This window comes from Rhinoderma darwinii, chromosome 1 (genome assembly GCF_050947455.1).
Source record: "Rhinoderma darwinii isolate aRhiDar2 chromosome 1, aRhiDar2.hap1, whole genome shotgun sequence".
NCBI lineage: Eukaryota > Metazoa > Chordata > Amphibia > Anura > Rhinodermatidae > Rhinoderma > Rhinoderma darwinii.
This window is the reverse complement of record NC_134687.1, coordinates 588,560,254-588,704,432: the sequence shown is the minus strand read 5'-3', so window position 1 is coordinate 588,704,432 and position 144,179 is coordinate 588,560,254. Positions and strand designations below refer to the sequence as shown.

General features: G+C 43.5%; 3 protein-coding genes across 3 annotated transcripts; 1 reads left to right on the top strand and 2 right to left on the bottom strand.

The window, feature by feature from the left end:
* The first annotated feature begins 49,560 nt into the window (after positions 1 to 49,560).
* Positions 49,561 to 103,802, top strand: CDC20B (cell division cycle 20B). The gene is made up of 12 exons (XM_075854927.1): positions 49,561 to 50,111; positions 50,205 to 50,276; positions 66,353 to 66,572; positions 67,548 to 67,690; positions 74,183 to 74,279; positions 92,987 to 93,091; positions 94,690 to 94,886; positions 95,433 to 95,527; positions 96,586 to 96,811; positions 97,301 to 97,426; positions 101,745 to 101,862; positions 102,379 to 103,802. The coding sequence occupies exons 1-12, from the start codon at positions 50,049 to 50,051 to the stop codon at positions 102,480 to 102,482; spliced, it is 1,566 nt and encodes a 521-aa protein (XP_075711042.1). The 5' UTR covers positions 49,561 to 50,048; the 3' UTR covers positions 102,483 to 103,802.
* Positions 56,566 to 64,756, bottom strand: GPX8 (glutathione peroxidase 8 (putative)). The gene is made up of 3 exons (XM_075854926.1): positions 64,480 to 64,756; positions 63,750 to 64,011; positions 56,566 to 58,003 (listed from the first exon to the last, which is right to left on the bottom strand). The coding sequence occupies exons 1-3, from the start codon at positions 64,714 to 64,716 to the stop codon at positions 57,840 to 57,842; spliced, it is 663 nt and encodes a 220-aa protein (XP_075711041.1). The 5' UTR covers positions 64,717 to 64,756; the 3' UTR covers positions 56,566 to 57,839.
* Positions 103,803 to 123,147: 19,345 nt separating the features above from the next.
* On the bottom strand, positions 123,148 to 141,149 carry LOC142746582 (granzyme A-like). The gene is made up of 5 exons (XM_075854925.1): positions 141,080 to 141,149; positions 129,855 to 130,008; positions 128,110 to 128,254; positions 126,468 to 126,728; positions 123,148 to 123,306 (listed from the first exon to the last, which is right to left on the bottom strand). The coding sequence occupies exons 1-5, from the start codon at positions 141,147 to 141,149 to the stop codon at positions 123,148 to 123,150; spliced, it is 789 nt and encodes a 262-aa protein (XP_075711040.1).
* Between the last annotated feature and the right edge of the window lie 3,030 nt (positions 141,150 to 144,179).

The window sequence follows — 144,179 nt, the reverse complement described above, 5'->3', positions numbered from 1 at the left end:
CCTATGGATAAATTTGGTGTATTGCCAGGAGCTTTATTGGTGCATATGCAGAACACAGTATAAATAGACACTGAAAGTAAAAATAAAAAAAGTAAAGCCCTATTTGTGAAGAAAAAAAAATTGCAAAACAACCTCAGCAACAATAAACCTACGCTTTTCTCCTGTTAATGACCTGTACCGTAAACCTATGGCGCAGCTGGCGTGTTGTTCCCTGAGCCTGTGCCATTAGCGTTATAAACAACTAACACCCTGCTGCAACAGCCGAGATCAGGGTGCCCATGAGTTGCTATGGCAGCTGGGGCCTTAAAATGGCCCCCAGGTCTGCCATCTTAGTGAACCTATTAGGCCCTGAAAGGATGGCTAATAGGCTGGCTGTCAGTGTTGTTCTGACAGACATAATACACTGCAATACAGAAGTATTGCAGTATATCAAAGAATTAATCAAGAGTGGGACTGAAACAAAAATATAAAAAAAAAAAAACTGGAAAAAAAAGAAAACACAAAGAGTGACCCCCTACTGGGACTGAAAAGAAAAAGTTAACAAAAAATGAGCAAAAATTTAAAAAAAAAAAAAAAAAAAAAAGAAAGAAAACACAAAATACTTTGCTTTAAAAAATGCTTTATTAATGTAAAAACAGTACAAATAATTGTCATCGTCACATCCATAATGACTCGAACTATGAAATAACTATAAAAATCATTTTATCTGCATGGTGAACACTGAAAACACATAAGAATATTTTTTTGTTCATCTTGCCACCCAAATGATGGCTAGAAAAAGAAAAAAAATGACCCTCGAAAAGTGTTTTTATTGTGCAAAAGCAGTAAAACAAATCGTCACGTCTTGAAAGGGTTAAATCCGGTTGTTGCCCGTAAATACCCAGTGAACTGTATACTATTATTCATTAGTAGTCGTCTTGCTACATGTATTTTCTCTACTTAGTCACAAGGTTGATTTGCAGAAGTCTACAGCTTAACATGATCTAATTAAATGACTCAACCAGATGTTACATCTTCATGTGTGGCCACTTTGGGCAAGTAGCGCTTCACTCGACTGTAGGCCAAACGTTTGGGTATATTTTCTCAGCATGAAGATAATTTTTGTGAATTTAGTTGTCATTTTAAATAGATATATATCTTTGTTTAAAAATAAGTTAAGCCTATCTTATGCTAAGAGCTAATTCAGACTAACTTTTATTAAAATTGCTGCTGTAGCCTTCTCCAGTGTCTTTTCCTCATTAAGTATAAAGAAGACCAAAAATAGATAGGTTCTTTCCTGAAGTGTTGTGGAGGCATTACTGCCAGGGGAAATCTGGTGCCTCATGGTAGCATCATAGAGTGGATATCAGTCCGTTTACTGAACCCAAAGTGCAGTCCATGAACCGCCATAAGAGCTGTGTGCATGAGAATTAAAGTGGAACTTAAAGTGGAACTAAACTTTTAAAAAACTTTTGACATGTCATAGTGACATGTCAGAAGTTTTGATCGGTGGGGGTCCAAAAACTGAGACCCCCACGATTGCTAAAACAAAGTTTGAGTCCATGCACTGCTAACCCGGCTTTCCAATTAGAAATGAAACGAAGCGGCACAGCACTCACCCAAGCGCTCCTGCCGCTTTGTTTTAGCTCCGTCCCCCACCGATCAAAACTTCAGACATGTCACTATTCAAAAGGTTTTTAAAAGTTTAGTTACCTTTAACTCAAGGAAAATAACGCTGCGTTAACATCTCCGGTAGGGGACTCAGTCACATATTCTGTTGTTGTTGTCGGACAAAATAGTGTAGCATGCAGTGCTATTTTATCTGCCAAAATGACTAACACAATGACGAAAACCCAACAGAACCCATTAAAGTCAATGGTGTCTGATGGGTGCCATTGAAATAGGATTATTATCACCATCTTACACATAGACAGCTGAAAACTAGGCCAGACAGGCAGAAGATGCACCAAATTTATCACAGTGGTGCTTGCTGTATGATAAATTTGGCACATCTTTTTAGACATGTTAGATACTTTTCTCTACCTCATGCCGACTTTTGGTGGGCTTACTTAAAGAGGCTCTGTCACCAGATTTTGTAACCCCTATCTGCTATTGCAGCAGATCGGCGCTGCAATGTAGATAAGAGTAACGTTTTTATTTTTAAAAAACGAGCATTTTTGGCCAAGTTATGACCATTTTCGTATTTATGCAAATGAGGCTTGCAAAAGTCCAACTGGGCGTGTTTAAAGTAAAAGTCCAACTGGGCGTGTATTGTGTATGTACATCTGGGCGTGTTTACTACTTTTACTAGCTGGGCGTTCTGACGAGAAGTATCATCCACTTCTCTTCAGAACGCCCAGCTTCTGGCAGTGCAGACACAGCCGTGTTCTCGAGAGATCACGCTGTGTCGTCACTCACTTCCTGCCCCACGTCCTGCATCGTGTCGGACGAGCGAGGACACATCGGCACCAGAGGCTACAGTTGATTCTGCAGCAGCATCGGCATTTGCAGGTAAGTCGATGTAGCTACTTACCTGCAAACGCTGATGCTGCTGCAGAATCAACTGTAGCCTCTGGTGCCGATGTGGCCGACACGATGCAGGACCTGGGGCAGGAAGTGAGTGACGTCACAGCGTGATCTCTCGAGAACACGCTGTGTGTCTGCACTGCCAGAAGCTGGGCGTTCTGAAGAGAAGTGGATGATACTTCTCGTCAGAACGCCCAGCTAGTAAAAGTAGTAAAAACGCCCAGATGTAACACACATAATACACGCCCAGTTGGACTTTTACTGTAAACACGCCCAGTTGTACTTTTGCAAGCCTCATTTGCATAAATACAAAAATGGTCATAACTTGGCCAAAAATGCTCGTTTTTTAAAAATAAAAACGTTACTGTAATCTACATTGCAGCGCCTATCTGCTGCAATAGCAGATAGGGGTTGCAAAATCTGGTGACAGAGCCTCTTTAAGACCCAAATTTTGCGTCAAAATTTGGGCGCACATTGGCACATTTTAAGCCACATCCCCTTGCTGCTAACCGACACCCCGTATTCTAGACACTTTTCAAAACGGTCTCAAGAGGTGTAAAAAGTGTCTAAAAACACATTCATATGGAAGATTTATTGCGACAAAATTTTGCCACTCATTGGTACATTTCAGATCACATCCCCTTGCTGCTAACCCACACCCCCTTTCTAGACACTTTTCAAGCCTGTCTAAAGAGGCGCAAAAAAAGTGTCTAAAACACTAAATAAATGTTGCGTAAGGCATTTATACCCGTTTTTTTGGCACATTTAGGTTAGTAAATCTCCCTCTCTGTATGCAGCAAGCTCCTAAGCGCCGCCTAGTGATGGCTGCAGGTAGTCAGCATGTTAACTTTTACCTGGTAACTCCGTTTACCACACTCACCACCAATTAATGCAGCGTAGCTTTTTTTGACAAATGTGGCTTTGTTTTTTACAGTAATAAGGGATATCACTAACGTTTAATAACTTAGTAATATTACCCCCCCTCTGTGACTCCACAAAGTAGTAACATTCCCCATTGTGCCCCCATATAGTAGTCATGTTACCCCTTTATGTCTCCAACCAAAGTTGTTGTTTTTCAAAGTGCTCTCAGGTGGGAAAGGGTGTGAGTTACCACTGGGTACATGGGAGGATTTCCAATGAAAGCCCGGTCCTCTCAGATAATGACCTTTGGTTCAACCAACCACTTATATAACTGCAGAGTCGATCTCTGTCGGGGTGAAGGGCCTCTTTACTCTTATCAATAGGCCCCTAGTGGTACCCGTTGTCTCTGATGAGGAAAGATTCTACATGCAGAGTCCCCATCTGCTCTGTCTGGCCCCCTGAAGCCCCACAGGTGCAGTATTTTCCACTGTTCTCCCGTATCGAGCAAATTCTGTCTCTCTGCTATTTGACTCAAGCTTAATCCACGAAGTATGCCATAACCAAGCTCATAACATAAATACAGCACCAGAACCTAGCTCAGTACATAACTACATCACAAGAACCAAGATCAGTACATAAACACAGCACCAGAACAAAGCTCAGTACATAAATACAGAACCAGAACAAAGCTCAGTACATAAATACAGCACCAGAACCAAGCTCAGTACATATATACAGTGCCAGAACTTAGCTCAGTACATAACTACATCACAAGAACCAAGATCAGTACATAAATACAGCACCAGAACCGAGCTCAGTACACATATACAATACAAGAACAAATACAGCTCATTAAAGAGATCAATTGCAAATTCAGTTTGCCACTGCCATATAAAAGTTTGTACCATGTAAAAACTACAGCTCACTATATGGCCTGAACAATGGTAGTGATATGCTGGGAGTTGCGGTTTCACAAAAAAGAATGGCACTAGTATCTACCTTCAGATCATATGGTGACTATAGTATTGATCAGTCAGAGGGAGAATAAACACTTTTCCAAGATATCTGCACCTATATACTAACATAAAATCCTCTTGGTGCCACCCACTGAATATAATGGCACCTTATACTGTGCCCTTTAATATACTGCCGCACACAGTGACCCTGAATACAATCGTATCACACACTATGCCCGCTGAATACAATAATGTCACACTTTGTGCTCCGCATACAATCATGTTACACACTGTGCTCCCTGAAAATAAAGTGTCACACATAGTGTCTTATAAAAATAGTGTCACATGCTGTGCACTTCAAAATAATGCCATAGGCTGTGTCCTAACAAAATGTAAGTACCAAACACTGTGCCCCCCTGAGAATTGTCACAAGCTGTGCCCCATGCAAATGAAGCACAAAACACGCTGTGCCTGTAGATAATGCCACACAGTCCTCCTGTAGATGGTGCCACACAGTGCCCCTTGTAGAAAGCGATACACAGGCACACCCATGGTGACCTGTTATCCAATGATGCAGGCCCGACCACTTCTGACCAGGCCTACTTTAGTACAATGACACAGGTAGCGTAGTGACTTCATCACGCTGCCTGCATCCCAAGATTAGTGCCAAATGGAGGGGCAGGGAACTAATGGTTAGCAGTACTAAGTGAGGATGATTAATTGTATCTAAGTCCTAAGGAAGCGAATACAATTAAGTGCAGAGGGAACTGGGTCGGGATCCTGCTTTCCGATTCTGCGGCGGCGGCCCGACTACCCTCCGTCCTATATGCACCCAGGGTACATGTCCTGTCCCCCCCTCTTCCCACACCCATCAGACTCATAGTTATTAGTCTGGTATATTAATGAGGGAAGCGCTCCCTGTGCTTTCCCTCGCCCCACTTGGTAGTGATTGATGGTTGGCTGCTGTGTATTTTGATAGACAACAGCCCGCTATTAGGCCTCATTTACACGAGCGTATTATACGCGCGTGCGACGCGCGTGCTTTTCACGCGTGTCGTACGCACCTATAATAGTCTATGGGGCTGTTTAGACGATGCGTGAATTTTGCGCAGCGTGAGTGCGTTGCGTAAAACTCACGACATGTTCTATATTCTTGCGTTTTTCACGCAACACGCACCCATTGACTTCAATGGGTGCGTGAAAACAACGCATGCCACACTGACGGTCCTGCGTTGCATGCGCGAAAATCACGCAAGAGCTGTCAAACTCCTGAATGTAAACAGAAAAGCACCACGTGCTTTTCTGGTTACAAACATCCAAACGGAGTGTCAAATTAGAGATGAGCGCACCGAACTTCACCGGGTTCGGCAAAACTCGTTTTCACCGAAACCGGTAAAAAATGTTCGGGTACGCGACGTCAGGAGACAGTCTCTGTCCACGGTGCTGAAAGCGTTAAACTGGTTCAGCACCATGGACAGTGACTTCCGCTCCGAAAATCCATGAACCTGTAAAAAAAAAAAGACGTTCTGACTTACCGATAACTCCGGTCCGACCTCCCGGGATGACAGTTAAGTCCAAGTGACAGCTGCAGCCAATCACAGGCCAAGCACAGGCTGCAGCCAATCACAGGCTGCAGCGGTCTCATGGACTGCGGCGTCATCCTGGGAGGTGGGGCCGGATGACGAGAGAGGGACGCGTCACCAAGGCAACGGCCGGGAGACCGGACTGGAGGAAGCAGGCAGTTCATGGTAAGTTTGAACATCTTTTTTTATTCACAGGTTGGTGTATATTGTGATCGGCATTCACTGTCGAGGGTGCTGAAAGAGTTACTGCCGATCAGTTAGCTCTTTCAGCACCTTGGACAGTGACGGGCGTCGACTAGCCTCATCTCTATGATGGCGGCTGCGCGAAAATCACGCAGCCGCGCATCATACACGGATGACACACGGAGCTGCCAAGTGCCTTTTGCGCGCGCAAAACGCAGCGTTTTTTGCGCGTGCAAAACGCACACGCTCGTGTAAATGAGGCCTTACTGTGAGGTGGGTGGGGAGAGGGCTCTCTTCATGAATACACCAAACTCATAATTATGAGTCCGCTGTATTCTTTGATTGCTCCTCTTTACTATTATTTATTTACTATACAGTATTTAGCTGATGAGTATTTTTAGCGCTTATTATTTGTATAAATTTTTGCCCCAGCAATGCTATTTTTAGGTAGATTTTATCAATTATTAAATGGAAATGTGAAGCTTTCATTTTTATTTGTATTACGTATACTTCTATTGTTTTTTTGTACTTTTTTTTTTGCTGTCTGATCTTAATGTTTATATGATATGTACGCATATGATATTTTTTATTTGTTGCACGAAGTGGGGAAAGGGTCGTGAGACCATAACAATTAAGGAACCAGTGAATTAGAGCAGTGCTCCTCCTTCATGCTGATAATTACAGCCTCGCAAACCTGTGTGGCAGGTTATTTAGAAAGGTCAGGATCAAATTACTCTTTGCAAATTGAAATTAAGTGAAGTGAGAAGACATGTGAGCGACCATGCTGCTTCCCGGATGGATGGATGTAGATGGTAGAGATGAAGGGGCTACTGACAAGGTACAGAGAAAAATCCGGAAAAACAAAAAACAAACAAATAAAAACTGATACTAAGGCCTCATTCACACGGCAGGGTTTCCCGGCCGGGTGCTGGCCGTTCATAAATCGGCCGGCACCCGGCTGCATTAGGAATAATAGACCCCTAATGGGGCTATTCACACGACCGATTTTTTGACGGCCGGGAAATCCGGCCGTCAAAAAATAGGACATGCTCTATCTTTGCCCGGGTACCCGGCCGCCCGGCTCCCATAGAAGTCTATGGGGCCGGGTATTACACGGCCATCACCGGAATGTGTTCCGAGTGATGGCCGGGTTTCCCGGCGCTTGCGCTCTATCTCCTCCTCCTCACAGCGCAGAGTGCATGTGAGGAGGAGGAGTTGATGCCATTCTGACGAATGGCATCGCTGTACACGGTGTGGCAGGGCCGGGGTGTACAGCTAGCCGCACTTTAGCTCCTTGAAGGAGCGGAATCCCTGTGTTTTCGGGGATTCCGCTCCTGGACAGAGCGCTTGATGTCTCTGTCCATATCTGGGCAGTGACATCAGGGGAAACTCCTGAAGGGGAAACTCCTGAAGCGGAATCCCCGAACACATGGGGATTCCCCTTCAGGAGTTGCCGCTGATGTCACTGTCCGGATCTGCCCGGCCCGGATGCATAACTTTATGCAAACCGGCCGGGCAGAATGGCCGATTTTACCGGCCGGCACTCGGGCTCGGACGCGACCCGGTCGTGTGTATCCCGCCTAATACCTATGGTTTGGTGAATGTGTCAAGATGATTGAGATTGTTGATACCTACATGTTTTCATGTACTGTGTGAGTTTACGTTGTCAAGACAATTACTTTGTTTAAAGAACTTTAGTCCATGGGGTTTTGATAGCAGCAATAAGGGTATTCTATAGTATTTGATTCGAGGTCAACCTTGGATTTTAAAACCTCTTTTAACTGTTTGGCCTCCTGCGCACATTTGCAAAAAAAAATCTGCCATTGTTTAGTCATTGTTTTACAAAATGAACTAATGCTGTTCATTCGTATACATTTATTGTACATGTTTTTTTGCAGTTTTTTTGGGATACCAAATCTGTGTATGCACTATTTATAGTAAGGCTGGGTTCACACGACCTATTTTCAGGTGTAAACGAGGCGTATTATGCCTCGATTTACGCCTGAAAATACGGCTCCAATACGTCGGCAAACATCTGCCCATTCATTTGAATGGGTTTGCCGACGTACTGTGCCGACGACCTGTCATGTACACGTCGTCGTTTGACAGCTGTCAAACGACGACACGTAAAATGACTGCCTCGTCAAAGAAGTGCAGGACACTTCTTTGGACGTAATTTGAGCCATTTTTCTTTGAATTCAATGAAGAACAGCTCTAAATTACGGCCGTCAATGACGCCTCGCAAAATGCGAGGACGAGCAATTACGTCTGAAACTACGGAGCTGTTTTCTCCTGAAAACAGCTCCGTAATTTCAGGCGTAACGGAGGCTGCCGTGTGACCATACCCTAATGGCGACAGCTGCCTTATAAAATTTATTTTAAAGTTAAGTGTGTTTTTGCTTTTTTTTTCCTTCATTATTTTTACCAGCTTTCACTTATTTTCTCCAAGATACAAGAACTTCAGTTGTCAAGTGAACCCCCTGTCATGTATGGCCGGATATATACAGGTTAAGAACTGTTTGTCGTTATGTGACAAATACATAAACAATTAGCGACTTTTTTAAGCTCACAAAACTGTATCAATGTATGTCAACATTTACCTGTTGTAAGTGATCTCATGTGTGACATATGCTCAGAAATTGTGCAACATTTTATGCATATGTGACACCCCTGTGTAATTTTTTCAAACAACAAAAAATAGCTTCAAGAATACATTTTTTTAAATCTAAAAACGGTCTTTAAAAATATGTCTTACAATATTATAATAGCAGTTTTCTCTGAAGCTATGGAAACCTTAAGAGGAGTTGATAGCTCTGAAGGTTCATGTAAACTATCATGTGGGTATTCCTTCATCACTGTAGCAGTGCCTTCCACCTTGTGTACTAATTCAATTATACCGTATACAAGGATGTAACTATAAGGGCGTGGCCACACGTGGCGGATTTCCTCCGCAACTGTCCGCATCAATGGCGCACAGAATCTGCGGATCTGCCCAAAATGTGCAGTAAATTGATGCAGACTAGCTGCTGCGGACTGCGGGAAAAGTGCTTCCCTTCTCTCTATCAGTGCAGGATAGAGAGAAGGGACAGCACTTTCCCTAGTGAAAGTAAACGAATTTCATACTTACCGGCCATTGTCTTGGTGACGCGTCCCTCATCCAGCCCGACCTCCCTGGATGACGCGGCAGTCCATGTGACCGCTGCAGCCTGTGATTGGCTGCAGCCGTCACTTAGACTGAAACGTCATCCTGGGAAGACGGACTGGAGACAGAAGCAGGGAGTTCTCGGTAAGTATGAACTTCTATTTTTTTTACAGGTTGCTGTATATTGGGATCGGTAGTCACTGTCCAGGGTGCAGAAACAGTTACTGCCGATCGCTTAACTCTTTCAGCACCCTGGACAGTGATTATTTACTGACGTCTCCTAGCAACGCTCCCGTAATTACGGGAGTCCCATTGACTTCCTCAGTCTGGCTGTAGACCTAGAAATACATAGGCCCAGCCAGAATGAAGAAATGTCATGTCAAAAAAGCAAGACGCATCCGCAGCACACATAACATGTGCATGACAGCTGCGGACTTCATTGCGGAACTTAGAATCTCCATTGAAGTCAATGGAGAAATTCCGCCATGAGTCCGCAACCAGTCCGCCACAACTCTGCAACATCCCTTGCATGCTGCGGACACCAAATTCCGCACCGCAGCCTATGCTCCGCAGCGGAATTTTACGCATCGTCTAAACGAACACTTCTAAATAGAAGTGGAAGTCAATGGAGAAACGGCTCAGCTGCGGATTAACGCTGCGGAGTGTCCGCAGCGGAATTCAAGTTAAATTCCGCCACGTGTGAACCCAGCCTTAGAACAACATACACAAGGCTGACAGACATGAAGTGGGATGAGGTAGGATAGATCAGGGTAATGTCTCTGTACAGTTGTATGCCAGTGGGTGATCGAAAGACCAGAAAACTCGTCTCTATAACCTCAAAATGCGATGGGTGACTATGGTTCCAACTTAGGGTATGTTCACACGTAGTCAACCAAAACGTCTGAAAATCCAGAGCTGTTTTCAAGGGAAAACAGACCCTGCTTTTCAGACGTTTTTTGACCAACTCACATTTTTTGCGGCGTTTTTCGCGGCGTTTTTGACGTCCGTTTTTGGAGCTGTTTTCATTGGAGTCTATGAGAAAACAGCTCCAAAAACGTCTGAAAGAAGTGTCCTGCACTTCTTTTGACGAGGCTGTATTTTTACGAGTCGTCGTTTGACAGCTGTCAAACGACGACGCGTAAATAACAGGTCGTCTGCACAGTACGTCGGCAAACCCATTCAAATGAATGGGCAGATGTTTGCCGACGTATTGGAGCCGTATTTTCAGACGTAAAACGAGGCATAATACGCCTCGTATACGTCTGAAATTTGGCCGTGTGAACATACCCTTACTGTCTACCACTGCAGTCTTCTACTCTGCTATATAACACAAAGCAACATGAAAGATAACAATGTAATAAGATAACCTTTGAAATGAGATGTTTTTATTGGTGCTACAATATGAATTGAGGTAAAAGCATAAGGGGGAGTTCACACAGAGTTTTTTTTACGCGGAAACCGCGTCCGAAAATGTGCCAAAAAACGGCCGAAAATGCCTCCCATTGATTTCAATGGGAGGTGGAGGCGTTTTTTCCCGCGAGTGGAAAAACCGGCTTGCGGGAAAAAGAAGGGACATTCTGGCGTTTACGCCTCTGACATCAATGGGAGGCAGAGAAAGCGTATCTTGGTTTTTTGACCGCGGCGCTCAATGGGCACGGGCGAAAAACGCAGCAAAAATTGGCGTTTAGGCAGATTTTCCTCCTACAAAAAACTCTGTGTGAACCCAGCCTTAGGCTATGTTCACACAGTTTTTTGACACGGAAACCGCGCCACAAAACTCGTCAAAAACGGTCCGAAAATGGCTCCCATTGATTTTAACCTATCTTCGGGCGTTTACTCCTCTGAAATCCCATTGACATCAATGGGAGGCAGAGAAAGCGTATTTTGCGGCGTTTTATGCCCGTTGCGCTCAATCGGCGAAAAACGCCGCGAAAATCAGCGTGCAGGGAAAAGAAAATCTGCCTCAAACTTCCAAATGGAATTTTGAGGCACAAATTCCGCCTGCAAAAAACTCTGTGTGAACATAGCCTAAGGTTGGCAAATATCATTTCAAATAACTGACACAAACCAAAATAAAAAAACACACAAATAACATGCACTTAATTGATTTAATTATTAAACAAGTCATCTCGGATAGGTGGATGCACACTGACCATTTTGTGGTATTGCCAAGTTACTGATTCAAGAAGCGTCTAAGTTCTACAATGTTTATGTTCAGCCCTTCAGATTAATTCCATTTTCAGTTCAGGGGTTTTCCAGGAATATCTATTGATGGACAATCCGTAGGATAGACCACCAATGTGTTATTGATGGGGTCTGACCCTCCGGACCACAATGATCTGTAGAATGAGGGGGCTGTGGTTCTTGCACCCCAGAAAAAACCTCAATGTGATGACTAAATCAACAATTCAGTCAATAATATATAGAAAAATGGTGCTCAACACCCAGCTAACAAGAATACAAAAAAGATTAAATAAAAAGGGCTGGAATTATAGTATAAATCATATTACAATATATCACCTATTCCAAAATTAAATATTTAAAAAGGAAGACAATAATTCCTAGTCTAGAAATTCACTGGCCAGTAAATACAATTCATGTAATAAATTAACACGCCAAATACCATGTAGAAAACGTCATAAATATTTATCAATCATAGAAAATTATAAAAAAAATTAATGATAAAATGTCTTGTGCAGAGCACAATGTATACCAGATTTTTAACTGGGTATTCCCAAAATCCACAGGATAGGTGACCATTTTATGAACACAAGGGGACCACTGGGACACCCTCAAATAGGGGGAGTGGGGCTCCAAAACAGCCAGACCCTCCTCACTACACTCCCCACAGTGAGGATGAGCTCAACTGGAGCGGCGACCAAGCATGCACCCACTGCTCCATTCGCTGTCTATAAGGCCTCATTTACACGAGCGTATTATACGCGCGTGCGACGCGCGTGCTTTTCACGCGTGTCGTACGCACCTATAATAGTCTATGGGGCTGTTTAGACGATGCGTGAATTTTGCGCAGTGCGCGTGCGTTGCGTAAAACTCACGACATGTTCTAAAATCGTGCGTTTTTCGCGCATCACGCACCCATTGAAGTCAATGGGTGCGTGAAAACCACGCATGCCGCACGGAAGCACTTCCGTGCGAACTGCGTGATTCGCGCAAGAGCTGTCAAACTCCTGAATGTAAACAGAAAAGCACCACGTGCTTTTCTGTTTACAAACATCCAAACGGAGTGTCAAATTCGAGATGAGCGCACCGAACTTCACCGGGTTCGGCAAAACTCGTTTTGACCGAAACCGGTAAAAAATGTTCGGGTACGCGACGTCAGGAGACAGTCTCTGTCCACGGTGCTGAAAGCGTTAAACTGGTTCAGCACCATGGACAGTGACTTCCGCTCCGAAAATCCATGAACCTGTAAAAAAAAAAAAGACGTTCTGACTTACCGATAACTCCGGTCCGACCTCCCGGGATGACAGTTAAGTCCAAGTGACAGCTGCAGCCAATCACAGGCCAAGCACAGGCTGCAGCCAATCACAGGCCAAGCACAGGCTGCAGCCAATCACAGGCTGCAGCGGTCTCATGGACTGCGGCGTCATCCTGGGAGGTGGGGCCGGATGACGAGAGAGGGACGCGTCACCAAGGCAACGGCCGGGAGACCGGACTGGAGGAAGCAGGCAGTTCATGGTAAGTTTGAACATCTTTTTTTATTCACAGGTTGGTGTATATTGTGATCGGCATTCACTGTCGAGGGTGCTGAAAGAGTTACTGCCGATCAGTTAGCTCTTTCAGCACCTTGGACAGTGACGGGCGTCGACTAGCCTCATCTCTATGATGGCGGCTGCGCGAAAATCACGCAGCCGCGCATCATACACGGATGACACACGGAGCTGCCAAGTGCCTTTTGCGCGCGCAAAACGCAGCGTTTTTTGCGCGCGCAAAACGCACACGCTCGTGTAAATGAGGCCTAAGAATGATGGAAACTAAGCGATCAGATAGGTGATAATTTATGATTTTTGGAATACCCCTTTAATATACTCTTTGTTCTTCATAGGATACTAGCTTTTATACCCGGCTTTGCTCGGGAGGTTGACTTACGGTATGGATAGAGTAAAAGCTCACTATTTAAATACCTCTCAGTATGAATTTAATTGCTACCTCTCATTTAATTGCTAGAGAGTGTAAATAATGTTATTGGAAGCATAACAGAAATTAAGCAATATATTCATTACAGATTTAGGCCTCATGCACATGTACGTAAAAACACCCGTAATCACAGTCCGTAATTATGGGCCCATAGACTTCTATTGGCCACGGGTACCTTCCCGTTTGCTTACGGGAAGGTGCCTGGGCGGTTGAAAAATATAGAACATGTCCAATTTCAGGCCGTAATTACGGCACGGGCAGGCCCATATAATTCTTACGGGTGGCTACGTGTGTGTACCCGTAATTACGGGAGCATTGCTAGGCGACATCAGGGGATAGACACTGTCCAGGGTGCTGAAAGAGTTATGCCTTATTCACACGACTGGGTCCCGGCCGAGCCCGGCCGATAAAATCGGCCATTTTGGCCATGTGTTCGGGGATTCCGCTTCAGGAGTTTCCCCTGATGTCACTGCCCAGATATGGACAGAGACATCAAGCGCTCTGTCCAGGAGCGGAATCCCCGAACACACAGGGATTCCGCTCCTTCAGGGAGATAAAGTGGGGCTAGCATATTGCAAAGCAGGGAGATACCTCCCTTCTCTGCTATAGTGGCGTCGCTACAATAGTAGCAGCCGCAGCAGCTGCTAGCGGCGCCATCGAAGGTGTCGCCGGGCCAGGGCGCTTTTAAAACAAGCAGGGGAAGGGAGCCAGTGCAGTGCTCCCTTCAACCTGCTGTACACCCAGGCCCTGCCACACAGTGTACAGCCATTCGTCCGAATGGCATCAACTCCTCCTCCTCCTCACATGCACTCTGCGCTGTGAGGAAGGAGCGAGCGACGGAATACATAGCCATCACTCGGGACACATGTCAAAAAATCGGTCGTGTGAATAGCCCCATTAGGGGTCTATTGTTCCTACAGCACCCGGCCGGGAAACCCTGTCGTGTGAATAAGGGCTTAGGGTATGTTCACACGATTAACAAAATATGTCTGAAAATACGGAGCTGTTTTCAAGGGAAAACAGCTCCTGATTTTCAGACGTTTTTTGAGCAACTCACGTTTTTAGCTGTGTTTTTTTTACGGTCGTTTTTGGAGCTGTTTTCAATAGAGTCTATGAGAAAACGGCTCCAAAACCGTCCCAAGAAGTGTCCAGCACTTCTTTTGATGAGCCGTCATTTTACGCGCCGTATTTTGACAGCGACGCGTAAAATAACAGCTCGTCTGCACAGAACATCGTAAGACCCATTGCAAGCAATGGGCAGATGTTTACCGACATATTGGAGCCGTCTTTTCAGGTGTAATTCGAGGCGTAAAACGCCTCCATTACGTCTGAAAAGAGGTCATGTGCACATACCCGTAATTGATCGGCAGTAACTCTTTCACCACCCAGGACAGTGACTACCGCTGGAGTTAATAGTATTAAAAGTTAAAGGGTTATTCCCAAATTGAGTCAATTTTTTTTTTGGGCAATCTATGCTGAAAGGAAATAAAAAATAATTTGCTGTTAAAAAAATTTCTAAATTAATTCCCTAACTACCTTTTTTTTTAAACTTGATAACTCAGCTAGTGCTGGTTATCTTTTCTAAAAAGGGGCGTGAGTGGCTTGATGTCAATCAAGCCGCTCTGCAGTGTGCGTGCTCCCGACGTTGCTAGCTAATCTAGTTCTAGCAGAATCGGGAGAATGTTCGTCTCAACCAGGCATGGTAAGCCTAGTTGAGACGAACACACCGTGAATTGAAACACCACGGCACCCTTCACACATATACACACACACGTTACATGCAGTACCTTGACCGCTGATTTCTCCTCCCGACTGGTGGCCGGCCCGGCATCTAATGCGCATTCATGCTAGAATTTACATCCTCTCCTAAGGACGGAGAGGATACCATTGCGCATGCGCGGCCACCGCTAAAGGTAAATAGCGGTGGCCGGATCCCTAGACAACGAGCTACAAACAAAGAGGGACTGACAGCAACTTCAAGCAAGAATATCCCGAAAACGACATCGCAGGGCTAAAGACAGGTAATTACAAAAAATATTATCTTTAGAAGGGTGAGCTTAATCGCTCGATTTTTGTAGATTGAAATAACCCTTTAACTTACCCAGAACTCATGCTTCTTCCTCCAGTCCTGCCTCCCGGGATGACGTTTCATCCCATGTGACCGCTGCAGCCAATCACAGGCTGCAGCGGTCACATGGACTGCTTTTAAACCAATGAAAAATCGGGCTTCAAACAAACAAACTTTCGAAAATATATATTAGGTAAAGGCCTTTTAAGGTTATTAAGGGGAGATGTCAGCAAAATATTCGATTAAAGACTACCGTAGCATAAAATGAAATAGTGCTTTATCCAGCCTATTCGCTATCAGCAATGTAGAGTGGATGTTTAGAGAGACAATAAATGCTGGTACCATCAGAAGTAGCACAATGTCGCAAATATATGCACAAAGTAGTGGCGCAAGTCTCATCGGAGTCATAGTCAAGTTTCAAAGATATCAAGGCAGCACTTCAATGATAATATACCTTTATTTACCCATGCATGATTCCGTTGTGACATCCGTGTGGTTTCCGTTGTTACTCTGTATCCGTTCCGTTTTAAATGGACATTGTGCTTCCGTTTGTCTTCCGGTTTTTTTAACAGACTGTTTAAAACGGAAGGTGTTCAAATTGACTTGAACTTGTCACATGTCATATTGCTTGGAAATATGGGCGGAGCACGGATGACTTACGTGCGCCGTCAGTTGTTTTGACAGACCCTCAGGCTTCAATGGGCGAGAGGGACACTGAACAACGGATAAAAGTAGGACATGTTCTACTTTTGATGGAACGGATGCACGGAACCATTAAATCCACCGAAGTGTGCATGACCCCATAGAAATGAATGTGTCAGTGTGCTATCCGTTAAAAAAAACAGATAGCACCGGAAGAAAATAACTGAGGTGGGCATGAGCCCTAAGTCCCTCAGATTGGGTGTTTTCTTAGAAACTACAATCAGACTTTCTCCTATTCTTAACTTAATGTCATCGGTACACGAGCGTGTGCGTTTTGCGCGCGCAAAAACGCTGCGTTTTGCACACGCAAAAGGCACTTAACAGCTCCATGTGGCAGCATCATATGGTGCGCGGCTGCGTGCTTTTCGCGCAGCTCCCATCATTATGACAATCTGTATGTTTGTAAACAGAAAAGCACGTGGTGCTTTTCTGTTTACATTCATAGTTTTACTGCTGTTGCGCGAATCACGCGCGTCACACAGAAGTGCTTCCGTGTGGTGCGCGTGACTTTCACGCACCCATTGACTTCAATGGGTGCGTGATGCGCGAAAAACGCTGAAATATAGGACATGTTGTGAGTTTTACAAAGCGGACTCACGCTGCTCAAAGCTCACGGACTGTCTGCACGACCCCATAGACTAATATAGGTCCGTGCGACGCGCGTGCTTTTCACGTATTTTCCAAACTAAATGCTTTTTTTTCTTTGCAGAGGAAGATCTGAAAAAACAGTGGAAGAGCGTGAAGGACCGCTTTATGAAGGAGGTGCGGAAGGCAGGGAGGAGTGGGACCTCTCCATTGAAAAAAACCAAAGGTCCCTCATTATGAAGAGCTTGCCTAGCAGGGGACAACGGCCGTAAGTATTGATGACTATGTTTTCATTTCCCAAAACAATTTTCCTAGGTACTAAATGTTTTGTTTTTTTTCAACAGAACTGAAGGCAATTTTCAAGAGGCACAGCAGCAGATGGAGAGGGAACCCACTCAACATCCACCCAGCATGTAGCGGAGAGGGAAGATCAACTGGTGGGAGACTTGGTGTCCACAAACATGCCGCTGGGGGAGGAGACACCTATCTCCTCACCCTTGACGTTGTCTCATTGTGAGGCCCCCCCCAGTGGCCACCCAGGTCAGTGATCCCGCCCCCCCTACCAGCACCTCTTCCACACGGGGGCGTAGAAGGACCCCCCCGGGTAAGGGACAGGCAATTGGATGTGGAGTCCGAGTACATGTCCCTTATCCAGAGGGTGGATGGCGATGACAAGTTCGATTATTTTGGGTACACGTTGGCATCTTCCTGCTGCCAACGGATAGGCAAGACCACTTTATTGCCTTTTGTCACGCCGTGGCGGCAGACTTCTGTAACGCCCCCGCCCTGCCGGAACTGTGTGTATTTCTCAACCATTTCCGGCAGGACATACAGCTCCATCAGGCCCAACTTTCGGGCCCGGTCTCCACCGTGGCAGCCAACCCCTTTATGCCACTTACCCCGCTCCTCCCCTGCCCACTGCTGAAGGACAATGTTATCCAACATTTCATACATACCACCCTCGCAGCAGTGGTCTACAGCCTACTGGCTCAAACCTCACCACACCACCTCGTTATTACAATTTATAGGTCAGCTGTGGGTGGTGGTGTACATGTTTCTGTTCAGCTGACAAGTTTAAAATTGGGGTAAATTATGGTGGGTGGGTAATAAGGGATCCGTTGTTTTTTTTATTTGATTGTTTTTGTAATAAAGTATTTGTTAATTATTTCATTACATTGTGTGTGTCTATTTCTTTTAACGTTCTTTTCGTTGGTGTTTTCACACGAGAGACATTTATGATAAATCTACCGGATGTGTCATAAATGTAAGGTGTGGGTCCCAGAGATGGGACCCGCATCTATCTTGACATTCATGACATATCTAGCGGATAGTTCATAAATGTCCCTCATGGGAAAACATCTCATTAGGCTTAATCCACTCTATTTAGGGTTCGTTCAGATCTGCGTTGGGGTCCCGTTCTTATGTTCCGTGGGAGTTTTCCGTCAGAACGGGACCCTAAGTAGACACAAATTGACACCGTCCTAAATCAGGTTTCCGTCTCCATCACCATTGATTTAAATGGTGACGGAGACGGTGCCCGTGATTTACGTTTGACTCTTTTGTGCACCGAACGCGACGTTTGGCCGGAAGCAATAGCGTAGTTCACTACGCTTCTGCTTACGCCCAAACGACTGATCTAGTGCACAAAAGAGGCAAACGTAAACCACACGTATCGGCTCCGTCACCATTTAAAACAATGGTGATGGAGACGGAAACCTCTGTTTTCCGACGGTGTCACTTTGTGTCTGATCAGATGTGAACGAAGCATGAGGTACATTTCCACAACCACACAACTGTAGAGTGTCCTGGTCAGACACAAAAGACTTGTCCATGACACTATACCTTATATGGCTGCATTATGGACCTGTTTTATGAAGGGCTAATCCCTAGTTTAATTTGTAATCTGTAGTGAACTATTTGTTTCAGATTACAAAATAAGTGTATCTAAACTTTTAGAAGCTTCTGACATGTGGTAGTGTCATGTATAGAGTTTTGAGCCGCAGGGGTCCGAGCACGGAGAACCCCTCCACTCGCTTACACAAAGATGAAGTACTCGCTGGCCGAATGTCGAAGTCAGTAGCGCCCGGGAGTCCCCAGTACAGCCATAGGCGCCGACTTCAATAGCAACAAACTTATACAAGGCATCAGCCACCGCCATCAGGACCACAGAAAAGTACTTCTTGTAATTGAAGTAATATGATCCTGAGTGCAGTGGCTGCTGCACACGTATGTGCTTACCGTCGACGGCACCTATGCAGTTCGAGAAATTGGCCACAGACTGAAAGCCTGCTGCTGCCCGCAACCAAGTCTCCTGGGTCGGACTGGGCATCGAAATCGGCTGTAAGTGCTGCCAGATCACGTGGCATGTACTCCTCACAATTCCGGAGATGGTCGATTTACCAACCCGGAATTGGAGGTGCCGAGATGCGTAACTCTCCCCAGTTGCCAAAAATCTGAAAAAGAGAGAGAATAAACAGGGTACAAGGAGCAATCACGTATATACAAGCCTATCTTGACCATACCCAGTAATATCATACAAATTTAATTGATGGTCAAGAAGGCAAAAAATTTTTTGGGGTTTTTATAAACTCACCGCAATGTGATAAGCAGCCTATGTGTGGGAGAGATGGCCTTCCTCATGGTGGTGTCCTGGTGCATCAAATGGCACTGCAGGATTTCAAACATAAATAACAGCCCCCCGTTAGACAGTGTCACAACCCACTTGTGGACAGCGCACCCCACCTACCCCTTGTAGATAGCGCAATACAGCCACACCACCCAAATAAAACAAAAAACATTATACTCACCTAGGCGATGAACTAAGCTGATCCACAACAACGGGATCCTTGCATAGACCAGCGTGATGCAGTGATGGCATCACACCGGCCGGCGCAGGGATCCTGTCTCTGCGCATGATAACATTACATGCATTACAAACATGGCCTCTAGCCTATGGCAGAGCACGGAGATTACTCCCTGCTATACCATACTGTTCAATAGTATCTGCGTCCAAGGGCGCAGATACTATTCAATGTAGTGTGGCCATATCAGACGGTAGCGGCGTCTCCGGGCATGGGGGGGGGGGCTGTGCTCGAGGACGGCACGGGCACCCTCATGAAGTGGAGCCCGTAGCAGCTGATATGGTTGCTACAGTGCTAGTTAAAAACCCTGCTAATGGCCTGGATGCTATAAATCACAGCATCTAGTGCTTAACCCCTTCCCGTCGTAAACAACTTTCAGATTTTCTTTTTTGTTTTTTCCTCCCCACCTTCCAGAAGCCATAACGTCTTTATTTTTCCGTCGATATACCGTGTTTCCCCGATAGTAAGACACCCCCGATTGTAAGACGTATCGGGGGTTTCAGGGGGGTCGGCTAATATAAGCCGTACCCCGAAAGTAAGACATATGTCTTACTTTCGGGGAAACACGGGGGTATTGCCGCCTCCTGCCCCCCTCTCCATACGTCTCCATCAGCGGCAGGAGCACGGCTGTTATACACAGCCTGGCTCCTGCTGCAACTGCCGGAATCGAAGCGCGCGCCGATTCCGGCAGTTTAACCCATTAAATGCCGCTGTCAATAGTGACAGCGGCATTTAATGTGTTTGACAGAGGGGGGAGCTCCCTCTGTCACCCGATCGGCGCCCCCGCAAACAAATCGCGGGTCGCCGTCGGGTTTCCATGACAGCCGGGGGTCTAACAAAGACCCCCAGGTCTGCCTTCAGCATCTGCCTGTTAGGCGATGCCGGAGGCATGACCTAATAGGTTGCCTGTCAGTTTTACACTGACAGGCAATAATGCTTCGGTATACTAAGTATACCAAAGCATTATATATGCGATCGGCACATCGCATAGTGAAGTCCCCTGGTGGGACTAAAAAAAAAAATGTAAAACAGTTAAATAAAGTTTGTGAAAAAAAAAATAATAATAATTCGACAATTTTTTTCCAATATAAGACATACCCCGAAAGTAAGACATAGTGGGGCTTTTGGGGATAAAAAGAAAGTAAGACACTGTCTTACTTTCGGGGAAACACGGTAGTACTATGAGGGCTTGATTTTTGCGGGACGAGTTGTAGTTTTTCGTAGCATCGTTTATTTTGCTGTATAATGTACTAGTAAACGTGGAAAAATTTATTTGTAGGGTAGAAAATGAAAAAAAACTGCGATTCCTCCATGTTTTTTTTGCACGCCGTTTCGACGGAATTCACTGTGCAATTAAAACAACATGTTAACTTGATTTTGTGGGTCAATACGATTAGGGCGATAACAAATATATATAGTTTTTTCTATATTTTACAAGTAAAAACCTAAGTGTTATAAAAGAAAATTTATTTTGGGTCGCCAAATTCCGAGAGCTATAACGTTTTTATTTTTCCGTTGATTAAGTGCTATGAGGGCTTATTTTTTGCGGGATAAGCTGTAGTTTTTAATAATACCATTTTGGTGTACATTTTTACAGTTTGATCACTTTTTTTTTCATTTTATGTGGGAGATGAGGTGACCAAAAAATAGACATTCAGGCGTTTTCAAATAATTTTTTCTTTACGGCGTTCACCGTGCGGGTTAATTAATGATATATTGTAATAGTTCCAACTTTTACGGACAAGGCGATACTTATGATTATTCATTTAATTTTTGACTATGCTCTAGGGGATAAATGGGAAAAGGTTTTTTTTTTTAACTTTTAATATTTTTTTTTTTTTTTACACAAAAAACTTTATTTAAAGAGGCTCTGTCACCAGATTAGTGCCCTATCTCCTACATAATCTGATTGGTGCTGTAATGTAGATAACAGCAGTGGTTTTTATTTTGAAAAACGATCATTTTTGCGCAAGTTATGAGCTAGTTTAGATTTATGCTAATGAGTTTCTCAATGGACAACTGGGCGGGTTTTTACTTTTTACCAACTGGGTGTTGTACAGAGGAGTGTATGAGGCTGACCAATCAGTGACCAATCAGTGTCCTACACTTCTCAGGCTGGGTTCACACGACCTATTTTCAGACGTAAACGAGGCGTATTATGCCTCGTTTTACGTCTGAAAATAGGGCTACAGTACGTCGGCAAACATCTGCCCATTCGTTTGCCGACGTACTGTGCAGACGACCTGACATTTACGCGTCGTCGTTTGACAGCTGTCAAACGACGACGCGTAAAAATACAGGCTCGGCAAAAGAAGTGCAGGACACTTCTTTGGACGTTTTTGGAGCCGTTTTCTCATAGACCCCAATGAAAACAGCTCCAAAAACGGACGTGAAAAACGCTGCGAAAAACGTGAGTTGCTCAAAAAACGTCTGAAAATCAGGGGCTGTTTTCCCTTGAAAACAGCTCCGTATTTTCAGACGTTTTTGGTCACTACGTGTGCACATACCCTCATTGTTCCAGCCCAGCTTCTATCACTGCACAATCACACTAAAAAGAAGCTTCATTTTCAGCTTCAAAAACACCTGAAAATCAGAGACTGTTTTCTCTGAAAACAGCTCCGTATTTTCAGACGTTTTTGGTTAAGTGTGTGAACATACCCTAGGGGATCCCTGCCCCTGCAAGCATACGCTCTTTTAAAGGAATTGAACAGGATTAGAATAACTTGACTGCTTTCTTTAAAAAAACAGTGCCACACCTACCCACAGGTTGAGTGTGGTATTGCAGCTCATGCCCATTCAGTTCAATAGAGCTGAGCTGCAATACCAGACACAACCCATGGAAAGGTGTGCCGCTGTTTTTTGAAGACCGCAAATCATGTTTTTATAATCCTGCACAACCCCTTTTAAGCCTTTCCTAATAGCTCATTAACTAACATCCCAATATCTAAATCGGAGGGACAGATCTTCGGATTGTTTCAAGAATGCTTTCTCCTCTGGATAGCTCCTCCACAAACGAAGGAACTGTCCAATGGGGATTCCTATATTAAGGGATTTTGGGTGCTGACTGAGCTAGTAACAAAGAGTTAATCGGTTTTCTATACGTATAAGGCTACATTCACACGAGCGTGACGGATTTACGTGGTTAAAAAACGCGTGTAAATCTGGTCCATTTGCGTTGTGTTATTGCATCGGTGCTTTGCGAGTGGCATGCGTTTTTCACGCACTCGCAAAGCACATTATTTTTTTTGTTTAATGGAATTGATGCGCAAATCACACACAGCACACGGATGTGCATCCGTGTGCTGTACGTGCTTTTCACGCACCCATTGTCTTCAACATGTTATTTAAACTGCACGGTGAACAATGTAAAGAAAAAAACCACTAAAAACAATGCTGAAATTGTTTTTCTTTTTCCATTTCCCCAACAAAAACATTTATAAAAGTAAATTCATAATTTATAAGTCCAAAAAAATGGTTCTATTAAACAGTATGACTGATTTTGCAAAAAACAAGCTCAAACACGTTTTTTGTAATGCGGCGACATAAAAACCATTTAAAAAAAAATATACATATTTGATATCGCCGTAATTGTACCGACCCATAGAATACAGGCATCATGTTATTTATGCCCATCACAAAATACAGGCAGGATGACCAGTAATGCAAAATACAATATCTTTATTAGAATCAAAATAAAATACAGAATATAAAATGGAACGACAGACCTCCTATTGAAAGAAATGCATAGGCAAATACAGCAAAGTGAAAGTGCCTGAACAATAAATGCATTCGGTATGTTGTTTTCACTCATAAAAAAATACCCAAAAAGTGGAGGGACCAGGTGTCCATGCATACAAGACATATCCAATTTATTTCAATAGGTAGAGTGTAACACTGCAGGAGATATGATCAAAAGCCGTAACATTTCCCACAGCCATAACAGCTGGAGAGAAGGTCCTCACAGTTAGATCCTCACATATTGCTGCTCATGCAACTTTCAGCAAGCCATAGCCAATGGATAGCTGCCTGCCAATGACCGCTATGAATTGACTGCCCATACACATGTATGTTCAGCTTGTCTGAAAACGCAGTGGAGGAATAAGCAGCTGCCCAACACCTATGGCATCGATTATCTGAATAAAAGAATGGACAGCTTAAAGGGGTATTCCTATCTCGGACATTTAGGGTGTATCCAAATCTCTGCGACCTGCACCTATCCCTGGTATGGGGCCCCCTGAACCCCATCCTACAATGTCCTGCTGTCACTGCTCTTCAACCACTGAGCTGGCCCGGAGTACGGAAACGGCTAAGCTAGGCTGTTTCTGTAGCTAGGCTGTTTCGGTAGCTAGGCTGTTTCTGTAGCTCTCATAGAGTGAACGGGAGTTACAGAAACACAGCGAGCTCAGATGTTTCCATACTGCCGCCCATCTCATAACTCAGTGGCCAGAGAGCAACTACATCAGGACAAGGTAGGACGGGGTACAGGGGGTCCCGTTCTAGAAACAGGTGCAGGTCCCACCTCTGGGAAACGCACCTGTTTCTAGAACGGGACCCCTGTATCTATCAAACATTTATGGCATATCCTGTGGATATACCATAAATGTCCGAATTGGGAATACCTCTTTAAACTGCAACTTGTTGGATCCTTGTTTTTGCTCCAATGCACCCAAAATTAAAAATGAAGCTATTTTAGAAATAGCATGTTTCAAAATGTTTTACTATTTTGTGTATACAGCTCCTATACGAAGCGTCTCCAAAAACGTCTCAAGAAGTGACATGCACTTCTTTTTCATGGCCGTTTTTCAAAACGGCTGCGTAAAAAAAATTGCCCGTCGGAACAGAATGCCGTTTTTCCCATTGAAATCAATGGGCAGATTTTTGGAGGCGTTCTGTTTCCGATTTTTCGGCCTGAAAAATAGCCATGTGAACATACCCTAACAGACTACAAACAATCTGCAGTCTGATCCTGCAGTTAAACCATACAAAGGTTCCCTACAGGGAACCAATGGAATGGAGCAAGACGGCAGGATCATTATACATAGGGTTTTTTTGTAGTCTGCTACCATGAAGACACATAGGTCTATGTATACGAAAAACAGTAGAAAACATTTAACCAAGACCATTTGCAAATTTGCTTATTTTTTTTTACCTAAGAAGCTTTAGAGCAATATAAAAAAAAAAACAAACATTTTTTTTGCAAGGTGAAACTCTCCTTTAACTTTGTACATAATACAGAAGCCCTAAGTGTAAGGCCTTAGCCCTTATTCACACGACAGGGTTTCCTGGCCGGGTGACGGCCATTCATAAAACGGCTGTCTCCCGGCTGCAGTAGGAACAATATACCCCTAATGGGGCTATTCACATGACCGATTTTTTGACGGGCCGGAGAAAACCGGCCGTCAAAAAATGAGACATGCCCTATTTTCGGCCTTTCACCTGGCTCCCATAGAAGTCTATGGGGCCGGGTAATACACGGCCATCACTGGAATGTGTCCCGAGTGACGGCCGTGTCTGCCGTCGCTCGCTCTCTCCTCACAGCGCAGAGTGCATGTGAGGAGGAGGAGTTTATGCCATTCTAACAAATCGCTGTATGCTGGAGGTAAGTTTCTACAATGTGGGGGGTGCTGTATACAGGGGTAGTGTGTGGCAGGGCCGGGGTGTACAGCAGGTGGAAGGGGGCGCTGCGCTGGCTCCCTTCCCCTGCTTGTTTTAAAAGCTCCCTGGCCCGGCGACTGCTGTAGCGACGCCACTATAGCAGAGCAGGGAGGTATATGTGCTAGCCCCACTTTAGCTCCCTGAAGGAGCGGAATCCCCGTGTGTTCGGGGATTACGCTCCTGGACAGAGCGCTTGATGTCTCTGTCCATATATGGACAGTTACATCAGGGGAAACTCCTGAAGCTAAATCCCCGAATACTCTGTGACCGGGGATTCCACACCAGGAGAAGCAAGTAACGTTCAGTGTCCATAAATGGACACAGACGACAGGGGCTTTTCCTGAAGTGGAATCGCCGGCCACATGGGGATTCCACTTCAGGAGTTGCCCCTGATGTCACTGTCCAGATATGCCCCGCACGGAACGAAATTGGAACGGATGCAAACCGTCCGGGAAAAACGGACGATTTTATCGGCCGACACTCGGACCCTGTCGTGTGAATAAGCCAGCGGGTTGCTGCTAAAAAGCATTTATTGTATGGTAACTGAGCATGGTTGAATGTCTGAGCAGGACTATTTGCTGTAGTTCACAACACTACATAGTAAAATACTGTGGCTGCAGCAACAAGGATCTGTTCAGGGACACGCAATAAAATACAGGGTGCACTTTTTTTTAGCACAAATGGACATGAATGGAGAGACGTGTATGACGCTGATTGGTCAGCGTCATACACTTTTCTTTTCAACGCCCACTTGGTCAAAAGGTAAAAACCGCTGAGTTGTCTATCAAGAAACTAATTAGCATAAATCTAAAATTGCTCATAACTTGCTAAAAAATGATAATTTTTCAAAATAAAAACCTGTTATCTACATTACTGCGCCGATCAGATTATGTAGGAGATAGGGCACTTCTAATCTGGTGACAGAGCCTCTTTAATGGTCTAGACTATTACTCTGTTACATATTATTCTCACTGACTTAGTGCTGTAACAATCGTCATGATTACGAACAATAAACTGTGATTTCTCTGAAACGTATTCTCTCAAAATACCAAGTCATCCTATAAATCATCGGTCATGAAAGGTAAAGTATTGCATGTTACACATTTTAAGTCAAGCAATATAAAAGCCATTTTCCTTTACAAACAAAAAGTAGATCTGTGAAGAATGTTAACATCTCTTCAACGTTCTGCTTTCCCCTTTGTACTGACTTTACTGCTAAACCCAACCCGCTGGAAAATGCAGAAGAAAAATGACTTTTCTAAACAACGTAATGTAATCAGTGAGGAGAAAAGTGAGGCCACTAAGCCCTATTTAAATCATTTGAGGCAGCTTAGTAAGAAGATAAACAGAAGGCACACACTTCTTCCTCATGGGCGAGGCGTATGTATCTATGTGTATGTTAATTCTGTTAATATATAATGAGCTCCTTGAACTTACGCACCTTCAACCAATCAGTAAAAGACAAGACGTGATTACTCTTTAACCCCTTCCCGACATCCACCGTATATATACACGGCGCTGCCGGGAAGGTGTTCCCGCAAAGCGCCGTATAGGTACGGCGCAGTGATGGTGCGGGCTCAGGAGCAGAGCCGGCACCATCACCGCGGGGTGACAGCTGTATTATACAGCTGGCACCCTCCTGTAACTGCCGGGACCGGAGCTATTCTCCGATCCGGCAGATTAACCCCTCAGATGCTGCGCTCAATAGAGCGCAGCATCCGATAGGTTTTAACCCGACCGGCAACCCAGTGACGCAATCGCTGGGTTGCTGTGGCAACCGGACGCCAGAAAACGGCGTCCGAGTCTGCCTTGTACGGGAGCCGATGAGGACCCGCCTGCGGCGCGTCTTCATAGGCTTGCTGTCAGTAAATAACTGACAGCGCTAATACACTGCACTACGTATCTAGTGCAGTGTATTAGAGTAGTGATCGGGGCATCAGGGCCTCATGTCCCCTAGTGGGACAAGTAAAAAAAGTTAAAAAAAGTTAATAAAAATGTGGTAAAACAATAAAAAAACACACACATTTCAAATAAAAATAAAGCTAAACTGACTTTTTTCCCATAGTAAGTCTTTTATTATGGGATAAACCGTAAAAATAAAAAAACTATACATAATTGGTATCGCTGCGTCCGTAACGACCCAAACTACAAAACTATTATGTAATTTATCCCGCACGGTGAACGCCGTAAAAAAAAAAAACATGAAAAACAGCGCCAGAATCTTTGTTTTTAGGTCACATCTCCTTCCAAAAAATGCTAGAAAAAGTGATCAAAAGGTCACATTTACTCCAAAATCGTACTAATAAAACCGGCAATCCGTCCCGCAAAAAATAATCCCTGACACCGCTTTGTGCACGCAAAAAAAAAAAAGTTATGGGTCTTAGAATATGGCGACACAGAAAACAAATGATTTTATAAATAAAGTGATTTTATTGTGCAAAAGCTGCAATACATAAAAAAAACTATATAAATTTGGTATCGCCGTAATCGTATCGACCCGCAGAATAAAGCTAACATGTAATTTAGGGCGCACTGTGGATGCCGAAAAAAAACCCAATAAAAAACTATTCCAGAATTGCTTGTTTTTGGTAATTTCCTTTACCAAAAAATGAAATAAAAAGTGATCAAAAAGTCGTATGTGTTCCAAAATGGTACCAATAAAATCTACAGCCCGTCTCGCAAAAAACAAGCCCACACACCGCTCAATCAACTGAAAAACAAAAAAGTTACGGCACTAGTAATGCGGTGATGAAAAAACATCTCAATGCGCAGGCCGGAGGGGAACATTCCTTCAGTTTCAGGGCCCTAGTATTTAGGAACTAGGAAAGGGAATGGACATAGAACATCCGCTGGAAGCGAGGGCGCCCGTATTATACCAGCGCAAAACTTTCCCAGCAATATTTCCCAAACTACGAAGGAGAAAAAGTCCCCAAAAGGTGCAGAGCGTTACAAAAGGGGGATAAGAAAGAAAACCGTTTATCAGTGTGACACCGGCCTGCGCATAACGGATCGCTTCACAGCGTAACACACATCTATGGATAATTGTATTATTTACCCCATTATTATACCCTCTTATTATGCCCTTAATGTACTCCGCACAGATTACATATGCCCCCACATTATAAACGGAAATACCAGCAAAACCCCAAGCAGAACTATTACCAAGCAAAATCCATGCTCAAAATGGCGGTCTTTCCCTTCTTAGCCCTTCAGCGTGCCCAAACAGCAATTTATGGCCACAAGTAAGGCATTACCATACCCGGGAGAACCCGCTTAACAATTTATGGGGTAAAATTCTCTAGGGTCACAACATATTGTGCGGTGAATGGGAAGATCAGTGGAGAAATTGCAATTTTCACTTTGCACCATCCACTGCGTATTCATTTCTGAAAAACATTAAATTCTCACTACACCTCTTGATAAATGCCTTTAGGGGTGTAGTTTCTAAAACGGGGTCACTTTTGTTTGGTACATCAGGGGTTTTGCAAATGCAACATGGCGTCCGCAAACCATTCCAGCAAAATCTACGCTCCAAAAGATAAATACCGCTCCTTTTCTTCTGAATGCTCCCATATACGTAAACAGCTGATTATAACCACATGTGGGGTGTTACCGTACTCGGGAGAAATTACTTTACAAATGTTGGGGTGCTTTTTCTTCTCTATTCCTTGTAAAAATGAAAAATGTGTATCTAAAACGACATCTTGTTGGAAAAAAAATTTATTTTTCATTTTCATGGCTTAATTCTAATTAATTCAGCAAAAAATCTTTGGGATCAAAATTTTCACTATACCCCTAGATGATTCCTCAGGGGGTGCAGTTTCCCAAATGGAGTCACTTTTGGGGTGTTTCCACTGTACTAGTACTACAGGGGCTCAGCAAATGTGACATGGCGCCCAGAAACCATTCCAAAATCCAAATGGTGCTAGTTCCATTCTGAGCTCTACCGTGTGTCCAAACAGATGTTTGTGACCACATGTGGAAGAATGTTTTACTCGGGAGAAGTTGCTTTACAAATGTTACGGTGCTTTTTCTCCTTCAGTCCTTGTGGAAATTTTAAAAAAAAAAACCTAAATCTACATTTTATTTGAAAAAAATGTAGATTTTCATTTTCACAGCCTACTTCCAAAAATTTCTTCAAGAAACCTGTGGGGTCAAAATACTCACTGTACCCCTAGATAATTTCCTCAAGGGGTATAGTTTCCAAAATGGGGTCACTTGTGGGGGGTTTCCACTGTTTTGTCCCCTCGGGGGCTTTGCAAATGCGACATGGCATCCGCAAACCATTCCTGCTAAATTTGAGCTCCAAGAGCCAAATGGCGCTCTTTCCATTCTAAGCCCTGCCGTGTGTCCAAACAACCGTTTATTACCACATGTGGGGTACTGTTTTACTCGGGAGAAATTGCTCTACAAATGTTGTGGTGCTTTTTCTACTTTAGTTCTTTTGGAAATGAAAAAAAATTAGCTAAACCTACATTTTATTTGAAAAAAATGTAGATTTTCATTTTCATGGCCTAGTTCCAAAAATTTTTGCAAAAAAACTGGCGGGTCAAAATGCTTGCTACACCCCTAAATAAATTCCTCGAGGGGTGTAGTTTCCCAAATGGGGTCACTTTTGGGGGGTTTCCACTGTTTTAGTTCCACAAGACCTGTTCAAAGCTGACATGGTGCCTAAAATATATTCTAATAAAAAGGAGGCCCAAAATCCACTAGGTGCTCCTTTGCTTCTGAGGCCTGTGTTTCAGTCCAGTAGCACACTAGAGCCACATGTGGGATATTTCCTAAAACTGCAGAACCTGGGCAATAAATATTGAGTTGCATTTCTTGGGTAAAACCTTCTGTGGTACAAAAAAAATGGATTCAAAATGAATTTCTGGAAAAGAATAATGAACTTTGTAAACATAAAGTCCAATGTGTCATGAGAAAACAATCTCAGAATCGCTTGGATAGGTAAAAGCATTCCGGAGTTATTACCACATAAAGTGAAACATGTCAGATTTGAAAAATGAGGCTCTGTCAGGAAGGTCAAAAGTGGCCAAAGAGGGAGGGGGTTTAGACCCCATGCACCTGACAGTAAAAACGCCCGTAATTACCTGCCCATAGACTTCTATTGGCCACGGTATTCCCGTTTGCTTACGGGAAGGTGCCCGGGTCGTTGAAAAATATAGAACATGTCCTATTTCAGGCCGTAATTACGGCACGGGCAGGCCCATAGAAGTCTATGGTGCTCCCGTATTTACAGGTGGCTACGTGTGCACCCGTAATTACGGGAGCGTTGCTATGCGACGTCAGGGGATAGTCACTGTCCAGGGTGCTGAAAGAGTTAAATGATCAGTGCTGGATAGAGAGAAGGGGCTGCACTGATCGGCAGTATCTCTTTCAGCACCCTGGTCAGTGACTACCGCTGGACAGTGAGTACCATGCGCGGCACTCACAATGTAGATTTCTAATGTTTCCTTCTAAAACCTGCAACAAAAAAACGTTTATACTTACCCAGAACTCCCTGGGATAACGTTTCATCCGACGTGACCGCTGCAGCCAATCACAAGCTGCAGCAGTCACATGGACTGCCGCGTCATCCAGGGAGGATGGACTGGATGTCAAAAGAGGGACGCGTCTCCAAGACAACGGGGGTACGTATGAACTTCTTTTTCTTTCTATCATTGCGTTCCGTTGCGGAATCTCTGCCCGAAAGGGCTGCCCCTTTTCTCTATCCAGCACTGATAGAGAAAATAGGCTGGCGATCAGAGCTGGATAGAGAGAAGAGGCTGGCGATCAGTGCTGGATAGAGAGAAGGGACTGGTGGAATACGGCTGACAACGGACCCGTATTTACGGGCACGGGTCCGTAAATAGGGGTGGAATACGGGGGACAGAGGATGCGTATTTACGCCAGTATTTACGGGAGGGAAAAAATACGGTCGTATGCATGGGGTCTAAGATGATCTGTTTCTGGGACTAAATATTTTATGTTGTTGCACAGTGAAAATACAACTATGATATACTTCCAGTTTGTTCCTATTTAAAAGGATTCTCCCCTTTGGGCAATTTCTTTTTGTTGGGAGTATCCTACAATGATAAGCTTGACTAAGGGATTGCGGATAAACACTAAGGGTATGTTCACACGCTTAACCAAAAACGTCTGAAAATACAGAGCTGTTTTCAGAGAAAACAGCCTCTGATTTTCAGACGTTTTTGAAGCTGAAAATGAAGCTTCTTTTAGGCTATGTTCACACGGGGTATTTTGCAGGAGGAATATCTGCCTCAAAATTCCGTTTGGAAGTTTGAGGCAGATATTCCTCTCCCTGCACGCCGATTTTTGCTGAGTTTTTCGCTCGCGGCCATTGAGCGCCGCAGGCATAAAAAAGCGCGAAATACGCTTTCTCTGCCTCCCATTGAAGTCAATGGGAGGTCAGAGGCGGAAGCGCACAAAGATAGGGCATGTCACTTCTTTTTCCCGCGAGGCAGTTTTACTGCTCGCGGGAAAAAGACGCCGACGCCTCCCATTGAAATCAATGGGAGGCATTTTCGGGCCGTTTTCGCCGAGTTTTGCGACGCGGTTCCCGCGTCAAAAAACTCGGCAAAATACCCCGTGTGAACATAGCCTTAATTTGGAACTCCTTTTGAGGCGTTTTTCATAGTGTTCAATGGAAAATCAGCTCCAAGAAACGCCTCAAGAAGTGACATGCTACTTCGTTTTACGGAGCGTCATTTTATGCTCCGTTTTTTAAAACAGAGGCGTAAAAAGACGCCCATATGAAGTAAATGCTGTTTTTCCAATTATAAAGTACAGTGAAGTTTACCGCTCAGACGGCACTGGTAACAGTCCAATATCATTCAGTATAGACACTCTCTCCCAGAAAAATGCAGTGGACAGTCCGCAATCCAATGAGGGTGTGGATGGTAATTCTTATCCTTGTAGTTCATGGATGTTCATGAACTACAAGGATAAGAATTACCATCCACACCCTCATTGGATTGCGGACTGTCCACTGCATTTTTCTGGGAGAGAGTGTCTATACTGAATGATATTGGACTGTTACCAGTGCCGTCTGAGCGGTAAACTTCACTGTACTTTATATATGCTATTTAGGGTATTTGTTGGATCATACCCAATTTAGTTTTGCCTGCTCCGGTCTGAGAGAGATTTTGTGGGTATTTGAGCCAAGAGAAACCACCATTATATTTGTTTTTCCAATTGATTTCAATGGGCCAGCTTCCGTTTTTTCAGGCGTTTTTGTGGCGTAAACGCCCCGAAATACGCCAGAAGACACTGCGTGTGAACATACCCTAACCATGCTCAAAACCTCTCCACGTCAAATAAATATCAGATACATTTTATATATAACATTTTAACATATATCATAAACTGTAAAGTCAGAATAGGGGTCATTTGAAGAAGCCTCAAAATATTCACCACCTCTTTTACCCTCAGTTGCTAAAATTTTCCTCATATAACTCATCTGAACCAGGACACAGCCATAAGAGGCTGACTGCCCTTTCTGAACACAGGACCGAAATGTCCACGGCTCCTACTTTAATTAACCACCTCAGCCTTCAAATGACCCACTTCTTCTCCATCGCTGCAGTGTCCTTGATAAGCAAACGTTTCTGAAATCACACAAAATTAGAGGAGGGTGGGAAAATGGCTTCTTGGTCTGGCTCCTGGTAAAACAGACCTGCCACAAATCTCATCCACACGCTGCGTAAATACTGAGCGGAAAAAACGCTCAAAAATTGACCTGTAGAGTTTTATTCCGCAGCATGTCAATTGTATTTGTGTATTCGCTGCTTGTCTGTTGCGGGTTTTCCCCATTGAATTCAATGGGGAGGTAAAACCCGCAACAAATAGCAGTTGTTTCGTTTTTTTGCAGCGGGTCACAGCGATTCTGCCGCAAAAAAACGCAACTCTGCAAAAAAATCTGTTTTTTTTCCTCCAGGCCGGCCTCCTAGGATGACGTTTCATCAAGCCTGTGATTACCTGCAGCGGTGGTCACGTGGATAAAATTCCAGGAGGCCAGCATGGATGACGTCAAAAGGCCAGCCTCCTCGGATGACGCTTCATCCCATGTGACCGCCGCTGCAGCCGTCTCCTGGGATGAAACGTCATCCCAGGTGGCTGACATGCTAGTAGGCTGGCTAAGTGCTGCAGTTTTCTGCTGCGGACATTCCGGGCAAAAACTGCACCTGTTTGATGCGATTTTTCATCCGGAATTCCCTGCGGCACACAGGACGGGTACGCTGCTTGCTATTACGCAGCATATCTACCCCGTGTGAGCTCAGCCTTAGGCTTTATTCAGACGAACGGGAAAAACGTCCGTGCAACGCGCGTGATTTGCACGCGCGTTGCACGGACCTATATTTATCTATGGGGCCGTGCTGACATGTCCGTGATTTTTCCTCAGCGTGAGTCCGCTGAAAAAAAGTCACGCCATGTCCGTTCTTTCGGCGTTTTTCGCACATCATGCACCCATTGAAGTCAATAGGTGCGTGAAAAACATGCATGCCGCACGGAAGCACTTCCGTGCGAACTGCGTGATTCGTGCAAGAGCTGTCAAACTCTGAATGTAAACAGAAAATCACCACGTGCTTTTCTGTTTACAAACATCCAAACGGAGTGTCTTTGAGATGAGCGAACCCGGACAACTGAACCGAACTTCACCGTGTTCGGCCGAACTAGTTTTGACCGAACCCGGCAAAAAAAATTCCGGTACGCGGCGCTTGGAGATAGTCACTGTCCAGGGTGCTGAAAGAGTTAAACTGTTTCAGCACCCTGGACAGTGACTTCCGATCACAATATACATGAACGTGTAAAAAAAAGTTCTGACTTACCGATAACTCCCGGCTTCTTCCTCCAGTCTGACCTCCCAAGATGACAATTCAGTCCAAGTGACAGCTCCAGCCAATCACAGGCTAAGCACAGGCTGCAGCGGTCACATGGACTGCCGCGTCATCCAGGGAGGTGGGGCCGGATGTCAAGAGAGGGACGCGTCACCAAGGCAACGGCCGGGAGGGAAGTTCTCGGTTTGTACGAACGTCTCTTTTTTTTTTTTAACAGGTTGCTCGATATTGTGATCGGAATTCACTGTCGAGGGTGCAGAAAGAGTTACTGCCGATCAGTTAACTCTTTCAGCACCCTGGACAGTGACTATTTACTGACGTCGACTAGCCTCATCTCTATGATGGCGGCTGCGTGAAAATCACGCAGCCGCGCATCATACACGGATGACACACGGAGCTGTCAAGTGGTTTTTGCGCGTGCAAAACGCCGCGTTTTTGCGTCCGCAAAAACGCCACGCTCGTGTGAATCCAGCCTTAGGGTATGTTCACACGGGCTATTTTCGGGCCGAAAAATCAGAAGCAGAACGCCTCCAAACATCTGCCTATTGATTGCAATGGGAAAAATGGCGTTCTGTTCCGATGGGCCGGTTTTTTAGTGCAGGTCACTTCTTGGGACATTTTTTTTTCATTGACTCTATTGAAAATAGTTGTAAAAACCGCCGCGAAAAACGCGAGAGGCTTAACCCCTTAGTGACCAACAATACGCCTTTTCACGTTCGTCACTAAGGGGCCTTAGGCTAGGCTGACGCCTTTTCAGGTTCGCCTAGTCTAAGTCCTGCACGGGTCTCCCGTGCAGGCTGGGCTCCTGCTCCAACGCCCGCGATCGAAGTTTAGCCGGTTAAATGCCGCCAATAGCGACCGCGGCATTTAACTTTGTTTACAGAGGGAGTGAGCTCCCTCTGTCACCCATCGGCGGCCCGCAAATGCAATAGCGGGTCTCCGATGGGTTGTCATGGCAGCCGGGGGCTTGATAAAAGCCCCCAGGTCTGCCCTGGACATATGCCCGTTAGGACGCGCCAGAGGCACGTCCTAATAGATTGCCTGTCAGATTTACACTGACAGGCAATAATGATCTGGTATACGAAGTATACCAAAGCATTATAGCAGCGATCTGAAGATCGCACAGTAAAGTCCCCTAGTGGGACTAGTGAAATAAATAATAAATGTGAAATAAAGATTAATAATAAAAATGACAGTAAAAAAAAAACATTTTTTTTCCATAAAAAGTGGTTTTATTTAGTAAAAGTGTAAAAAAATGAATAAAAGTACACATATGTGGACCGTAATGACTCCATTAATAAAGTTAATATGTCATTTAAACCGCAAGGTGAACACCGTAAAAAAAAAACGCAAAAAACAATTGTGAAATTGCAATTTTTTTCCATTGCCCCCCAAAAAAGTCATAATAAAAATGAATCAATAAGTCCCATGCACCCCAAAACAGTACCAATCAAAACTACGTCTCATCCCGCAGAAAACAAGCGCAAAAAAATCACTACATTGATGGAAAAATAAAAAAGTTACGGCTCTTGGAAAGCGACGATGCAAAAACAAATAATTTTAATTCAAAAGTGTTTTTATTGTGCAAAAGTCGTAAAACATAAGAAACCTCTACATATGTGGTATCGCCGTAATCGTACCGACCCATAGAATAAAGGTAACATGTTATTTACGTTGCACAGTGAACGGCGTCAATTTAAAAACGCATAGAACAATGGCGGAATTTTAGGTTTTTTTATAATCCCCCCAAAAAAAGTTAATAAAAGTTAATAAAAAAATTATATGTACCCAAAAATGGTGCTATTAAAAAGTACAACTAATCCCGCAAAAAACAAGTCCTCATACAGCTATGTAGACGAAAAAATAAAAAAAGTTATAGCTCATTGAATGCGACTATAGAAAAACGAATAAAATAGCTTGGTCATTAGGGCCTAAAATGGGCTGGTCACTAAGGAGTTAAAAAACTTCTGAAAATCAGGAACTGTTTCCCTTGGAAACAGCTCCGTAGTTTCAGATATTTTTGAGTTTGCATGTGAACATGCCCTTAAAGAAACAGATGATTCTTCAAACACAAAATGGATTCTTTAAGATATAAAAAGGATACTTCATGCAAGGTGGAGTCACATAAACACATTTTACTCACAAACGGTGGGGTTTGTAAGGGCAGACGTATTTTTAACTTGTCCTGCAGGTATTTCTAAGAAAAAAGCTCAGCAGGAGAGACAGACGAGAACAATTCAAGTACTTACTGGTTTCACTTTATTCAATTTCAATATACAGCGATTACTGGGGTTGTCTAGTTTCAGGAAATGGATGTGTTTTGTTTAATTAAAAATTATACCATTTTCTAATATACTTTCTTATTATAATTCCTCATGGTTTTCAAGATCTCTGCTTGCTATTATTCAGTAGGAACATTTATTGTTTACTTCCCATGAGTAAAATTCTGTCCATGATCATGTGATGGACAAACAAGTGGGATGGGATGGTTAGAAGACACAGCTCTGATACATATCTGTAAGGGTATGTTCACACGAGGGCGTCCGTAACGGCTGAAATTACGGGGATGTTTCAGCCTGAAAACATCCCCGTAATTTCAGCTGTAACGGCATGTGCAGGCGCTTGAACGCCGCGTCCATTACGGACGTAACTGGTGCTGCTATTCATTGGAGTCAATGAAGAACGGCTCCAATTACGGCCAAAGAAGTGACAGGTCACTTCTTTGACGCGGGCGTCTATTTACGCGCCGTCATTTGACAGCGGCGCGTAAATTACACCTCGTGTGAAAAGACAAACGTCTGCCCATTGCTTTCAATGGGCAGATGTTTGTCAGCGCTATTGAGGCGCTATTTTCGGATGTAATTCGGGGCAAAAACGCCCGAATTACGTCCGTAATTAGTGCGTGTGAACATACCCTAACTGTAACAAGCTGTGCACCTGTGTGTCTGTCACATGACCATGGATAAAATTTTATCCACTATTGACCTGCGGTGCATTTTTTCAATTCCTGCTGCAGAAAGTGGCCTGAATTTATGCGTTTTTGAGAAGAGATGTCTCATCTCCTGACATTGTGAAAAACGCAGCAAAATACACACCATTTTCTGCCGTAAAAACCGCAGGAAATTGTGCGTTTTTGCCACAGAAGAACGTCTGCCTTTTGCTGCAGAAATTTTCAGCAGCAATTCCGTTGTGTGTGGACAAGCCTAACAAGAAACAGACAACTTGAAAACCATGAAGAATTAATACAGAAAGTATATTACTTTTAATTCTGCAAAAAACAATATTAATTTGCTGGAACCTTACAACCCTTTTAAATAAATTATGCAAGTTATAAATAACGCTTTCTGTCATTTAGGGGTGTTCGCACCTGTGAAGGTATATCAATCACTTACAGCATTGTACTGCTGCCCTCTTGTGGATATACTGTGTACTGTATAAAAATAAGATAGATTAGATAGATAGATAGATAGATAGATAGATAGATAGATAGATAGATAGATAGATAGATAGATAGATAGATAGATAGATAGATAGATAGATAGATAGATAGATAGATATGAGATAGATAGATAGATAATTTAGTTCGGCCAAAATGTCAAAAAATGACTTCAAATGCAATGAAAGAACCATATTAACTGTGACGGCCAAATTATAGACAAACTTGTACCTAGCCGTTGTGTGAATTTCCATTTTGTCACCATTTTAAGGCCGAACTTACACACAGTCGACCACAGTATTCATCCCGTCAAAACTACGGAACCCTTGCACAACAGAGACAAATTGAAACTTTGTATGAAATAAACTGACTGAGGCATCATTTACACGAGCGTAATATACGCGCGTGCTTTTCACGCGTGTCGTACGCACCTATATTACTCTATGGGGCAGTGCAGACAGTCCGTGGGTTTTGCGCAGCGTGAGTGCGATGCGTAAAACTCACGACATGTTCTATATTTCAGCGTTTTTTGCGCATCACGCACCCATTGAAGTCAATGGGTGCGTGAAAACCACGCAGGTCGCACGGAAGCACTTCCGTGCGAACTGCGTGATTCGCGCAACAGCTGTCAAACTCTGAATGTAAACAGAAAAGCACCACGTGCTTTTCTGTTTACAAACATCCAAACGGAGTGTCATAACGCAGCCGCACATCATAACGCAGCCGCAATCACACGCTGATGACACACGGAGCTGTTATGTGCCTTTTGCGCACGCAAAACGCCGCATTTTTTGCGTGCGCAAAACGCACACGCTCGTGTAAACCAGGCCTCACTTTGTGTCAGTCAGGGCTCCGTTCCGACGGAACAGAGCCCTGACGCAGATGTGAACATAGCCTTAAATTGGTGAAGTCATTCATTCTGTGGAATAACCGGTGTCAGTTTTGACCCTTATTTAACCCTTTCATGCCGACAATCTGTAGATTCACGTTCTTTTCGCACATACCCAGTGAAGCCAGGGCGTGAATATACAGATCTCTGTTCCAGCCGGCATAGCGCTGTGAAAAGCGCTTGGACGCCAGAGAAGCTGATCACCGTTGTTAACTGCTTCCTGACCGCCCACAGTAACTTCACGTCGGCGCTTGCTGGGCTCTGTGCAGCGCCAACGTGAATTCACAGTGGGTGTTAAAAGCGCGATCCGGGTGTCTCAGAGTAGTGCTGACACTCTGTTCGCGCTGTTAACCCCTGCCTCTGGTCCCAGAGACATGACCGGGACCTGATTGGTTCAGGTCCCGATCATGTGATCGCAGGGAGTTTGTTGTAGCAACAAACTGGAAAATTTGTTGCTACAACAAACTTTTCCAGGGACCGATTGCGGGTGCTGTCGTCGGTTGCATGGCAAAACTGGAGGCCATACAACGGCCTCCGGTCTGCCATGCCCGGAAGCCAGCTGGTCCTCATAGGCTTCCTTTCAGTGTGACTCTCAGCGTCACGCTGACAGTTTATAATACATTACACTACCTAGGTAGTGTAATGTATTATAGCAGCCATCAGTGCTGCAGCTATACAAGTAAAAAAAAAAAGTAATAAAAATGTTTTATAAAAGGGTAAAAACAAGTTATAAGTTACAAAAACATAAAATTCCTTTTTTCCTATAATAAGTCTTTTATTATAGGAAAAAAAATAAAACTTTAAAAAAGTACACATATTTAGTATCACCGCATTCGTAACGACCCCAACTATAAAACTCTAATATTATTTTTCCCGCACGGTGAACACCGCAAACAATAATTAAAAAACAATACTAGCATCACTATTTTTTTGGCAATATAGAATAAAAAGTGATCAAAAATTTTCATGTACCCCAAAATAATACCAATAAAAACTACAACCCGTCTCGCAAAAAACAGGCCCTTACACAGCTTCTTTGACTGAAAAATAAAATATTTATGGCTCTCAGAATATGGTGATACAGAAAATAAATAATTTTATAGAAAAGTGATTTTATTGAGCAAATGCCACAAAACATAAAAAAACTATATACTTATGGTATCGCCGTAATCGTATCGACCCGCAGAATAAAGTAAAATGTCATTTATAGCGCACAGTGATTACTGTAAAAAAAAAAAAGGACAAAAAACATTGTCAAAATGTATGTTTTTTTTTTGTCACTTCGCTTGCCAAAAAAATTGAATAAAAAGTGATCAAAAAATCACATGTACCCTATAATGGTACCAATGAAAACTACAGATTGTAATGTAACAAATAAGCACTCACCGAGCTCCGGTGGAGAAAATATTAAAAAAAGTTCTGGCGCTCAGAATATAGCGACAGAAATTGTGCAGTGTCCAAAAGCGGATAAGATTGGGCACCATTTATCAGTGCGACATCGGCCACACATCTATGAATTATTTACCCCATTATTATACCCTCTTATTATGCCCTGATGTACTCTGCCCAGCTTACGTATGCCCCCACATTATAAGCTGAAATACCAGCAAAACCCCAAACAGAACTATTACCAAGCAAAATCTGAGCTCCAAAAGCCAAATGGCGCTCCTTCCCTTCTGAGCTCTGCTGTGGGTCCAAACAGCAGTTTATTACCACATATGGGGTATTGCCGTAATCGTAAGAAATAGCTTTACAAGTGGTTTGGGGTGTTTTTTATTCTTTATTCCTTGTAAAAATTATTTTTTTTTAAATATTTTTTCTGAAAATTTTCATTTTCACAGACATATTCCAATAAACATAGCAAAAGACCTGTCGGGTCAAGATGCTAACTATACCCCTACATAAATTTCTTGAGGTGTGTAGTTTCCCAAAACCACTTTTGGGGAGATTCCACTGTTTTGGCACCGTAAGACCTCTTCAAACCTGACATGGTGCCTAAAATATATTCTAAAAAAAGGAGACCCCAAAATCCTCTAGGTGCCCCTTTGCTTCTGAGGTCAGTGCTTCAGTCCATTAGCAAACTAGAGCCACATGTGGGACATTTCTAAAAACTGCAGAATCTGGGCAATAAATATGGAGTTGCATTTCTCTGGTAAAACCTTCTGTGTTGAAATTGCTGCTAAAGTTCTAAGTCTTGTAACGTCCTAGAAAAATAAATTAATGTTCAAAAAAACAATGCAAATATAAAGTAGACATATGGGGGGGTGTTAATTAGCAACTATTTTGTGTGGTATTACTATCTGTTTTACAAGTAGATTACATTTAAAATTAGAAAAATTATGTTTGCAAATTTTCTTAAAATTTTGGTGTTTTTCACAAATAAGCTATGAATTTATTTACCAAAAATTTCCACTAACATAAAGTACAATATGTCACGAGAAAACAATCTCTGAATCGCTTGAATAGGCAAAAGCATTCCAGCGTTATTACCACATAAAATGATACGTTAGATTTGAAAAAATGGGGCTGGTCATTGAGGCATCAATGAACCACACTGAGTTTTTTTCAGGAGGAAAATCTGCCTCAAAATTTTGTCTGCCTGCACACCGATTTTCACTGCATTTTTTGCCCGTGGCCATTGAGCGCCGCAGGCAAAAAAACACCGCGAAATATGCTTTCTCTGCCTCCCATTGATGTCAAAGGGAGGTCAGAGGCATAAACGGCCGAAGATAGTTCATATGTCCCTTCTTTTTCCCGCGAGCCAGTTTCTCCGTTCGCGGAAAAAAAAACGCCTCCTCCTCCCGTTTAAATCAATGGGAGGCATTTTCGGCCGTTTTGCGGCGCGGTTTTCACGTCAAAAAACTCTGTGTGAACTCCCCCTTAGGCAGGAAGGTGGCAAATGTTGCACATTTTGGTTATAGTGCATTTCCATCTGAAATACTGGGGAAAATGGGTCGTTCCAGACATTGTTCTAATCAAAAACGTACTTTGATTAAAAAGTCCTTTGGGGAGGGAAAAGCATATAGAGAAGTGCAGCAAATTATAGGTTGCTCAGCTAAAATCATCTCAAATGCCTTGAAGGGGCAACCAAAACCGAAAGACACTGAAGGAAGAGGAGAACTACAGTTCGAATGGATCGAAGAATAGCCAATATGGCAAAGGCTCAGGCAATGATCACCTCCGGAAAGATCAAAGATCTGAAGTTACCAGTGAGTACTGCTACAATCGGCTTCACTAAGGGCATGACCACACATGGCGGAATTCCTCCGCAACTGTCCGCATCAATGCCGCACCTAATCCGGGTTGCGGATTACGGCTGCGGATCTGCACAAAATGTGCAGAAAATTGATGCGGACTAGCTGCTGCGGACTGCGGGAAAAGTGCTTCCCTTCTCCCTATCAGTGCAGGATAGAGAGAAGGGACAGCACTTTCCCTAGTGATAGTAAAAGAAATTCATACTTACCGGCCGTTGTCTTGGTGACGCGTCCCTCCTTCGGCATCCAGCCCGACCTCCCTGGATGACGCGCCAGTCCATGTGACCGCTGCAGCCTGTGCTTGGCCTGTGATTGGCTGCAGCCGTCACTTACACTGAAACGTCATCCTGGGAGGCCGGACTGGAGACAGAAACAGGGAGTTCTCGGTAAGTACGAACTTCATTTTTTTTTACAGATACATGTATATTGGGATCGGTAGTCACTGTCCCGGGTGCAGAAACAGTTACTGCCGATCGCTTAACTCTTTCAGCACCCTGGACAGTGACTATTTACTGACGTCTCCTAGCAACGCTCCCGTCATTACGGGAGCCCCATTGACTTCCTCAGTCTGGCTGTAGACCTAGAAATACATAGGTCCAGCCAGAATGAAGAAATGTCAAGTTAAAAAAGCAAGACGCATCCGCAGCACACATGACATGTGCATGACAGCTGCGGACTTCATTGCGGAACTTTGAATCTCCATTGAAGTCAATGGAGAAATTCCGCCATGAGTCCGCCACTGCTCCGCAACAGACAGAGCATGCTGCGGACACCAAATTCCGCTCCGCAGCGGAATTGTACGCATCGTGTAAACGAACACTGCTAAATTAAAGTGAAAGTCAATGGAGAAACGGCTCCGCTGCGGAATAACGCTGCGGAGTGTCCGCAGCGGAATTTAAGTGAAATTCCGCCATGTGTGAACCCGCCCTTAATCATCTTCTAAGTTACCAACAAGAACTCCCAGAAAAGTCTCGCTGTTGAAAAAAACCAAAAACATGTCCTGATTAGTTTAACATTTGCCAAGGAAGACATTGACTGGCCCAAAGAGAAATGGCGCAATATTTTGTGGACTGATGAAAGCAAAATTGTACTTTTTGGGTGTAGTGGCCGCAGACAGTATGTCAGAAGACCCCCAAGCACTGAATTCAAGCCGCTGTACACAGTGAAGACAGTAAAGCATGCTGCTGCAAAAACCATGATATGGGGATGTTTCTCATACCAGGGTGTTGGGCATATTTATCGCAAAAAGGATCATGAATCAGTCGACTACGCTATTGCTTCTGGCAAAACCACTGACCCGGTGCCCAAAAGAGACAAACGTAAACCAGGGGCACCGGCTCTGTCACCCTTGAAATCAATGGTGATGCAGACGGAAATCTCTGGTTTCCGTGTGTGTCAGTTTGTGTCTGCTCAAGGTCCCGTTCTGCCGGAAACCTCAGATGGAACGCCAACGCAGATGTTAACAGAGCCTTATATATTTTTTTCTTTACTTTCTGTAAAGGATGAACACAAACTGGATAAATGTTATTGTTTTGATTTGGAATTGAATGTTTAGTATTTCCAGTGTATTTGCATTTAGGAAAATAAAAGTTATTATAATGATTTTGCGCTTCATTTGCTTTTTTAAACTCACTGCTATTTTATTTAAACACTACTGTATGTGGCTAAACGGCTAAGATCGGAGTTATCTGTGATTCCGGTAAACTGACGGCCATACAATCCAATTTCCCTACCTCACAAATTGACAATGGGAAGGGAAAAGAATGTGACTTATGAGAATAATTAAGAATTATAAAAAATGATTTTTTTTTATTATTAATGAATAGATTAAAAAATCCAATGTTGTATAGCCTTGAAAAGTGCAGATGTCCCTTATTTCTGCACTATGGATTATATGTCCGAGTATAGCATGAGCCTGTGCCTATAGGCAACAATGAAATATACCCTTGTCCCGGGGTAGGTGCGCGGTGAAATAAAGGCTGTCTAATAGAGCTGTAAACTAGACCGCACTAATACATTTATAATGTATACACTGTAATTAAAGATCGCGATGTGTATGTAATAAACGTACATTAGATGCCTGACATGCAGCCTTAGTCTCTTCACCGGGCTGTATCAAAGCCCAGCAGTGGAGAGGCCCCATCGGGTAGTGGTGGGATGCCTATCACACAGCAGCGTCGTCCGCGTTCGGACACCGGTAGAGAAACAGATGGAGAATATCGCGACAGGACTCAGCGGGCTCGCGGCTCTCGCTGTAACAGTGTACTTGCGCAGTGTGAGATGCACGTAACAGGAACCAGGAGGGTAAGTATTGAATTTGAAGCCGTCAACCTGACTTCACGGAACCGGTGTGAGCGGCAGACGTGAAGAGTGCAAATGCCTGTGAGTTTAGATAACCCACATACACGGCTTTTAAAAGGATGTGCACCTTACCTGTTTGCCGGTGAGTTTTTTTAAGAGTGTTTTTAGACGCAGAAACCGCGTTGGAAAACGCGCCAAAAAACGGACGAAAATGCCTCCCATTGATTTCAATGGGAGGCAGAGGCGTTTTTTTCCCGCGAGCAGAAAAACCGTCTTGCGGGAAAAAGAAGGGACATGCCCTATCTTCAGGCGTTTACACCTCTGACCTCCCATTGACATCAGTGGGAGGTAGAGAAAGCGTATTTCGTGGCATTTTTTGCCTGCGGCGCTCAATGGCCGCAGGCGAAAAACGCCATGTAGGCAGAGCAAAATCTGCGTCAAAATTCCAAACTGAATTTTGAGGATGATTTTCCGCCTGCAAAAATCTCTGTGTGAACCCAGCTTTACATGTGGACTTATCATTTGCATCGCATACCCTGATATCTACACTATTTTCTGCTACGGTAAGGCTGGGTTCACACACCCTATTTACGGACGTAATGCGGGGGCGTTTTTCATTTTTTTTACGTAAAAAGACGCCCGCGTCAAAGAAGTGCATGTCACTTCTTAAGACGTAATTGGAGCAGTTTTCCATCGACTCCATGGAAAAACAGCTCCAATTACGTCCGTAATGGACGCAGCGAAAAACGCATGCACATGCCATTACGGCTGAAATTCCGGAGCGGTTTTCTCCTGAAAACAGCTCCGTAATTTCAGCCGTAATGGAGGCTGCCGTGTGAACATACCCTCACTCCACACACAAAAATCTGTGACAAATCTGCAACGTCTGAAAGTTGCGCATTATTATCTGCTGCAGATTCAGTTGTCACTTTATTAGCAAAAATGGCCGCTGCCACAGAAAAGGCCAATATCGCTAAAGGCAGGAAAAACCCAAAATGACCAGACCAGTCACGATTAAACTTTGGCTGTTGCTCTATTGTCTGATTTTTTAATGGTCAGCCATTTTTGCGCTTTAGGGTTACATTAAAGTGCGAGATTTCAATGCCATTATAAAATTCCTCACAGTGTAACTCTCTCATATTCCGGTTTTTAACCAATATAAAAAAATATCCAATTATACTTCAGGTATATTACTAGTTTTCCAGATATCACTGACTGTATATTTATTCTCATATTATGATAATATAGCCTGATTCCCGCCTCTGAACCGACATTACACACGACGTCACCTGACCCACAAGAATCGTCCTCGCTGCATTACCGCGGAAGCCCCGCCCCTTTCCCTGCACGCGCGCTTCTTTGCCGCCACTCTCCAACATTACCCGGCAGTTGGCGCTGACAGTTCAACGGTCATGTGACTTTAAAGTTGCCATGGAGATGTGACGGAAAGGTAGGCGCCGACTCTGTGTCCATGGTAACCAGGAAGGTTAGACGCAAAAGCTGAAGTACCCCAGTTTACCTCAGTCCATGGCTGCATATACATTAACAAATCGGGGTGCGGTTATGCCCTCATTAATAATGACTGTGTAATTATATTATTACAAAGATAATGACAAAACCTGCAGCTGTAGTAGATAAAGAACCAGTCTCATACTGTTAAAAATCAAATATGGAGCCCGCTCAAATGCTCAGATTTGACACAGAAGACGGAAAGAAAGTTTTGCTAGGCTCACGCTTGTGGCATAATATGCGGCATATCGCAGGGTAAACTGATGCTAATATTTTCACTTTGCAATATGTCTCTGTATGGTAATAAAGTGCTGGGTAATGTATTTTTCCCTACCAGACATAATATTGACGATATATATTTAAAAAAAAAAAAAATTAACATAAAAACCACATGCTATGTTTGGATCAATTTTTGATCTGTTTAATAACATCCTAAGGGCACGTTCAGACGTGGCGGAATTGCTGTGGAATTCTGCTACGGACAGTCCGCAGTGGAAATCCGCAGCAGACTTTTTTTTCCCATTTTTTTCTATGTCTTTTTAGGTAACTTAGTGCAGTTGTTGTGGAAAATAGGCTGCATGCCTGGCCGCCAGCGGAGAAGCAGCGGATTTTCACTATGGATTTCAGACTTCGCAATGCAAAGGCTGAAATCTACGGCAAGTCCGCTGTGAAATCCGCAACGTCTGAACAAACTGTCAAATATGCAAATGTTGCTGCAGATTCATTGCGTAATTGCCGCGAATCTGCGTCTTTTTTCCAACGTCTGAACATGCCCTAAAGGATCCTATTGACTTATAATTGACAGGTTCCGTTCTGTTTTTTTTGTGGGAGACAACAGAAACCTGAGGGCCCTGACGTGGCAAATCTGCAGCAAATCCGCAGCAAAATCCACACGCAACCTTTTGGCGGTTTTTTTCTGCCATTTTTTTCCCATAGGCTTCTCTATAGGACTTCAAAAACACCAGGAAAAAAAAGCATGTACAAAATGCCACTAAATAAACAAATAAAGGCACCAAAAAATGCAAACACCATGAAACAACTAGAGAGCCCAAACTTTAAAAGATGTAATAAACACAAATAAATCATTGAAAACAGGGAAGGGTATTTATTTAGTATTTCTTTATTTTTTTTATAGCTGAAGATCCTGTTCGCATCTGTCTCAGGGGCCTTAGTCACAGATTCAGTTGTTTTTGATGGACAAAATAGCGCAAAATGCAGCGCTATTTTGTCCGGCAAAATGACGGAAACCACGATGCAACCGGATGGAACCCATTAAAGTGGATGGGTTCCGTCAGGTGCCGTTGATGTCTGCATAAGACGGATCTGGAGCTTCCAGTATCCTTGTTCTGCTCCTATGATGGAGCAGAGCAAAGGCTACCGAAACGCAGATGTGAACACAGGCTAAGGCTGGGTTCACACTGCGTTTAAAATTTAGGTTTACTGTATACGCTGGGAAAGCTCCTGGTGTATACGATAAACGTAATCATATGCCCCCATTCACACGACAGAGGTCAAAAGTGTGTACTTATAGCATATACCATAGACTCATGACCATTGAGAGGTGTAGTCAGGGCCGTCCTTAGCGGTGTGTGACCTGTGCCATTGCACAGGGTGAATCACTCCAGCAGGTGGAAGGGGGCACTGCGCTGGCTCCCTTCCCCTGCTTGTGTTTCAGAAGCGCACAGGCCTGGTTACTCAGCAGCTGCCTTTCCACTTTGATGCTTCTTCTCTTAGTGGCATCGCTACAGCTGTAGCAGCCATAGCGGCTGCTAGTGGCGACATCGGGCATGAGGGCGCCCGCACTGCCCGCCAGGACGGGGCCCCCCCCTGGCTGGCGTCGCCGCTTTAGCTGCTATGGCTTCTTCAGCGGTAGCGATGCCACATTCAATAGTGAATTGAACACTACCTCCCTGCTCTGCTATCTACTAGGCCAGTGGTTCCCAACCAAGGTGCCGCAACACCCTGGGGTGCCGTGAGAACCCTCCAGGGGTGTCGCGACACTCCTCTGAACCACGGCCGTGCCTTCTCTACTCTTCCTCACAGTGCAAAGTGCATGTGAGGAGGAAGAGGAGGAGCCCCCTTGTAGATAGCACCCCCCCCTTCCTGTACATAGCTCCAATGTAGCTCCCTGAAGGAGCGGAATCCCCCTGTGGCCGGGGATTCCGCCCCAGAACAGAGCGCTTGATGTCTCTGTCCATATATGGACAATGACATATGGGGCAACTCCTGAAGCGAAATCCCTGTCCACAGCGTTGCCGGCGTGGTAGCCGGTAATTCAGCTCCAGGAGAAGCCCCTGACGTCACTGTCCTTAAGTGACAGGCTGATGGTCATTTTAGTGAGAGTGGCGGGCTGTTGGTCAGTGCAGGCCGGCGTGATGACATCACTGGATCACGTCGGCCTACACAAGGATCCCGTCATCAGCATTGTGGAGCAGCTCCGTTCATCGTGGGAACGGAGCCTAGATGAGTAAAAATGTTTTTGTTTGGGGGCACTGTCTACAAGAAGGAGGTGGGGGCTGCATGGCACTGTCTACAAGGGGCTGTGGGGGCTGCATGGCACTGTCTACAAGGGGAACGTGGGGGGCTGTATGACGCTGTGCACGAGGGCTATTAAAGCTACTTTTTTCACTTTGACATTGGAGTGCTGCCTATCATTGGATGATAGATAGATAGATAGATAGATAGATAGATAGATAGATAGATAGATAGATAGATAGATAGATAGATAGATAGATAGATAGATAGATAGATAGATAGATTATATAGATAGATAGATATTCAGGTAGAAAAAAGCATCACTTCGCAGTAAAATGGCGGGTGCTATGCAGTCCTGACCTTGATCTAAACGGTCCTATAGATATATGCAAAAATGATCGCAGCACTCCAAAGGTTGGTTTCAAATAAAGATGTGGTTTATTATTCTATGTCCAATAAGGCTGGGTTCACACGAGCATGTTACGTCCGTAATGGACGGAACGTATTTCGGCCGCAAGTCCCGGACCGAACACACTGCAGGGAGCCGGGCTCCTAGCATCATAGTTATGTACGATGCTAGGAGTCCCTGCCTCGCTGCAGGACAACTGTCTCGTACTGTAATCATGTTTTCAGTACGGGACAGCAGTTCCATGGAGAGGCAGGGACTCCTAGCATCGTACATAACTATGATGCTAGGAGCCCGGCTCCCTGCAGTGTGTTCGGTCCGGGACTTGCGGGCGAAATACGCTCCGTCCATTACGGACGTAACATGCTCGTGTGAACCCAGCCTAACAAGCTACGTTTCAGTCCTCTCACAGGACCTTTCTCAGTCCTGTGAGAGGACTGAAACATAGCTTATTATTGGACATAGAATAATAAACCACATCTTTATTTGAAACCAACCTTTTGAGTGCTGTGATAATTTTTGCATATATAGATGATAGATAGATAGATAGATAGCTAGATAGCTAGATAGATAGATAGATAGATAGATAGATAGATAGATAGATAGATAGATAGATAGATAGATAGATAGATGATAGCTAGATAGATAGATAGATAGATAGATAGATAGATAGATAGATAGATAGATAGATAGATAGATAGATAGATGACTAGACATTAAAAAATAAACACATTGTATCCACAAATCATTATTATTTTTACTAATAACAATAGTAATAATAAAAAGTTAATAGTAGTAGTAGTAATAATAATAATAATAATAATAATAATAGTGCCAATAATAATAATAATAATAATAATAATAATAATAATAATAATAATAATAATAGTAGTGCCAATAATAATAATAGTTGGGAGAATAATAATAATAATAATAATAATAATAATAATAATAATAATAGTTGGGAGAATAATAATAATAATAATAATAATAATAATAATAATAATAATAATAATGATAATAATAGTTGGAATAATAATAATAATAATAATAATAATATTTCATGTATACGGTTCACACATGTAATATTCCATTCCATGTAGTTAGCAGTAACAGACTACATCACCTATATCCTATAATAACCTCGCTGCTATTTCAGGGATAATCTCGCTAATACATAATACAGTTGCTCCTTGCAAGTTTGGGTAACTATGGCACCGCTTTCACCCGCCTGCTGGCAGCAGCTCCCGCGGGTACTTCACGGTTATCAGTTGCCACCATCAGCCGCAGACTGGCGCTATAGTAGCCGCGGCAGTGACACTGAGCGCTAATCTCAGCTGCGGAGCACACACAGCCAGAGGCTTGTTTACACAAACAATACAGGGAATCCCTGGCAGTGACGTCACGGAGGTCCACCAATCAAGTGAAAGAATCAGCGGTTCCCGCTGCAGTAGCCGCCCCTGGCTCTGTACCTAACAGAACTTCCAGACTAGAGGGATTTCCTCGCCGTGATGTCACTCATAGAACGCTTCCACCAATCAGAGTGCGGCACAGGTGATTCCCGCTCCATCCGCCGCCCGGTCTCTACCTTTATATAGAAGAATAGTCCCCTTGGGAACATCACAGGCTACAGAGAGACAAACAAAAGGGAGAATCAGCGAGAAGTAGCACATAAAGAAAATATGGAGTGGAAGCTGGAGAGATTGGCATTCCCGAGAATTAAGACAGATGAGCATGTGATGTGGGTAAGAGTCTTAGACCCTTCTTATTAGAGGAGGCTTCCCTATGGGTATCAGGGGGTTTGGGATGAGAAGCAATGATGTTGTTTGTTTTCTCAGGAAAGTATTATGAAGACTCTTGGAAAAGACTTCAGATGGAGCAAGAAACCGAGTTTACAGAAAATAAATAAGGTCAGTGCAGCGCAATGGTCACCTGTAAAGATAATGGGGGTCTTCTCATGCCTGATGTTGACATCTGGACATCCTTCTTTTCTCAAATGATGTCTGATGAGGACTGTCACATACTTAGGGTCACATGTCTTCATTTAGTTTTTAAAGAATATGTCCTCCTGTCTAAACATTAGACAGGTTACAAAAAGTTGAGTAACTTTGTTAATACAATGTATTACTTATGTTGTACTGATCCTGTGTTACAGCTGGTATTACTCCCATACTCCTGAGCTGCATTCACAATTCTGCAAGCTTCAGAGCTGAAATCTCACATCATTCCTTACTTTGTCGATTTCTGCAATTAGTTTGTTATGTTTTTTTTTTTTGCCTTCTGGAAGTGCAGTCTACACAAGGCATATAACCGTAACTGCCGCCTGTATTATAAGGTAAGGAATGTATCTGACAACAAGCTTGCTGACTGTTTCCAATAACGACCAGCAGACTTGTAAATGCGTCTCTGGACTATAGGACAGACTGTAAATCAGGATCAGTACCAGATCTATATATTAGCTGTAAAATGATGTTCAAAGGTGGACAAACCTTTTAACTATGACGCATATCCCTGTGCCAACTTCATAAAAAGAGTATGAAACGTGTTTTTAGTTTTGTTCTGACCTGGCAGAGAAGAACTTTATAAGCTGTGCTGTTCGTTGTGTGATATATGCAAAATATAGTGTGACATTTTTGAATACATAAAAGGATCAGAAATATTCAACAGCACAGAGATACTGTAAGTCGTGAGTGCAATATATTCGGCATACATCATGAGTCATTTTGTCCATTTTTTTTTTACAAAACGAAACATTTCTTCTGACATTTGTTTTAGTTGTTTGGCTCCTATGACGTAGGAGAACAACAAGGGAAATTAACAACATAAAACTTCTAGTGGTTTACAACCTGTGGCTCCCCAGCTGAGGTGAAACTAAACGCATATTGGGAGTTGTAGTTCTATTACAGCTGGAGAGCTACAGGTTGTAGAACACAGTGCAATATTAGATTTAGTGCTAAAGCTTGGGCAAGCAGTCCAGCTTCAGAGACCAGATATACATAGCACTGGTTTTAGCTAAACTAGCCTGAGATCACATCTCTAATCTCTGGGTGCAATATTACATTTTCTCGCTGGTTTGTAGAAGGGACTGTGTATGGTGTTATGTATGATATACAATGCAGGGCACATGTACAAGGATAACAAATAGAACCCTTGCTCCCCAATAGCTAATTTCCTAAGTGAGATACACACTAGTACACAGGCTTCACAAATGACATATCCACCCTTGATCTAGTCTGTGTGAGTACTTGAGGCGCAGGAAAAGTGGTTTTATAATGATAGGTGGACCTCTCAGCAATGGAGTCCCCTCGGTTGAGCAATGATAAGATACACCAGTGAGGCAGTGCATTGCTAGCTGGCTGTTGTGATCTGATAACACAGCTGCTAGATGCCCTCCGCACTGTTATTGCTCAGAACTTCATGTGAAAGAGTAAGTGCGCCATCTTGTGGAATTTTCTGTAACTACATATATATAAATATATCCATTGTTCAGCATAAAGACACTTGTGAAAAGGATAGCCTATCAATGTGTGACTCCCGGGATCTACTGATCAGCAAAACGAGCTCAGAGTCTTACCTGTTTCAGGTAGGCAGTGTATTTTTAGCTGGCTGCTTGTTATGGCATTTAGCAGTCACTAATACCCTGCCACCAGCAACAGAGAGAATACATCACTTCTTGTACATTATTACTCAAAAAAATTGTGTGTTGTGCATTCATTGTGTGTGGAAGGAAGGCAGTGTAATGTTAGCTGGTCTCAAGTTAAATACACCGGTTAACTTGCATCTGCCCCCTTTCTACCTGCATACTCAGCCAGAGAACAGAATATATGACAGAATTTGTAACTTTTTCCGCACAGCGTATACTCATCTTCGATAGCCATCTGTTACTACAGTCATAAAGGTAAAACTCATGGAGTAAATTAAGTTCACTGTAACGAATAAGTGACGAACCGCTAAAATCAGCGTATCTGTCACAACTTTATGCTACCCCCAGAAAGGCCAGCATAAGAAGCTCCTCTTAAATACTGTGTGAACTGGTATATTTTAAGAATCGTTTTGAATTTACTACTTTAGTTTGCGCTTCATGTGTGTTGCATCTGTGGAGGTTGAAACATTTTGCAATAGTCTCACAGACAACCCAGGAAATGCAGAATAAAGCTAGTGTATTGTATGTGTGGTGATTAGGCAGTGTATTGTTAGTTAGCTGTGGTGTATACATCAGCTACTACGTACACTACCACATCAGCACATGTCATTTCACTGGATGTTTAGAATAAAGGTGGAAGTACAGGCTCAGGCTTTGTTCACATCTGCGCTAGGGTCCCGTTCCGCCGTTTCATCTGAGCTTTCCGTTTTCATCACCATTGATTTCATGGTGACGGATCTGGTGCCAATGGTTTCCGTTTGTCTCAGTTGTGCAGGGTTTCCGTCCTTTGACGGAATCAATAGCGTAGTCGACCCCTGCACAACTGAGACGAATGGAAACCATTGGCACCGGATCCGTCACCATTGAAATCAATAGTGATGAAAACGGAAACGTTTGTTTTCCGTTTGTGTCAGTCAGGGTCCCATTCCGACAGAAAGCTCAGACGGAACGGGACCCTAGCCAGATGTGAACGAAGCCTTAGCTGACCATGCAACTTCTTTGAGCATCTTCAAATTAATAAAAATTATATGTCTTTTAAGGGTATCTAAACCTAAACTATATCTAAACCTAATCTATTAAATGTCATACCTTAATTTGCTGTGCAGTTGAATATTATCTAATATTGTGCCCTGTTATCAGTAAGTGTGGGCTGTACAGACAAAGGGATGAAAAAACATTTTACCGTTTCTATGTAGATCTAATCTAAATTCTTCTCCTCCTCCTCCATTAGTTTAGTGTTACATTCTAAATTATATTAGTTGTTGGGTTTTCTTGTCATCAGGCAAACCTGTCAGTTCCCATTTGCCTACCAAACTGGTCCCAGCGTTTGGTAGGTCTTGTAAAACTATGTGCCCAAAAAACTTTTGTTTGCTTTGTATTACAATGTTTGTCCAGATAAACGACTTTATTGCCATATGTGAATGACTCTGCAAGTGCCACTCGGGCAGTCGGTTTCCCCACAAGTGCTTCTGTTGTCACCATTTTTGCCTGCTCAGGATCGACGTTAGCACACTATGGCCACGACAATTTCATGCTCACTGAGGGGGCGGCGTTGAGCAGGCTAAAATGACAAGAACAGGAGCACTTGTGGAGAAACGGACCACCCAAGTGGCACTTACAGAGTTATTTTCATATGGCAACAAGGTAATGCAAAGCAAACTAAATGTATGTGGGCACATCGTTTTACAAGACTGACATTTTCTCTTTAAGGAGGTTTTCCCACCATAGAAAGTAATGGAACACCGCTAGGAGACTGATTCTCAGAAGAAGGGGCTTCTAGTTATGCGATGAGGCTTCTTCCTAGTCTTTCTCTGCACAGCAACGACAGACTTGTGTTGTAATTCCCTGGCTGGGTGTCTTTGTCCCTATGTTCAGCATTGGTGGGGGTCTCAGAGGACAGAATCCTACCAGTGATACTGTTATACAGGATGGGAATACCTTTTTAACACCTCCGATAATAGAGTGGGAGAGTTAATTTTCCTTACATAAGATTGCCGATGAAGCCTGCAGAATTATGAATGCCGCTCTGGAGTATAATAAAGGCTGTAACTAAGGATCAGTATAGGATAAGTATTGTAATGTATTTACAAAGTTACTTTTTACATAGACAAATTCCATATGTAAGCTGTAAATCGGTGTTTGAAGAAGAACATATGTTTTTAAGATAGAACATAGGGGTAGTAAGGATCTAACAATAAGGATTTTAACTTGTCCAAAATATTGCTATTGATGTAGATAAATAGTGTCAGTGACATATCCCCCTGGCTTTATTAAAATACCTTGGATTTTCATCTGAGCTGAGTGTTAATTTTAATTTGGGGGTTTAAAAGTTATAGAATGTTCAAATGACTATGGCCAGTGTAACCCTCATCCCAAACATCTACCAGAAGGTGTCCGGGTTTCTTCTAAGTAACATACACTATATAGTGTCTGGATAAATATTTATTATAGGGCAGGGAAACGACTTTTGTGGAGCCACTTCTGGTTTGGGATTGAGTCAGACATTGTCGGCACTTTGATATGACTGAAAAATAATGCGTAATCTAAGGTTTACGCACTGCAGTCACATCCCATACAAGTCTTTGGTAGCAGATACTTGCGCACAAGAGTAGCACAATGTTTTTTATTTTATTTTATATTGACATCTATAAGATGCAATGTAAATTGTGTAACACTCTTCCCCCATGTCTTTCTGCATTCACATGAATGCGTTCTATTTTCATTTTTCTGTTCCTTTATAGGAACAATAAAATGGAAGTGCCGGATCCATCACATGATGGACACCAACGGTACCCATTGACTTTAATGGGTTCTGTCGGATTTTCATCATGCTTTCCATCATTTCTGACAAAATCTGTGATGGGGGGTCCTAGTGGAGCCTCCAGTACAGATGTGAGCAGCTCTCTGAGGTAAAATGAAACCAAATAAACACTTCCAAATAAAGTAGTATTGCTCAACAATAATGATTATAACAAACAATCTTTTACATCAGGTATTCAATGTATTGGTCCTCCGAAGCACACAGCAGTAAGTGAGTGGACTGCTTGTAATATGCTGTATATTTCTACTAGGGCAGCAGATCTTGTTCACATGCAGTGGTGTTTAAATCATGTCATGTTAAGCTTGAATCACTTTATAATAATTTAGAAATACATGTTTGCTCGTCTCTTAAAATGAAGGCCATAAGATTGACACATTTTAATGTCCGTATTACAAGTGTAAGGCCGTGATTTTCAGGTCGGCCGGATGCGGAGTATCACCTGCGAGCCGGGCTCATGGCCGCAGAACACGGCCGTAATAAGACATATCCGTTCTTTCGGCGGTCCGTGCTCCTTGGAAACCACTGTCGTGTACATGGGCCCATAGAAATGAATGGGACCGCAATTCTCCTGTGGATTTTCAGGGGAATTTGCGGCCGCAAAAGCACGTTCGTGTGCATGGGGCCTAAAAGCAGGATCCCTGGCGGTCCTATTGAACCAAGCTTAGGCCTCATGAACACGACCGTATTTTTGCAGATGAATTGCGGACCCATTCATTTCTATGGGCGCATGCACATGACCGGGACCGCAAAAATTAGGACAAGTCATTATACGGTCAGGGTTTGTGGTCGGGGCTCTTTGAAATCAATGTGTGCACGGTCCGTGAATTGCAAACGGCTCGCGGATGACACTACGTGGCCGTCCGTGCCGTAATCATGGGCCGTGCACACGGCTCTGGCCATGGGCATGAGTTCTTAGATTGCCACAGTGTCTTGTATCAATAGAAATGTTAAAAAGCAGAAATAGAAAAAACGCAGCAGTCGTTCTTGATCCTAAAATGTTAGGAAGCTTTATTTCACCAAAACATTGCAACGTTTCTCTGGGACAGACCCATGCTAGGGTCGGAGTGTTGCAATGTTTTGGTAAAATAAAGCTGCTCAGCTTTTTAGGATCAAGAACGAGTGTTTTCGATTTCTGGTATTGGAGCTTAAATGGCTACGGCTCGGCACTGCTTGCACCATCTGAAAACTTTCTTCCCACATGTTGGAACATGTGATGTGCTGCTGATTTCTACACAACATTTAAATGCAACCATATTACGTCCTTCTGAAACCTACACATTTAATTTCAACACTTAGGGTATGTTCACACGGCAGCGTCCACTATGGCGGAAATTACGGAGCTGTTTTCAGGAGAAAACAGCTCCTGAATTTCAGACGTAATTGCTCGTACTCGCGTTTTTCGCGGCGGCAATTACAGACGTAATTGGTGCTGTTTTTCAATGGAGTCAATGAAAAACGGCTCCATTTACATCTCAAGAAGTGACATGCACTTCTTTGACGCGGGCGTCTTTTTACATGCTGTCTTTTGACAGTGGCGCGTAAAAAAAATGCCCGTGTGCACAGAACATCGTAACCCCATTGATTTCAATGGGCAGATGTTTGGAGCCGTATTTTCGGACGTAATTCGAGGCGTAAAACGCCCGAATTACGTCCATAAATAAGGTGTGTGAACATACCCTTAGAGCAGCATTTAGTGCAAGCAAAGCTCAATGATGTACTGTTAGACACGTTAGGGTTATATCACAATCTTTGCTGTAATTTTTTCAAAATCATGGCATAAACATTGCGGTTCTGTGGAAACATGGTCTCTGCTGCGGTATCTCGGGCACAACAGCAATGTAATTGCAATGTGTGAACACAGCCTTACCGACAACCTAAATACTCACAGATTAATAATTCACACATGTTACTGACAGATTTAAAATTTACATATGTTACCCTCAGCCTAATACTGCACACTTGTGCACACATATATACCTACACATATATATGTAGAGGGACCTTTTTACTGTTGTATTATTTGGGCATGGTGTTGACTAGTTAACATATATAGTAGGTTTAACTGCAGGTCCACGTAAAACCGCAGACCATAATCAGGTGTGTCAAATGGCAAACTGCGTTCTACCACATCCACAAAGGTGAAATTGGAAGCACCTGGGCCCGCATGCAAAATCTGTATCAGGGCCCCCTCCACCTACCATGTGTCACATAAGACTACACCAGTATTATAAATGGCAAAGAGGCCTTTAATCCCCCTGAGGCACCAGGACCCAGGTGCGACTGCTGCCTCTGTACCCCGTCTAGCTATGCTCCTGTACATTCAGTATTGGTACCATGTGCCTGACCTTTTGCTGTACAGAAAAAGTGCATTTTAAAATGTCATAATAAACCTATAACCTGCTTCCGTTGTACACACAGGTCATATCATCAACATGGCTAATAGGTTATTTGTAACAATAACCCTAAAAAGTATTTAACCCGAGCGACTGGTGGTTGTCAGGTGGACCAGTCCCACCCTGTCGGCATCTGTATATATAAATATATTAACCATATGGGTATGATACCATATGTAATTGTGACTCAGTCCTATAGGGAGCTCTTTCAGATTAACCCAAGTGTTTGCTTACAAATAATAATTTTTAGGATTTTTACATTTTGGATCATGACATATTGACATACTACTATCATCATTGTTTCATATTTTCTATCACAACCCATATTTGCTATTTCTCTGAGGCCTATGACTGGGGCATAAAAGAACATATTTGACCATGTTACAGGTACCTTATTAAAAGTCAATACATTATCATCCCCACCCCCACCCTGAAAGTGGCATATCCCATTTCTAAATAAGTACCGTACATGTTTTTGGACTGGATGTCAAGAATCTAAATCCTCAAAAAGCTGAAAAATATCAAAACCATTGGAAAAAAAATAACTAAATATCTAAAATTGAGACCCATCAATAATTCCTGTTATAAACAGTCCAGCCTGAGGTTTCTTATAACTTCAAAGATCTTCCTTTCTCTTCTTAATGATTTCTGTGACAATAGAAGCCACGTCATTTCTGATATTTTCTACAGGATCCTCAGGTTTCCAGGTTTTCACTACTTGACCTTGGTGGTTAACCAGGTATTTCCAAAAGTTCCATCTTGGTTCTTTCTTCGTTGAATCTAAATTCAAATAGATGTAATTGGTTATTCATGTAACAAAAAAGACTGTATTATTCTTGGCTTTAAAGAAGAAATAAATAATAGTATGTAACAAAATGTATTTGATCGATAATTAAAGGGCACTTCCTCCTTCTTTTTTTTTTGGACAGGCTATGTGCCTTCTGCCCTAATGCTGGGATGGTCAGTCCGACCCTGGCTTATATTGACTGTTGACTAGGGGGATTGAGGCATTTAGGACACATAGGTGTTGGTGTACACAAGTTGTCGCTGAGTATAATCACCTATTACACCATCTGAACGAGACAGAGAATATCATTCATCTGCTGCCAGCCTCTGTCTATGCAGGTTATGAGATCCAATGAAGCCACGTCTTAGAGGAATATTTTAAATAGAGTTACAATAATCTCTATTCTTTCTTATGCTGACCATACACATAAGATAACAGTAGGGCGACAATGGCAAATGTAGGAATAAAGAGGCATTGAGCATGTTGGGTTTCAACATATTCGATCCTTTGTTCCTGAGGAAATACCTGGCAGAGCCAAGCGTAGACTTTATGGAGTCGGCCAACAGCTATCTCCTGTGTATAACCAGCTTTAGGTTAGAGACTTTTTGTACGGCGATTTTCCACTTTTAACTGCAATCCGTAGATGAGCTCAATTGTAGCCAGTGGCGTAGCTGTAGAGGTCGCATCGGTCCCAATTGCGACCAGGTCCCGAAACCCCCCCGCACCACGTCTATAAAAATTTACTATAGTAACTGGGGTCTATGTAATAAAATACACGGGCCCTCTGTTACTATAGTAATTACAATAAACTTACCCTCCTCGTTCCTGAGTACAGCGGAGGTACTGGCGTCTCTTTGCGGCATTACATCCCGATACTGTACGCCGCACATGATGTCGTGACGCTGCATGGTGTCAGGACCTCCGCTGTGCCCGAAGATGAAAGTAAGTAAAACATTACCATCTGTTGGGGCACATATTTAAGCCCACCATGTGGTAGGCTTAGATACAGGGCCATCAGACAGGATCCCACAATCTGGGCCTGTATCTAAGCCTACCTTGTGGTAGACTTAGATACAGGGTCTAGCAGACGGTATCACACATGGGCCCTGTATCTAAGACTACCACATGTGTTACTAATGGGATTTTTTAGTGTTTGTATTTTTTTTTACAGGTTCGGTTGTTGGACTACTTCGGATTCGAGGACTATTTCGATGATGGCTTTTTTTTATTTCCAATAAAATGGTTAACGAGGAATGTGTGTGTGTTTTTTTTTATTTCAATAAAATATTTTATTATTATATATTAAATATATAATATATTAAATATATTTTATGTCCTTGTATTTTTTTTAAACTTTATTACTACCGCCTTAGTAATGGCCACCAGGGGTGCCAGGAAGAGACTTGGGTATGGTATTATTAGGCTGGGAAAGCCCAAAAACAGTGGGCCTTCTCACCCTAGAAATGCTAGCCTGCTGCTGCTACTTTGTATCTGGCTGGTTATGAAAAATGGGGGGGACCCAACATAAATTTAAAAGAAATAATAATAATTAGAATAAATTATGTGGGGTCACCCCCATTTTTTAACACCAGCCAGATACAACATAGCAACAGAAGGCTAGCATTACCAGGGTGGGAAGGGCCACAGTTTTTGGGCTTTCCCAGCCTAATAACACCAGCCTGCTTCCACCCCTGTGCACGACTATCACTACAGATGGTCTGGTACTGGATCGTACCTGGCTCTTACTGGCACCCCTGGTGGCGATGTGTACCGGGGTAATAATGGGGGGGGGGGGGGTTTAGCCTTTTCACCGGCTATCATTAGGGCCTGCCCTAGTAATGGACACTGTTAATCATCCAGCGGCCATGACTAAGGCGGTAGTAATAAATTTCAAAAAATATACAAGTACATAGAAAAAATATTTTAGTGAAATAAAAACCGACCACACAACCTTCGTTAACCATTTTATTGAAAATAAAAAAAACGCAGTCATTGAAGTAGTCCTGGAATCCAAGGCAGTCCAATGACCGAACCTGTAAAAAAAACCACAAACACACAAAAAAAATTACTAACACATAAAAAAGCAAAACTATTTTTATACTTACCTTTCCTTGGTCCAGCGCTGAAGCTGCAATGTTAGCGAGCTAGGCCCTATATCTAAGCCTATCATGTGATACAGTCTGCTGAGCCACTGTATCTAATCCTATCATGTGTGGTACTGTCTGCTGAGCCACTGTATCTAATCCTATCATATGTGATACTGTCTGCTGAGCCACTGCATCTAATCCTATTATATGTGATACTGTCTGCTGAGCCGCTGTATCTAAGCCTATCATGTGTGATACAGTCTGCTGAGCCACTGTATCTAATACCATCGTGTGATACTATCTTCTGAGCCACTGTATCTAATCCTATCCATAGCTATAGGGTCGTAGTGCAATAGATATGTTGTCTCCTATATATATATCCAAAGAAAATCTTGCAGCACTCCAATGAGAAATGTTAGGAAATGTGGTTTATTAATCCAACACGGCAAGGTGAAACGTTTCAGTCCAACATAAGGATCTTTTTCATTCACAGTGATACATACATCCAGAGTGGTCTAAAGATATATATGGCTTGAAAAATATCCCATTAAGCTGGATCGAAAGGTTGCCTGCCTGTGGGGTGATTAAACACATCACCGTTTTCATCCACTACTTTGGAGTGCTGCCTCAATTTTTTCGGCTGCTGTATTTCTGAGGGCTCCTAGCCTGAGCCTAGGAGGATTTGCACCCACCACTGGAGCTGTGCTGCTTTTATGTGAAATCTGTGTGCCCAGCAAGTAATCTCGATCCTGGGGACTGTATCAATACACAAAGAAAATCTTGCAGCACTCCGGTTATGAAGTATAGAAAATGTGGTTTATTCAGGCAACATCAAATAGTGCAACGTTTCAATCCCACATTGTGATCTTTCTCAAGCATGCTTGAAAAAGATCCCAAATGCGGCATTGAAATGTTACACTATTCGATGTTGCCTGAATAAATCACATTTTCTATACTTCATAACCGGAGTGCTGCAAGATTTTCTTTGTGTGTGTTTGTGTATATATATAAATATACACACACAAGGCAAATAGAGGACAAACACAGCACTCCAAACAAGCTGGACATCAGGCCATGGGCATGCTGATCCAAGGGCATGTTCACATCACGTTTTTCCACTTCCGTTGAAGGTATACGTCGGAAGATGTGCTTTTAGGGACTTTGGGATGCCGGAATCCCCGACCAGAGCGTCAGTAATGCTCTAGCTGGGGATTCCGCTCCGAGAGGGAGGCCCTGATGTCACTGTTCATATATCTAGTCCCGGAGGCCTCCGCCAGAGCGCTACCGATACTCTGGCCGGGGACTCCGTAGTTGAAAGCCCCTGACATCAGTGACATTAGGAACTTCCCCGGTGCCGGATTTCCCGGGCCAAGTGCTACCTTATGGTCTTCCTGGGGATTCTAACCCTGGGAAAGCTCCCCAAAGTATATGTTTAACGTTTACCTATGATGGATGCCATACAGCGGCATCCATCACACATAGGCTCCTATGTAAAAAAAAATGTATACGTTATAGGTTTTTTGCGGGATACCTCAGGATGGAATAGCGTGGTATACTAAATTATTCCATCCTCAAAAAAAAGGTATACCGACATATACCAGGCCGACGGAGGCCTAATGGACTCTCTTGTGGACTCCATCAGGCTCATGGAGCCCTTAGACACGTTTAGCGTGTATGTAGGGAGCTTACCCAATGTGCATGCTAAACGTAGGGCCAAAACGTGATGTGAACAGGGCCTTAGATAGATTCCGTTGAACTGTAGATAGTCCGAGCCTTAAAATGTATTAAGGCCTTATGAAAGCGACTTTCGGCCTCAATTACATCAGGGTTTTAGCTTTGTTTTGTATTTACATGTATTGTATTAAAGAATGGAAAGGGACAACAAACCCATCAGTGGATTCCATTAGTATCAATGAGTTTTGCTACAAACTAGAAGGCTGGGTTCACACGTGGCGGAATTTCACTTAAATTCCGCTGCGGACACTCCGCAGCGTTAATCCGCAGCGGAGCCGTTTGTCCATTGACTTCCACTTTAATTTAGCAGTGTTCGTTTAGACGATGCGTAAAATTCCGCTGCGGAGCATAGGCTGCGGAGCGGAATTTGGTGTCCGCAGCATGCTCTGTCTGTTGCGGAGCAGTGGCGGACTCATGGCGGAATTTCTCCATTGACTTCAATGGAGATTCTAATTTCCGCAATGAAGTCCGCAGCTGTCATGCACATGTTATGTGTGCTGCGGATGCGTCTTGCTTTTTTAACTTGACATTTCTTCATTCTGGCTGGACCTATGTATTTCTAGGTCTACAGCCAGACTGAGGAAGTCAATGGGGCTCCCGTAATGACGGGAGCGTTGCTAGGAGACGTCTGTAAATAGTCACTGTCCAGGGTGCTGAAAGAGTTAAGCGATCGGCAGTAACTGTTTCTGCACCCGGGACAGTGACTACCGATCACAATATACAGCAACCTGTAAAAAAATAGAAGTTCATACTTACCGAGAACTCCCTGCTTCTGTCTCCAGTCCGGCCTCCCAGGATGACGTTTCAGTCTAAGTGACGGCTGCAGCCAATCACAGGCCAAGCACAGGCTTCAGCGGTCACATGGACTGGCGCGTCATCCAGGGACGTCGGGCTGGATGCCGAAAGAGGGACGCGTCACCAAGACAACGGCCGGTAAGTATGAAATTCGTTTACTTTCACTAGGGAAAGTGCTGTCCCTTCTCTCTATCCTGCACTGATAGGGAGAAGGGAAGCACTTTTCCCGCAGTCCGCAGCAGCTAGTCCGCATCAATTTTCTGCACATTTTGGGCAGATCCGCAGCCGTAATCCGCAACCCGGATTAGGTGCGGCATTGATGCGGACAGTTGCGGAGGAAATCCGCCACGTGTGGCCATGCCCGAACTGTGTCAGCCATTGTGTTGGATATATGTAGTTAGAATGTTTTGCAACTTTTTCAAGTACACAAAAATGCAGCAAGTGTAAGAAAAAGCTGGTGTAAGTGCTCTCATAAATGACATTCCCCATTATCCAGTGTCTGGGACAGTTACTCACGCAAAAACTTACATCTAGCTGCCTATTGTAACTTTGTCCATAAATGGTGATCTCAGGTATAGTAGCTAGAATAAAAATACTCAGAGGTCACCCGTGCATTCCCAGTCCATGAATGTACCTATTGCTTCACTATCTGCAGTCCCTGAGATCAGCACTAGATTATATTTAAACAGTGTATACAACTCTTGTACCTTAGGACTTATGCACAAAGCCATACTACAAATCCGCGTTGCAGACCCATAAGATGACTGCGGTGACCTGTGGGCTCATACTGTACATCAATGTGCCTTCATAGGCTTATTTAGAGGTTTTTTTTTTTTTTTTAATGATTCCATGCCATTGCATTCAATATTGCAGAGATGTTCTCCTCTAGAAGCACTGCTTCTAAGAAAAAATATGATGGCACCTTAGAGCGGCACATGGAGTGCCTCTGGCTCTATAATAGGGACTCCGCATGAAGCGAAACAAATTCTGTTCACATGACTTTTCCTATTTCATGAGTCATTACTCACTCCCAAGTAAAAGCATTTCCCAGTGGACTTATAATAAAATAAATAACTAAATGAAAGCCATAGAAAACGGAGACCCCACTGTGCTATACACTTACCTACAAGGAACCGGAATGCAGGTTCTGCTTCAGAGCCCAGAATCTTAATTTTGTTGAATATAGGGAACGTCACTCCATAGTTTCCTTTAGCAAAGGCTTCAATTTCACGATTCGAATTTGGCTCAGAATCTCCAAATTGATTGCAGGGGAAAGCGAGGACATTGAAGTGGGACGGCCCAAACTCCCTCTGTAATTCCTGTAGCGCTCTGTAGTTTGCATCTGTGTGCTGACAGTTGCTCGCCACGTTTACAACCAGAGACGCCTGCAGGAGAAACGAGAGCAGAAATATATTGTGATAGCCACATGGACTATATACACCTCACACATCATCGGTACTCTATGTGATCTATGAATTGCTGCAGGGAAATACCACTCAGCTTTAGCTTCTCACTAGTCCATTGTTTGTGTCACATGCATTATGAAACTTATTTTCTCAACATGCAATCATATAGTTTGATCATAAAGGTTTGTATAGTACAGATCCACAATACGGCTTCCATAGCAGGACTTATACTGTAGTTAACTAAAACTACAACCCCCAACTTGACTGGCCAGACATAAATCATTCTGTAGCAGACAGATCCAGATGAGGGTTAACACTCTCCAAATAATGACAACAGGTTAACTACCTCCAAAAACAAAATGTAACATTACATCACCAGGTATAAACATAAATATATATAGTATATACATAAGTCTGATACATGCAGAGTCTATGAGCTTTATTTACCTTGCCTCTGTATTTGCTCAGTGATACCGTCCTCCACTTGGAGTCTTGCACTTCATAAGAATAGAAGTCTTTCGCTCTGGGTTTGAAGAATTTGAACTGTAAAATAAATAAAGCGGCCGTGCATACAACCATAGAGAAAAAAACAAGAAAAACTTTAGCCTTTGGAGAAGAGCATTTTAAGGGGTAAGGAGAAGGCAGAGTCTCCATTTTGGATATTTTGCAGGGAGGTTTCAGCATGTCTCGGGAATGTAGCTTGGGGAGGAGCGCAGTCTGTAACTGGAAACCAGATGCTTTCTCAGCCTACTGGAAGATACAGAGGAGGATCTGAAGCTGAGCATATTCAGAGAAATTCCCTGGGGGGGGGGGATATGCCAGTGAGTCGCTTGTAAAGCACCCCAATTTTAGCAGTGCCATTGAAACTGAAGGCATCTGTTGCCCTGTAGGGAAGCCTGTCGTACATGTACTTTATGTTATTTTTAGCAAATAACTGGCCTAATTAAATGATACATTTGTCACAATATATTGACTTTATTATAAAGTATAAATAGACAATTATCTCGTGATAGGGGTCCGGCGCTTTAAATGTAATACTTCTCACATACATATGCTTATAGCATGTAAGGCTATATTCACACGACAGTGAAAAAATAAACGGCCGTTAAAAACAGATCAACTGTAAGTTTTTCATGACCGTTTAGCTTCAGTGTGTTTCCAAGCTTTCATCCATTTCCCGGCCGTCTGACTATTCTTAACGGCTGTTTGTTATCCGTTTTTCACGGAGGTTGAAAAACAGATTAATTTAATTTGTCAGGGTTTTTTTGGTCTCTACCCCCTGAAAACACTAGTGTCCATGTAGATAGTGCCACAATGCCCCTGTAGATATTGCCACAGTGCTCACTGTAGATAATGCCCACATAGATAGTGCCACAGTGCCCAATGTAGGTAGTGCCCACATATAAAGTGCCAGTCTCCACATACCGTATAGTGCCACAGTGCCCATGTAGATAGTGACACACAACCCCCCACGTAGATAGCGCAATGTCTTCCCCTTGGAGCATAATCCTCCACTCTGGCCAGGGAATCTCGCATTACAAAGCCTCTAACGTCACTGTCCATATATGGACAGTGACGTCATGGGATCCCTCTGGGAGCAGAATCCCTGGATAGAGCATTTCCGTCGCATTGGCCGGGGATTAGTGCATTACAAAGCGCAAAAGACCTATATAAACTGATTATTGCATTTTTTTGGTGGGCTTGATAGTGCTGTTTTGTTTTTTTCCAATTTTTACACACATAGTAAGGCTTCATTCACATCTGCGTCGGGCTTCCATTCGTGGGTTCCGTTAGACCTTTCCGTCAGTGGAACCCATGAACGGAAACCAAATGGAAACCATAGCTTTCCGTTTGCATTACCATTAATTTCAATGGTAATGCTTCTGTTGCAAATGGTTTCCGTTTGTCACTGTTATACGTAACTAATCATGGGCAGCCCTACTTGCTGGGCCACATAGAAGCTGCTATACATTCTACCCTGGTAGTTACTTTCTCCTCTTTTCAGGCACTGCAATATCAGGAAACAATGTAAAGAAGAATTGGCTGACACCATTTGTGCCACTCTTCCCACATACAGGGGATGGGAAAGTAGGGAAAACAAGAGTACAAGAGAGGAATGTGGCAGCAGGAACCATTACCACAGAAGGTCCCATTTGAGCCCCTCTTTCCTATGCCCGCTTGTGGTTTAAAGGGGTTTGAAACTACCATAAAACATTTGTAAATTGCTATTGTTTCGTTCTTGTGGCCATTTTACGTTATCTATATTTAATACATCTTTAGGTCCTAAATGTAAATTGCAATGTCTTTCCTTTTACTTTAGACACCGGACATTGGAAAGATTTCATATTCCAGATTCAAAAGAAGCATATTAAGAAGACGTGCAAGACAGATTCCTGTATCTAGTAGTCCGATTTCCACTAGATGGCAGTATTGTCGAGGACAATGCCAGGAACATACCTTTGGTAATCCATCATTTGAGCTGTCTCAGAGTTTGTCTGATGAATATTGGAGAACACCAGAAAAGTTGGTATTATTACCCTGTAAGTGTCACTATATATATTTACTAAATGCAGAATTATCCCTTACAGCAGTTTTCTCATGTAAACTACCCCTATTCCAAAAGAATTCGGTACGGTGGTCCAACTTCTCTTACCCTTGGCGACCATTCGTAATTGCCTGGGGAAGCTGAAGTCAGCTACACATTTACATATAACATTACATGCCGGCCATTCCATGTAATGCACGGAAGCGCCAAGTCTGCCAGAACGGGAGCAGCTCTTACAGAACGTCTCTCCATTCTGGCACATAGGAGACCTCCCTCTATTAGGTTCATATGCCCTAATAGGACAAATGGACACGAGGCAACCACTTTAAAGAGCACTCGTCACCTTTTTATTTCATGTGCACATTGCAAGAAATTGTACAGAAGAATGGGTCTCTCATACTCAAAAAACACAGCTAGCAGACTTTCTCCTTTCAAGTGGATTGTGACATGACAATCCTCTTATTTACTTTATGACCTGTCCCCATTCTCAGCCCGAGATTTTGCCATGTTTGCACAGCCACTCTCCATAGATATAAATGGGACCATCGGAAAAATAGGGGGGGGGGGGGGATATTCCTCTAAGTGTTATAAGCATTGCCTGTGAGGTACCCTCTGCCAATATGATTTTATGGATGCCCTTGTACCTCCCTGTGTATTTAACTCTATGCAGGGTGATATGCTAGCATGTTACAAAGAAAAATAAAAGACAAATAATTAAAATACCTCTAGTGTATGTTCATTATATGGTAAATTAGTTAAAAATTAAACATTAACCACAAAACGAATCCCCAATAAAGTACAACTTGTCCCACAACAATACAGGCCTCACACAGTCATGTTGGAGTAAAAATAAAACATTATCAAGGAATGTGGGAAAGCAATAACTAGAAGTTTTCTCTGGTACTGGAGGCCATATCTGGCTGGGGCCTGAAGGAGTTAATCAGTACTGAGATATGTAAATATTTTTCAGACCTAACAGATGTATCCAATGTAAATGTCCCTGATTCGGCTTCCAAACCATCCCAATCAGATGACGTTGTTACCCAGAGCATCTCTAAGAAATCCATCAGAAAGTGTCTAAATCAGAAAAAGTTATCATTTCTACAACCGCAAGTAAGTCCTCAAAATACAAAACCACATCAAAAACTGTACTTTTAAACCCTTGAGAGTTAAAAATCCTGGCTATCTACAGCCACCACTAGAGGGAGCTTAGGAGCTGACTGCATGCAGTTTATACATTAAAGTGGTTGCCCTACAAATAAATATTATTTTACTCTGTTAGAACACATGAAATAAAACACATTTTCAATAATTAAAAATAAATAAATTAAAATGCTCTTCTGTGTAGAAATTGCTGTTTCATATATGTTATGGCGCCCCATAGTGTTCTTTTTATTCCATCTTAGAACATCCACATAAAGTGTGCAGTGTCGGTGGTTACACATACCTAGTAGCTCAGTCCCACCGCCTGGATCCGCAATCTAGGCTACATTCACACGTTGCGTAATTTAGGTTTTAGTTTTCATCCTGCGGGTTTTGGTGCGTTTTTCTTTAGAACCAGACAGATCCAATTCGCAGGCGGAAACGCAAGATAAATTGACATGCTGCGGATTTTAAAATAAGCACCGCAGGTCAATTTACGTGCAGAAAAAAACCCAAAGTGTGTACATGAGATTTCTTGAAATCTCATTTACTTTGCTGGTACTGTATAATGCTGCAGATTTGCTGCACGCAAATACTCGCGGCAAAACCGCACGTAATACACATCGTGTGCATTCGGCCCTATTGGGCAAGCCAGCCAATATGAATCACTGCACTAGAAGCGGCTTCTTCTCTCCAGCATTAAATGGATTTTCTCAGAGGGAATCAAAAGAACACCAGGAGGCGTCATAACAAGCATGTAACAGCAATATCAACACACAGGAGCAGTTTAACTCCTTAACGACCGCTTACCGTCTTTTGACGGCAGGTGGTGCAGGTGCTTCGTCTACAGCGACGTTTTTTTTGGCGTCACTGTAGAAGAGGCTGATGAGCGCTCCTGTAACTTACAGATCCTGAACTTAGAGCAGCCTCCTGAACACAACTGGGATCGGAAAACATGCCGACCGCAGCTGTTTAACCCTTTGATCGCCACGGTCTGTGGCCACTCCATGATCAAAGACAGGGGAATCCCTCTGTAGTCAGCCCTGGGGACCTAAAAAGGACCCCAGGGCTGTCTGTTCAGTTTGCCTGATGTTAGGGAACACTATGTGCTGCCATAACAGAAACCTGTGTCGTAGTGACGCAGTATAATGCATTAACATACAGGAGTATGCTAATACATTATAAATAAAAAATAAAATTGTAAATAAAGTTATCCCTTAACCCATTAGTGACCGCCCATAGGTGTTTTTACTGCGACCACTAACGGGCTTTATTCCGATGTAGTAGCCTTTTTACGGCGCTTCATTGGAATAAATAAACAGAGCAGGGAGCCGTTAAATCTCCCTGCTCTCAGCTACCTCTGGCAGCTGAGGGCTGGGAGCAGCACTGCTCTAAAGAGTGAGATCGATGTCAGTATCAATCTCGCCAGTTTAACCCCTCAGATGCGGCGCTCAATAGCGAGCGCCGCATCTGAGAGGTTTTGGACAGAGAGAGCTCATTCTCTCACCACACCTCGTGTGGTCACAGAGTGCTGGTGTCTTCTAGGCCATGCCAGAGACATGGCCTAGCAGATGCCTGTCCGTTTTAAACGGCCAGGCACTAATACACTGCAATAGAAAAGTATTGCAGTGTATCATAAAAGCAATCATTGGATCGCATAGTGAAGTCCCCTAGTGGGACTAGTAAAAAAAAAGTTTAATAAAGTTAATTTAAAAAAAATGAAAAACCCACTTTTTCCCTTTACAAAATGCTTTATTATTAAAAAACAAAAAAAAAGTAAGAAAGTTACACACATTTGGTATCGCTGTGTCCGTAACGGCCCCAACTATAAAACTATAAAAATTGCTGTTTTCTGTGAATCCTGATTTAAAGAAAAAAAGTGATCAAAAAGTCGCATCTACTCCAAAATGGTACCAATAACTACAAGTCTTCCGGCAAAATAAAAAAACTGCATCAGCAGAAAAATAAAACAGTTGTAGCTCTTGAAATATGGAGACACAAAAACAAATCATTTTGAAAAAAAGTGTTTACGGTGTAAAAGTAGTAAAACATAAGAAAACTATATTAATTTGGTATCGCTACAATCGGAACGACTCGCTGAATAAAGTTATTGTGTTATTTATACCACACAGTAAACGGCGTAAATTTAGGACACAAAAAAGTGTGGCGAAATTGCTGTTTTTTTCTATTCCCCCCAAAAATTTTTTTATAAAAGTTAATCAATAAATTCTATGTACCCCAAAATGGTGCTATTAGAAATTCCAACTTGTCCCACAAAAACAAGACCTTATAGAGCTATGTCGACACAAAAATAAAAAAGTTAGAGCTCTTTGAATGAGACGATGGAAAAACCTAAAAAATAGCTTGGTCATTAAGACCTAAAATAGGCTGGTCGCTAAGGGGTTAACCCATACCCGCACTACAACGTAATACTATGTGGTGGTGGTGGTGGTGGGGAGTGATGTTTGGAGCGGGCTCACCCACTGAGCACGCAACGTACGCAGCTGATACCCGGGAATATCACACCCGGGTGACAGCTGACACTTGGGACTAATGGCCAGGAACAGCGACCGCACTATTCCTGGCCGTTTAACCCCTTATATGCTGCGATCAATCACGATTGCAGCATCTAAGACGTTAGAAAGAGGGGGGGGGGGGGCGATCGGGGAGTCCTCGGCGATCGAGGGGTGCTGATGGTTGTCATGGCAGCCCAGAGTCCTAGTGATAGCCCCCAGGACTGCCTTTCTTTATCTCTTTATCTCCTGTTAAAGAAGCCTGTAAAAATGACAATATGCCGCAATGCATTACTATTGCGGTGTATTGTACTAGCAATCTAACAATCGCTGGTTCAAGTCCCCTAGGGGGACTAATAAAATGTGTAATAAAAAAGTTTAAGAAAATGTATATTAAAAGTTAAAAAAAAATACTTTTCCCATTTTTCCTCTGAAGTAATGTAAAAAATAATATACAAAATTGCTATCGCTGCGGCCGTAAAAGTCTGAACTATTACAATATAACATTATTTAACGTGCACGGTGAACGCTGTTAAGCAGCCCCGCAAAAAAAACAAGCCCTCATACCGCTCATTCGACGGAAAAATAAAAAAGTTATTTCTCTCAGAATGTGGTGACAAAACACAAATTTTATTTTTAACAATTGGTTTCTTCCTTGTAAAAGTAGTAAAGCATAAAAAAAAACTATATAAATTTGGTATCGCCGTAATCGTATTGACCGGTGAAATAAAGTTAACATGCCATTTTTACCGTATGGTGAAAGCTGTAAAAATGTCCTATTCCACACCACAAATATATTTTTTTCCAGTTTCCCAATACAGTATATAGTACAGTAAATGGTGCCGTCAAAAGCTACAACTCGTCCCGCAAAAAACAAGCCCTCATATGGCTTTATCAACGGGAAAAATTCCTGTGACGGGAAATGGTTAGAGGCAGCGTCATCCTGCAATCACTACAGACACACCTCCCGTATTGCACACACCTGTAGTTCGTTGAGCCTATCAGAGACCTGATGACATATTTGATGTGGGTGTTCGGGGAGGGGTCTAGTCTATTAATCGTTGACTTTCTTGCCGCGTCGCTTGTCTTAACATCAAGGAGCTTGAGTCCACCATCAGGGCTCTTACTCAGCAGTTTTACCTGCTTATTTATCCAGCAGTCAAACACCAGTTTTCACTACTAAATTCTATCAGTGCATGAATTACTACTGATGAGTGATGATCCCTCTCCAACTACAAGAAGGTGAATCGCATAGATAAAATATGCTCGCTAGCAACTAAACAAAGTGCATATATCTAGCTGGGCTTAGGGAAATAGAACATTAGGGAGTGTAAGGGTATGTTCACACGAGGTCATTACGTCCGTAATTAACGGACGTATTTCGGCCGCAAGTACCGGACCGAACACAGTGCTGGGAGCTGGGCTCCTAGCAACATAGTTATGTACGACGCTCGGAGTCCCTGTCTCGCTGCCGGACCACTGTCCCGTACTGAAAACATGATTACAGTACGGGACAGTTGTCCGGCAGCGAGGCAGGGACTCCTAGCATCGTACATAAGTATGATGCTAGGAGCCCGGCTCCCTGCTCTGTGTTCGGTCCGGGATTTGCAACCGAAATACGTCCGTCAATTACGGACGTAATGACCTCGTGTGAACATACCCTAACATTGTCTGCAGAGGGAGTACGGTGGTTCCTTTCTGCTGTTTTGCACTCTATTATTCCTCAGCCTTTTGTCTACTAGCATCTTACCCTTGTATTGGGGATGTTTTGGTAGACAATGTACTATAGCTTTCTGTTTAGTTGCATTTAATACATTGCACTGCTTGAATGCAAGAAAGAATACATTTTTAGACTAGCTGTGATCAATGATTCGGTATATCGATACAGTGTTTCATGTACCTTGTGGGGTTTGAATTACACTTTGTTGAGGCCCCATGCACACGACCGTAAAAATCACGTTCCACAACTACGGTCACCTTCCCGTTTATTTAGGGGATGGTGTCCGGGCCCGAGAAGTGTACCGCGTAAGATAGGGCATGTCGAAAATGCAGACGGCTGTCCGTGGCCGTGTGCATGGAGCCTAAATCGTGATATATCTGCCTATCATTAGATATTCCAACCAAATATATCATGATTTACCAACCAACTACTTTAGCTACCGGTGATCAAACATCAGCCACTGGTCATCCTGAATGCCACATATTTTTTAGTAATTACCCAATAAAGGTTATATTTTATTATTTTTCCTCTACTACTTCTGTGATATTGGGAAAGAGTTAATGGGATGAATTTTTTTTTAACAAAAAAATAAATTAATTAAAAAAAAGTGTCCCCAAAAAAAGTTATTATTTTGCATAAAATATATTTTATTGCCTATGCATTACAGAAAAACAAAAAACCTACACATATTAGCTATCTACACGACCGTAATAACTGGAAGAATTAATTTAACAGGTTATTTAGTGTAAAACGTGAAGGGGATAAGGAAAAAAAAAAAAAAGCAATGCTGAGAATTACTTTTTCCTATATTCACGCCGTAAAAATAAATTATATTTCTTACACAGTACATTTTTTTTACTCCCAGACCACCAAAAACAAAATACAATATATTCCACATTAAACAAGGCCTCATACAGCCACGTCAATGAAAAAATAAAAAAGTTATGACTGCTGAAAGGCAGAGAGGCAAAAACTGAAAAATGTGGCTGGTCATTCCAGCCACTATAAATTGATCAATAGCTGATGGGTCGGATGCCTGGAAACCCCGCCGATCAGCTATTTTGAAAGGCTGCAGCACTCCTACGAGCGCTGCTTCTCATTCATCTCTTCTTGCTCACTGTGAATCTTCGACACGCATTTAGCGGCGATTCACAGGTATAGAAGCCTGTTCTTCCATTCACTACATTGGGAGAAAATGCTGAAATACCTATGAATCGCCGCTAAATGCATGTTGACGATTCACAATGAGCAAGAAGAATTGAAGGGGAAGCAGCGCTCCTATGCTCCTTCAAAACAGCTGATCAGCGGGGGTCCCGGGAGTCAGATCATGCCCCATCAGCTATTGATGGCCATCAATTTTTAGTGGCTGAAAAACCCCTTAAGGCCTTTTCAGGCCCGGTCATTAAGGGGTTAGACAAAGAAAATGCTTCCAATTGAAAACTTATTTTGCTTTTCATGTTCTAACAGAGTAAATTTATATGGGGGTCTGACCTCTGGGACCCCACCAATCCTTAGAATGAATGAGCCACAGCACTGATTTAGGTCGGCCTCCCACTGATCAAAAAGTGATTGCTATCCTAGGAATATGATATAATAAATTTCGCATGTACGCTTTGTAAATGTCCTTGCATTTGAAAAGCTTGTTTTGTTAAGGGCATGCTATGGCATTTTAATACCACATTACAAAACAACATTATGCCAATTTATCTGATTGTCATACGACTTTTCTCCCTATAGGGAACAATTTAAGTTGGGCATTCATCCTGACAATGTAGCAATCTTACTGCGACTCACGGGTAACCCCATGTCGCTGAGGAAACCTAGCCTTATGCAAAAAGAGTTCTAACAATAGGTACATTGTAAACTGCTGAAATACTTCCAAACATCAGACATGTTCCCTGATGGTTTACATGGTTGGGGTGAATGTGCCCTGCGCTCTACAGGGTGATGGCAAACCTGCAATTAAAACTTTAGGGATCTGCCCAGCTCCTATGAATGACCCAGGCCAAAGAGGCATACTTTGAAATTCCAATGCAAAATCTGTATCAGGGGCCCCTCATCTGCCATCTTTGCTCCCTGTCTGGCACCAGGGACTCCTACCTCTGCACCCTCTATAGCTACACCCCAGTGCACTCTGCTACATAAAACATCACGTACCATGTAATTCAGTTTTTCTCAAAAAAATGGAAAAATTATATATTTAAAGTACGTTTATTTCATTATTTGCAGAAATCTCTTACTTCTGTGGAAGAGCATAAGATTGGAACATCTAAGCCACATAACACTACTATGCAGATATGCGAGAGTAACTCATGTACATACAGAGGTACAGTATTTCTTTTACTTTTCTACTGTGACATTTAATCCACCAGTTATGGGGCTCTACTCATTCTTTCACAGGGTTTCGCCTTTGGTCCACAACTTACCTTTGGACAAATGGAGATAATTCCACCCTAATTTCTTTCTTCTTAATTTGTTATTATTTTCAGATGTTTCTTAAGGCCCTTTTACACTGGCCAATTATCGGGCAAGGTTATGTCTGTTCCTTGGAAAGCTGGTTGACACTATGACCTAAATGGCAGTTCTGTCTTGCTATCTAGTGACATGAATGTGCGCAATACATTTCTGGATAAGTCATGTTTTGGTGTTACAGAGCTGGGAAATATATAGTAGGGCTTGTCCTGCTTTAGACAGTGTGGATATGCCATAAATGTCTGGTGAGTGGAGATAATACCTCTGGTATCCCCACCTATCCATAGATTGGGGGTTCCTTGACCTATATTCTGCAAAAATAGGAATAATTGCTTGGCTCTTACTGTAAAGGGGGTTTTACACAGGACAATTATCAGGGAGACGAGCATTCATATAACGCTTTGTTGATGATAATTGCCCTGTGTAAACAGGGGAACGATCATCTGCTGATCGTATCATTTTAAAAAGTGAAATATTATCGTCGGCAGCGCGTCTCCCTATGTAAACAAGGAAACGCGCTGCCAACATGATAATAGATGGGGACGATCGGAGTAACAACCGCTCGTCCCCATCCATAGCTTCGTGTGACAGGAATAAACGAGCGCTGATCAACGATGGCTCGTTGATCCGCGCTCGCTGCACTGGTCGAGTGGGAAAGCCCCAATAATATCAAGAAGTGTTTTGTCCTTGCAACAGGCTCATATCAAGTGCACAAAAGATAAAACACATATCAAGAAGAGTATTTTCTGATATGTGTCTTTGTTGTGAGATATCTGTCATTTGCACCATTGAACAGTTTTAGGCTCTATTCACACGACAGGGTTCGGTCTATAAAAGGCAGGTCTATAAGTGTCGGTCTATAAAAACTTACGTTTTGTTTCTTTTTTTTTTTAGGCTGTTTTGCATCTGTTTTGCATTCGTTCAGTTTCCGTTCCGGGCAGTGTTTCCATTTTTAACGGACAATTTGGAACCATTTTGCATCCGTTTTTTCCTGTCTGTTTGGCCATAGGGATTCTGCTCCTAAAGGGAGTTACAGCGGCGCTATCTACAAAGGGGGTGGCTGCATTTATGGGTGGTGATATCTACAAGGAGGCTGTGGCATTACCTACATCAAAAAATGTCCTCCTTACATGCACTGTGAGGAGGAGGAGAGAGCGAGCGGCAGAAAGCACGGCCGTCACTCAGATCACATCCAAGTGACGGCCGTGTTTCACTGCCCCATAGACTTCGCCCAAAATGGAACGCCCAATATAGGGCACGTTCCATATTTTGACGGCCGGTTTACAGAGTGAATAGCCCCATTTGGGGTCTATTGTTTTTACTGCGGCTGTGTTGGCCGTTAAAAAAACTGCCGACTATCCCTGCCGTGTGAATAGGGCCTAAAGGCCTCTTCACATCAACGTTGCTTTTCTGTTCATGTGTTCCATTGCAGCTTTCCGTCAAAGGAACCTATGAACGGAAAGATATACGGAAACAATTGCTTCCGTTTGCATTACCATTGATTTCAATGGTAATGCTTCCATTGCAAATGGTTTCCGTTTCTTTCTGTTCCGTATGGTTTCTGCTTTTTTACCGGAAGCAATAGCGTAGTCGACTACGTTATTGTTTCTGCTAAAGAAACGGAAACCTTACGGAACAGAAAGAAACGGAAACCATTTGCAATGAAAGCATTACCATTGAAATCAATGGTAATGCAAACAGAAGCATTAGTTTCCATTTGGCTTTCCGTTCATGGGTTCCGTTGCATCTTACCGTTGGAGGAACCCATGAACGGAAAGCCAAACGTGAAACTAATGCTTCCGTTTGCATCACCATTGATTTGAAAACCAACGCTGATGTAAACACACCCTAAAGCATACGTTATTTACCCTACAATTTACAAGACTAAAATAAGAGGTTGACCAGTTTTTAGGCCCTGGACTTTATCCATTTTGGGTCACAGAACATACTTCATTAGCGTTGCTTTACAATGACAAATCCTCTTTGTGTTGGCATGTCAATGGTCATATATATATTTTTTTACAATTAAAAATATCAGTTGCTTTAAGTAATTTTCTTTGTCTAGACCACAGCTCTTTTTCTACTGGGGCCTCAACAGTCAGATCATAGTGATTCCTAGGTTCCGAGGTCTCCCTATGGGTTGTAGTCTAATCTAAAATGTTAAAAAATTAGAACATTAACCACATCCCGACCACCCACAGTTAATTCATGGTGGGTGTTAAAAGCGCGATCGGGTGTCTCAGAGTAGCGCAGTCACCCGGATCGCGCTGTTAACCCCTTCCTCTGGTCCCGGAGACATGATCGGGACCTGATTGGTTCAGGTCCCAATCATGTGATTGCAGGGAAAGTTTGTTGTTGCAACACACTGGAAAGATTGTTGCTATAACAAACTGGAAAGTTTGTTGCTACAACAAACTTTCCCGGGGACCGATTGCGGGTGCTGCCGTCATTTGTCATGGCAAAACCGGAGGCCTTGCACGGCTGGTCCTCATAGGCTTCTTGTCAGTGTGACTCTCATCATCACACTGACCGTTTATAATTCATTACACTACCTAGGTAGTGTAATGTATTATAGCAGCGATCAGTCCTGCAGGTCTTCAAGTAAAAAAACTAAAAAAGAAAGGTAATAAAAATGTTTTATAAAAGTGTAAAAATAAGTTATAAGTTCCAAAAACAAAAAATGCTTTTTTTCCTATAATAAGTCTTTTATTATAGGAAAAAACATTTAAAAAGTAAACATATTTGGTATCACCGCGTTCGTAACGACCCAAACTATAAAAATATAATATTATTTTTCCCACACGGTGAACACCGCAAAAAAAATGCTCTGAGCCCGCTCCATATGCTGCAGGTGTCAGCTGTGTATTACAGCTGTCACCATGGACTAACGGACAGGAACAGCGATCGCACTCTTACAGGATCCTGTAAAAATCACATTATACTAGTGTATTGTACCAGCGATGTAATGATCGCTGGTTCAAGTCCCCTAGGGGGACTAATAAAATGTGTAAAAAAAATAAGTAAATAAAGTTATTATTAGTGAAAAAAATATATAATATATTTAAAGTAAAAAAAACAAAAAACCTCTTTCCCATTTTTCCTCTACAGTAATGTAAAAAATAAACCAAATTGGTATTGCTGCATCCATAAAAGTCCGAACAATTACAATGTACCATTATTTAACTCGCACGGTGAACGGCATAAAAAAATAAAGAATTTTAAATGGTATTTAATGTACCATAAAATGGTACCAATAAAAACTAGAGCTCGTCCCGCAAAAAATAAGCCCTCACACCACTCAATCGATCAAAAAATAAAAAAAAGTTATGGCTCTTGGAATGTGGTGAAACAAAACTTTTTTTTTTAAACTAATAGTTTTTACTTTGTAAAAGTAGTAAAATATAAAAAAACAACGGTATAAATTTGGTATCACCTTAATCGTATTAAAAACAAAACCCAATCGCATCTTTTTCCAATTTCAGCCTACAAAGAATTGTATTTTCAGTTTCCCAGTACATTAAATGGTATTTTAAATGGTGTCCCTAGAAACTGCAGCTCCTCCCGCAAAAAATAAGCCCTCACACCACTCTACTGACGGAAAAATAAAAAAAGTTATGGCTCTTGGAATGCAGGAAGGGGAAAACTAATATGAAAAAGCAAAAAATGGATCAGTCCTGAAAGGGTTAATTAATTTCTAATGAAAAAACATTTAGAACTGCGTGGGTATTGCCGTACTTGGGAGAAATTACTTTACAAATATTGGGCTGCTTTTTCTCCTTTATCCTTTGTGAAAATGAAAAAATTACTAATTTTTGTGGAAAAAATGTTGATATTCATTTTCACGGTCTAATTCTAATAAATTCTGCAAAAGACCTGTGGGGTATAAATGCTCAGTATACCCCTAGATAGATTCCTTAAGGGGTGTAGTATCCCAAATGGGGTCAGTTTTGGGGTGTTTCCACTATTTTGGTACCTCAGGGACTTTGCAAATGCGACATGACACCCAAAAACGATTCCAGCAAAATTTGAGCTCCAAAAGCCAAATATTGCTCCTTCCCTTCTGAGTCCTGCCGTGGGTCCAAACAGCAGTTTATTACCACATATGACATATTTCCGTAGTCAAGAGAAATTGCTTTATAAATTTTGGGGTTCTTTTGCTCCTTTATTCATTGTAAAAATTAATTATTTCTATGTTTTTTCAGAAAAAAGGTTTTTCATTTTCACGGTCTAATTCCACTAAATTCAGCAAAAAAAACTGTGGGGTCAAAATGCTAACTATACCCCTAGAAATATTCTTTGAGGGGTGTAGTTTCCAAAATCGGGTCACTTTTGAGGGGTTTCCACTGTTTTGGTCCCTCCAGGGCGTTGCAAACACAACATGGCCCTAAAAACCAATCCAGCAAAATCTGTGCTCCAAAATCCAAATGGCGCTACTTCCCTTCTGATCTCTGCCATTGGTCCAAACAGCAGTTTATTACCACATATGGGTTATTGTCGTAATCGGGAGAAATAGCTTTACAAGCTTTGGGGTGCTTTTTATTCTTTATTCCTTGTAAATATTATTTCTTTTAATATTTTTTCAGAAAAAATGATTTTTTCATTTTCACTGACAAACTCCAATAAATATAGCAAAAGACCTGTGCGGTCAAGATGCTAACTATACCCCTAGATAAATTCCATGAGGTGTGTAGTTCCCAAAACCGTGTCACTTTTGGGGAGTTTCTACTGTTTTGGCACAACAATTCCACTTCAAACCTGACATGGTGCCTAAAATATATTGTAAAAAAGGAGGCCCCAAAATCCTCTAGGTGCTCCTTTACTTCTGAGGCCTGTCTTTCAGTCCATTACCACACTAGAGTCACATGTGTGATATTTCTAAAAACGGCAGAATCTGGGCAATAAATATTGGATTGCGTTTCCCTGGTAAAACCTTCTGTGGTACAGATTTTTTTTTATTACAAATGAATTTGTAAATTTTCCTTCTACTTTGCTTTAATTCCTGTGAATCGCCTGAAGGGTTAAGATGGTTTGAGAAGCACTGATCTAGAACCTAGTGTTGGTCCATTTCACTACAGGACAAAGGTGTCCATAGAATTTGTTAGAACGAAATGGCACAGGAATAGCTACCAATATTATCTAAGACCAAGTGAATTGCTCCTCAGCTGGACATTCTGTGAGAGTAAGGGTATGTTCACACGCTTAGCAAAAAACTGCTGAAAATATGGAGCTGTTTTCAAGGGAAATCAGCTCCTGAATGTCAGACATTTTTTATAATTAACTAGTATTTTTGGCAGCGTTTTTTACGGCCGTTTTTCGAGTTGTTTTTTTATAGAGTCAATGAAAAAAGGGCTCCAAAATCGGCTCAATAATGCACTTCTTTTTCGTGGGCGTTTTTCAAAACGGCTGCATAAAAAAACGCCCCGGCGGAACAGAACGCCATTGTTCCCATTGAAATCCATGGGCAGATGTTTGGAGGCGTTCTGCTTCCGATTTTTCGGCCATTTACGGCCTGAAAAACTTCTGAAAATAACAGCCGTTTTCAGAATGATGAAGTTCTATGGGCGTATTCACACGGCTGTTTTTTTAGTGACCCGTGAATACTAATCTACATGGGCACTATGACACTGTGTGGGCACTAGCACTTTATATGTGGACACTCTCTACAGTGGGTACTGTGGCACTATGTGGGGCACTGTGAAACTATGTACGCACTGGCACTACCTATGTGGGCACTATTTACAGTGGACATTGTGGCACTATATACATGGGCACTGTGGTGTTTTCAGGGGGTTAGGACAAAAAAACCATGACAAATAAAATGAATCAGTTTGTTTGACGAATGACAAAAGGCCCGTAAATACGGTCAGACGGCCAGGAAATGGATGAAAATAAAGAGGCACACTGATGCAAAATAGCCTAGTTGAGCCCCCTAGTTCGGCTTTGATAGGCATCATGCAAATCTTATCCTGAATAATGTGGATGTGATGTGAGTTGTGGTAAAGCAGAGGCATAGCTAGGTTCTCCAGCACCCAGGGCAAAGATTCCGTTTGGCACCCCCCCCCCAAACCTCGTTCCCGACATCTCCTTCCCCCCTCGCCATGTTTGTTTTCCCTAACAATCAATGAGGTGTAATTTTTTTCCACATTTTTTTTAATGTAACTCGAGCATAAAGCCATTTGTACATTTTACAAGCAATATAGTTCTATTTACAACACCAGAACCAAGCTAATTACATATATACAGCACCAGAACAAAGCTCAGTACATATATACAACACCAGAACAAAGCTTAGTACATATATACAGCTCCTGAAACAAGGTCAGTACATATATACAGCACCAGAAAAAGCTCAGCACATATACACAGTGCCAGAACCAAGCTCAGTACAAATAGACAGTGACAGAACCAAGCTCAGTGCATAAATACAACACCAGCACAAATACAGCTCAATTTAGTGCAACCCCTGCAGTATAGGTTTGCACTAAATTGTATACAGCTTATGCTGGGAGTTGCTGCTTCACAAAAAAAAAAAAATCATACCACCCATCATCTTGCTGCAGATTATACAGTGACTTAAATTCACTGAGTGTTTGAAATACCTAGTTTGTTTTCCCTAGTAAGGTTTTGATTTGTCACTGGTTTATGTCTTTAGGGATATATACTGTAATGTGATGGATATCACTGTATTTTATTCAAAATGCAACCTGCTTCTGTTTGATACACAGTGCAGACTGCAGTAATGTCATTGCTTAGTACAAGTGCGAATGCACTAACATTGCCACTATTAGCTCTATGACCTGCTGGAGATCTGGTATATATATAAATTAACTCATAAATTTGTTACAACCGGATGTGGAGCTGGTTTCCAATAGTTTATTGCTGTTATGGATTTTTCTATTTTTCGATCTTGTTATTTTTATATATATTTTTATTTATAATCTTTTTATTGATATTTTATCATTTTGTTTATCCAAATAGTGCTACCATAATCCGGTTAGATACCTTGGGGATTCCCCCGTTGGTATATTAATTTAGCCCAGTAGATGCCGATAGAGAGCTTTCTGCTGCATCTATGTATTATTCTAAGGCTAAATAGCTGTGCTGTGTAAGCCCAGTAGATGCCGATAGAGAGCTCTCTGATTGCTGCATCTATATATTATTCTAAGGCTAAATAGCTGTGCTGTGTAAGCCCAGTAGATGCCGATAGAGAGCTCTCTGATTGCTGCATCTATATATTATTCTAAGGCTAAATAGCTGTGCTGTGTAAGCCCAGTAGATGCCGATAGAGAGCTCTCTGTTTGCTGCATCTATGTATTATGCTAAATAGCTGTGCTGTGTAAGCCCAGTAGATGCCGATAGAGAGCTCTCTGCTGCATCTATGTATTATTCTAAGGCTAAATAGCTGTGCTGTGTAAGCCCAGTAGATGCCGATAGAGAGCTCTCTGATTGCTGCATCTATATATTATTCTAAGGCTAAATAGCTGTGCTGTGTAAGCCCAGTAGATGCCGATAGAGAGCTCTCTGATTGCTGCATCTATATATTATTCTAAGGCTAAATAGCTGTGCTGTGTAAGCCCAGTAGATGCCGATAGAGAGCTCTCTGTTTGCTGCATCTATGTATTATGCTAAATAGCTGTGCTGTGTAAGCCCAGTAGATGCCGATAGAGAGCTCTCTGATTGCTGCATCTATGTATTATTCTGAGGCTAAATAGCTGTGCTGTGTAAGCCCAGTAGATGCAGATAGAGAGCTCTCTGTTTGCTGCATCTATGTATTATTCTGAGGCTAAATAGCTGTGCTGTATAAGCCCAGTAGATGCAGATAGAGAGCTCTCTGTTTGCTGCATCTATGTATTATTCTGAGGCTAAATAGCTGTGCTGTATAAGCCCAGTAGATGCAGATAGAGAGCTCTCTGTTTGCTGCATCTATGTATTATTCTGAGGCTAAATAGCTGTGCTGTATAAGCCCAGTAGATGCAGATAGAGAGCTCTCTGTTTGCTGCATCTATGTATTATTCTAAGGCTAAATAGCTGTGCTGTGTAAGCCCGGTAGATGCCGAAAGAGACTCTCTGCTGCATCTATGTATTATTCTGAGGCTAAATAGCTGTGCTGTATAAGCCCAGTAGATGCAGATAGAGAGCTCTCTGTTTGCTGCATCTATGTATTATTCTAAGGCTAAATAGCTGTGCTGTGTAAGCCCAGTAGATGCCGATAGAGAGCTCTCTGATTGCTGCATCTATATATTATTCTAAGGCTAAATAGCTGTGCTGTGTAAGCCCAGTAGATGCCGATAGAGAGCTCTCTGATTGCTGCATCTATATATTATTCTAAGGCTAAATAGCTGTGCTGTGTAAGCCCAGTAGATGCCGATAGAGAGCTCTCTGTTTGCTGCATCTATGTATTATGCTAAATAGCTGTGCTGTGTAAGCCCAGTAGATGCCGATAGAGAGCTCTCTGATTGCTGCATCTATGTATTATTCTGAGGCTAAATAGCTGTGCTGTGTAAGCCCAGTAGATGCAGATAGAGAGCTCTCTGTTTGCTGCATCTATGTATTATTCTGAGGCTAAATAGCTGTGCTGTATAAGCCCAGTAGATGCAGATAGAGAGCTCTCTGTTTGCTGCATCTATGTATTATTCTGAGGCTAAATAGCTGTGCTGTATAAGCCCAGTAGATGCAGATAGAGAGCTCTCTGTTTGCTGCATCTATGTATTATTCTGAGGCTAAATAGCTGTGCTGTATAAGCCCAGTAGATGCAGATAGAGAGCTCTCTGTTTGCTGCATCTATGTATTATTCTAAGGCTAAATAGCTGTGCTGTGTAAGCCCGGTAGATGCCGAAAGAGACTCTCTGCTGCATCTATGTATTATTCTGAGGCTAAATAGCTGTGCTGTATAAGCCCAGTAGATGCAGATAGAGAGCTCTCTGTTTGCTGCATCTATGTATTATTCTGAGGCTAAATAGCTGTGCTGTATAAGCCCAGTAGATGCAGATAGAGAGCTCTCTGTTTGCTGCATCTATGTATTATTCTAAGGCTAAATAGCTGTGCTGTGTAAGCCCAGTAGATGCCGATAGAGACTCTCTGCTGCATCTATGTATTATTCTGAGGCTAAATAGCTGTGCTGTATAAGCCCAGTAGATGCCGATAGAGAGCTCTCTGTTTGCTGCATCTATGTATTATTCTAAGGCTAAATAGCTGTGCTGTGTAAGGATGCATGCCAGTCTGTGCTCGTCGTTTCAGCTGCTGGCTGCTAAGCCCTTATAAGGGCTGGTGACTAATACCAGTCGGTCTCAGAGCTTGCCCTACGCATTCAATCATTCCCGACGTCAGAACAGTTTGCTAGGCGGCTAGCAAACTGATCTGACGTCGGGCATGAGTGAATGCCGTTCTACCCATTGCATTGCACGCTAATAATGAATAAATGATCAACAAAACTTACCATCTGCAGGCAGGGCCGCCATCAGGAATTTCAGGGCCCCCTACAGCTAAATTTTCTGGGCCCCCGTACCGTGGCACCGCCTGTTAACGGTACTCCGTCCAGCACTATATCATGCTACCCAGGGCCGCCATCAGGGGGGGTATTATGGGTACTGATGTGAGAGGCCCGGCCAAACCTAATTGAAAGGGGGGCCCGGCAACTGCCGCGACTTGCCTTTGGTAGAAAAAAAAACAGGCCCCTGCAATGGGGCTTGTTTTTTTCACCAAAAGAATGTCGTGAGCTGCGGGCCCCCCTTTCAATTAGGTTTGGCCGGGCCTCTGACATCAGTACCCATAATACCCCCCCTGATGGCGGCCCTGGGTAGCATGGGGGTCGTCATGGGGGCCGTCAAACACTGCCGCCCGTGCGACCGATCGCGCGCACCCGCAAACTCCCGCGTATGCGCACCCACGTTTGCCTGGAACCGCGCACCGAATTTTGAGGCAGATTTTGACCTGCCCACACTATCTTGCCGCGTTTTTTGCCCGTGGCAATTGAGGACAGCAGACAAAAAACACAGGGAAAAATTCATTTTCTGCCTACCATTGATTTCGATGGCAGGTCAGAGGCGGAACCGCGGCAAGAAAGGACGTGCTGCTTTTTCTTTTTTCCCGCGACTGGCTCCCATTGATTTCAGATTAAGTCAATGGGAGGCGGTTTTGGAAGTTGTTTGGTGCTGATTCTGACGCAGTGTCCGAGTCAATATCAAGGCCCAAAAACTCTGTGAACTGGGCCTTATTGTTAGGGCTTATTCAGACGAACGTGTAATACGTCCGTGCAACGTGCGTGATTTTCACGCGCCTCGCACGGACCTATGTTACTCTATGGGGCCGTTCAGACTGTCAGTGATTTTCACGCAGCGTGTGTCCGTGTGTCCGCTGCATAAAACTCACGACATGTCCGATATTTGTGCATTGTTCGCGCATCACGCACCCATTGATGTCAATGGGTGCGTGAAAATCATGCCCAGCACTTCCGCAGCAGTATAAACTATGAATGAAAACAGAAAAGCACCACGTGCTACAAACATACAAACAGAGTGTCGTAATGATGGCGGCTGCGCGAAAATCACGCAGCCACGCATCATACGCTGCTGACACACGGAGCTGTTATGGACCTTTTGCATGCGCAAAATGCCACGTTTTTGTGCACGCAAAAAGCACACGCTCGTGTAAATCCGGCCTTAGGGTTGGAACACACTAGGCATGAACACTGCGGATTTTATGCAACACATTTTATTGTGGAATATCCGCAGCGTATTACAGTCGCAGCAGAGAGGATGAGATTTGAACAAATTTCATCCGCACGCTGCAAAAATAATGGACCTGCAGTGTGGCTTTTTAAGCCGCAGCATGTCAATTTATTCTGTGGAATCGCTGCTCCTCTGTTGCGGAAATGCTGCGGTTCTGCCGCAAAAATCACACATGAGAAAAAAAAAAAGGCACTTTTTTAAATTTATAAAAAAGTTTAGACTTACCCCGTCCGTAGACCTGGTGACGCGATCCTCTATTCTTAGCGCAGCCCGGCCTCCTGTCATGACGTTTCATCCCATGTGACTGCTGCAGCGGTCACATGGTCTACAGCGTCATCCCAGGAGGCGGGGCTACGTTCAGAAGAGAGAGATGCGTCACCAGGACTACGGCCGGGGTAAGTCTAAACTTTTTTTTCCCTGCAGGATTCCCGCAGCGGACACGCCTCACCAAACCTGAGCCACTATTTGGTGCGGTTTTGCTGTCGGAATTCCCTGCGGCTACCGGGGCGGATAAGCTGTGTAGTTTTACTCAGCATATACGCCTAGTGTGTCCCTTATGATGTCGCTCCTGGAGCTGCTGCCGGTCTCTAAATAGGCAGTTGGTCCAGTAGAATTTGGAATTATTTCTTTTTGTGAACCAGCTTAAAAAAATACAAAACTTTTGTGTTAGGGCCTGTTCACATCACCGTTCGCTTCCATTCCGGGGTTCCGTCTGAGGTTTCCGTCGGGTGAACCCCGCAACGGAAAGTGAAAGTGACAGCACAGCTTCTGTTTCCGTCAGCAAACCATTAGCGATGTTTCCGTCACCATTGAGATCAATAGTGACTGAAACGGAAGCTGTGCTGTCACTTTCACTTTCCGTTGCGGGGTTCACCCGACAGAAACCTCAGACGGAACCCCGGAGCGGAAGCGAACGGTGATGTGAACAGGCCCTAACACAAAAGTTTTGTATTTTTTTAAGCTGGTTCACAAAAAAAAATAATTTCAAATTCTACTGGACCAACTGTCTATTTAGAGACCGGCAGCAGCTCCAGGAGCGACATCATAAGGGACACACTAGGCAGATATGCTGAGTAAAACTACACAGCTTATCCGCCCCGGTAGCCGCAGGGAATTCTGCCAGCAAAACCGCACCAAATAGTGGCGCAGGTTTCGTGAGGTATGTCCGCTGCGGGAATCCTGCAGGGAAAAAAAAGTTTAGACTTGCCCCGGCCGTAGTCCTGGTGACGCATCTCTCTCTTCTGAACGTAGCCCCGCCTCCTGGGATGACGCTGTAGACCATGTGACCGCTGCAGCAGTCACATGGTATGAAACGTCATGACAGGAGGCGGGGCTGCGCTAAGAATAGAGGATCGCGTCACCAGGACTACGGCTGGGGCAAGTCTAAACTTTTTTAGAAATGTAAAAAAGTACCTTTTTTTTTTTTCTCATGTGTGATTTTTGCGGCAGAACCGCAGCATTTCCGCAACAGAGGAGCGGCGATTCCACAGAATAAATTGACATGCTGCGGCTTAGAAAGCCAAAAGCCACAGTGCAGGTCCCTGTTTTTTGCAGCGTGTGGATGACATTTGTTCAAATCTCATCCACTCGGCTGCGACTGTAATACGCTGCGGATTTTCCACAATAAAATGTGTTGCATAAAATCCGCAGTGTTCATGCCTAGTGTGTTCCTACCCTAAGGCCGGATTTACACAAGCGTGTGCTACTTGCGCGCGCAAAAACGTGGCGTTTTGTGCATGCAAAAGCTCCATAACAGCTCCGTGTGTCAGCAGCGTATGATGCGCGGCTGTGTGATTTTCGCGCAGCCGCCATCATTATGACACTGTTTGTAGCACGTGGTGCTTTTCTGTTTTCATTCATAGTTTATACTGCTGCGGAAGTGCTGGGCGGGATTTTCATGCACCCATTGACTTCAATGGGTGCGTGATGTCCGAACAATGCACAAATATCGGACATGTCGTGAGTTTTACGCAGCGGACACACGGACTCAGGCTGCGTGAAAATCACTGACAGTCTGCACAGCCCCATGGAGTAACATAGGTCCGTGCGAGGCGCGTGAAAATCACGCACGTTGCACGGATGTATTACACGTTCGTTTGCCAGCAGGTAATTAGACTGTGCGCCGCTGTCCTGGCTGTTCTTCCCAGTTGATTGGTCGCTGTACTTTTGGTGCGTGCGCAACGCATCCCTCTCGGCGGCGGGCACGAGCGGGTTGCTTTCCGGCGTGTCCGGTCGTTCGCGCGTGAGCGCGCGTTTGCGGTAACGAGCGCGCCGGTGCGCGCTTGCGGTCGTTCGCGCGCAGTGTTTCGTGGCGGTGTTAGATGAGAGGGGGGCCCGCAGCTCACGGCGGTGTTTGACGAGAGGGGGGCCCGCAGCTCACGACACTGCTTTGGTGAAAAGAACAGGCCCCATTGCAGGGGCCTGTTTTTTTCTACCAAAGGCAAGTCGCGGCAGTTGCCGGGCCCCCCTTTCAATTAAGTTTGGCCGGGCCCCCTACAGTAGTACCCCTAATACCCCCCTGATGGCGGCCCTGTCTGCAGGCCCCTGATGAATTGCGGCAGATAACACTGACAGCAAGGAAACGCGTAGGGCAAGCTCTGAGACCGACTGGTATTAGTCACCAGCCCTTATAAGGGCTTAGCAGCCAGCAGCTGAAGCGACGAGCACAGACTGGCTTGCATCCTTACACAGCACAGCTATTTAGCCTTAGGGTATGTGCACACACACTAATTACGTCCGTAATTGACGGACGTATTTCGGCCGCAAGTACCGGACCGAACACAGTGCAGGGAGCCGGGCTCTTAGCATCATACTTATGTACGATGCTAGGAGTCCCTGCCTCGCTGCAGGACAACTGTCCCGTACTGTAATCATGTTTTCAGTATGGGACAGTTGTCCTGCAGCGAGGCAGGGACTCCTAGCATCGTACATAACTATGATGCTAGGAGCCCGGCTCCCTGCACTGTGTTCGGTCCGGTACTTGCGGCCGAAATACGTCCGTCAATTACGGACGTAATTAGTGTGTGTGCACATAGCCTTAGAATAATACATAGATGCAGCAATCAGAGAGCTCTCTATCGGCATCTACTGGGCTTACACAGCACAGCTATTTAGCCTTAGAATAATACATAGATGCAGCAGAAAGCTCTCTATCGGCAACTACTGGGCTAAATTAATATACCAACGGGGGAATCCCCAAGGTATCTAACCGGTTTATGGTAGCACTATTTGGATAAATAAAATTATAAAATATCAATAAAAAGATTATAAATAAAAATATATAAAAATAACAAGATCGAAAAATAGAAAAATCCATAATAGCAATAAACTATTGGAAACCAGCTCCACATCCGGTTGTAACAAATTTATGAGTTAATTTATATATATACCTCAGATCTCCAGCAGGTCATAGAGCTAATAGTGGCAATGTTAGTGCATTCACACTTGTACTAAGCAATGACATTACTGCAGTCTGCACTGTGTATCAAACAGAAGCAGGTTGCATTTTGAATAAAATACAGTGATATCCGTCACATTACAGTATATATCCCTAAAGACATAAACCAGTGACAGATTATACAGTGACTACAGTACGGGTGAGTGCCCCATTTTCATTTCTTTCATCTATATTATACTACAAGACCGTCTGTTTTTATGCTGAGCACCGCCCGAATTTTGCTTAAAGAGGCTCTGTCACCAGATTTTGCAACCCCTATCTGCTATTGCAGCAGATCGGCGCTGCAATGTAGATTACAGTAACGTTTTTATTTTTTAAAAACGAGCATTTTTGGCCAAGTTATGACCATTTTTGTATTTATGCAAATGAGGCTTGCAAAAGTCCAAGTGGGCGTGTTTAAAGTAAAAGTCCAACTGCGTGTATTATGTGCGTACATCGGGGCGTTTTTACTACTTTTACTAGCTCTTCAGAACGCCCAGCTTCTGGCAGTGCAGACACACAGCGTGTTCTCGAGAGATCACGCTGTGACGTCACTCACAGGTCCTGCATCGTGTCGGACGAGCGAGGACACATCGGCACCAGAGGCTACAATTGATTCTGCAGCAGCATCAGCGTTTGCAGGTAAGTCGATGTAGCTACTTACCTGCAAACGCTGATGCTGCTGCAGAATCAACTGTAGCCTCTGGTGCCGATGTGGCCGACACGATGCAGGACCTGGGGCAGGAAGTGAGTGACGTCACAGATCTGCACTGCCAGAAGCTGGGCGTTCTGAAGAGAAGTGGATGATACTTCTCGTCAGAACGCCCAGCTAGTAAAAGAAGTAAACACGCCCAGATGTATGCACATAATACACGCCCAGTTGGACTTTTACTTTAAACACGCCCACTTGGACTTTTGCAAGCCTCATTTGCATAAATACAAAAATGGTCATAACTTGGCCAAAAATGCTCGTTTTTAAAAAATAAAAACGTTACTGTAATCTACATTGCAGCGCCTATCTGCTGCAATAGCAGATAGGGGTTGCAAAATCTGGTGACAGAGCCTCTTTAAATGAGAAAAACCCTGATTCCACTTGCATCTATCTGCCTGTTCCATGCTGTGAGGATTGAGAGTGGTGCCGACTTCCTTCTACTGTGAGTGACTACAGTACTGATTAGAGGCAGAATAAACATTTCTCAGATTCTAGTTGTTCTTTTTCTCTTTTTTTCTCCATCCGGTCAAGACCTCTATGATGACTTCTCCCGGCCACAGCCCATTTCTGCAGTTTGCAACTCAGATGTATTCAGCTTCTCACTGTTCAAACATTTCTGCATCTATAAACAAATATAAAGTTATCATGGTGCCAGACACTTAAATATAATAGCACCATACACTGTACCTCTAATTATGATAGCACCATACACTGTCCCTGATTATAATAGCACCATACACTCCACGTCTAATTATAATAGCACCATACACTGTTTCACACGCACGCACGCACGCACGCACGCACACACACACACACACACACCCCCCGTGCCCCCTGTAGATAGTGCCCCCATAGAGCCCCATGTAGATGGTGCCCTACATAGATCCCCCTGTAGATAGTGACCCCCATAGAGCCCCTGCAGATAGTGCCCCACATACAGCCCACTGTAGATAGTGCCCACATATAGCCACCCCCCCTGTAGATGGTGCCCCACATGTAGCCCCCCAAGTAGATAGTGCCCCACATATAGCCCACCCCTGTAGATAGTGCCCTACATATGTCTCCCCTATAAATAGTGCTCCACATATAGCCCACCCCTGTATATAGTGCCTCACATATAGCTCCCCCTATAGTGCTCCATATATAACCTACCCCTGTATATAGCCCCCCTGTAGATATAGCCCACCCCTGTATATAGTGTCCAACAAATAGCCCACCCCTGTAGATAGTGCCTTACATATATCTCAATCTATAATTAGTGCTGCACATATATCCCACCTCTGTATATAGTGCCTCACATATAGCCCAACCCTGTATATTGCCCCCCTGTAGATAGAGCCGACCTCTGTATATAGCCCTCCTGTAGATAGAGCCGACCTCTGTATATAGCATCCCCTGAAGATAGAGCCTGCCCTCTGTAGATAGAGCCCCCCCTGTAGATAGTGCCCTACATAGATCCCCCTGTAGATAGTGACCCCCATAGAGCCCCTGCAGATAGTGCCCCACATACAGCCCACTGTAGATAGTGTCCCACATATAGCCACCCCTGTAGATAATGCCCACATATAGCCACTCCCCCTGTAGATAGTGCCCCACATGTAGCCCCCCAAGTAGATAGTGCCCCACATATAGCCCACCCCTGCAGATAGTGCCCTACATATGTCTCCCCCTATAAATAGTGCTCCACATATAGCCCACCCCTGTATATAGTGCCTCACATATAGCTCCCCCTATAGTGATCCATATATAACCTACCCCTGTATATAGCCCCCCTGTAGATATAGCCCACCCCTGTATATAGTGTCCAACATATAGCCCACCCCTGTAGATAGTGCCTTACATATATCTCAATCTATAATTAGTGCTGCACATATAGCCCACCTCTGTATATAGTGCCTCACATATAGCCCAACCCTGTATATTGCCCCCCTGTAGATAGAGCCAACCTCTGTATATAGCCCTCCTGTAGATAGAGCCGACCTCTGTATATAGCATCCCCTGAAGATAGAGCCTGCCCTCTGTAGATAGAGCCCCCCCTGTAGATAGTGCCCTACATAGATCCCCCTGTAGATAGTGACCCCCATAGTGCCCCTGCAGATAGTGCCCCACATACAGCCCACTGTAGATAGTGTCCCACATATAGCCACCCCTGTAGATAGTGCCCACATATAGCCACCCCCCTGTAGATAGTGCCCCACATGTAGCCCCCAAGTAGATAGTGCCCCACATATAGCCCACCCCTGCAGATAGTGCCCTATATATGTCTCCCCCTATAAATAGTGCTCCACATATAGCCCACCCCTGTATATAGTGCCTCACATATAGCTCCCCCTATAGTGCTCCATATATAACCTACCCCTGTATATAGCCCCCCTGTAGATATAGCCCACCACTGTATATAGTGTCCAACATATAGCCCACCCCTGTAGATAGTGCCTTACATATATCTCAACCTATAATTAGTGCTGCACATATAGCCCACCTCTGTATATAGTGCCTCACATATAGCCCAACCCTGTATATTGCCCCCCTGTAGATAGAGCCGACCTCTGTATATAGCCCTCCTGTAGATAGAGCCGACCTCTGTATATAGCATCCCCTGAAGATAGAGCCTGCCCTCTGTAGATAGAGCCCCCCCTGTAGATAATGTCACTTACATTTTCATTAGTATAAAAAAACCAAAACTTTACATACTCACCTTAATCCTGTTCCCGCGCCATCCGGTGTCATTGCAGACCTGCTCTCTTCTGACATCCTCGCGCCGCTTACGTCTATGAAAGGTGTTGATTGGCAGGGCACTATGACTTGCCCTGTCAATCAGCGCCTTTCAACGATGCAAGCAGCGCAAAGAGGTAATCTCGCCGCTTCAGTAGTTGAAAGGCGCTGAATGGCCGGGCACAGAACGTACCCAGCCGTTCATCGCCTACAGTGCAGGAGGGGGTGGCGGCGGCTGGTTTCAGTGGTGTCGCCGCCCCTCAGAGAGGCAGCAGGCCGCCATCATGGATGGTGCGCTCCTGGTGCCCCCCCTAGCTACGCCCCGGGTAAAGTGTGGAGAAGCTATAACTTTTTTGCTGAGTAGTTCGATTAGATATGATTAGATCTTTACATGTAAGCCTTTAGCAAAAAATGCAATAATGCTCATGTGTATACATGTTACATTATTATATAGAGCACAGATTCTATTCTATTTTGTTGGGACCGAAAAAGCCCTGTCCATCCTGGCCATCTGGTTCGTCAGGAATGGGCAATACAACTCTGCACAACACTTAACTGACTCTGCAACATTACAAGAAGGGAGGTCTGAGTTAATTGTATAAACAGTATGCAGTCAGCTCTTTAGCTCCTCCTAGTGGTGACTGATGTCAGCCAAAAAGTTATCTTTTATCTCTCTGACTTTACAAGGTATTTGGAGCTCTGTTTCTGAAAAACACACAAAGTGCTAAAAAAAAGTATGCAGAATTAATCAGCACAGGATTTTGGACTTATTTATAATAAAAAATGGTGGACATTCAAGCTCTATTTACATAAACCAGGAAAACCTCATCAACTTTCATGGAATAAGTACTACTTTATGTTTAGCAAACTTCCAGTGTTGTATAACCTAAATAATTGCTGAAATTACCCATTTGCATCATTATTAAATAAACCTAATATATTTAATTCTCCAATTTAATGTGTTTCCATAGGCTGTCAACAAACCAAAACAAAGGTCTCACTTGAAAAATCTTCTGATATTAACTTGTTGCGACCTGATGTGAAAATCCATTTGTCCGGGCTTCGGAATGATTACTGTAAGTTCCTGTAAGTCATACTTTATTATTACATATTTATTATCACTGTTGCATAGTTGCCAACATTTATTATTTTATTTGAATACAAGGAGAATTGTAAAAGAAAAATATTGTTTTATTATATTTTTAAGTGTTATTTAAAAGCAATTTTTTTGTTTTTAAAAATGTCTGCAAGGACTTTTTTCGGCTGCTATTTTTGTGCGAGACGCATGTGACTGCAACTTGACATTTTTTTTTGTCCTGATCTTATAAAGACTTGTCACACACAAGTCTCGCATGAGTAGCAGTCGCACGCATTTTACATTGCTGTCTATGGAAAGCATGTCGCATGCAACTTGCGACCCAAAATACAGCAACGTGATCACATAGGCGGTCATTAGCTACGATGTTGCAAGTGACAAGGCGATTTTATTATCATGGCACATATGTTGCCCTGTAGCTTTAGCATTAGGCAACAGCTTCACAGCAACTTTCCCATGACAGCGGTAACACGTCCAAAGATCGCTGTTGCATCGCAGGTAATGAAAGTCAACATGGCCGCCACACTACAGTCGCAAAAAATCCAAACCCACTGGACTACTTGTGAATGTGGTGTCGCTGTTGCTGCAACTTGACCACATTCACTTACATTACTGCTATGTAAGCTGCGCGACACAGTGATCTATGGATGCGGCTAAAATCGCAGTCTAGCCCTAGCCTCACTCCTGTGTCATTCTGTTTTAATTGTACGACTACAACCTATAAAATAAGTAAAATTAATTACTGGTTGTATTGATATTTCGTTCACTTGATTAGTAAATTTACTGCCTGATTAGAACGATTAAAAGTTGATTTTATTAATAGAGTATTAAAATTTGGCTCATATAGCCCAATTCAACATATGTACAGGCTCAGACAGGCGGTCAGGGATAGGAGATGGTCTATTGAAATTTCTATTTGCAGACCAGAATCTCCTCTTATATTATACAGCCCTGAAAGCCACTTGCTGAAAATGATTGTTCCAGCCCAACAGGCTCACAGCATGTGGTCAAAGAGAAAGGGTCTATCAACAGTCCTGTTAGCAGGGTTGTAATCAATTGTTCAGCAAGTGGTCTCAGAGCTGGACTATATTAAAGGAGATATCGGTCTGCTAACAGGACTGTTGATAGATCCTTTCTCTTTGACCACATGCTGTGAGCCTGTTGGGCTGGAACAATCATTTTCAGCAAGTGGCTTTCATTATCAGGACACTGTAGTAATGTTAGGGTTTGTGTATGAGGCTGCACATAGCGATATATCTATATCGCTAGTGCAGTGTAAATGAATGGAGAGGAGTGCATGATGTCGATTGGTCAGCGTCATGCACTCCTCTGTACAACGCCCTGGTCAAAAGTGAAAGTATGCCCACTTGGGCATTAAGAAAGCTCATTAGCATAAACCAAAATCGCTCCTAACGTTGTGAAAAAAGATCGTTTTTTTAAATAAAAAGCATTACTGTCACCTACATTACAGCGCCGATCTCCTTATATAGGAGACAGGGCACTTATAATGTGGTGACAGAGCCTCTTTAAATAAACTGCACTGTGACTCCACTAACATATATCTGTTTTTGGTTTTAGATCTAAACCTGTTGGACTGGAATTCAGACAATCTTGTTGCCTTAGGATTAAAATCATCTGCATATATTTGGAATACGGAAAACAATAGCATAGCCCAAACCATTCTCTTATATTCTCCATCAACTTATGTTTCATCAGTATCATGGATAAGTGCTGGCTCAAGTCTGGCAGTTGGCACAAGCAATGGGGAAGTTCAGGTACTTTTTTTCTTCATAACCTTTAGTTTGGGAGATGAATGTATGATTTTATGTATATTTGTAATGCTTGTAGCTATGTTTTTTAATATGCAGTTTTTATGGTTGCCTTAAAACTTGTGTCCTGGCATACTGTCAGGTATAGTGATATATAGTTTTCACCCGGTTTCCAGGGAGGAAGGCTAAATATAGGGTACAGGTGCAGCAATAAAATAAGTACAGTACAATGTAAGTGAATGGGGTTTTAGTAAACTCCATTCACATGCTGTAGAAAAAAAAATCAGCATGGATTTGAGAACATTCTGCAGATCTTAAAATTTGCAGAATACCTTATATCTCCCAAATGCCTACTGTATTTTTGCCACTAATTATACTCATTGCATGGTAAAATCCATGGCCAGATATATGCACATTTTGGAGAATTTTTATTGAGTGTGAACATGGCCATATAGTTTCTTCTATTAACTTGCGAAATAATTGTGCCAAATCTGGAGAAAAGGACCCGAATCTCAGTGAGTAATGAAATAATGGACTTTCAGTGTTTTATAGCTCTGGGACATTGAAACACAGAAGAGACTCAGGAACATGCTCGGACACATGTCTGTAGTGGGCGCTTTAAGCTGGAATCAATATATTGTAAGCAGGTAAGGAGAGGCATGCAATTCACTGGAGAAGAAATAGATAATCTAGGAAAACTATTGTAAAGTAGTGTAAGATACTGATGCTCATGCTAACTGGTGTTTTCTTTACATGACAGACAAAGGAGGGTGCATCAGTTGTTATTTGAACATATAGAAAAATACCATATTATTGGCCCCGTGACCAATACATTTCTTACAGACACATGCGTGGGATTTAAAACTGGCCACAGCTTTATTAAATTACAATGTTTTAACCTGAAAACAATATGCCAGTCGCAACGAACGCTGTGGGCACGAAAAGAACCCAGCATAACAAGTCTCTAACTGCGAGATGAACCTAGGTCTAACTCTCCAAATGATCAAGAAATCTGTCCTCAGACTACTGGGAAAACAGCTACTTATTTTCAGACGTTTTTTATGCCACTCCCGTTTTTGGAGCTGTTTTTAATAGTCTATGAGAAACGGCTCCAAAAACGTCCTAAGAAGTGTCCTGCACTTCTTTTTAAAACAGCCGCGTAAAAAAAACGGGCAATCGGCACAGTACACCGTTTTTCCCATTGAAATCAATGGGCAGATATTTGGAGGCGTTCTGCTTCTGATTTTTCGGCCGTTTTTTGGGCGCTTACGGACAGAAAAACGGCCGAAAATAGGCCGTGTGAACATACTCTAAGGTAGTTGTGGCTCGACTGTCTCTTTAACTCCCATAAGCTTCAATGGAGATGGCCACACACATGTGCGCCCACCTATCCTATACTTAGTTGCAATAGGTGGTTAGTCGGTATCTGGTTCCCAAAAGAGGAATAGGAGCCCACAGAAAATGTTAAAGAAATGGTGGTGACCTGTTACATGGGCTGTTGAGATATTTTTTTTTTTTACACAAAACAAACTTATGATAAGGCAGAGAAGGCAACACACAGGTGGAGTATAATAGTATAATATATAGTAAAAATTCTAAAATACATAATCATATCTCTCCAATTTACCCCAAATGCCTAGTTCTCATAAGATTTTTATAAATGCATATTTTATTGAAACATAACCATCATTTCTGTATCACCCAGTGGCTCCAGGCTCGGTCATATACACCATCACGATGTCCGTATGGCAGAACACCATATCGGAACTCTACGTCACAAACAAGGCATTTCTAGTCTAAAGTGGTCACCATCAGAAAAGCACTTAGCAAGTGGATCAAGTGATGGGCTTCTCAATATCTGGTCCTATGATCCAGGATACTCCAAGAATAGCATACCACTACAGAGCATAGTGCACCCCACTGCTGTCAAGGTAACATATGCTATTGTATTGCCCTCAGTCTGGTCATAAACCAGGAGGAGATGCCTTTAAAAGTCTGTGTACTGTTATTGACTCAAGACATTACTAGTTTTACTGGGTGCTGCCAGCAGAGATCGGCATAACAGCATGGGACTAGAAAGTAAATGGGTACTATAATACACTATTAAATGTCTTTGGGGACTAAAAGGCAGTCCTTCAACAGCTTTTATTCTGACTGTCACATTGAAAATAGGCTGTTGGCGAAATGTGCCAAAAATGTCTTTGGGCAGCTTTAGCGTCTGAGGAAACAGTAATGTGCCTATTAGCAGATACATGTACACCCTGGGATACACACACTTTCTACATAGTTACTTTACTGTAATATTATTGCCACCCTTGAAGAAAACACTAAACCATAGCAATAATGTTGGAGGAAAAACATTGACTTTACTCTTCTATTCATTAAGGTATTTACACATTGTCTTGGTTTATCTTTATCAGGCTATGAACTGGTGTCCATGGCTCTCAGACACTCTTGCTGTAGGAGGTGGAATGAGCGATGGGAACATACGTATTTGGGATACAAATAATGGGAAAATCACAAACTCAACAAACACAAACTCACAGGTAAACAAGTTTGTAGTAAGATGTGTATTACCAACAAGAAAAGCACATTTATTAGTCGTTACGTTAAAGGGTTTCTGCCATCACGTCAATGGCTATATCTTAGTCAGTTTACTATATGATGGATTATACGCTATATGGAAAGGAAACAATTGATTTTCAAGAGCGTTTTCTCTACTCAAGAGACAATTCTATTATGCGGTGTTGCTTACTCCTGACTGGGCTAGTGTTCCCTCTGCAGACACAGCTCAATTAAATCCTGACAATACTGTCTATTATGAGGATAGTATTAAGCAATATGTATGTTTGATTTAGCCTAACATAATGTATAAACTAGCCTATTTGGCAGGGGTGCATCTGGGATTACATCCTAGGGGGTGTTGAAAAGTAGCAGAATAGCGTGCCATGGCAATTTTTGCTGCTTTCTTTAGTCCCTCCCCTCACCACTTCCTTAAATATGTAAACCACACCATCAGCACAACCAGGAAAATTAAAGTGGAAAATAGAAACACCTAATAATACGGTCAAGAAAAGGCGTACACTCACTTTATCAGTCAGGGTCAAGTGTACACTAGGCCAAAGCAAGCAAGACTATAACCCGTTATACCGCCATACAGTGACCATATAATGGTTAAATAGCAGTTCTTCACTGGTAGTCTGCAGAGTATTATCACGCATACGGTGAACATATGGTGGTCAGATACCAATTTTATATTGGCGCTCTTCAGAGTATTATCACCCTGCGAACTATACAAGAGAATACGGCGTTGATTACACGCAGTTACAGGCAGAATACATAACAATTAAAGAGGATTTATCAGCTCTCCTGACATGTCTGTTTAATTAATGACCCCTAGACCAGACCCCATAAACTAATACAGAATCCAGATCAGAACCCCTAAATGAATCAGATTTTAGACAAGACCCCTAAACTTATACAGCCCTCTAGAACATTACACCCTAAATTATATAGACCCTAGATCAGATCCCTAAATTGACCAGATAGACCCCAGGTAAGACCAACTACACATCCGAAATCAATCAGACACCAGACCAAAGAAAAAAAAAAAAAAGTAGCTATTCAGACCCCTGATCAGACGTTTATACTCACCACTCCCCGCTCTTCAGCTCCAGGTGCCGCTTGACGCACACTACGTCCTGATGCTGTCCAGTGTTAGGTTGTTGTGTTTACTATCACACACTATGTCCTGGTGCTGAATGCCATCAGGACTCAGAACGATGACTCCAAGATCTGTAGAGGAGTGAGGAAGGTAAGTATAATAGGAATTAGGTGGGATTCAGACGACAGGGTTTCCCGGCCGGGTGCCGGCCATTCATAAATCGGCCGGCACCCGGCTGCATTAGGAATAATAGACCCCTAATGGGGCTATTCACACGACCGACTTTTTGACGGCCGGGAAAACCGGCCGTCAAAAAGTAGGACATGCTCTATTTTCGGCTGGGTGCCCGGCCGCCCGGCTCCCATAGAAGTCTATGGGGCCGGGTAATACACGGCCATCACCGGAATGTGTCCCGAGTGACGGCCGGGTCTACCGTCGCTCGCGCACTCTCTCTCCTCCTCCTCATAGTGCAGAGTGCATGTGAGGAGGAGGAGGAGGGTCTTTTATTGCTCGCTGTAGGAGTCGGAATCCCCAATCCCCGGCCGGAGAAGTGCGTGACTGCACTGTCCATATATGGACACAGCGAAGTCACTCACTTCTGCAGCGGAATCCCCGACTCTATGGCCGGGGATTCCGCTACAGGAGAAGTGCGTGACTACACTGTCCATATATGGACACAGCGAAGTCACGCACTTCTGCAACGGAATCCCCGACTCTATGGCCGGGGATGCCGCTACAGGAGAAGTGAGTGACTACACTGTCCATATATGGACACAGCGAAGTCACGCACTTCTGCAGCGGAATCCCCGACTCTATGGCCGGGGATTCCGCTACAGGAGAAGTGCGTGACTACACTGTCCATATATGGACACAGCGAAGTCACGCACTTCTGCAGCGGAATCCCCGACTCTATGGCCGGGGATGCCGCTACAGGAGAAGTGAGTGACTACACTGTCCATATATGGACACAGCGAAGTCACGCACTTCTGCAGCGGAATCCCCGACTCTATGGCCGGGGATTCCACTACAGGAGAAGTGCGTGACTACACTGTCCATATATGGAAACAGCGAAGTCATTCACTTCTGCAGCGGAATCCCCGACTCTATGGCCGGGGATTCCGCTACAGGAGAAGTGAGTGACTACACTGTCCATATATGGACACAGCGAAGTCACTCACTTCTGCAGCGGAATCCCCGACTCTATGGCCGGGGATTCCACTACAGGAGAAGTGAGTGACTACACTGTCCATATATGGACACAGTGACGTCACTCACTTCTGAAGCGGAATTCCCGACCTGTGGCAGAGAATTCCTCTTCAGGAGAAGTCAGTGACTACACTGTCCATATATGGACATTGAAGTCAGTGACTTCTCCTGGAAGGGGGGGGGGGATGGGTGCAACCTACAGGGGGCTGTGTGGCATCACCTACAGGGGACTTGGTGGCAATACCTACAGGGGGCTGGGTGCCATCCCCTACAGGGGGCAGGGTGGCATCACCTACAGGGGGCAGGGTGGCATCACCTACAGGGGGAAGGGTGGCATCACCTACAGGGGGCAGGGTGGGTGGCATCACCTACAGGGGGCTGGATGGCATCGCCTACAGGGGGCAGGGTGGCATCGCCTACAGGGGGCAGGGTGGCATCGCCTACAGGGGGCAGGGTGGCATCTCCTACAGGGGGCTGTGTGGCATTGCCTACAGGGGGCTGTGTGGCATCGCCTACAGATGGCTGTGTGGCATCGCCTACAGGGCGCTGGGTGGCATCACGTACAGGGGGCTTGGTGGCATCACCTACAGGGGGCTTGGTGGCATCACCTACAGGGGGCTTGGTGGCATTACCTACAGGGGACTTGGTGGCATTACCTACAGGGGACTTGGTGGCATTACCTACAGGGGGCTGGGTGGCATTACCTAGAGGGGCTGGGTGGCATTACCTACAGGGGGCTGGGTGGCATTACCTACAGGGAGCTGGGTGGCATTACCTACAGGGGGCTGGGTGGCATCACCTACAGGGAGCTGGGTGGCATCACCTACAGGGGGCTGTGTGGCATCACCTACAGGGGGCTGTGTGGCATCACCTTCAGGGGGCTGTGTGGCATTACCTACAGGGGGCTGGGTGGCATTACCTACCAGGGGGGCTGTGGCATTATCTACAAAGGACTGTGTGTGGCAACAAATTTAAATGAAATTCATCCGATTTTAAAACGGACAGGGAAAAAAACGGATGCAAATCGGGTCCAAATCGGCCGGTAAAACGGCAACTCGGCCCGGAACGGAATCGGAACGGATGCAAACCGGCCGGGAAAATCGGCCAAAAACGGCCGATTTTCCTGGCCAACACTCGGACCCTGTCGTGTGAATGAGGCCTTAACCTCTACCAATTGGTTAAATCCAATAGATTGCGTGCAATTAAAAAATTGGCACAGTGGTCTGGGGAAGGGGGGAGTGATTGCCCCCATCGCCCCCCCCTAAATCCGCCCCTGATATTAGGGAACTTTAATTGAAGGTGCAGTATAAATCTAGAATAAACAAGAGTTATAAGAATTTAGTGATAATTATTTTATAACTTCAAGCTCTATCCTGTTTTTATATTTAGTTTTATACAATAGATCAAGGGGGGGGGGGAGGAAGTGGCGCTCCTCTAAGGTGATAACGTTATGTGCATCGCATACACTTAAGTATCTTTGAAATTAGACACACCTAGTGCAGTTGTGCTGAAATAGGCACAACACTACTGCATTACATCCGTGAGTCTATATGGTGGTAGTGGTAACAGGCTGCCATTCACTGCGATGATTCCCAGGTCAGGGATGTAGAAATCATATGGATAAAAGAAGGAAAAAACTTGCAGTGTTCTGATCACGGCGCCTGGCTGGTAAGTATCATGAGGATGTGAAATATTGTAAAGTCATTTATTGGTGCAGACTACGTGTTTCGGGACCAAACTGGTCTCTTCATCAGATCAAAATCATACATAATCCAAAAAAGATATGATTTTGACCTGATGAACCGACCAGTTCGGTCCTGAAACGCGTAGTCTGTACCATTAAATAACTTTACAATATTTCACGTCCTCATGATACTTACTAGCAAGGTGCCGTGACCAGAACACAAATTTTTTCCTCCTTTTATCCATACTAGTTTATACAAGGGTTTCTTCTTCTTTTAAATTCTTTTCTTTTCCATATTTTTCTGGATCAGATCTGCTCCATCCTTTGGCTGCCAGATACAAGAGAACTAGTCACTGGTCACGGATGTCCAAGAAACCAAATGACTGTTTGGAATTACCCATCTTTAGTGAAAGTTACTGATATTAATGGTGAGTAGAATTAAAGCTAAACACTGAAGATTTCCTGACAATTCCTTATAACCTGTTTAAACATAGTAACCAATCCTGTATTCCCTGATACCGGGGACAGTCAGTTGGGAGGCGACCACACTCACGAGATCATGACTTTTATCTCAGGTGTATGGACAGCTTCAGTTTTCCCCAAAATGAAGAAAATTATCATTAACATAAATAAATAATTTATTTTATTAAATAAATATATATATCTAATATAGCTGCGTCATAGCACAACTTTCTAAGTTCTTGCTATGCAGTAATAGCGGAGCTGAGGAAATATCCCTGCATATCTAGCAGTAGTACGGCAAAGCTGGTTGACAACCCTGTGGTAGATGTATTGATAGGCAAATTTGCTTTCTTTTAAATGCCTGCATGTAAATTATTAACAGTATGGAGTCTACATGGCAATGCGTATATTTATATATTAAATGTGTATTAATATAAATGTCTAACTGCGGCATGATTCAGTGTTATATTCTGTATTTACAGGGCACACAGGAAGAGTCTTGCATCTTGCATTAAGTCCAGGTCACAAGAGAATCTTTTCTGTAGCAGCAAATGATACATCTTTTATATGGAAATACAGCAAATAAAGACTGAGCTAAAGAAGAACAGAAAAGAATCACATCACTAGAAACATTTATATTGTTTACTTTGCAAACAATGTAAATATATGAATATCATTGCTGTCAAGCCATGGATCGCATCTGGCGGGCGGCAAGTAAAACAACTAAGTTCTCTTAAACTACAGTAATTTACCTAATAAGTGACAGATTGTTGAAATCAGCGAGTTAATCTCTTCTTTATGCTGCCCTCAGAAGGGCAGCATAAATATATAAATATATGACAGATCTGGTTTAAAGGGGTTTTCATGGGAGTTTTCAAATGTTGCAGCAGGGTAGGGGAGGGTATAAAATAATAAACTAACAGCTACTCACCGTTTAAAACGATCTTGTTCCAGCGCTGGCACCCTGTTCATCGCCGCTCCGTTCCTGGACACTCATGTAGCGGTCACGTGCCGTTTATTGGTCACAAGCCGCTGCAGCCAATCGCTGGCCTTAGCGATCACAAACCGTTCATTAGAGCATCACCGGTGAGGCCAGGGACAGGGATTGGCTGCAATGGCACTTGATGGATGAACGGCGCATAACAGCTGCAGGACCTGCCGTCATATGAGCGAGAGGGAACCCAATGTCAGTCCTGGAAAAGGGGGGAGTTTAAAAGGGTGAATACCTGACATTTTATACCCTCTCCCACCGTCCTGCAAAATTTGAAAACTCCCGGATAACCCTTTTAAGTGTATGGGTCAGTGTCAGACTGGGGTTCCTTGGGCTCACCAGAGAAAATGTTTCTAAGGACCCACTCTCAATTTATACAGAACATGTGCCCAACATTATTGTTGTCATTGCACAACAGAACAAGTCATCAATAATGTCTAACAGGTTATTTGTGACCCATAAGAAATAGACCTTGGTGGCAAGAGATTGGCACCACAGTCACCTCCAAATGAGGTTGTCTTCTTATGGACCTTTATGGCACATTATATAGTCAAAGCCTGGGCCAACTGAAGGATCTTCTGGTCTTTTGGTGAGCCAGTTCAACCCCAGCTCCCTCAACCACCCAGGCACCTGTGTATATATTTAGATGGTCTCGTCATTGGGGAGCAGTATCAGAACAGATGAGGCGAACTGCATTGGAGACAATTGGTAGCAAGATAGAAGGGTGAACAAAAATCATTGTGACGGTAACATAAAATAATAAAACGTAATGTTTTTTATTTACTTTGGAGGATATTCTTTGATAATCCTATTGTATTGTAAAACTTAATCTATAATAAAAATAATACAAAAGTACAGATGACTGCATTTACCCTGTGTCCACATGTCTAGCCAAACTTATGCTCAAAAGTTAATCTGGAAATGTTTTAGGTAATAAAATTACTGGTAGATATTGCATGATTACATAGTATAAAGTTTATAGAAGAAATATTAATAATTTATTTTATGATATTTATGTTATTTTGTGTTTATTTTTATGTTTAAAGAAATTGCAATTTGTTAATATGCTAAAACAGAGTATGAAGTGTCATTATTTCTACGTGTCATTCTGTTTATTCCATATGAATGATGGTTGTGCCCTTCTAAAGTATATTACAGTCCTAATAAATCTAAGTTGTGATACAGGTGAGGGGACACCAAAGCAAAGATTAAAATAGGGCTGATTAACACCACCACACCCCTGATAACCTGAGACAGGAGGACTTGGTGCTTGTTAACCCCCCATTTCCATGCCATTCTTGATTTAATTCCCTACACCCTTGTTTGCTAATGTTGTAGGGCCTGTGTAGAGAGTATCCAGATCATTTACACAGGAAAATAGTTTGGAAGATTGAAAAAATTACAAAGTCCATCATGTTCAACCTATTATCGTTGTGTTGATCCAAAGCAGGGGTAGGCAACCTTGATGAAACAGAGATCTAATGTAGGTAGTGCAATGTATTAGAAAAAAAATAAAATATGACAGTCGGACCTTCAAGTCCCCTAGTGGGAAAAAATAAATGTTTGAAAACATAATAAAAGTTTCAAGTAATAAAATAAAAAACAATCGCCCTGTTCCCTTATCAAGTCCTTTATTATTGAAAAAAATAATAAACCATACGTATTTGGTATCGCCGCGACCGTAATGAGCTGAGGTATAAAAATAATATATTATTTATTGCACACAGTGACCAGCGTAAAAAAACAACTTAAAAAACTGTTTTTTAATGTTTTTTGGTCACTTTGCCCTACAAATATTGGAATAAAAAGTGATCAAAAAGTCGCACGTATCCAAAAATGGTACCTACAAAAATTATAGCTCGACTCGCAAAAAACAAGCCCTCATACAGCTCCGTCGACGAAAAAGTTAAAAAGTTATGGTTCTCACAATTTGGCAACAGAAAAAGTAATTTTATTGTGCAAAACTTTGTAAAACATAAAAAAGTGCTATATATTAGGTGTCGCCGGAATCGTACTGACCCGCAGAATAAAGTTAACATGTAATTTATAACGCATGGTGAACGCGGTATAAAAAAAAACTAAAATAACTATGCCAGAATTGCGGTTTTTTGGTTACTTGGCCTCCCAAAATATTGAATAAAAGGTGATCAAAAAGTCGCATGTACCCCAAAATGGTACCAATCGTAACTACAGCTCGTCCCACAACAAAAAAGCCCTCATACCACTACATCTATGAAACAATAAAATTAGTTAAGGCTCCAATAAGTCAGGAAATAAAAAATATGCAGTTGTGCTGCCCGAGGGGAACATTTCTTCTGTTTCAAGAGGCGATTTATCCAGGCCCTAAAATTAGGGAACCAGGAAGGGGAGGGCCCAAACATATCCGCTGGAAGTGATGGTGCCTGTATTATACCAGGACAACACTTTCCCAGCAAAATTCCCCAAACTGCAATGGTGCAGAGTGTGGATCAAAAGGGGCATAAGAAAGGACGCCATATATCAGTGCGTCACTGGCCTGTGCAGAAAGGATTGCTTCACAGCGTAACACACATCTATGGATAATTTTATTGTTTTTTTACCCCATTATTATACTACCTGACTATGCCCCTGATATACTCTGCCCAGCTTACATGTGCCCCCGCATTATAAACGGAAACACCAGCAATACTCAAACAAAACTACTACCAAGCAAAATCCACTCTCCAAAAGCCAAATGGCGCTCCCTCCCCTCTGAATCCTACAGCGTGCCCAAACAGCAGTTTCCTTCCACATATATGGCATCGCCATACCCGGGAGAACCCTTTTAACAATTTTTGTGGTGTGTGTCTCCAGTGCCACCAGCTGGGCAGACATATTTGCCACTGAAATGGCATATCTAGGGAAAAATATAAATTTTTAATTTGCACCATCCGCAGCACATTCATTTATGGAAAAGACCTGTGGGGTGAAATTGCTCACTACACCTCTTAATAAGGGGTCTTTTTATTATTTCACATCTGAGCCCTGCAATTGTGAACCAATACTTTGTAAATCGCCAAATTAGGCCTCAATTTTACATGGTACTCTTTCACTCCTGAGCCTGGTCGAATGTCCAGGCAAAAGATTAGGGTCACATGTGGGGTGTTTCTAAAACCGGGAAACACTGCATTATAATTAGAGAGCTGTCTTGTTATGGTGGTACAAGCTGGGCACCACATATTGGCATATCTATAGAAAAAAATCCCATTTTCACTCTGCAACATCGAGTGCACACTAATTTCTACAAAACACCTGCAGGGTTAACATGCTCACTACGCCCCTAGGTGAATGCATTGAGGGGTGTAGATTCCAAAATGTGGTCACTTCTGGGGGGTTTCCACTGTTTTGGTCCCACAGGCGCCCAGAATCCAATCCAGCAAAATCTGCACTCCAAATGGCGCTCCTTCCCTTCTGAGCCCTGCCGTGTGCACAAACAGCAGTTTATGACCACATATGGGGTATTGCCATACTCGGGAGAAATTGCTTTACAAATGTTGCGTTCTTTTTTTCCTTTATTTGTTGAGAAAATGAAAAATTTTGATCTAAAACTACGTCTCGTTGAAGAAAAAGGATTGTTTTTATTTTCACTGCCCAATTCTAATAAATTTCTGCTTTTTCTCCTTCATGTCCTTCTGGAAATGAGAAAAAATTGATTTTTATTTTCAGGGCCTACTTCCAATAATATCTGCAAACAACATGTGGGATCAAAACGCTCACTATATCCCTAGATAATTTCCTCAATGGGTGTAGTTTCCAAAATAGGGTCACTTGTGGGGGTTTTCCACTGTTTTGTCCCCTCAGGGGCTTTGTAAATGTGACCTGTCCTCCGCAAACCATTCCTGCTAAATTTGAACTCCAAAAGCCAAATGGTTCTCCATCCCTTCTAAGCCCTGCCGTGTGTCCAAACAGCGGTTTATGACTACATGTGGGATATTGTTTTACTCGGGAGAAATTTCTTTACAAATGTCGTTGTGCTTTTTCTCCTTTAGTCGTTGTGGAAATGAGAAAAAATTAGCTAAACCTACATTTTCTTTGAAAAATTTAGATTTTCATTTTCACGGCATAATTCCAATTATTTCTGCAAAAAACCTGTGCAGTCAAAATGCTCCCTATACCCCTAGATAATTGCCTTGAGGGATGTAGTTTCCCAAATGAGGTCACTTTTGGGGGATTTCCACTGTTTTGGCACTGCAAGAGCCCTTCAAACCTGACATGGTGCCTAAAATATATTCGAATAAAAATAAGGCCCCAAAATCCACTAGGTGCTTCTTTGCTTCGGAGGCCTGTGCTTCAGTCCAGTAGCACGCTAGGGTCACATGTGGGATATTTTCTAAAACTGCAGAACCTGGGCAATTTGAGTTGAATTTCCCTGGTAAAACTTTCTGTGTTACAAAAAAATTAGATTAAAAATTAATTTCTGCAAAAAACCGTTCATTAGAGCATCACCGGTGAGGCCAGGGACAGGGATTGGCTGCAATGGCACTTGATGGATGAACGGCGCATAACAGCTGCAGGACCTGCCGTCATATGAGCGAGAGGGAACCCAATGTCAGTCCTGGAAAAGGGGGGAGTTTAAAAGGGTGAATACCTGACATTTTATACCCTCTCCCACCGTCCTGCAAAATTTGAAAACTCCCGGATAACCCTTTTAAGTGTATGGGTCAGTGTCAGACTGGGGTTCCTTGGGCTCACCAGAGAAAATGTTTCTAAGGACCCACTCTCAATTTATACAGAACATGTGCCCAACATTATTGTTGTCATTGCACAACAGAACAAGTCATCAATAATGTCTAACAGGTTATTTGTGACCCATAAGAAATAGACCTTGGTGGCAAGAGATTGGCACCACAGTCACCTCCAAATGAGGTTGTCTTCTTATGGACCTTTATGGCACATTATATAGTCAAAGCCTGGGCCAACTGAAGGATCTTCTGGTCTTTTGGTGAGCCAGTTCAACCCCAGCTCCCTCAACCACCCAGGCACCTGTGTATATATTTAGATGGTCTCGTCATTGGGGAGCAGTATCAGAACAGATGAGGCGAACTGCATTGGAGACAATTGGTAGCAAGATAGAAGGGTGAACAAAAATCATTGTGACGGTAACATAAAATAATAAAACGTAATGTTTTTTATTTACTTTGGAGGATATTCTTTGATAATCCTATTGTATTGTAAAACTTAATCTATAATAAAAATAATACAAAAGTACAGATGACTGCATTTACCCTGTGTCCACATGTCTAGCCAAACTTATGCTCAAAAGTTAATCTGGAAATGTTTTAGGTAATAAAATTACTGGTAGATATTGCATGATTACATAGTATAAAGTTTATAGAAGAAATATTAATAATTTATTTTATGATATTTATGTTATTTTGTGTTTATTTTTATGTTTAAAGAAATTGCAATTTGTTAATATGCTAAAACAGAGTATGAAGTGTCATTATTTCTACGTGTCATTCTGTTTATTCCATATGAATGATGGTTGTGCCCTTCTAAAGTATATTACAGTCCTAATAAATCTAAGTTGTGATACAGGTGAGGGGACACCAAAGCAAAGATTAAAATAGGGCTGATTAACACCACCACACCCCTGATAACCTGAGACAGGAGGACTTGGTGCTTGTTAACCCCCCATTTCCATGCCATTCTTGATTTAATTCCCTACACCCTTGTTTGCTAATGTTGTAGGGCCTGTGTAGAGAGTATCCAGATCATTTACACAGGAAAATAGTTTGGAAGATTGAAAAAATTACAAAGTCCATCATGTTCAACCTATTATCGTTGTGTTGATCCAAAGCAGGGGTAGGCAACCTTGATGAAACAGAGATCTAATGTAGGTAGTGCAATGTATTAGAAAAAAAATAAAATATGACAGTCGGACCTTCAAGTCCCCTAGTGGGAAAAAATAAATGTTTGAAAACATAATAAAAGTTTCAAGTAATAAAATAAAAAACAATCGCCCTGTTCCCTTATCAAGTCCTTTATTATTGAAAAAAATAATAAACCATACGTATTTGGTATCGCCGCGACCGTAATGAGCTGAGGTATAAAAATAATATATTATTTATTGCACACAGTGACCAGCGTAAAAAAACAACTTAAAAAACTGTTTTTTAATGTTTTTTGGTCACTTTGCCCTACAAATATTGGAATAAAAAGTGATCAAAAAGTCGCACGTATCCAAAAATGGTACCTACAAAAATTATAGCTCGACTCGCAAAAAACAAGCCCTCATACAGCTCCGTCGACGAAAAAGTTAAAAAGTTATGGTTCTCACAATTTGGCAACAGAAAAAGTAATTTTATTGTGCAAAACTTTGTAAAACATAAAAAAGTGCTATATATTAGGTGTCGCCGGAATCGTACTGACCCGCAGAATAAAGTTAACATGTAATTTATAACGCATGGTGAACGCGGTATAAAAAAAAACTAAAATAACTATGCCAGAATTGCGGTTTTTTGGTTACTTGGCCTCCCAAAATATTGAATAAAAGGTGATCAAAAAGTCGCATGTACCCCAAAATGGTACCAATCGTAACTACAGCTCGTCCCACAACAAAAAAGCCCTCATACCACTACATCTATGAAACAATAAAATTAGTTAAGGCTCCAATAAGTCAGGAAATAAAAAATATGCAGTTGTGCTGCCCGAGGGGAACATTTCTTCTGTTTCAAGAGGCGATTTATCCAGGCCCTAAAATTAGGGAACCAGGAAGGGGAGGGCCCAAACATATCCGCTGGAAGTGATGGTGCCTGTATTATACCAGGACAACACTTTCCCAGCAAAATTCCCCAAACTTGAGTTGAGTTTGAGTTGAATTTCCCTGGTAAAACTTTCTGTGTTACAAAAAAATTAGATTAAAAATTAATTTCTGCAAAAAAATATGAAATTTGTAAATTTCACCTCTACTTTGCTTTAATTCCTGTGAAACGTCTAAAGGGTTAAGAATTTTTCTAACTGCTGTTTTGAATACTTTGAGGGGTGAAGTTTTTAAAATGAGGTGACTTTTTGGGGGTTTCTAATATATAAGGCCCTCAAAGCCACTTCACAAATGAACTGGCCCCTGTAAAAATAGCCTTTTGACATTTTCTTGAAAATGTGAGAAATTGCTGCTAAAGTTCAAAGCCTTGTAACGTCCTAGAAAAATAAAAAACTGTTCAAAAAACGATGCCAATCTAATGTAGACATATGGGGGATGTTAATTAGTAACAATTTTGTGTGGTATAACTGCCTGTCTTACAAGCAGATACATTTAAATTCAGAAAAATTGTTAAGGATCTGCCAGGCACAGCTTCTGTATCCACGCCCATAGGTAATCAGTCTGCACTTGCTTCTATGTCTGTGAGACTGACTCCAACTTGCACCACTCAGGATGGCAGGCTTAGGAGTGGGAGAGCCAATCACAGCCTGGCCAGACGGAGCTAGCTCCCGCCCTCCGTCTATTTATACCTGCCTTTCCTGTTCCTCCTTGCTTGTGATTCTTCTCTGTTGGTTTCCTGGCCCTGCTGCAGCTTCTTGAACTAATTGTCCCTGCTTCGTATTGACCCTGGCTTACTGACTACTACTAGGTTTAGTACCTTGTACACTCCTGGTTTGACTCGGCTCGTTTACTACTCTTGTTGGTGTTAGGGATCTGCCAGGTACTTCATCTAGGTATACTCCTGGGATTAATCAGTCCACACCTGAGGCCAGACCTGTTCGACTGACACCATCTCCCACCAACCAGGGTGGCAGGCTCAGGAGTGGGAGAGCCTATCGCGGCCTGGTCTGTCGGAGTTAGCTCCGCCCCCTGTCCTTTATTACCTGCCCTGTTCTCTCCTTCAGTGCTTGTAATTCTTTTGGATTCCTGGCCCCACTGCTGCTTGCTCCAGCCTGCTTCTGCCGTGCTTCTGCCTTGCTGCTGTTCTGCTTGACCTGCTTTGCTTTGCCCCTGGCTTGCTTCTGTCTCCGTGCCCGCTCGGGTGTACTCACTTCGTCCTGGTCCTGACTGTTCGTTCGCCGCTCCGTTTCCTCGTGGCGTTCCGTGGCTACTGCCCCTTCCCCTGCGTGTTCCCTGTTTGTTTTCCTGTGCACTTAGACAGCGTAGGGACCGCCGCCCAGTTGTACCTCGTCGCCTAGGGCGGGTCGTTGCAAGTAGGCAGGGACAGGGCGGTGGGTAGATTAGGGCTCACTTTCCCTTCACCTCCTTCCTGCCATTACATAATTACAAGCCCTTACCTAGTCTACCATTTCTCCTATGCTGACGCTATCATGGACCCCCTTGAGACCCTGACCCAGCAGATGCAGGGCCTCTCCCTACAGGTCCAGGCCCTGGCCCAAAGGGTCAATCAGGGTGACGCTGCTTTAGTAGTACCCCTCACCTCACCTCTAGAACCCGACCTCAAGTTACCTGACCGGTTTTCAGGGGACCGTAAGACGTTTCTCTCCTTCCGGGAGAGTTGCAGACTGTATTTCCGCCTAAAGCCCCACTCCTCAGGTTCCGAGAACCAGCGGGTGGGTATCATCATATCCCGACTCCAGGAAGGGCCCCAAGAGTGGGCCTTCTCCTTGGCTCCTGACGCCCCTGAACTTTCCTCTGTTGATCGTTTTTTCTCTGCCCTCGGACTCATTTACGACGAGACTGACAGGACTGCTTTAGCCGAGAGTCAGCTGGTGACCTTACGTCAGGGTAGGAGACCGGTTGAGGAATACTGTTCTGATTTTAGGAAGTGGTGCGTAGCTTCTCAGTGGAACGATCCGGCCCTAAGGTGCCAGTTTAGGTTAGGATTATCTGACGCCCTGAAGGATCTGCTGGTTAGCTACCCCTCGTCTGACTCCCTTGACCAGGTTATGGCCCTAGCAGTACGACTTGACCGACGTCTCAGGGAACGTCAGCTAGAACGCTTCAGTGTGCTCCCCTCTGACTTTTCTGCGATCCCCCCCGAGGTCCCGTCTCCTCGCCCCTCCACGGAGGACTCGGAGGTACCTATGCAACTCGGGGCCTCCATGTCCCCTCGACAACGTAGGGAGTTTCGCAGAATGAATGGTCTCTGCTTCTACTGTGGGGACGACAAGCATCTACTGAACACCTGTCCCAGGCGCAAGAATAAGAAGCCGGAAAACTTCCGCGCCTAAGTGATCATCGGGGAGGTCACTTGGGCGCACAGGTATTTCCCGTTAATGTGAAACGCAATAAAATTTTGCTTCCCTTTCAGGTCTCGTTTGCTGGCCGGTCTGCCACGGGCAGTGCTTTCGTGGATTCTGGCTCATCTGCTAATATCATGTCTGTGGAATTTGCTATGTCTCTAAAGATGCCTTGTATTGATTTACCTTATCCTATCCCTGTAGTAGGAATCGACTCAACTCCCCTTGCTAATGGTTATTTTACTCAGCATACTCCTGTTTTTGAACTCCTGGTTGGCTCCATGCATTTGGAGCAGTGCTCTGTACTGGTGATGCAGGGATTATCGTCTGATCTGGTTTTAGGCCTTCCCTGGTTGCAGTTGCATAATCCCACGTTTGATTGGAATACTGGGGATCTCACCAAATGGGGTAATGAATGTCTTATGTCATGTCTTTCTGTTAACTCTATTTCTCCCCGGGAGGAGGTAAACACGCTTCATGAGTTTGTTCAGGACTTCGCCGATGTGTTTTCCAAGGAGGCCTCCGAGGTGTTGCCCCCCCATAGAGATTACGATTGCGCTATCGATCTGGTGCCAAGCTTCCTAAGGGTAGGATATTTAATCTCTCTTGTCCTGAACGTGAAGCTATGAGGGAGTATATCCAAGAATGCCTGGCCAAGGGTTTCATTCGCCCCTCGACTTCTCCTGTAGGTGCTGGCTTCTTCTTCGTGGGGAAGAAGGATGGTGGTCTTAGGCCGTGCATTGATTATCGTAACCTGAATAAGGTCACCGTAAGGAACCAGTACCCACTTCCTTTGATTCCGGATCTTTTTAATCAGGTTCAGAGAGGGCAAAAACAGGTTCAGGGAGCCCAATGGTTTTCTAAGTTCGATCTACGGGGGGCATATAACCTTATCCGCATCAAAGAGGGGGATGAGTGGAAAACTGCGTTCAACACACCCGAGGGTCATTTCGAATACCTGGTCATGCCCTTTGGGTTGTGTAATGCCCCTGCTGTCTTCCAGAATTTTATTAATGAAATCCTGAGAGAGTACCTGGGTAATTTTCTTGTTGTGTACCTTGATGACATACTGGTGTTTTCCAAGGACTGGTCCTCCCACGTGGAGCATGTCAGGAAGGTGCTCCAGGTCCTTCGGGAGAATAATCTGTTTGCTAAGACTGAAAAATGTGTCTTTGGGGTACAGGAGATACCATTTTTAGGGCAAATCCTCACTCCTCATGAATTCCGCATGGACCCTGCCAAGGTTCAAGCTGTGGCGGAATGGGTCCAACCTGCCTCCCTTAAGGCGTTACAGTGTTTTTTAGGGTTCGCCAACTATTACAGGAGATTTATTGCCAACTTCTCGGTCGTCGCTAAGCCTCTTACGGACCTTACCCGCAAGGGTGCTGATGTCCTCCATTGGCCCCCTGAGGCCGTTCAGGCCTTTGAGACTCTCAAGAAGTGCTTTATCTCGGCCCCCGTGCTGATTCAGCCCAACCAAGAGGAGCCATTTATTGTGGAGGTTGACGCTTCCGAGGTGGGAGTGGGGGCCGTCTTGTCCCAGGGTACCAGCTCCCTCACCCATCTCCGCCCCTGTGCTTACTTCTCTAGGAAGTTTTCGCCCACGGAGAGTAACTATGATATTGGCAACCGCGAACTTCTAGCCATTAAATGGGCTTTTGAGGAGTGGCGGCACTTCCTGGAGGGGGCCAGACACCAGGTAACGGTCCTTACGGATCACAAGAATCTGGTTTTCCTAGAATCGGCCCGGAGGCTTAATCCTAGACAAGCTCGGTGGGCACTATTCTTTACCAGATTTAATTTCTTGGTTACCTATAGGGCTGGGTCCAAGAATATTAAGGCTGATGCTCTGTCACGTAGTTTCATGGCCAATCCTCCTTCCGAGAAGGATCCTGCTTGTATTTTACCCCGTGGTATAATCGTCTCTGCCACGGATTCTGATTTAGCTTCTGATATCGCGGCTGATCAGGGTGCAGCTCCCGGGAACGTCCCTGGGGACAAACTGTTTGTTCCCCTGCAATACCGGCTGAGGGTACTCAGGGAAAACCATGACTCCGCTCTATCTGGTCATCCTGGCATCTTGGGCACCAAACACCTCATTACCAGAAACTATTGGTGGCCTGGGTTGCCTAAAGATGTTAGGGCTTACGTCGCCGCTTGTGAGGTTTGCGCTAGGTCCAAAACCCCTAGGTCCCGACCTGCGGGCCTACTACGTTCCTTGCCCATTCCCCAGAGACCTTGGACCCATATCTCCATGGATTTTATCACCGATTTGCCTCCATCTCAGGGCAAGTCGGTGGTGTGGGTGGTAGTCGACCGCTTCAGCAAGATGTGCCACTTTGTGCCCCTTAAGAAGCTACCTAACGCCAAGACGTTAGCTTCTTTGTTTGTGAAACACATCCTGCGTCTCCATGGGGCCCCAGTCAATATCGTTTCTGACAGAGGGGTACAATTTGTTTCCTTATTTTGGAGAGCTTTTTGTAAAAAGTTGGAGATTGATCTGTCCTTCTCCTCCGCCTTCCATCCCGAAACTAATGGCCAAACGGAAAGGACCAACCAATCCCTGGAACAATATTTAAGGTGTTTCATCTCTGACTGTCAATTCGATTGGGTCTCATTCCTTCCCCTTGCTGAATTTTCCCTGAATAACCGGGTCAGTAACTCGTCAGGGGTCTCCCCGTTTTTCTGTAATTTCGGGTTTAACCCAAGGTTCTCCTCCGTCTCCCCTGGTTGTTCCAATAATCCTGAGGTAGAGGATGTTCATCGGGAACTGTGCACTGTCTGGGCCCAGGTTCAGAAGAACCTAGAGGCGTCCCAGAGCGCACAAAAGATTCAGGCGGATAGTAGACGTTCTGCTAACCCCCGGTTTGTCGTCGGGGATTTGGTCTGGTTGTCGTCCAGGAACTTGCGCCTTAAGGTCCCGTCCAGGAAGTTTGCTCCCCGATTTATTGGACCTTATAAGATCATTGAAGTCCTCAACCCTGTATCATTCCGTCTGGAGCTCCCCCCATCCTTTCGCATACATGACGTCTTCCATGCCTCCCTCCTTAAACGCTGCTCCCCGTCCTGGTCCCCCTCGAGGATACCTCCTGTTCCCGTTCTCACCCCTGAGGGGGTGGAATTCGAGGTGGCCAAGATTATGGACAGTAGGATGGTCCAGGGCTCCCTCCAGTACCTGGTCCATTGGAGAGGATACGGGCCGGAGGAGAGGACTTGGGTACCTGCCCGGGATGTTCACGCTGGGGTATTGATCAGGAGGTTCCACCTTCTCTTCCCCACTAAACCGGGTCCCCTTAGTAAGGGTCCGGTGGCCCCTCATAAAAGGGGGAGTACTGTTAGGGATCTGCCAGGTACTTCATCTAGGTATACTCCTGGGATTAATCAGTCCACACCTGAGGCCAGACCTGTTCGACTGACACCATCTCCCACCAACCAGGGTGGCAGGCTCAGGAGTGGGAGAGCCTATCGCGGCCTGGTCTGTCGGAGTTAGCTCCGCCCCCTGTCCTTTATTACCTGCCCTGTTCTCTCCTTCAGTGCTTGTAATTCTTTTGGATTCCTGGCCCCACTGCTGCTTGCTCCAGCCTGCTTCTGCCTTGCTGCAGTTCTGCTTGACCTGCTTTGCTTTGCCCCTGGCTTGCTTCTGTCTCCGTGCCCGCTCGGGTGTACTCACTTCGTCCTGGTCCTGACTGTTCGTTCGCCGCTCCGTTTCCTCGTGGCGTTCCGTGGCTACTGCCCCTTCCCCTGCGTGTTCCCTGTTTGTTTTCCTGTGCACTTAGACAGCGTAGGGACCGCCGCCCAGTTGTACCTCGTCGCCTAGGGCGGGTCGTTGCAAGTAGGCAGGGACAGGGCGGTGGGTAGATTAGGGCTCACTTTCCCTTCACCTCCTTCCTGCCATTACAGTTGGTCACGGTGTTGCCGTGGGCAACTGCCCCGTTTCCCTTTGTTCTGTGTTTCCTTATCTGTTGTCTGTCGTGCACTTACTGAGTGTAGGGACCGTCGCCCAGTTGTACCCCGTCGCCTAGGGCGGGTCGTTGCAAGTAGGCAGGGATTGAGTGGCGGGTAGATTAGGGCTCACTTGTCTGTTTCCCTATCCCTGTCATTACATAATCACAAGCCCATATACCTACTCTACCCTGGTCCCTCACACCACTATGGACCCCCTTGAGACCCTGGTTCAGCAAATGCAGGGTCTCTCCCTACAGGTCCAGGCCCTGGCTCAGAGGGTCAACCAGCCTGATGCTACCATGGTAGTGCCCCTCACCTCACCTCTTGAACCCCACCTCAAGTTGCCTGACCGGTTCTCAGGGGACCGGAAGACTTTTCTCTCCTTTCGGGAGAGTTGTAGGCTCTATTTTCGTTTAAAGCCCCACTCCTCAGGTTCTGAGAGCCAGCGGGTGGGTATAATTATGTCCCGGCTCCAGGAATGGCACCAAGAATGGGCCTTCTCCTTGGCTCCTGACGCCCCTGAACTTTCCTCCGTTGATCTTTTCTTTTCTGCTCTCGGACTCATTTATGACGAGACTGACAGGACTGCCTTTGCCGAGAGTCAGCTGGTGACCTTACGTCAGGGTAAGAGACCTGTTGAGGAGTATTGCTCTGACTTTAGGAAGTGGTGCGTAGCCTCTCGGTGGAATGACCCTCCCTTAAGGTGTCAGTTTAGGTTGGGTCTGTCGAACTCCCTGAAAGACCTGCTAGTTAGCTATCCCTCTTCTGACTCCCTAGACCAGGTTATGGCTTTAGCGGTATGACTTGACCGACGTCTCAGGGAACAACAACGTGAACGTTTATGTGTTTTCTCCTCTGACTCCCCCATGATGCCTCCCGAGGTTCCGTTGCTTCGTTCTTCCACGGAAGACTTGGAGGTACCTATGCAACTCGGGGCCTCCGTGTCCCCCCAACAACGTAGAGAGTTCCGCAGGAAGAATGGTCTCTGCTTCTATTGTGGGGATAACAAGCATCAAGTGAACACCTGTCCTAGGCGTAAGAATAAGCAGCCGGAAAACTTCCGCGCCTAAGTGAGCATCGGGGAGGTCACTTGGGCGCACAGGTATTTCCCGTAAATATGAAACGTAATAAAATCTTGCTTCCCTTTCAGGTCTCTTTTGGTGGTAGGTCTGCTGCCGGCAGTGCCTTCGTGGATTCAGGGTCGTCTGCTAATATCATGTCTGTGGAATTTGCTATGTCTCTAGCTATGCCTTTGATTGATTTGCCTAAACCTGTCCCGGTAGTGGGTATCGACTCCACTCCTCTTGCTAATGGTTATTTTACACAGCATACCCCTGTTTTTGAACTCCTTGTTGGCTCCATGCATTTGGAGCAGTGCTCTGTAGTGTTGATACAGGGATTATCGTCCGATTTGGTTTTAGGCCTTCCCTGGTTGCAGTTGCATAATCCCACGTTTGACTGGAATACTGGGGATCTTACCAAATGGGGTAATGAATGCTTGACGTCATGTTTTTCTGTTAATTCTATTTCTCCCCCTGAGGAGGTCAACATGCTACCTGAGTTTGTTCAGGACTTCGCTGATGTTTTCTCTAAGGAGGCCTCCGAAGTGTTACCTCCTCATAGAGAATACGATTGCGCTATCGATTTGGTACCAGGAGCTAAGCTCCCTAAGGGTAGGATATTTAATCTCTCTTGTCCCGAACGTGAAGCCATGAGAGAGTATATCCAGGAATGCCTGGCCAAGGGTTACATTCGCCCCTCTACTTCTCCGGTAGGTGCTGGCTTCTTCTTCATAGGGAAGAAGGATGGTGGTCTTAGGCCATGCATTGACTACCGTAACTTGAATAAGGTCACTGTAAGGAACCAGTATCCCCTTCCTTTGATTCCTGATCTCTTTAATCAGGTTCAGGGGGCCCCAATGGTTCTCTAAGTTTGATCTACGGGGGGCGTATAACCTTATCCGCATCAAAGAGGGGGATGAGTGGAAGACTGCGTTTAACACGCCCGAAGGTCATTTCGAATACCTCGTCATGCCCTTTGGGTTGTGTAATGCTCCCGCGGTCTTCCAGAATTTCATAAATGAGATTTTAAGAGATTGCCTGGGGGTATTTCTTGTAGTGTACCTTGATGATATACTTGTGTTTTCCAAGGACTGGTCCTCCCACATTGAACATGTCAGGAAGGTGCTCCAGGTCCTTCGGGAAAACAAACTGTTTGCGAAGACTGAAAAATGTGTGTTTGGGGTGCAGGAGATACCATTTTTGGGTCAAATCCTCACTCCTCATGAATTCCGCATGGCCCCCGCCAAGGTCCAGGCTGTGGCGGAATGGGTCCAACCTGCCTCCCTGAAGGCGTTACAGTGCTTCTTGGGGTTCGATAATTATTACAGGAGATTTATTGCTAACTTCTCGGTAATCGCTAAGCCTCTTACGGACCTCACTCGCAAGGGTGCTGATCTCCTCCGCTGGCCTCCTGAGGCTGTCCAGGCTTTTGAGGTCCTTAAGAAGTGCTTTATCTCGGCCCCGGTGTTGGTTCAGCCCAACCAAATGGAGCCATTTATCGTGGAGGCTGACGCGTCCGAGGTGGGAGTGGGGGCTGTCTTGTCCCAGGGTACCAGGTCCCTCACCCATCTCCGGCCCTGTGCCTACTTCTCCTAGAAGTTTTCGCCCACTGAGAGTAACTATGATATTGGCAACCACGAACTCTTAGCCATTAAATGGGCATTTGAAGAGTGGCACCACTTCCTGGAGGGGGCTAGGCACCAGGTAACGGTCCTTACCGACCACAAGAATCTGGTTTTCCTAGAATCTGCCCGGAGGCTAAACCCGAGACAAGCTCGATGGGCGTTATTTTTTACCAGATTCAATTTTTTGGTTACCTATAGGGCTGGGTCTAAAAATATTAAGGCTGATGCACTGTCGCGTAGCTTCATGGCCAGCCCTCCTTCGGAGGAAGATCCTGCTTGTATTTTGCCTCCAGGTACAATCATTTCCTCTATTGATTCTGATTTAGTCTCCGAAATTGCGGCTGATCAAGGTTCAGCCCCCGGGAACCTTCCTGAGAACAAGCTGTTTGTTCCCCTGCAATTCCGACTAAGGGTACTTAGGGAAAATCATGACTCCGCACTATCTGGTCATCCAGGCATCCTGGGTACCAAGCACCTCATTGCCATAAACTATTGGTGGCCTGGGTTGCCTAAAGACGTTAAGGCCTACGTCGCCGCTTGTGAGGTTTGTGCTAGGTCCAAGACTCCCAGGTTCCGACCAGCGGGCTTACTACGTTCTTTGCCCATTCCCCAGAGACCTTGGATCCATATCTCCATGGATTTTATCACCGATTTGCCTCCATCTCAAGGCAAGTCGGTGGTGTGGGTTGTAGTAGACCGCTTCAGTAAGATGTGCCACTTTGTGCCCCTCAAAAAACTACCCAATGCTAAGACGTTAGCTACCTTGTTTGTCAAACACATCCTGTGTCTCCATGGGGTCCCTGTCAATATTGTTTCTGACAGAGGGGTACAATTTGTTTCTTTGTTTTGGAGAGCCTTCTGTAAAAAGTTGGAGATTGATCTGTCCTTCTCCTCTGCCTTCCATCCTGAAACTAATGGCCAAACTGAGAGGACTAATCAGTCTCTAGAACAATATTTGAGGTGTTTTATCTCTGACTGTCAATATGACTGGGTCTCATTCATTCCCCTCGCCGAATTTTCCCTTAATAACCGGGTCAGTAACTTGTCAGGGGTCTCCCCCTTTTTCTGTAATTTTGGGTTTAATCCACGGTTCTCCTTCATTTCACCTGGCAGTTCCAACAATCCCGAGGTAGAGGTCATTCATCGGGAACTGTGCACAGTTTGGGCCCAGGTTCAGAAGAACCTAGAGGCGTCCCAGAGCATACAAAAAACTCAGGCAGATAGAAGACGTTCTGATAACCCCTTGTTTATGGTTGGGTATCTGGTGTGGCTATCGTCTAAGAACTTGCGCCTTAAAGTCCCGTCCAAGAAGTTTGCTCCCCGGTTTATAGGGCCATACAAGGTCATTGAAGTCCTCAATCCTGTCTCCTTCCGCCTGGAGTTGCCCCCATCTTTTCGAGTACACAACGTGTTTCATGCCTCCCTCCTTAAACGCTGCTCCCCGTCCTTGGCTCCCTCGAGGAAACCTCCTGTCCCCGTTCTCACCCCTGAGGGGGTAGAATTCGAGGTGGCCAAGATTGTGGACAGCAAGATGGTCCAAGGCTCCCTCCAGTACCTGGTCCATTGGAGAGGATACGGGCCTGAGGAGAGGACTTGGGTACCCGCCCGGGATGTTCACGCTGGGGTATTGGTCAGGAGGTTCCACCTTCGTTTCCCCAATAAACCAGGTCCATCTAGAAAGGGTCCGGTGGCCCCTCATAAAAGAGGGGGTACTGTTAAGGATCTGCCAGGCACAGCTTCTGTATCCACGCCCAAAGGTAATCAGTCTGCACCTGCTTCTATGTCTGTGAGACTGACTCCATCTTCCACCACTCAGGATGGCAGGCTTAGGAGTGGGAGAGCCTATAACAGCCTGGCCAGACAGAGCTAGCTCCCGCCCTCCGTCTATTTATACCTGCCTTTCCTGTTCCTCCTTGCTTGTGATTCTTCTCTGTTGGTTTCCTGGCCCTGCTGCAACTTCTTGAACTACTTGTCCCTGCTTCGTATTGACCCTGGCTTACTGACTACTCTTCTGCTCTGCGTTTGGTACCTCGTACACTCCTGGTTTGACTCGGCTCGTTCACTACTCTCCTGCTCTGCGTTTGGCACCTCGTACTCTCCTGGTTTGACTCGGCTCGTTTACTACTCTTGTTGCTCACGGTGTTGCCGTGGGCAACTGCCCCGTTTCCCTTTGTTCTGTGTTTCCTTATCTGTTGTCTGTCGTGCACTTACTGAGTGTAGGGACCGTCGATCAGTTGTACCCCGTCGCCTTGGGTGGGTCATTGCAAGTAGGCAGGGACTGAGTGGCGGGTAAATTAGGGCTCACTTGTCTGTTTCCCTATCCCTGTCATTACAAAAATGCTAATTTTTGCAATTTTTCTCAAAATTTTGGTGATTTTCACAATTAAATACTGAACATATCGAGCAAATTTTGGCAGTAACATAAAGTCCAATGTGTCACGAGAAAACACTCTCAGAATAGCTTGGATAGGTAAAAGCATTCCGAAGTTATTACCACATAAAGTGAAACATGTCAGATTTGAAAAATGAGGCGAAGCGGGAAGGGGTTAAGAACCTTTCATGATTTTAACCATGTAAAACTCATAAATTCATCAATATTGTAAAATGCACCGACTAAATATAAAGTCTAGCTATGCTTCTGCTCCATAGTGATTAGTGTTCTAGTCAGTTCAATTGTGGGTTTGATCTGACATTTGAATTGGCCTAAGAGGAAATCCTAAAGCACCACTCACTGAAGTTGTCCATACGCGTAACATGTCATGATAACATGCAAGATGAGAATGATTATCATTATATGTATATTGATATATAATATTTAATGGACAATATTTGCAAGTGTGGGAATGTTTTAACACTTTAACGACCAGAGTCAGTATAGACAAAATTGAACCCAACCGATCGCTAAAACTAAGCGGCAGAAGTGCTCGGGTGAGCAATATTCTGCGTTGTTTCCAATCGGCTTTCTTCCGCTTTCAGCGGAGCAGGGGGTTGGGCTCAATTGAATGCCTATAAGTCCGTACACTGTTTGCTTGACTTTCTGAGGAAAGCCAATAAGAAACGAAGCGGCACAGCACTCACCAGACCGCATCTGCTGCTTTGTTTTAGTGATCGGTGGGGGGGTCTCAGTGCTCGGGATCCTACCGATCAAAACTTGTGACATGTCACTATGACATGTCAAAAGTTTTTTTTTAATTTTTGTTACCCTTAAAGACAAACTGACCTGTGCATGACCAAGTTTAGTTAGTTAGATGATGACTTTATAATGCATCTCATAGCCACAAATCAGCACTTTACTGTTTGCAACCTAAGGCCGGGTTCCCACGTAGCGTAAACACTGAGGAATTTCTGCAGCGGAATTATGTGCGGTAATTCGGCAGCATTTACAGTAGCAACAAAGTGGATGAGATTTTGAAGATTTCATGCCCACGCCGCGGTAAAAAAACCCAGCGAAAACGTTAATAAATTGACCTGCGGTGCGGAATTTAAATCCGCAACATGCCAATTTATGCTCCGTTTTCGTTTCTTTTTTGTTGTGGGTTTTCCCCATTGAATTCAATGGGGATGCAAAACTCGCAACAGAACGCCAAGTGTTGCGACTTTTGCAGTGGAATCACAGGGAGTCCGCCGCTAAAATCGCAACTCAGAAAAAATAATAATTCATACTTACCAAGAACTCCCTGCTTCTTCCGTCAGTCCGGCCTCCTGGGATGATGTTTCACATGGGCTTTAGCATCATCCAGGGAGGCCAGACGGGACAGCCATGGAGGGACACGTCACCATGACAACGGCCTAGGAAAGTATAGGCGTTTTTTTATTTCTATGCTGCTTACCGCAGCGGTTTTTCAGGCAGAATGTGCTGTGGGTTCCAGGTCAGATACGCTGTGTGGTTTTTACGCAGCGTTTTTGACCCGTGGGAACTCGACCTTATTGTTTAATTATGTGGCTGATTTTTTCCAGTGGAATGGATTGGACAGCGTAGGATCTGTTCACATTCGAATCATGGCTTTTGTTTATCTTGAACCCTTGACTACTATGTTGGATCAATTTTTCAAATGGATAACAACGAATTGTGATGGACCACATTGACTTATAATGGGGTCCATCAGGGTTTCTGTATTATTAACGTCACAAATAGCTCTGCATATTGCACTATTCTTGCCATCAAACAATGTATTGGCAATAACCCTAGTGTGAACAGAGCCTTTTTTATATTACGCATCAGTTGCCCCTTCCATATTCTATTGACATAACTGTAAAAAAATGGAAGGAAGTTTGGGATTTAGGACCTTAGATCTTATAAAAGCTTAAAAAAAGCTACAATTTAGAAGATTGATATGTTATGTTCTGTCACTCATTTGTCTCTACCTGGCCACCTTGTATCATTTTTGGGGGGGGGGGGGGGGATTTAACATTTTCTTGAATGGAGATCGATGATCATCGCAAAACATAATCTTTGCAAATATTTTTATTTATGTTAATAAAGCTTTAGATGTGATCAAGAGTGGTGCTGTTTATCCAACTGACATATTCCCTAGTCAGGTGGGTGAAGATGGATGCATCATTAGGCTTTCCACACACATTTTCCCCAAAAGAAGTGACTCCTCTGAAAACACCATTGCAAATCAGTGGACCACCTGAGTCTCCCTGTAAAATAAAAGGTAGAAATTAACGTTTGGAAGGAAATTTACAATAATTATTTTATATTTTAATGTGTCTTGATATGTCTGCTAGGTGTGATAGATGCTTTAGGCCTAATTGTATCCAATTCTGAGAGTGGCGTGTCTTCCAGGGACACTTCATTTATTCACAATTGAATCATCTCTCAGATTGCTCAGCTGCCGGCTCCTGCAGGAGGAGGGTGACCTGTAGCTGATAGGATACTCACAAGTTACTTTCTTCTAGACGGCACAGGTACAGGAAGAAGAGGTAAAGTACAGATATAGGAGAAAAATGTGTGTTACATATGGTTTTTGTTATAGATTTTGATGTGGATTTTACCCTTTGCATTACATGTCCGCAACATGTCCTGATTTCTGCAGTTTTTTTCCACTACCTGTGGATAGGGTTTTAAAAAAACCCTTTAACATGCATTGTAAAATAAATTATCATGGATTTTCGGGATTAGAATCTGAACCAAAATTCAGTGACAAATTTGCAACGTCTGAACTCACTGGAATTTCATTGCGGAAAAGCCACAGCATAAGGGTATGCCCAGACGTGGCGGAGTTCTTCCGCCACTGTCCGCATCAATGCCGCACAGAATCTGCGTTGCAGATTCTATTGCGGCTTTGCCTAAAATGGGCATTAAATTGATGCGGACTAGCCGTTGCGTATTCAGGGGAAGAGAGCTTGCTTTCTCTCTATCAGTGCAGGATAGAGAGAAGGGACAGCCCTTTCCCTAGTAAAAGTAAAAAGAAATTCATACTTACCCGGCCATTGTCTTGGTGACGCGTCCCTCTTTTGACATCCAGCCCGACCTCCCTGGATGACGCGGCAGTTCATGTGACCGCTGCAGTCTGTGATTGGTCTGTGATTGGCTGCAACCGTCACTTGGACGGAAACGTCATCCTGGGAGGCCGGACTGGAGGAAGAAGCAGGGAGTTCTCGGTAAGCATGAACTTCTATCTTTTTACAGGTTGATGTATATTGTGATCGGTAGCCGCTGTCCAGGGTGCTGAAACAGTTACTGCCGATCGCTTAACTCTTTCAGCACCCTGGACAGTGTCTATTTACTAACGTCGCCTAGCAACGCTCCCATAATTACGGGTGCACACACGTAGTCACCCGTAATTACGGGAGCCCCATTGACTTCCTCATTCTGGCTGTAGACCTAGAAATACATAGGTCCAGCCAGAATGAAGAAATGTCATGGTAGTAAAGCCAATACGCTCCGCAGCACACATAACATCTGCGGACTTCATTGCAGAATTTTGACTCTCCATTGAAGTCAATGGAGAAATTCCGCAATGAGTCCGCAACAAGTCCGCTACACGTCCGCAACAGTCAGTGTATGCTGCGGACACCAAATTCCGCACCGCAGCCTATGCTTCGCAGCGGAATTGTCCGCAACGTGTAAACGAACCCAACTAAAAAGCTGTGGAAGGCAATGGAGAAACGTGTACGCTGCGGATTTCCAGAGCATTTCCGCCACGTGTGGTCATGCCCTAATACAGTAGCAGCAGAATGGATGAGATTTGAACAAATCTCATCCACTTGCTGCAGAAAAAAATCTGGCGATAATCTGATTAGTGGTGCGTTTTTTTAATCTGCAGAATGTGAATTTATGCTTTGGAATCGCTGCTTTTCTGTATTGGGACTTTCCCATAGAATTCAATGGTAGGTAAAACCCGCAACATATAGCAAATGTTGCAATTTTTGTGGCGGAAAAGCTGCGATTTCTCCGGAAAAAAAGCTTATATTTACCCTGGTCTCTGTAGTCATGGCGATGCGTCCCTCTTCTCCGTCCAGGCCAGCCCCCTGGGATGAAGTTTTTCTCATGTGACTGCTGCCTAGGAGGCCGGTCTGCACGTGCAACAGAGGGAAGCGTTGACATGACTACGGAGTAAGTAAAAGTTTTTGTTTTTTTTTAACCACAGTTTTTCGGCTGGAATTCCCTGCAGGTTCCAGGGCGGATACGCTGTGTAATTTTACGCAGCGTATCCAGCCTGTGTGAACACAGCCTTAGAGGGGTCATTTTAGAGGGGGCACTCTGGCTGGGGCGCTCTATGTGGGGTTGCACGCTTAATCGGGCAAAGTATATGGGTATACTTCCTGACTGAGAAACTGTGTACGGGGACTTTTTATGGGGGTAAATATAGTGGTGAACATGTCATAGCAAGACATGTTATTGATGATGTAGAGGTTAATTCTCTTCTGAGTGTAGTGTGTATTAGGTATGGGGCACTCCTTGTACTGTCCCTACCAAGACCTGTTTTCCCACTATCTCCTTTCTCGTGCTAGTTAGGTACATTCTGATGGCCAGTGTAGACCTACTAGACTTGTGGACTTTTATGGCATGTCATTTAGATGTATCATACATGATACATCAGTGGTGGTATAACAGCTATAAAGGATTAAAGTTGAAAAAAGATAATTAAGGCTTTGATTACAATTGCATCGTGATTTCTGTTTATAGCAGAAACCACAAAGCATTCCTGGATCCGTCGTACGATGGATACCAACTGTGCCCAACTGTTATTGACTTACAGTAGGGTCCATCAGAGTGTCCATATTTTTGACTGGAAATATAACGCTGCATACAGCACTATTCTTCCCCTCAAATCTAACAGAACTGCTGGCGGAGGCCGTGAACGGATTCTCCAATGTCAATGTGAACAGAGCCTAAGAAGTTTTCTTTTCCTGTGGAGAGCTCACTGCACATATGCAGCCACCTCTCCATTCATGTAAATTGGTGTAATGCCTTGTTCTTGGCAAAAGAGTCCTAGCTGCTGAGATGACATAAACATCCTTCATCAGAAAACATTTGAACCTGGAATAACATCATTGTATATAGAGACATAAACGCAAATATGAAATATCTGGTTTTATGAGGACGTATATGGGTACGAAATTATTACTGCGGATTGGTATTGGACCCACTCCACCAGATGTTGTAGGCACTAAATGCTTTCTAGTAAATTTCTGACCAGATAGTGCTAAACCTCAGGCACGCGGCTGTATTCAGAAATACACAGATCCCAAATACATAGGCCAGAGCATTTTGTGCCTAATGGAACATTATGTATTGGGTAAACTTTCAATGTAAAAATGTTTTAAGGAGTAATAAAGTCAGAGCTGACACTTACTATACAGGTATCTTGTCCTTTTGGCCCCACAAGGGTGCATATTAAATTTTTTGTTATTTCAACTCTCTTTTTCCAAATTGTCTGACATTTTTCTCTGTTTAGAATAGTGATATTAACGTCTCTGAGAGAATCAGCTTCAGAATTTTCCTCAGTCCATCCCCATCCGGCCGTCTCACAAACTGTTCCTTCTTCTATGTCCTCAAATGTGTCTGGTAAGGGGAGCAGTTGAACAGTTTTTCCAATCTTTGCTCTACCTCTCAACTGGAATAGAAATTACATAAAATACATATTATAATGTGTAAAATTTTCTGGGTGCTAAAGCACAGGAACAATCCAGGTATTCACTGGGCAACCACTGCAAATCTTCATAGCCCTGTTTATTCTGCACTTGTCACTAAATCTCAATAAGTTGCACCCTATGCCTTGCAGTCATGTGTAAATGGGGGGCTCAAATAAAGCATATGAAGGGGGCCTCTCAGGGGTGCCTTAGTATTAACCCATTCTCGCTGTGGCCATTTTTGAGATTTCCATTTTTATTTTTTCCTCCCCACCTTCCAAAAGCCATAGCTTTTTTATTTTTCCGTCTATATAGCCATATATAGTAGCATATAATGTACTAGGAAATGAGAAAAGACATTCTTTGTGGGGTGGAAAATGAAAAAAAAAAATTGTGATTCCTCCATTGTTTTTTGCGCTTTGTTTTTAGGGCGTTTACTGTCCAATTCAATCGACATGTTAACTTTATTCTGCGGGTCAATATGATTACTGCGATACCAAAATTATATGGTTGTTTTTATATTTTAATACTTTTAAAAGGAAAAAACTAACTGGCGGAGGCAGGACTTAATAGGAGTACAAGAATGGCCGACCTTGTGGCCCGATGGGCTGTTAGGGGATGTCGCCCGCCACTTTCTAATTCTTTAAATGCCACGGTCGCTATTGACTGTGGCATCTAAGGGGCTAAATGACAGAGATCACACTTGAGCGCAATCCCACTCGTTACAGTGAAGTGTCGGCTGTAACATAGAGCCGACACCTGCATTGTATGGAGCCCACACCATAATTCCCCTACCCGGCTATGATGTAGGTATACGTTGGGAGGGGGTTAATTGTATAGCACTGTTATTCAATTACGCATGGAATAAGCTGTTTGGTGACTAAATGTTGGTATTATTTGAGTGATGTATGGTGGTATTTACTTATAGCTATCTACTAAGGAAGTGTGCAGAATATAATATTTGCAGTGTATGATGGTGGTGGCACTGTATAGTTTTATTATTTAGGCAATTGTATGTATGCCTTATTTGGGTGTCTGTATGGTACTTATAATTAGGCACCGTTTGGTATAATTATTTGTACATTACAAAACACTGTATGGGTTAGGGGGCGCTAGCAGATGGTACCACACTGAGCACCATTGAGCATAAAGCCGCCTCTTAGTCCAGCCCAGGCCCTGTAAGGCAGCTGACCCTGTGACAGCAGCTATGGCTGTTATTTCTGTAGTTCTTCTCCTGTATTCTTTGATGTGCTATGAAGCATGTGTGTTCCTCTGTACATACATTTTTGTTAAGCTGGTCACATCAATACAAAAAACAGCATAAAGCTTGATAATACAGTAAATCTTCGTATGCGCTATTCTTACTCTGATAAGTCGAATGTCATTTTTTAAACTTGAACTGTTGTATTGTGGATGTTGGATAGATCTGGAAATGCGAAACTTCTGAATGCCTTTTTCATTTCCTTCCCTTGAATGAGCCCCAAGTAATATGGTTGCTATGCTTGCTCGCCTGAAAATAGATTAGTCATTAATGTAAAAAGCACATGTTTGTAATTTCAATTGTCATTTTCAGTATTCCTATATTGAGCCACACATTTCGGTTCCAATGGACTAAAGGTGCTCATACACATTAGATGACAGTCGAGATGGGCTATCTATCTAATGTCCCGACTCTTTCTCGAAGGCAGATGTCGGAGGCAAGAATGATCGAGATGTTGGATTTCAGCATGCCGAAAGGAGGTGTGAGGTGTCTGGCAGTGGCTTATTTCCTTTTCCCCATTGAAAACACAAGCATGTCTAACCAAGCCAAGTGTGCATGCGTATTGGTGAGTTGAGTTGAATGGCTCTCGGCCAAAACAGCTATCTAAAGTATATGGCCACCTTTAGCTTCTGTTCACACCCGGCAATGTGGTGTGAAGGTGTAAATTACCCCCTGAGAACCACCAAGCAGTTTTTAGGGTTATAGAAAAATTAACACCTTTCCTTGGCATCTCCCCGTGGTGCACATTTCTTTTGTTCTAATGCAACATATAGTGGATTTATGTGGAATAGACAATAAGTGAAAAATGCGATGTGCCCTTTATGTGGTGCTTTTTGGGCAGTGCTCCTAATCGACTTGGGGGAAAATCCTCCAGCATGGAGGACCTTATAAAGCAATTCTGAGCAGTGTAGCCATGAATCCAGCACTGGGATGAGATCAGTGGCGTAACTATAGGGGTCACAGCGGTCGCAATTGTGACTGGGCCCCGAAGCTAGGGGGGCCCGCCCCCCCCGTACCACAGCAATGAAAATATACTATAGTAACTGGGGCCTATGTAATAAACTACACGGGCCCCTGTTACTATAGTAACTGACAGTACTTACCCCCCTCTATCCGGAGCGCAGCAGAGGTTCTAACGTTACAGCGCTGTGCGCAGCGCATGACGTCACGATGCTATGCGCTGCGCACAACATCCCAACACTTTATGGAGTGAGTACCTTTACCTACGCCGCTGGATGAGATTTAACACTTACTAAAATCTGTTGCAGCGTCTCTGTGTCTCTCTCCTCTGTCTCCCTCCAGCATCTCCCTTCCCCTCCCCTCTCCTCTCCATCTCCTCTTTCTATTGGCAACAAGTAACCTTCAATCATCAGTGAGTTGATAATCTATCTTGTCTCTCAAGATGGATTTTTAGCAGTAAATTAAGAGGTGAAGGAGGCATTCTTTTTTAAAAATATTATGTATTACAAAGGTTAGTAACCATTTAAAACTCTGTAAAACTGAGTTTTGTATGGTGCAGGGCAAGACACAGACATTCTCTTTCTTGTGGGTACTTTAACTGACTAAGCCAAAGATACATTACATCCAAGGATATGTATGTTGGGTGAGATCAGTGTCCGTGGCTGCTTCTTGGACACTTCTCCAGTTGAGATCAGACACCTCTCATTCTCATGATTGCTAAGAGTCTAAACATCTAGACCCCCAACAATCACCCTTTATTGCATATCTAAGTGACAGGACATAAAAGAGAAACATATTCAGTGTCCATGAAAACTCTGTGAAGATAATCACACTTATCTGGTTTGTGTTCTGCATCTTAATGGATGATATTACATATACTGGTACTTACTTTTGACAATGCCCTGCAGTTAGTATCCAGTTTGGCCTTATTAAACTTCCTCCACAAATCATTTCTTCAAAATCTGTCTCAAATATTATCAGAGCCATGTAAGGTCTGGAGTGAGGAACAACTTCATTACCATCTATGATTTTCACTGTTTTACCTGTTAATCAGGAAAATAATATATTACCTTATACCACAAAGTTAGAAATATCTACTACACAGGTATATAAAAATGCATAGAGCATGCACACTTCACTTCACTTCACTTCACTTCTTCTAGACCCTGTCTCTTGCTGCTGGTCTGGTGCGAAACATGCACCATATAATAACAGAATATAGACCTAAATAAAGGTATGCCCGCACTCGTATGGATGCCGCTGCCGGACAGTAAGATGACGACTTCCGGCCACGGTTTCCGGCCATATGTTCAAAGAAGCGAAGGCGCAAGGAATAGGAGCGGAGGCGGCAGGAGCAGGTAATTTATGTTCGTGTATGTGATGTGTGTATTATGTTCGTGTATGTTCGGGTTATACTGTCTGAAGAGCACTGTATCTAATCCTTCTACACTGTGCAGTCGCTCAGAAAATGGCGGCACACAGTGTAGGAGGTTTGAAGATTCAAACCCCTCCTTCTCCTGGCACTAGCCAGTATAAGGGAGGGGGGATTGTGTGAGGACACTAGAGAGAGTGTGTCTACCCCAAATTTGCAGCATAAAGCAATGAGCTTGCTTTACCACATTGACCATGCTGCAGTTTTGGGAACTGCTCTCTCTAGTGGCCAGCACATGGAAATGTTATAAATTAGAATCTAATTTATAATATTTCCTGACTTGTGAAAAAATTACAAAAATTAAAACAATGTGTAATCACATAAATAATAATTGTTTAACTAAAAAAAATTAAAACATTTCTAGCAACACATTCCCTTTAAGGCTCAGAGCCCATTTCTGAAATCTGACATATTTCAGTTTATGTGGTAATAACTTCGGAATGCTTAAACCTATCCAAGCAATTCTGAGATTGTTTTCTCGAGAGACATTGAGCTTTATGTTAGTGGTAAAATTTGGTCGATATATTCAGTGTTTATTTCTGAAAAATTGCAAAATTTAGAAAAATATAATTTTTCTCAATTTAAATGCATCTGCTTGTAAAACAGATGGCTATACCACCCAAAATAGTTACTAGTTCACATTTCCCATATGTCTACTTTAGAGTGGCATAATTTTTTGAACATTCTTTTATTTTTCTTGGACATTACAAGCTTAGAACATAAACAGCAATTTCTCAAAAGCCTTTTTTTTTAAGGTACCTGTTCAGTTCTGAAGTGACTTTGAGGGACCTATGTATTAGAAACCCCCATAAAACACCCCATTTTGAAAACTGCACCCCTCAAAGTATTCAAAACAGCATTTTGAAAGTTTTTTGTAACCCTTTAGGCATTTCACAGGAATAAAAGCAAAGTGGAGGTAAAATTTGCAAAATTCATTTTTCTTGCTGAATTTCAATTTTATTAATTTTTTTTCTGTAACTCAGAAGGTTTTACCAGAGAAACACTACTAAATATGTATTACTCAGATTCTGCAGTTTTGAGAAATGTCCCATATGTGGCTCTAGTACACTTGTGGACTAAAACACAAGCCCCAGAAGCAAAGAAGCACCTAGTGCATTTTGGGGCTTCTTTTTTATTAGAATATATTTTAGGCAGCATACCAGGTTTGAAGAGGTGTTGAGGTACCAAAACAGTAGGCATCCCCCAAAAGTGACCCCATTTTGAAAACTACACCCCTCAAGGAATAAATTTATGGTTGTTACCATTTTGATCCCACAGTTTTTTCACAGCACGTATTTAAATTGGGCTGTGAAATTAAAAAAATGAAATGTTTTACAATAAGATGTAATTTTTGATCAAAATTTTTTATTTTCACAGGGAACAAAATACCCCATTTGGTTGCCCAATTTCTCCTGAGTGCAGCAATACCCCATTTGTGGTGATAAACTTCCGTTTGGACCCATAGGAGGCCTCAGAAGGGAAGGAGCGATTTGTGACTTTGGAGTTCAGATTTTGCTGGATTGGTTTTCGGGTGCCATGTCGCATTTGAAGAGCCCCAGAGGTATCAAAGCAATGGAAACCCACTATAAGTGATCCCATTTTGGAAACTACACCCCTCAATGAATTCATTTATGGGTGTTGTGACCATTTAGACCTCACAGTTTTTTCACAGAATTTATTTGAATTGGGCTGTGAATTTAATTTTTTTTTATTTTCTTCCAATAAGATGTAGTTTTGGCTACAAATTTCTAATTTTCACAAGGAATAAAATACCCTATTTTGTTGCCCAATTTGTCTTGAGTGCGGCAATACCCCATTTGTGGTGATAAACTGCCGTTTAGGCCCATGGAAAGACTCAATTGGGCTGTGAATTAAAAAAAATATATTTATTTGCAATAAGATGTAGTTTGGGCTCAAAATTTCTTATTTTCACAAGGAATAAAATACCCAATTTTGTAGCCCAATTTGTCCTGAGTGTGGCAATACCCCATTTGTGGCGTTTGGGTCTATGGGAGGGCTCAGAAGGAAAGGACCACCATTTGGCCTACTGGGGATTTTCTGGTGCTAAGTCATGTATGAAGAAGCCCCTGAGTTACCAGTACAGAGTGCAGAGTGATATTTGCAGTTTTCTATACATATATGCCCATTCAGTGTCCGATATATTGTGCCCAGCATGTGCCATCGGAGACATACACCCTATAAACTGTAATGTCGGTTCTCCCAGGTATGGCAATACCCTACATGTGGCTGTTAACGGCAGGGCTCAGAAGGAAAGGACAACCATCTGACCTACTGGGGAATTTCTGGTGCTACGTCATGTATGAAGAAGCCCTGAGGTACCAGTACAGTTAAACCTCCCAAGAAGTGACCCCATTTTAAAAACTACACCCCTTAAGGCATTCATCTAGAGCTGTAGTGAGCATTTTAACCCCACAGGTATTGTGTAAAAGATAATGCGCAGCAGATGGTGCAGAGTGAGATTTGCAATTTTCTATACATATGCCAATTTAGTGTCCGATACATTGTGCACAGCATGTGCCACCGGAGACATACACCACATAAACTGTAATGTGGGTTCTCCCAGGTATGGCAATACCCTACATGTGACTGTTAACGGCAGGGCTCAGAAGGAAAGGACAACCATTTGGCCTACTGGGGAATTTCTGGTGCTAAGTCATGTATGAAGAAGCCCCTGAGGTACCAGTACAGTTAAACCCCTCAAGAAGTGACCCCATTTTAAAAACTACACCCCTTAAAGCATTCATCTAGAGGTGTAGTGAGCATTTTGACCCCACGGGTATTGTGTAAAAGATAATGCACAGCAGATGGTGCAGAGTGAGATTTGCAATTTTCTATACATATGCCAATTCAGTGTCCAATACATTGTGCCGAGCATGTGCCACTGGAGACATAGACCCCATAAACTGTAATGTGGGTCCTCCCAGGTATGGCAATACCCTACACGTGGCTGTTAACAGCTGCCTGGGCACAAGGTAGGGCTCAGAAGGGAAGGACCACCACTTGGACTGCGGGGGATTTTCTGGTGCTAAGTCATCTATGCAGAAGCCCCTGAGGTACCAGTACAGTTGAAACCCTCAAGAAGTGACCCCGTTTTAAAAACTACACCCCTTAAGGCATTCATGTAGTGGTGTAGTAAGCATTTTGACCACACAGGTATTGTGTAAAAGATAATGCGCAGCAGATGGAGCAGAGTGAGATTTGCAATTTTCTATACATATATGCCATTTCAGTGTCCGATATATTGTGCCCAGCTTGTGCCACCGGAGACATACACCCCATAAACTAATGTGGGTTCTCCCGGGTATGGCAATACCCTAAATGTGGCTGTTAATAGCTGCCTGGGCACACCGCAGGGCTCAGAAGGGAAAGATGAGGGGGATAAGCTGTGCTGAGTGCATCGGGGTAAGTAAAACTGGGGTAGATTAAAAATCAAGGGATGTATGATAAATTTGAAAACACTCTTTCACACAGAGCCCTGGTTTTTCAGGACACGTGTCACATTGATATATTGTGTCCTTCCTTATCCCCCTCTTATAGCCGACCTTGCACCTCTTTTGACTTTTTCCCTTCTTGCCAGTTTGGGGAACTTCTCCTGGAAAGTGTTGCCCTGGTACGATGCGTGTGGTCTCGCTTCCAGAAGTACTGGGTGCCCCTCCTTCTTAGTCCCTAAAGATTAGGTTCTTGATAACCACCTCTTGAAATTCCAGGAAAGTTCCCCTCTGGCCTGCACATCGATGTAGCACATACGCATTGTACAATGCCATCTGTATGATGTACACGGCCAGCTTCTTATACCACACCGCATGGCGCTGTAGGGCTTCAGGACTTGATCTGACAAGTCCACCCCTCCCGTGTACCTATTGTAGTCCAGGATGCAGTCTGGTTTAGGTCTCTGTACTGGTACTTCGTACTGGTACATGGGTACTGGTGTGGCCATGTATTGTTATCAATACAAGGACATCTGTCTTGTACTTGTACTTGACACACAATATGTTGCTGCTAGAATGTGCCATGCTCTCATTCCTTCTGAGTGTTTGCCCAAGCAGAGTCTTAGGGAGGCCTCTCAGATTTCTTCTAGCAGTGCCACATGCATCCAGTACTTCTGGAAGCGAGGCACTTGAAGTGTGGGACGCTGGTATAAAATGATCCAGGTAGAGGTGGTAACACTGGTCCAGCAGTGGGTGCACAAAATCCCACACAATTTTTGCATTAACTCCCAGTAGGAGGGGAGGGGGGAGCATTCTTGGGGCTGAATACTGGTGTCCTTCCCTTCATATATCCTAAATTTGTACGTATACCCTGATGCACTCTCGCACAGCTTATACATCTTCACGCCATACCTTGCCCTCTTATTCGGCAGGTACTGGCGGATTTGAAGCCTCCCTTTAAAATATACCAAGGAGCCATCAATAGAAATACACTTCTCGGGGGTGTATGCTTTGGCAAACTGGGCACTGAAATGGTCTAATAGGGGTTTAAGTTGATATAAACGGTCAAAACTGGAGTCATCTCGGGGTGGGCACAGCTCATTATCAGTATAATGTAAGAAGCAAAGTATTGCTTCATAACGCATCCTGGACATGGCCATACGGTACTGCGGGGTGTGGTATAAGATGTCCGTGCTCCAGTAGGTCGTAATGGATGGCTTTTTCAGAAGCCCCATGTTCAAGTGAAGTCCCCATAACTTGCCCAACTCTGCTGCGTCTACAGGGGTCCACCTGTGGGATTTGGCATAAAATTATGTGGGGTTTTTAGTAATATACTGTTGGCATATAAATTTATCTGGGAGACCATAAGCTCTATAAAGTCATCAGTGAAGAAGAACTTGAAAAAGTCAATTTTACTGAGTCCTGCCGTATTAAAATTGATCCCCGGGCTGCCCGTGTACTCGGGGATTTGGGGCTCATAAATGTTTGGTGTGGGGGTCCAAATGGGGTCACTTCGTTCAGGGGTTTCAACTGCGTCGGGGTGATTTCGGCCGGAGGTTTCAACTGCAGTGGTGGTCCTGGGGCGTCTCCTAGGGGATTCCTCTTCTTCATCACTGGATGCGGAGGTTGATAAATAAAACAGAGTTTCACCATCCGACGAGTCTGTGTCGGAGGCAAGAAATGAATATGCCTCTTCGGCAGTAAATGTCCGTTGGGACATGTTTGTTTGCTTCCCTAGGAGCAATAGGCTGCTACCTAAACTAGCCCAAAAAAATTGTGTTTTTATAGAACGAGTGGGTTTCCCTAACACTAACACTAAACTTAGCTAGATTTTATTTGAACTTCCCTGAGACTAAACCTAAATACGGCGACTATTCCCTGACACTATACCTAACTGGATTATTCCGAGCTTCCCTGACACTAAACCTAACTACGGTGACGGATGGCTGACACTAAACCTAACTAGATTATTCCGAGCCTCCCTGACGCTAAATCTAACTACGGTAATGGACCCCTAACGCTAGATCTAACTACGGTGACTGATTCCTGATGCTAAATTCCTTGATGCTATACCTAACTACGCTTTTTGACGGTTCCCTGACACTAACTAACCCCAATACTAAACTAACCAGTTAAATTGTCTGAACTAACTATTTTATTTTTATTTTGTTTCATTTTTATATTTTTTTTGTTTTATATATTTTATAAATAAAAAATATAAAAAAATAATCCCCAGGGACCAAGAAATTTGGTCCTGAAGACTAAGAAGTGGTCAGTGATAGAAGATCACTAACCAAAAACGTGGTGGGAACACAAGGAGGAAGTGTACAGGAGTGGGTAGTGGATGGGAGAGGTGGGAAGCAGAAAAAAAGTAATTTTTTTTTGTCATTTTTGCACTTTTTTCCGACTTGCTCTTCTCTCTCTCTTCTCACAACCGGTCTGAATGTCTCGCTATCTCCAACAGAGGGGTTCAGGATGGTTGCAGCAGGATGTGATGTCAGGGAGAGGAAGTTTAGATAACGATCACCGATATTGGACAGTTAGTCACTGGCTGACCAATAGCGGCGATCGAGGAGGCGGGACCATTGCGACAGGTCCCGGTGTATTGAGCTGTTATAGCCTGCTGTCCGAAACAGCTCGTGAACGCGCCGGCGGAAAATGACGATGCTTTTTCCCCGTGACGTACTATTCCATCACTGAGCGCGAACGATGTGGTCAGCATGACGGAATAGTACGTCACTGAAGGGGTTAAGGCATGATTACTGCCAGACCTGTTGCTTCTAAACGTCACTTAAATAGAAGCCATCTGGTAATGTGAAGCTGGCTAGGTGGTCTCAAAAAACAGCACAATATACCACTGTTCTCCATCACTGCAATTTTTCAAAAAATTGGAAAAACAACCAGAGCAGCTAAAAAAGAGGTGACATCCTCAATACCACAAAGTCAGAATAAAGCAATAAATTTTACCGCTCAGACACTTGCAAGCACAGAGTCTGAATTCCAACCTCCACCGGTGTATCTCTTTGTTGTTCTGGTTCTAATAGTTCCACGAAGCGATAAAGCAGTGTGCTATACAAGTTCTTACAGTCTCTGATCTATATCTCCAAAAAGGGAGAAAAAATACAGCTAGTGCAAAATCCAAGTACAAAATCCAAGTTTTTAATCCATACTTACTGTACAAGACAAACCGAATAAAAGGCATATATTAATTTTTGCAGCCCTAGGGATAGATCAGAGACTGTAAGAACTTGTATAGCACGCTGCTATATTGTTTAGTGGAATTATAAGAACCAGTGCTACAGAGAAACACACCAGTGGGAGTTTGAATTTTCTGCATGCAGGCTGGGGGAGAAGGGTACTCTCCGTGAACACTTCAGACTTTGTGCTTGCAATCGTCTGAGCGGTACAGATCCCTAACAAAGTCATTGAACTGTATCAGTCTAGAAAGGGGAACAAAGCCATTGCTAAGGGCTTATTCACCCGAACGGTTAATCGGGCGGGCATTTTTTTTAGGGCTTTCACACGGCTGTATTAAAATCAGTTAAACCCAGTGGGACTATTCACGGTCGATCTTGTAACCTCCTATTTTTTGATGACCCGGGAAAACGGGCCATGTCTTATTGTTGCCCATTTTCATGGATCCCTCAATAGACTCAAGTCTTTGAGGGATCCATATAATCAGGTCCCACACGTGTGAAAATTTGCAGTAAAAAACTGTCATTTTTCATGGCCGATTTTATACCTGTTCGTGTGAATATTGCCTAAGGCTCTGGGACTCCAGCGAACCACACTGAGAGCCATTATCCACAAATGAAGAAAACTTGCAACAGTGGTGTACCTTCCCAGGAGTAGCCGGCCTAACAAAATTGTTTGAGCAATAGCGCATCTTGTCTCGCATTTGAGAAAAAAAAAGCTATCTAGATGACCCCCAAGGCTTTTGTGAAAATATACTGGGGAAGACACAGGTCTCGTGGCATAAAGCTAACACCACATTCCACCATAAGCACATCATACCAACAGTCAAACATGGTGCTGGTAGTGTGAGGGCCTGGATGACTTGCCATAATTAAAGAAAATAAAGAAGGTAGCCAGCACCCAAGTAGTGGAGATGAATCAAAGGTGATTTAATCCAGTGAGCAACGTTTTAGCTTGTGTACAGAAACTGTATGCTTGATAAAGGCTAACATAAGCCGAAATGTCGCTCACTGGATTAAATCACCTTTGATTCATCCCCACTACTTGAATGCTGCCTACCTTCTTCATTTACTTTGGATATCGTTTGGGGAAGTTGGGACCATGCCCCTGGTCTGGCGTGCACCATTGAATCAGAATTAAAATTCTCACGGAGTGCTGTTCCCATCTTTGTTTTCGAGTTCCCATAATTGCTCTCTATCAGAAAATTCTGAAGGAGATTGTCCACCTGTCAGTTCGTGACCTAAAGCTCAAGCACAGTTGGGTTATGCAGCTCGAAAATTATCCGAAGCACACAAGCAAGTTCGCCTCTAAAAATAAACAAAATGAAGGTTTTGGAGTGGACGAGTCAACTTTCTGACTTGAATCCCATTGAGATGCTCTGGCAAGACCTTAAACGGGCAGTTCATGCTTTAAAACCCGTCAATGTAGCCGAAAAAAACACAATTCTGCAAAGAAGAGTCGGACAAAATTACTAAACAGCGATGAAAAAGACATAACAAGTTATCTCAAATGTTTGATTGCAGTCGTTAATGCCAAGGGGGCACAACTGGTGTTTTAGGAGGATAATTAACTTTTTTCCCATGGGTGATACAGGTTTTGAATAAATCTTTATCTTCAATAAATGGAATGATCATTTTAAAGTTGCATTTTGTGTTTACTCATGTTGTCTTTATCTAATATTAAAGTTAGTTGGATGATTTGAAATAAACTACTGTGTGAACGCAGCCTCAGGCCTAATGCACACGACCGTAGTTTTTATAAAATACTGACACGTTCAATTCTATCAGCCAGTATATTTCTGGGTGTGTGTCTGCATCATAGAAATGAGCCTCAAAAAATCGGACATGTCCTATTTTTGCATTCACGGACTGTGCTCCTATACTTATTACTGTGAGCACTGTCCGCAAATTCGGGTGACACTCCACAGCCCGTCCGTGCAGTATTTACTGACCGTAAATACTGCACGGCCGTGTGCATGAGCCCTAACACTGAAATCACACATGCCGTTTTTGATGAGGTTTTTGAACCAAAAACAGGAGTGGGCACAAAAAGTGATGTCTTTCCTTTATAATATTTCTCCACTCCTGTGTTTGGCTCCAAAGACTGCATCAAAAACTGCATGTGTGAATCCAGCCAAAGGACTTACACACATCAACGCTATGTAAGTAGGCTTTGTATGTCTATGATTCAGAGAGATATAGCTATATGTTTTCCCCTTTTCTCTTTCCACAAAAATGAATGCGTTTGGACTAATTGTTTTAATTTTTTTTTGGGTTGATTCACACGTGACACATTTGGTATATACAAAACTAAAATATATATGTTTCTTGTCACCTTTTTAGAGTAATTGTTAATATGAACTATGGCACAAGGTGTAACTTGAAATTTGGCATATATGTATTAAAAAATCGGGTATGTTTTACATTTATTATATGGGTATAAGTTTTTAACAATTACTTTGTAAGGTTTATTTTATGTATTATGCATATTAATAGATCACTAATGTTTCCATAGGTCACAGTAGTTGTTATTAGATGTTAGCGGGTTTAAATTTTTTATGTATTATCACATGGCGCTTTACTAGTGGTCACATGATTCAGTTTCCTAGGTGACACGCAGGTAGCGTAATGCTGAGCTGGGGAACATGCGATCACACGTGGGGTGGATTTTTATGATTATAGAATAGGTACAGTATTTGAACGATATCAGGAGCACATTGTATGCTTCCCAAACTGTGCGTTGGAGTGCTATGCTATGGTATATGCTATCATAATCTTTTGATCTGTTCATAGCAAACTTGGGCAGTTTTCAGCTATTCACAGGATTTCTTGTGAGCTATAGCTACAGTATGTCTTTAGACTTCATGGAATGATCGATTGCATCACTGTCCTATAAACATATAAATATTTACTGCCATACAGTTTACAGTATATACATAAGCTGTATAAATTTGTATTCTATGAGCTCTTCCTATTGACCAGAAATTTATCAATTATTGACTGTGTGAAGGGAAGAAGAGTAGTTAGAGCTTTTTAACAGAAAAAAATCTCAATAAACATTATGTAATGGAATTTGTATGTGTCAAAAAAGTGATGCAGAGGCTTCATATTTAGCCTGATCACCATATTTTTCTTTGTATTTACACAAGAAAACCGTAAAAACATACGTTAATAAATCTGCCCCACAGTTTCCAGTCACTGATGACAAGGGTATATATAATGGAAACTTCTCTCTCAATAATGCTGCCTCGTGTTCCAGTGCCTCCCATATGGCTCACAACATTTATAATACTTGTGTTCTCTTTGATGCTTGTCCTCTACCCCCACCAGTGTAGAGGTAAGATTGCAACCTCTGTACCTCTAAAGTTCTTTTCTTTGAGCACCTTGGTAATTGGTTTTTAACTCTCATTCATTTTATTGGAGAGTGACTGCCACTTTTCCTCTGTCAACATTTAATTACACCCTTATTCTCAAGATGGCTAGGATCTTGGCAGCCAAAGTTCTTCTGATGACAATAAAAGGGAAACTGGCACTAGATTTTTGGGCACTAAACCACCAGCATGCCATTATACTGCTGGGGTTTAACGTCCCAAACATGCCCCTATCAAAACTGTCAATTTTTGCATTTTCTCTAAGTAGTTATAATACAGTGTGCGCTATATGTAAATTACCAGAGAAGTGTCCTGAAATGAGTCCAGTGGCATCCTGCACATACTCAGTCCGCAGATGAAGCCGAGGCCAGTACACCAGAACTCATTTCAGGACTCCTCTCTGGTAATCTACATGCCACGCATGCTGTATTATAACTTCTTTTTAGACAAAATGCTAAAATGGACATTTGTACTTCATCTAGTCTTTCCTTCACCTGGGGTAAAGATTTAGTTTGTGGTTTAAGCCCTGTATCTAAAAAATCCTGGCCAATGCAGAGTGGTTTATTGGCATCCTCCCCTCCTGGCATGCAGCACCTGCACACATACCCCTCCATGTTTCCTTATTATCAATGAAGAACTATAGAAATAGAAAATGTATTGCTCCCTACCTTCAGAGACCAGCAGACATGCTGCAGAGAGAAGCAGGACAAGGAAACGTTTCATGGCTGATGAATTCATATTATTTTGACCTACGAGTCCTTTTATAACCCATGTGCCTGCTACAGTTTAATCTTATCTACATGTAATGTAACATTTCAGCCTGTGGAAAATTACATCACACGCTTGCACATCATTTCAGTATTTATCACCATGATCATCATCATATAGTATACAGTATATAAGCATTTCATAAAGTTAAGCATTACATATCTCTTACAGTTGATGTCTGTGGTATTTCATAATTAAGAGGATATCTCAAGAAACTTACAGTTAATATATAGAAAACATTGTTTTCTTTTGATAATGGGAATGTAAATAGCAGCGCTCAGCTGTTTCCATAACTCCTGTTTTCTTCTATGATAGTTATGGATCAGCATAGCTAAGGAAGCTTTCCTGTTTTTGTAATCCTAGACACATTTTGATTTGTTTTTCACCTGATGGTGTCGGCCAGTAGCTGCCTTACCAGGCAGTACGTGGTCGGGGGACCTGTTTTGGGAACACTCATCACATAACCTGTGTCAGACAGCAGCCACCGTTCTTCTCAATGCAGCTCGTCTTCTCCCATCATTGTCAGTTTTTGGCCGTTTCATCCAAGATACAAGTGCCACCTACAGTAGGGTGAAATACAACACAACCACAACTCCAAATGCAAGACAGCAACACAATAGCACTACAACAATATTAAATAAATAATCACAGGTCATATTCAGGCCCTGAGTACAATAGATCCACACAATTGCCTCATTTATTTGGGAATGCAAATCGCACCTGTTGCAACTCCAACCCAGTTTATTCCTGACACAGGATTTGTCACTAAAGGCCAAAACATTGTTACTGCCAACTGGACCATCACACTTTAAGATCTTACAACCCCTTTTTTTAGGGCAATAGTCGGACAGACCCTAGTGCTATACTTTAAAAGGACATTATAAATTCTTTATTTATTAGAAATTATTCCGATTTTTAAGGGAAGTTGGTTACAAAGGGACAGGACATCAGATAGACCTGACATGGCTCTAAATCTATGTATGAGTGGTAACATCATGTAGGATCGCTCAGGAGAGCACTGTATTCTGCAGTCTTTTTAAAATCTATCCAGAGTTGCCAGGTCTTGTAGAATCGCTCATGGTCATCTGAAAGAGAGAACGACAGGTCCTCCATGGTCATCAGGTCATTGACCTTGGATAACCTGAGTGAAATTGGAGGAGATCTATGCTGCTTCCACAACAATGGTATACACATCTTAGCAGCAGCAACTAGCTGTCTAAGAATTGAACGTTTGCATATCGGAATTGGAATCCCGCAGTGATGAAGGAGGAACATGTGCAGGCCCATTTCCATTGTCAAATCTGTAACTAGGCGGATAACCCTGGTCACTGTCTCCAAGAATGGCATCAGAACCTCACAAGACCTGAAAGTATGCAAGAACGTGCCCTCTTCAACTCCAACACATGGGGGATGTGTCTGGGAATAAGGCATGCCAGCGGGTAGGTACACGATACCATCTTGATAAAAGCTTATAATTAGATTCCTGAAATCTGAAGCTCACAGAGGTCTTGTGCATAAGAATAAAGATTCTGGAATGCTGTTCAGGGGAGAAAGCTATAACTAAACCTGCTTCCCATTGCAGAAGGTAGTCGGGGGTGGTTGGTCCAGAGGAGTTAAGAGAAGTTTATAAGTCAATGACGTTGTATGGCACGAAACTTCTGTCCCCAGGCACAGTGTTTCAAAAGTAGACTTATCCATAACGTAGGAGTTTCTTGTGGGAAGGGTGGATAGGAAGTGTCTGAGTTGGAGTGACTTCCAGCCTCCCAGAGCACGGCTACCCCAAGATTTAGAAGATCTCCTCAGATAAAAGACACTACAGGTCAGTACCAAAATGTGTGATTCTAAATTTATCTGCCTCCGTCCATGCCCGAAACACTGGGCTTCCTAAAATCCGGATGAAGTGGGGAAGACGGGGGAAGAAAATGCGGTTTTACTGAAGTTTCACGGCAACAGTCCTGTGTGGTACCTATAGTTGGGTGGAGACGTAGGGAGCGAGTTTGGGACATGTCCAGCTAGGGAAGAGCTTTCAGTGGAATTCGGTTAAATCTTTGTTCGATGAATACCCACGGTTTGAACAGGGCATGTCTGCACCAGTCCAGTACTCGAGTAAGATGGGAGGCTGTGTAATACATCTTAAAGTCTGGAAGACCTATCCCGCCTCGATCCCTAGGTCTGCACAAAAGCATACATTTGATGCGTGGTGGTTTCCCTCCCAAATAAAGGCATTTTGAAGGGATACGATGGCGTTAAAGAATACTGGTGGGATTTTAATTGGGATTGTTTGAAAAAGGTATAGGACGCGGGGTAGGACATTCATTTTAATGATGGCACAGCATCCAAACCATGTGAAAGTTCCCTTTGCCCATCTATCAAAGTCCGCCTTAATGTTCTGAATGAGAGGAGCAAAGTTAAGCTGATAGAGGAAAAGGGGATTGGCGGGCAGTTGCACACCCAGATATTTAATCGAGCATGGCGCACACTGGAAACTAAACGTAGAGTAACATTCAAAGCTTCGGATTTTGAGTAGTTGATCTTAAAATTGGAGAGGTTCGCATATTTCCGAAATTCAAGCATCAGGTTTGGAAGAGATATGTTGGGTTGGGAAATTAAAAATAATAAGTCATCGGCATACGCAGCAACTGTAAAGGATCTGCCAGACACAACTTCTGTGTCGACGCCCCTGGTTAATCAGTCTGCATCTGCTCCTAGGTCTGATAGAGTGACTCGATCTGCTACCACTCAGGCTGGTAGGCTGAGGAGTGGGAGAACCTATCACAGCCTGGCTAGACGGAGCTAGCTCCCGCCCTCGGTCTATTTATACCTTCATTTCCTGCTCTTCCTTTGCCTGTGATTCTGTCTTGTTTCCTGGCTCTGCTGTTCCTGCTAGTACTATTGACCTCTGCTTCAAATTGACCCTGGCTTTACTGACTACGCTCCTGCTCTGCGTTTGGTACCTCGTACACTCCTGGTTTGACTCGGCTCGTTCACTACTCTTGTTGC

What these genes read in the sequence shown, in the direction of transcription:
- CDC20B (XM_075854927.1), top strand. Translation starts at nt 50,049, where the DNA reads ATGGAGTGGAAGCTGGAGAGATTGGCATTCCCGAGAATTAAGACAGAT. An exon ending in AATCAATATATTGTAAGCAG is followed by an intron (nt 95,528 to 96,585) that starts GTAAGGAGAGGC and finishes TGTATCACCCAG; the next exon opens with TGGCTCCAGGCTCGGTCATA. An exon ending in CAACAAACACAAACTCACAG is followed by an intron (nt 97,427 to 101,744) that starts GTAAACAAGTTT and finishes TTTCTGGATCAG; the next exon opens with ATCTGCTCCATCCTTTGGCT.
- GPX8 (XM_075854926.1), bottom strand. Translation starts at nt 64,716, where the DNA reads ATGCTGAAACCTCCCTGCAAAATATCCAAAATGGAGACTCTGCCTTCT. An exon ending in TGAGCAAATACAGAGGCAAG is followed by an intron (nt 64,012 to 64,479) that starts GTAAATAAAGCT and finishes TTTCTCCTGCAG; the next exon opens with GCGTCTCTGGTTGTAAACGT. An exon ending in TGCATTCCGGTTCCTTGTAG is followed by an intron (nt 58,004 to 63,749) that starts GTAAGTGTATAG and finishes ATTTGAATTTAG; the next exon opens with ATTCAACGAAGAAAGAACCA.
- LOC142746582 (XM_075854925.1), bottom strand. Translation starts at nt 141,149, where the DNA reads ATGAATTCATCAGCCATGAAACGTTTCCTTGTCCTGCTTCTCTCTGCA. An exon ending in ACTGCAGGGCATTGTCAAAA is followed by an intron (nt 128,255 to 129,854) that starts GTAAGTACCAGT and finishes ATCTATTTTCAG; the next exon opens with GCGAGCAAGCATAGCAACCA. An exon ending in ATGACATTCGACTTATCAGA is followed by an intron (nt 126,729 to 128,109) that starts GTAAGAATAGCG and finishes TTTCTATTCCAG; the next exon opens with TTGAGAGGTAGAGCAAAGAT.